The sequence below is a fragment of the Lithobates pipiens genome, unplaced genomic scaffold (assembly GCF_037356315.1).
Source record: "Lithobates pipiens isolate NorthernLeopardFrog02 unplaced genomic scaffold, aLitPip1_a1.2 Scaffold_1, whole genome shotgun sequence".
In the NCBI taxonomy this organism is placed as follows: Eukaryota; Metazoa; Chordata; class Amphibia; order Anura; family Ranidae; genus Lithobates; species Lithobates pipiens.
The window spans coordinates 115,008,963-115,153,141 of record NW_027507685.1 but is presented as its reverse complement, the minus strand read 5'-3'; the positions used below and the strand labels follow the sequence as shown (position 1 = coordinate 115,153,141).

The window sequence follows — 144,179 nt, the reverse complement described above, 5'->3', positions numbered from 1 at the left end:
TATTACAAGGAATGTAAAAATCCCTTGTAATAGAAAAAAGCATGACAGGTCCTCTTATATATGAGATCTGGGGTCAGAGAGACCTCACATCTCATATTTACACTAAAATGCAATTTAAAAAAAAATCGTCATTTGAAAAAAACAAATAAAATGTCCCTCTAATAGCTATGGGCAATGACTTGGAGACAGGTGAGGGGCTTGGGGCTATCTTCCCCTCACTCGTCTCCATGTCAGGCCAGGGACAGGTCCAGATCGCCGTCACGGACCTGGCTCCTAACTTTTTTAGCCGGCTCCTAGATTCCAAGCAAATTTGTCAACCCCTGCTCTACCCCCTACACTCATACCATATACCCTCTGCCTCTACCCCCTACACTCATACCATATACCCTGTGCCTCTACACCCTCTACCCCCTACCATATACCATATACCAGGGGTAATGAATTAAAATTAAAGGAGGTCCGGTCGCCAAAATTTTCTTTGGGCCGAGGTCCGAATCTCAAGTCTGTGCTACGACTCAGAAATATTGTAGTAACTGTATATCTATCAAAAACATGAGAAATGTACAATTTCCTTAGCATTTCAACAATATTTATTGTCAAGTTACATCTGGTGATCCCAGATCAAGTTAAATCTGGTGTCCCCATCACAGTGCCCCTTTAAATCAGGTGTCCCCATCACAGTGCCCCTTTACATCAGGTGTCCCCATCACAGTGCCCCTTTACATCAGGTGTCCCCATCGCAGTGCTTCTTTAAATCAGGTGTCCCCATCGCAGTGCTTCTTTAAATCAGGTGTCCCCATCAGTGCTTCTTTAAATCAGGTGTCCCCATCACAGTGCCCCTTTACATCAGGTGTCCCCATCACAGTGCCCCTTTAAATCAGGTGTCCCCATCACAGTGCCCCTTTACATCAGGTGTCCCCATCACAGTGCCCCTTTACATCAGGTGTCCCCATCACAGTGCCCCTTTACATCAGGTGTCCCCATCACAGTGCCCCTTTACATCAGGTGTCCCCATCACAGTGCCCCTTTACATCAGGTGTCCCCATCACAGTGCCCCTTTAAATCAGGTGTCCCCATCACAGTGCCCCTTTAAATCAGGTGTCCCCATCACAGTGCCCCTTTAAATCAGGTGTCCCCATCACAGTGCCCCTTTAAATCAGGTGTCCCCATCACAGTGCCCCTTTAAATCAGGTGTCCCCATCACAGTGCCCCTTTAAATCAGGTGTCCCCATCACAGTGCCCCTTTAAATCAGGTGTCCCCATCACAGTGCCCCTTTAAATCAGGTGTCCCCATCACAGTGCCCCTTTAAATCAGGTGTCCCCATCACAGTGCCCCTTTAAATCAGGTGTCCCCATCACAGTGCCCCTTTAAATCAGGTGTCCCCATCACAGTGCCCCTTTAAATCAGGTGTCCCTATCACAGTGCCCCTTTAAATCTGGTGTCCCCATCACAGTGCCCCTTTACATCAGGTGTCCCCATCACAGTGCCCCTTTACATCAGGTGTCCCCATCACAGTGCCCCTTTACATCAGGTGTCCCCATCACAGTGCCCCTTTAAATCAGGTGTCCCCATCACAGTGCCCCTTTAAATCTGGTGTCCCCATCACAGTGCCCCTTTAAATCTGGTGTCCCCATCACAGTGCCCCTTTACATCAGGTGTCCCCATCGCAGTGCTTCTTTAAATCAGGTGTCCCCATCGCAGTGCTTCTTTAAATCAGGTGTCCCCATCAGTGCTTCTTTAAATCAGGTGTCCCCATCACAGTGCCCCTTTACATCAGGTGTCCCCATCACAGTGCCCCTTTAAATCAGGTGTCCCCATCACAGTGCCCCTTTACATCAGGTGTCCCCATCACAGTGCCCCTTTACATCAGGTGTCCCCATCACAGTGCCCCTTTACATCAGGTGTCCCCATCACAGTGCCCCTTTAAATCAGGTGTCCCCATCACAGTGCCCCTTTAAATCAGGTGTCCCCATCACAGTGCCCCTTTAAATCAGGTGTCCCCATCACAGTGCCCCTTTAAATCAGGTGTCCCCATCACAGTGCCCCTTTAAATCAGGTGTCCCCATCACAGTGCCCCTTTACATCAGGTGTCCCCATCACAGTGCCCCTTAACATCAGGTGTCCCCATCACAGTGCCCCTTAACATAAAATGTGCACATCAGGATTTCCCTTAACATAAAATAAATGTCATGCTGATGGGCACATTTTATATTAAGGGGCACTCTGATGGACACAACAAAACATGCCCCTTAACTTAAAATTTGCCCATCAAAGTGCCCCTTTTAATATAAAATGTACCTATCAGTGTTGCTCTTAAAATAAAATCTGCCCATCAGCGTGCCCCTTAACATGAAATAAGGGTCACACTGATGGGCACCTATTATGTTAGGAGGCATTCTGATGGACAATTTTTATTTTAAGGGGCATGCTGATGAGTATATTTTTAATGTGCACATCGATGGGCATATTTTGTAGGGCACATTTTGTTGTACCCATCAGCGTGCCCCTTAACAAAATATGCCCATCGATGTGCACATTAAAAATATACCCATCGGCGTGCCCCGTAAAATAAAATTTGTCCATCGGATTACCCCTTAACATAAAAGGTGCCCATCAGCGTGACCCTTATTTTATGTTAAGGGGCACGTTGATGGGAAAATTTTATGTTAAAGGGCACTCTGATGGGCACATTTTATTTTAAGGGACACGCTGATGGGTATATTTTTAATGTGCACATCGATGGGCATATTTTGTTAAGGGGCACTTTAACAAAACATGCCCATCAGTGTGCACATAAAAAATATATCCATCAGCGTGCCCCTTAAAATAAAATGTGCCCATCAGAGTGTCCTTTAACATAAAATTTTCCCATCAGCGTGCCCTTTACAAAAAAAAGCCCCTTGAAATATGCCCAACAGTGTGCACAACACTGATCACTAATAGTGAACTAATGTGCCCACATACCTTAACTGCAGGAGTGTGGGCACAACTGAAGCTGCCTCTCGATGAGATCCAGGACCCGGGAACTGCGGACAGCAGGGGGGCGGGGCGCGCACGTGACGTCACACCCCTACTGCCCGTGTCTCTTCAGCTCCGAGAGACGCGGCCAGGAGCAGGGGGCGGGCGCATGCGCGCAGCGTCACTGGTTGCTGGGGAAACCCGCGGTCCCAGCAAACCAGTGATTGCTGTCGCTTGCTACACTGGCGGCATGGCGGTCCGGGCAGAAGCGCTACTCGGTCCGGACTCGGACCGCGGGCCGCCATTTAGTGACGGCTGCCATATACCCTGTGCCTCTATACCCTCCACACCTATACCATAGATCCTGTGCCTCTAAACCCTCCACACCCTCTGCCTCTACACCCTCACCATATACCCTGTGCCACTACACCCTCTACCCCCTACACGTATACCATATACCCTGTGCCTCTACACCCTCTAGACGTATACCATGCACCCTGTACTACACACACAGAGAGAGAGATATCTACACACATATACATACAGGTGCCCCCCCCCCCCCCAAGTATAGTCATTCATATAATACAATTCTATGGCCATCATCAACAATACAAGGCAGTAGCTGGGGCACTACATTTCCCATGAGGACCCCCACAACACCAGAGCGGAGGGGTGGAATGAGGGAAATGAGGAATAAGGTCAGTGTCCCTTTAAATGCCATTCAGTAATCCACACATATTATAGAAAACAGCTGGAAAGACACAGAAAATAAGATCTGATTTCTTTAAGGCACTAAAACACATATATGACCATTCTGGTTGTTTATGGTCGGGATTTTGTGTTGCTTTTTATAGTATATTTTGGTATTTAGTTGGTGTTAAAGCAGGGGTTGACAAATTTGCTTGGAATCTAGGAGCCAGCTAAAAAAAGTTAGGAGCCAGGTCCGTGACGGCGATCTGGACCTGTCCCTGGCCTGACATGGAGACGAGTGAGGGGAAGATAGCCCCCAGCCCCCCACCTGTCTCCAAGTCATTGCCCATAGCTCTTAGAGGGACATTTTATTTGTTTTATTTTTTTCAAATGACGATTTTTTTTTAAATTGCATTTTAGTGGAAATATGAGATGTGAGGTCTCTCTGACCCCAGATCTCATATACAAGAGGACCTGTCATGCTTTTTTCTATTACAAGGGATTTTTACATTCCTTGTAATAGGAATAAAAGTGACACACATTTTTTTAAAAAGAACAGTGAAAAAAAATAAAATAAAAGTTAAAATAAGAAAAAAAAAAATGTTTTAAATGCGCCCTGTCCCGCCAAGCTTGCGTGCAGAAGCGAATGCATATATGAAAGCGATGTTCAAACCACACATGTGAGGTATCGCTGCGATCGGTAGAGTAAGAGCAATAATTCTAGCCCTAGACCTTCTCTGTAACTCAAAACGTGCAACCTGTAGAATTTTTTAAACGTCGCCTATGGAGATTTTAAAGGGTAAAAGTTTGTCGCCATTCCATGAGCGCGCGCAATTTTGAAGCATGACATGTTGGGTATCGATTTACTCGGCGTAACATTATCTTTCACAATATAAAAAAAAATTGGGCTAACTTTACTGTTGTCTTATTTTTTTTTTCATTAAATAAATTATTTTTCCCCCAAAAAAAGTGCGCTTGTAAGTCCGCTGTGCAAATATGGTGTGACAGACAGTATTGCAATGACCACCATTTTACTCTCTAGGGTGTTAGAATAAAAAAATAATTATATATATATATATATATATATATATATATATATATATATATATATATATATACACACACACACACACACACACATACATATATATATATATATATATATATACACACACACATACACATATATATATATAATATGTTTAGGGGTTCTAAGTAAAGGGAAGGAGATGGCTCCTTTAGCATTGCTGGTTGTAATTCCAACGGCCACCACAAGAGGGCGCCAGACTCCAGAAGGAACCATAGGATCACAGAAGGCCTCAAAGTCGGGGGCTCAATTACCGGCTGCCGGCGGCGCGGCCCGACGCGATCACGCCGGGGGGGGGGGGGGTGATCCACGGAGACAGGATACCCCCAGCTGTGCTGCCCCAGGTGCCAGGTCGCTAATTCTAGTCGCAAATGCGACCTGGCGCCCGGGTTTTGTCGAGCCCTGTGTTAAAGAAAATGATGTATCATTTGTATTCGGTAGTTTGTCGGTTGTTATTTATTCTGCTTTGTATTTTAAGTGTAGGGACGTTTTATTTGTAGAGCAGTTTTAATGGCTGTTATTGGTAGTTTTGTTGCGTTTCTGCATCTTGGTCAGTCTATTGTTGTGATCTTGTGTTGTCTTCGTTATTTGTGTCCGCGTCGTAACCATTTCCCAATTTCCCTTTGGGATTAATAAAGTATTCTGTAACCTTATATTTTCTTCAACAATACAGATTTTATTTGTACTCACTTCTAACTTAATGCTGTTATTGGTCTCCCCCTCCTTGCGGTCAGTGTCATCAGATGGGTCCTCATAAGGGGAACGAGGTCGCGGTGCGTGGGGGTCCAGGCCTAGGTCCCCCCTAGATATCAGCGTGCACATGTACATGTTGTGTGAGAAAACATCATGGCGGATCAGTTCGCAGAATAGCAGCACCAGGTTATAGAACTCAACGCGTTCTGATTCGTTTGATGGATCCGCTGCGAGAGGAAACAAAATTAAAAGAAAGTGGATGAGGCGAAAATGGACAGGATTTGCAAAAGTTATTTATAGGGAAGCAGTAGCCAGAGTAATCTTTTGTCTGGAATTTCCCCTAAAAACACCAAGGCGCTTCCTGTGCCCGGGCACTGCCAACACCAGTGCCCTCCCTGTGCCCAGGCACTGCCAACACCAGTGCCCTCCCTGTGCCCAGGCACTACCAACACCAGTGCCCTCCCTGTGCCCAGGCACTACCAACACCAGTGCCCTCCCTGTGCCCAGGCACTGCCAACACCAGTGCCCTCCCTGTGCCCAGGCACTGCCAACACCAGTGCGCTCCCTGTGCCTAGGTACTCCCATTCTGTAGCCTTATAGCTGTATACCTGCGGTGTAAGATCTTCTAAGGCGATGTTTCTTAACTCCAGTTCTCAAGGTGCCCCAACAGGTCACGTTTTTAGGATTTCCCTCATAAAACGGCTGTGATGATTACTAAAGCAGTGAAACTGATCAAATTAGCAAAATAACGGCAAGCCTGAAAACATGACCTGTTGAGGCACCTTGAAGACTGGAAGATAGTCTTATCAAGTCTGGAGTGTGATTTGCCGATGTCACTACTGTGCTGCGCACTGTTTTTCTGGCTGGAGGGAAAGCTGCACCTGAAGACCTGCAGTGCAAAGATCTCCCCGTTTCTGCTTCTTCCATTCCGTGCTTCCTCCACCTCAGGTGGGCAGCACTGAGGAAGCAAATATCCCGCTCCACTACCAAGATGGGCACAGCCAACCTGTTTTGATGGCATGTACGGTGCGGCAGTGCTCCTTTCTTACAATGCCAACAGCAACACCTCCTTTGCTATAAGCCACTCCAGAGTGTTTGGGGGCTCATGGGAGTTGTAGGATTGCAGAAGAGACACAAGTACACCCCACAAATGCCCCCTCATGGATTCTGATGAATAATGAAGATTTAGCTGTCCTGTGATGGCATCACATGAGATTAAGAGAAGCAAATCTACCGAATGGAGACAAAAACTATTTTTGTGGGGGACAAGTATACACAAGGGGCAAGTATAGATAGGGCAAGTGTATGCAAAAGGGGCAAGTATGCAAAAGGGGCAAGTATGCAAAAGGGGCAAGTCTTACACAGGTAAGTATACAAAGGTACAACTGAAGCGGGTAATGTCGGCCTTCATAGGCCGTACGTACTTAATACTGGAGCCTGCGTGTCCAGAAACTGCAGGAGGACATCCTGGAAGACAGGAGGAGAGCTGAGGGCAGACAACGACCCAGAAGACACCGATCCTTTCTCATCGACCGCCTCCGACTCCCCACATCTCTGATAGAGGGAAAGGACACAGATTAACAATGTGGCCACAGAGACAAAGGAGAAGACACACATCATAGTCTAAATAGAACACTACTTTCAGACCAGGCTCAGGGATGGCCCAATGGAGTGCCCTTCACCCTCTGCCCTCATCCAAAACAACAGGGAGGGAAACACAACTTTTTTAAATCTTTCATTCATAAAGTAGTAATCAATAGTTAGCATTGGATTGGTCTTCATCTTAAGGTGCGCCTCTCTTAAGGTAACCACTACTATCAATACCAATGATTTGGGGAACCATTTTCCCCTGAGGGCCATTATCCCACTGACACCAATGAAATGAAGGACTCCTTTTCCTGAGGTTTACTATGTTCCCAACACCTAAGATTTGGGGAGATATTCTTTTCTAAGGAGGCATTATTCCACTGACAAATTCATTTAAGGGTTGTCCTCTGGTAGCCATGATCCCAACACTAGATATTTTGGACTATTCGCCCCCTGGTGCTACAGTCTAACGGGACTTACTGTCACACTGATACCATTGATTTAAGGATGTTCTCCTATTGGGACCACAGGCACCAATGACTTGGGGGGGGGGGGGGGGGGGGGAACTTTCTCACTAGTCAACTATAGAACTGATCCCAATGATTTGGGCACTAGTCTACCACTAGGGTCACCAATGATCTGGTGTTCTGGGTTCCCCCTGTTCCACTGACACCAATAATGGGGGGGGGTATTCTCCCAATAGGGCCACTGTCCCTGATGACTTTGGGGGATACCTTTCCACTGCTGCCATTGTAACTAAATAATTTGGGGGCTATTCTCCCAATGGGGCCACTGACACCAATGATTGGGGGCTATTCTCCCAATGGGGCCACTGACACCAATGATTGGGGGCTATTCTCCCAATGGGGCCACTGACACCAATGATTGGGGGCTATTCTCCCAATGGGGCCACTGACACCAATGATTGGGGGCTATTCTCCCAATGGGGCCACTGACACCAATGATGGGGAGGGGGGGCTATTCTCCCAATGGGGCCACTGACACCAATGATTGGGGGCTATTCTCTCAATGGGGCCACTATCCTATGGACATTTTTCGGAAGAATTCACTAGCGTTGAGGACCGCTGGTGTAGACAGACTGACTGCGCCCACAAAGCCTACCTCTGCTTCGATCTCCATTTGCCTCTTCTCCAGTAACTTAGCGACTACCAATGCGCGATGGTGTCCGTAGCGCTTACAACTCACAGCCCACTCACAGAGGAGAGCAACCACGGCGTCATCGTCTGGGGAGATCTAGGTGAAAAGGACCACAGGTGTCAGAAACGAAAGGCAGTAATATGAAGGAGGACACAGAAATCAGAATAAGGACTTGGTTCACCTCGTGCCCATCCTTGCCGATACCCAGACCAAAGATCCGGTTATACAAAGAGTCCAAATTATTACTGAAATCCGACTTCTCAAAGCTGTGACTGTCCAGAACCTCCAGAGTGTGAAGAACTCTTCCGATGGGAAAGCCTGGATGGGGACAGATGGAATACATTGATAGCATAAAACCAGCAACGTGAGTGTAGACCAGGAACGGACTTCAGGACATATAAAAAGTGTGTGGTGATTACCGGCTGTGGCTTCCTGACATTTATCGAAGGACCATCGGACCTCCACGGCGCGGCCTCGCTCCTTTATCTGCTGCTCCATCTCCCGCAGTTTCCTTCTCACCTGTGAAATGTGCGATCGCCGAGTCTGAGAGCAAATTCCACAGCAAGTTCCTCTAGCAGGTCACGTAAAAATCCGATATCCCTCTTATTGCTGACCATTATATTGCCCCCAAAACCACCATCACCACCCCTAGCAATAATATCCCCCCCCTTCCGCCTCTTATCCACCCTTTTCCTCATATCTCACCCGTAATACAGATCTGTCTGTTTTAGTGGTTGAAGCCACATCCTTCCTATTCCCCCAGTTTTCCCCCTTTCACCTACCAGGTTATACTTTATGGATTACATTTTGTGGACACCTGACCACCACACCTACCTGTACAGCTGAAAGTATATGACCCCCTGTCATGACCTGTTCTGTCCACATTTACTCTCTTATTGGTCAGAGTTTTTTTTTTTTTTTTTTTTTTACATTTTTGAAGGAGGGTTCCTTGCATTTGCCCTAAAACACTACTGGTTTGTTTTATTTGGAACTATACATGTTCATTAAAAAGAGCTGGTCACATAGGAGTGCATGGAACAGAGACCAATGTAGGTGCCAGACTGCCTGGGGTGGGCACCTCCACCAATCAAAGCTTGTCTGGATTCCTGGCTGTTTATTAGCTTACTGTTAATTAGATCCCTGTTAAATTAGGTTACTGTTAGCTGTTCATTAGATGGACTGTTAGATGGACTGATGATATTACTGTTTAAAGTTTGCATTGTTTAGGATAACGTGATCAAGCGCTTATTTGATTTTGTGTGGTATACGTTCTGTGTGAATTTTCAATAAAGAGTTCCTGTTTGAACCTAAGCTAGCGTCATCTAATTCTTGGGCGCATTTCCTAGCTATATTACCTGGTTCCAGTGTGGAGGAAGCTATATGTTGGCAGCGACACCAAGGCGGCCTGTGACAAATCCCCTCCAACGTTGGAGGTCAGGTGTCTCCAGTGAAGGATACTGGTAATGCGTCATCATACAAAGACATTGTAGACAACTGTGCCCTTCCAACCTTGTGGTAACAGTTTGGTGAAGACCCTTTGCTGTTCCAGCATGACTGTGCCCCCCAACCTCCCTGTGTACAGAGCCAGCTCCTTAAAGACATGGTATGACCAGTTTGGTGTGGAGGAACTTGAGTGTCCTGTACAGAGCTCTGAACTCAACCCTACTTTTGGAAGACCTTTGGTATAAGGTCTTTTCATCCAACATCAGTACCTGCCCTTAATCCCACAGAACACCTTTGGGATGAGGCCTTACCAAAAGTGTTTGAGGTCATGGAGGAACTTGAGTGTCCTGCGCAGAACCCTGACCTCATCCTTACTGAGCACTTTGAGATGAATTGGAACACCAATGGCCCAACATAAGGCCCAACATAAGGCCCAACATAAGGCCCAACATAAGGCCCAACATAAGGCCCAACATAAGGCCCAACATAAGGCCCAACATAAGGCCCAACGTGTGAGCCAGGTCTGCTCATTCAACATCAGCACCTGACCTCACAAACGGCACATATTTGCTACAGACACCCTCCAAAATCTTGTAGGAAGCCTTCCCAGAGGAGTAGAGACAGCTCCATAAAAGACATGGTGTGAACAGTTTGGTGTGGAGAAACTAAAGTGTCCTGTACAGATCTCTGACCTCAACCCTACTGATCACCATTGGGATGAATTGGAATGCTGATGGTGAGCCACGTCTTCTCCAACATCAGAACATGACCTCACAAATGGCCACAAATCAAATTCCCACAGACACCCTCCAAAATCTTATGGAAAGTCTTCCCAGAAAAGTTGAGGATGTTGTAGCTACAAGGGGGTGGCGGGGGCAACTTCATATTAAAGACCAAGGCTCTGGAACGGGATGTCCAACAAATTCATACAGGTGTGATTGTCAGGTCTTCACAGACTTGGTCTACATTAATCAGATTTCATTTTCATTTGTAAGTAAATATGGATATATAATAAAACAATATTTCTGAAATAGTATATCAATAGTCCATAAAGTGAAAGATGCAAAAAGAGTGATCAAAAAAAGCCCATAAAAACCAAAAAGCAGTGATCCCACATGATGGAAATAAGAGTCTTCAAGAAAGCCCGGTGACACCCTTCACTTTCCTGCTCTGCTTACCAAAAAGAGTGTGACCCCCTGATAAGAGCGGTGAACATGCGCTCCTTTTAACAAACCCAATCCAGCATCTCACCGGTAGGAGGGTCCATTTCAGAGCGGCAACCAAAACAGCTCTAGCACCCAGGCAACGGCAAGAAAGGCTTACACACCCTTCCCAGAGCAATACCAAGCCGAATATAAAATGAAAGCCCTCCAATAGTATGAATAGTGTGCTATTGATAAAACGGATCTATTGAAAATTTGAGGTTGACCGATATTTTGTATTTTTTAAGAAATCGGCCGATTATTACGTAAATTAGGCCGATTAACACTGACCACACCGTGCCTGTTCCTCCTCCCTTCCCAACTCTCTACTGGGAAAGCAGAGCGGTGCTTGGCGCTTACCAGAGCTGCCGAGTGTGTGAAACTGACATGCAATATAACTGAATGTAGAGAGAGACCAGCTGTCAAAATTCAGCAGTGATGTCGGGGGTGGGCATGACCCAGCAACTATCAAACACCAGCCAATGGGATGAAATCTAGGCGGGCCGCTATGTGTAAGTGGCTCTGCCCCTTAAGCAGCTCAATCATTGGCTGGTGTTTGATAGCTGCTGGGTCCCGCCCACCCTCCACATCACCGCTGAATTTTGACAGTTGGTCTCTCTCTACATTCAGTTACATATGTTAGTTTCACACACACACAGTTACACTATATTGGCTCAGTGTGAAATCTGCCAGTGTTAACCAGTGCCACCTGCCAGTGCCACCTGCCAGTGCCAACCAGTGCCACCTGCCAGTGCTTCCAATCAGTGCCGCCTAATATCAGTGCCAGCCAATGCCACCTATCAGTGCCAATCAGTTTTTCTAATCAGTGCCACATACCAGTGCTTCCAATCAGTGTACAGTAGTGTACTGTACTTAGGACATCAAGTGTGTGGTAGAGTGACAAAAACAAGCATGGGGGAGTGGAGTGAGTTTATGAGATGAAGGGAAGAAAAATAAATAAATAAAAATCGGCCTAAAATAATCGGCTGCAAAAATCGGCATCATCTATTGGCCATCAGCTGCCCCGACCTCTAATAAAAATGCACTCACATGTCTTTAGGTAACATGTACGGCATAACAAACGCAGCAGATCGGGCTTGCCAACTGAAAAGATGGCCAATGTGCTGCGCATGTGTGGTGGCGTATGTACGCGACTTCAACCTCCTTGATTATTTCCCGCCTTGACTACTGTAACTCTCTCCTTAATGGCCTACCCTTAACCAGGCTATCCCCCCTTCAGTCTATTATGAATGCTGCTGTTAGACTAATACACCTCACTAATCGTTCCGTGACTGCTGCCCATCTCTGCCAATCCCTTCACTGGCTTTCCCTACCCCACCGTGTAAAATTAAAAATGCTAACCATAACATACAAGGCCATCCACAACCTCGCCCCCATCTATATCACCAACCTCATCTGCAGATATCGCCCAAATCGTCCCCTTCGCTCCTCTGAGGACCTCTTGCTTTCTAGCTCCCTTGTTACCTCCTCTCATGCTCGCCTTCAAGATTTCTCCAGAGCCTCTCCCTACCTCTGGAACGCCCTGCCCCAGTCTGTCCCCTCAGCCCCTACCCTGTCCACCTTTAAGAGTTCCCTGAAAACGCATTTATTCAGGGAAGCCTATCCCACACCCACCTAACTGTCCCCGAGCCACCCCCATCAAATCATTCTCTGCAGCCATTACCTTTTGTACCACCACCTTTAAAATGTAAGCTCTACAAGCAGGGCCCTCCTATACCTTTTGTATTGTACTGTAATTGTGTTGTCCCCTCTATACATTGTAAAGCGCTGCGTAAACTGTTGGTGCTATATAAATCGATAATAATAATAACCTATGCATTTTGTCATATCTGACATCATCAGGGGCATGCACACACCTCACCACGCTCCTTATAAAGGACATCAACCCGGGAAGGATCTCCGTGACTGGCTGGACACATTTCCAATGCAGACAGAGGAGTCCAACCCTCCACCCACCTCCCATATTAGCTTCTTTTGCTTTATGGACTATTGATGTACAATTGCACGTACTATTTAAGCACAAGAGAGCTGCACTGTTGTTTTATTATGCATTAGGTGTTTGGTCACCGTGCACAGCAGCTACATTTATTTAACCTAGCGCAGATTTACACCCATTTTTGCAATATATCGATATCACTGTATGCCTGCAATTTCACTACTCCATAGGTATAACTGGTTAACGTCTGTCATATTTCTTTTCCGGAAAGTGAATAGTAATAGTACAGACTTGCTTGCTGCTCTTCTCGATCGCAAATAAAGTAAAAAAAAACAAAAACACACCTAGAACCTATATGGATAGCTCAAAACTCCAGCCAAGAAGTCCCTGCAAAATAACCAATATACATTCTGCTAAAGGCACCGACCTGCTGTGTGAAGGTAGAATTACCCCCCGGCATAGGTAAACTAGAGGGAGCGATGGGAAGATGGTCCAGGGGCGATCCTGTCTTAATTCGGTTATCAGTCAATGAGTAATGCCAGACGAGAGCGCTGGGACAGCACAGGACAATGCTCTGCCAAAAGAAATGGAAGTATAAAGAATATCAAATACTCTCTGCATTTCTTTCATTCATACAAGTTGATTGATGTAAGGAATTAATTATATTCCTTTTTATATTATATATCTCGCTATACACACAGTGTACGTGTGTGTGTGTGTGTGTGTGTGTGTGTGTGTGTGTGTGTGTGTGTGTGTGTGTGTGTGTGTGTGTGTGTGTATATATATATATATATATATATATATATATATATATATATATATATAATACATACACACACAGTATCTCATAAAAAGTAAGTACACCCCTCAGTCACATTTGTGTAAATCTTTAAAAAAAATTGTCCTTTTTTTGTTTATAGAGCAAAAAATAAAACCCGCAGAGATGATCAAAGACCGCCAAACGAAAGCTCTATTTGTGGGGAAAAAAAAAAAAGGACATCAATTTTGTTTGGGTACAGTGTCGCACGACCGTGCAATTGTCAGTTAAAGTGATGCAACGCCGAATCGCAAAAAGTGCTCTGGTCTCTTGCCAGCCAAATGGTCCGGGGCTGAAGTGGTTAACCACTTCAGCCCCGGACCAATTGTCAGCCTAAGGACCAGAGGTCTTTTTACAATTTCGACACTGTACTGCTTTAACTGGTAATTGCGCGGTCATGCAGTGTTGTATCCAAACTAAATTTGCGTCCTTTTCTTCCCACAAATAGAGATTTCTTTTGATGGTATTTGATTGCCTCTGCGATTTTTACTTTTTGCGATATAAATGGAAAAAGACCAAAAATTGAGAAAAAAAAGATATTTTCTTCTTTTTGTTATAAAAAAAAAAAAAAATCGAATAAACTAAATTTTAGTCATACATTTAGGGCAAAATTTATTCAGCCACATGTCTTTAGTAAAAAAAATGTTAATAAACTTATATTTATTGGTTTGCGCAAAAGTTATAGCGTCTACAAACTAGAGTACATTTTCTGGAATTTACACAGCTTTTAATTTATGACTGCCTATCTCATTTCTTGAGGTGCTAAAATGGCAGGACAGTACAAACCCCCCCCCCCCCCAATGACCCCATTTTGGAAAGTAGACACCCCAAGGAAATTGCTGAGGGGCATGTTGAGCCCATTGAATATTTTTTTTTGTCCCAAGTGATTGAATAATGACACAAAAAAAAAAAAAAAAAGTTTACAAAAATGTGTTACTAAATGATATATTGCTCACACATGCCATAGTTAAGCCTCATGCACACGAGACGCAGATGAAACCTCTGTTAAAAAAAAGCTGAAACGCGCGTTTAGAAACGCGCGTTTTGCCGCGTTTAGACGCGTTTGCGTTTAAACGCGTTTATAAAGATAACATCATGTAGACCCTCCCCAAGCTCTCAAAGCCTTTTTTTTAACTATTTCTGCTATTTTGATCAGAGTGAGTAGCAGCAGCATAGAGAGCAGTTGTACACTTGCATTTGCCGTGTCACTTGCCACGGCACCTGCCACAAGTTGTGGATTGTCCACTTGCCACAAGTTGGGGATTGTCCACTTGCCACGTCACCTGCCACAAATTGTGGATTGTCCACTTGCCACGTCACTTGCCACATCACCTGCCACGTCACTTGCCACGAGATGTGGATTGTCCACTTTCCACGTCATCTGCCATGCCACAAGCTGTGGATTGTCCACTTGCCACGTCACCAGCCACATCACCTGCCACAAGTTGTGGATTGTCCACTTGCCACGTGACTTGCCACATCACCTGCCACGTCACTTGCCACATCACCTGCCACAAGTTGTGGATTGTCTACTTGCCGCGTCACTTGCCACTTCACCTGCCACGTCACTTGCCACGTCACCTGCCACAAGTTGTGGATTGTTCACTTGCCACGTCACCTGCAACGTCACCTGCCACAAGTTGTGGATTGTCCACTTGCCACGTCACTTGCCACGTCAGCTGCCACGTCACTTGCCACGTCACTTGCCACATCACCTGCCACATCACCTGCCACATCACCTGCCACATCACCTGCCACATCACCTGCCACAAGTTGTGGATTGTCCACTTGCCACGTCACTTGCCACATCACCTGCCACGTCACTTGCCACGAGATGTGGATTGTCCACTTGCCATGTCACTTGCCACGTCACCTGCCACGTCACTTGCCACAAGATGTGGATTGTCCACTTGTCACATCACCTGCCACATCACTTGCCACATCACCTGCCACAAGTTGTGGATTGTCCACTTGCCACGTCACTTGCCACATCACCTGCCACGTCACTTGCCACAAGATGTGGATTGTCCACTTTCCACGTCACCTGCCATGCCATCTGCCACAAGTTGTGGATTGTCCACTTACCACGTCACCAGCTACATCACCTGCCACAAGTTGTGGATTGTCCACTTGCCACACCACTTTCCACGTCACCTGCCACGTCACCTGCCACAAGATGTGGATTGTCCACTTGCCACGTCACCAGCCACATCACCTGTCACAAGTTGTGGATTGTCCACTTGCCACGTCCCTTGCCACGTCCCCTGCCACGTCACCTGCCACAAGTGGATTGTCCACTTGCCACATCACTTGCCACATCACCTGCCACAAGTTGTGGATTGTCCACTTGCCACGTCACCTGACACAAGTTGTGGATTGTCCACTCGCCACGTCACTTGCCACATCCCCTGCCACAAGTGGATTGTCCACTTGCCACATCACTTGCCCCATCACCTGCCACAAGTTGTGGATTGTCCACTTGCCACGTCACCTGACACAAGTTGTGGATTGTCCACTCGCCACGTCACTTGCCACATCACCTGCCACAAGTGGATTGTCCACTTGCCACGTCACTTGCCACGTCCCCTGCCACAAGTGGATTGTCCACTTGCCACGTCACTTGCCACGTCACCTGCCACAAGTTATGGATTGTCCACTTGCCACGTCACATGCCAGTCACCTGCCACAAGTTGTTGATTTTCCACTTGCCACGTCACCTGCCAAGTCACTTGCCGCGTCACCTGCCAGGTCACTTGCCACGTCACCTGCCAGGTCACTTGCCACGTCACCTGCCACAAGTTGTGGATTGTCCACTTTCCACGTCACTTGCCACTTCACCTGCCACGTCACTTGCCACAAGTTGTGGATTGTCCACTTGCCACATCACTTGCCACCTGCCATGTCACTTGCCACAAGTTGCGGATTGTCCACTTGCCACGTCACTTGCCACAAGTTGTGGATTGTCCACTTGCAATTGCAATTGTTTAAAATATTTTTCTAATGGTTTTTCATCATTTGCAATCATTTTTGAGATTTTTAATGTAAAAAAAAAGGTCACCTTTAAAAACGCATATAAACGCAAACGCGGCTAAACGCGGGTGCCGCGTTTAGCCGCGTTTTGCGTCTGAAACGCAGAAATTTTTGTTTCTGAACGCATTTTTTTGCTTCTGGAAAAACGAGATTAAACGCAACTGCATATAAACGGAAAAAAATGAGACTGTGTGCATGGACACATAGGATAACATTGAATGAGTTCAGGTGCAGTTGAAAAAACTGTCCAACTGCATCTGAACGCGCGTTTAACTGCGTCTCGTGTGCATGAGGCCTTCTATGTGGAATTGCACCCCAAAATATATTCTGCTGCTTCTCCTGAGTACGGGGATACCACATGTGGGACTTTTTGGGAGTCTAGCCGCATACGGCACCCCGAAAACCAATCACTGTCTTCAGGATTTCTAAGGGTGCAAATTTTTGATTTCACTCCTCACTACCTATCACAGTTTCGAAGGCCATAAAATGCCAAAATAGCACAAACCCCCCCCCCCCCCCCCAATGACCCCATTTTGGAAAGTAGACACCCCAAGCTATTTACTGAGAGGCATGTTGAGTCCATGGAATATTTTAGATTTTGCCACAAGTTGCAGGAATATTAAATTTTTTAATTTTTTTTGCACAAAGTTGTCACTAAATGATATATTGCTCACACATGCTATGGGCATAAGTGAAATTACACCCCAAAATAAATTCTGCTTCTTCTCCCGAGTACGGGGATACCACATGTGGGGGACTTTTTGGGAGCCTAGCCACGTACGGGACCCTGAAATCCAAGCACTGCCTTTAGGATTTAAATATAAAACGCTACCAAAAAAAACTGTTAGCGATCGCAGGGATCAGGCCTGACTCTGCGAACGCTGCAGTTATGGGTTTAGTGTTTTGTGACAGTGATCGATCGATACTGCACTTGGGTGGGCTGGGCAGAGGGGCAAAACGCAGGTGCTAGCAGGTATCTGGGCTGATCTCGCTAACAATGCGTTTTTTTGGAACCCTAAACTGCTGGGGACGCTAGTATAGATCTGATCAGATCAGATATTGATCTGTTCAGATTCTATACCACTACGGGAGGTGTATGCTTTGCGTGTGGGTGTTAGCGGTACTGGCACTAACCTAGCGCTGCCTGGGGCGATGCAGACCCTGACCCTAAAACCTAATTGATATCACCCGCCGGGTGATCAGGGGGTTAAACCTTTATTGGGTAATAAATGGTGGGTGCCCTGATGCTATAAAAAGCAAACTAACCAGAGTCACCCGTAACACTTATACGGTGATCACTGGTGAAAGGGTTAACTAGGGGTAATCAGGGGTTTAAAATCTTTATTAGGTAGTATATGGGGGTCCCTGGCGCTATATAAAAACCTGACGGGGAACCTAAATAACTAACTGGCTAACCAGCGTCACCAGTGGCACTTATACGGTGATCGCTGGTGAAAGGGTTAACTAGGGGCAATCAGGGAGTTAAAACTATTATTGGGTAGTATATGGGGGTACCTAGCACTATAAAAACCTGGCGGTGATCCTAAAAAAATAACTAGCTACCTAGCGGCACTAGTGACACTAATCGGGATCGGGGGCAATGGGGGGGGTGATCGGGGGGTGGTTTGTGTGCCTATGTGTACCTACAATGTCAGTGTAGTGTTGGTGCACACTTACTATTGTGTTCTCCTCGCAGTCCGGTCAAAAAGACCGCCCCGAGGAGAATGACATCACTTCCTCTCTGCCTGTGTTTACTATACACAGGCGGGGGAAGCTTCTCATTCGGCAGGAGCGATCGAGAGGGGATGGCCAGAAACAAACGGCCATCCCCTCATCCCGGGTCACTCCTGCAGCGAAACGGACCGCCGCATCCAGCGGGAGGGGGTCCGATCGGACCCCCCACCCGCTGGAAGGCGAGCACGTACATGTACGTGCTTGTGCCTGTCGGTGCCATTGCGCCGATGTACATTGCCATGTGGCGGTCCTTAAGTGGTTAATGGCTGTGTGTTGAGTTATTTTGAGGGGACAGGAAATTTACACTGTTATACAAGCTGTACACTCACTACTTTACATTGTAGACAAGTATCATTTCTTCAGTGTTGTCACATGAAGAGAGAAATGTGAGGGGTGTACTTATTTTGTCAGATACTGTATATATTGTAACAAAAGTCAGTGAGATGCTGTAACTACATGTAATACAGTAACACACAACATAAAAATGCACAGACAAGCCAGACACACAGGAGTTACCTGCAGCATACAGCTCAACCCATAGGCAAGCGGCCGGTGCTGAGGGCACTGCAGAAGATCGCAGAAGGGTGAGGACGGGGCAGATCCTGAGGGAGTAGGAGGTGCGGGTGTAGGGGGCAGCGCTGTGCCGGTCTGCGCTGCCAGGAGGTGACCCCCGCTGCCTTCCAGTTGCTGCGCCAAGCGTCTCGTGCAGAAGTAGGCCAGGCGACGGGACAGGTAAGCAGACTGGACCAAGGAGCTGGAATACTGTGCGGAGAAAAACAAAGAAAAGAAATGAGAGACGTGCCCCTGGCTCAGATTTACCCCGGCAGCAGATTCCTCATTCTACTCACCCGGAGAAGGAGGGGGAACAGCAGCTTTAAAAGTTCATCTTCCCCGGGCCGAATCTTCTCAAAACATTCCAGAACCCAGGTCAGGAACTCGTGTCGCTCCAACATCCCATCCTGGAAGAGAAGAGGAGACTTCACTACACAACTCTTATAAGTAGGGAGTGGCTGCAGTTTGCCACCTGTCCGCTTGAGTGTGGTAAAATAGCTGGCGAGAAGAGTGTGTGTTCGCCTGCAAAGAGACCAGAAGACTAGGAGGTGGGCAGAACACAGCACCCAGCAAGGACACCTGAGGACTAGGATGAAGGGACACGATGTAAGAAGGGGCTACCTGGGGACCCCGATGTAAGGGGGGAGGCTACCTGGGGACCTCGATGTAAGGGGGGAGGCTACCTGGGGACCCTGATGTAAGGGGGTGCCTCGATGTAAGGGGGGACCCGATGTAAAGGGGGGCCTCTCTGGGGACCCCGATGTAAGGGGGGGCCTCTCTGGGGACCCCGATGTAAGGGGGGGGCCTCTCTGGGGACCCCGATGTAAGGGGGGGCCTCTCTGGGGACCCCGATGTAAGGGGGGGCCTCTCTGGGGACCCCGATGTAAGGGGGGGCCTCTCTGGGGACCCCGATGTAAGGGGGGGCCTCTCTGGGGACCCCGATGTAAGGGGGGGCCTCTCTGGGGACCCCGATGTAAGCAGGGGGGCCTCTCTGGGGACCCCGATGTAAGCAGGGGGGGCCTCTCTGCGGACCCCGATGTAAGCAGGGGGGGCCTCTCTGCGGACCCCGATGTAAGCAGGGGGGGCCTCTCTGCGGACCCCGATGTAAGCAGGGGGGGCCTCTCTGCGGACCCCGATGTAAGCAGGGGGGGCCTCTCTGCGGACCCCGATGTAAGCAGGGGGGGGCCTCTCTGCGGACCCCGATGTAAGCAGGGGGGGCCTCTCTGGGGACCCCGATGTAAGCAGGGGGGGCCTCTCTGGGGACCCCGATGTAAGGGGGGGACCTCTCTGGGGACCCTGATGTAAGGGGGGACCTCTTTGGGGACCCCGATGTAAGGGGAAATAATATGGTAGGGCAGCACTGTGTAAGAATCTGACGTTTTGACATCGCTTCCACCCTGCATTGTTATGGAGTTGGTTGGGGGCTCATCTCTCCCTCGCTCATCTCCATACCCAGCAAGGGTGAAGATCCGATAGCCTCCGCCGTTGCTAATGGGTCCAGTAAGCTGTGAAGGGCACTGGAGCGCAGCTGGGGGGGGGGGGGGCGTGCCCCTCTCCTGCCGCCGATAAAAGTGATCTCGCAGCGAATCGGCTGTTTTTGCCATAACAACGATATCCTGTCCCCACTTCCGGGAGTCCGCGGCCGCAGCCTGTGACATCACCACGGGGGTCCCTCCTCCTCCTCTCCCTGTCGCCAGGCCAGTAGGAGAGAGGAGCAGGGCCTCATGCATGCGCAGTAGGGTTCCCTGCATGCAGCCGTAAGGCTACACTGCCGGGTACCCTCACCCGCAATGGTGGTGGCAGCACTAGACGGCTGATGGAAACATGCCAACATCGCTGGACTCTGGGACAGGCAAGTGTCCGATTGTTAAAAGCCAGCAGCTGCTGTATGTGTAGCCGCTTTTAATTTGTTTTTTTTGGAGGGAGGAACACCGCTTTATGGGGGAAAATCTCCTGGTCTGTAAGTGGTTAAAACAAACAGGAATTATACTTACCTTACAACCCTTGCCTCTCTGGCAGTACCCCTCACCTTTTTGATGCCCCAAGTTGTGGGTGGGTCATCAGCACCCACACCTACAACACAGGGCTGATGGTTCTGCATTGTATATGATGTTGGGTGCATCCAACAGAGGCAGCATTGAAGAAAATCCCTTTTCAGAGAGAGGAGGCGGCCTGCAGCAGCCAGGGATAAGGCGCGGCCCGCGCAAGGCCAAGGCGCGGCCCGCGCAAGGCCAATCTGCTGTTTGGATTTCTCCTGGACATAAAATAGAGCTGGTAACCCTTACATCAGGGTAGGCAACTTCGGCATCTCCAGCTGTTTTGAAACTACAAATCCCATCATGCCTCTGCCCGTCAGGGTCTTGCAATGTCTCATGGGACTTGTAGTTTCAAAACAGCTGGAGTGCCAAGGTTAACTACCCCTGATGTAAGGGTTAACAGGTTTATTTTATGTCCAGGAGAAACCTAAACAACTGGAGGGGTGAGGTTGCCTACCCCCCTACCCTCCATGGTGGCGGGGGAGGCACTTTGATTTTTAAAGTGGAGTTCAGCTTGCAATCTTGGATCCTGCAAGTGTCGGGGGGCGGAGATACAGGAGCCCTCACCTGGAACATGAACATGGCCAGCTTCTCGTTGTACTCCCACTGCTTCAGTGCCACTTCCACCTCCGGGGGAGTCGGTCCGGGCGGAGGGCCGCAGCCCCCCGTGGCCTGCCGGTAATACTCTGCGATCTTCTGCAGCTGCTCCCACAGGTAGCGGGTGATAATCTGCGTCCACTCTGTAAGAGAGGCGGGAGGCAACACAGATGGGTAAGTAACGCCACGGTAACACACACACTGCGCTAAGAGCGGCGGAACATCAATCATTCAATATTACCGATGATGGGGTCCATCACGTGCCTCTTCTTCATTTTGGTTTCTGTAATGGCAGCATAATACGCACACGTCATCTTCACCAGCCAGGCCGCCCGCATGACCGGAACAGAATATCGAGCCAGGTAACCAAATACCTCCTCCTTCTTCCCGAAAATAGGGACCTGCCCATCCAAGGAGCAAAAGAAAAAATGATTAGAAACAGGACATGCCCCTTAAAGCTGAAAATTTATTTCACAGCCATTATTGGGATTTTATGTGATGGACCAAAACAAAGTGTCACATAATAGTGAAGTGGAAGGAAAATGATACAAATAAATATGTGAAAAGTGTGTGTGTGTGTGTGTGTGTGTGTGTATAATTAGTAAATAGAGCCCACCTGTGTCTCATTTCATCTCAGTATAAATACAGCTGTTCTGTGAAGCCCTCAGAGTTGTTAGAGAACCTTAGTGAACAAACAGCATCATGCAGGCCAAGGAACACACCAGACAGGTCAGGGATAAAGTTGTGGAGAAGTATAAAGCAGGGTTAGGTTATAAAAAAAAAAATCTCCCAAGCTTTGACCATCTCACGGAGCTCTGTTCAATCCCTCATCGGAAAATGGAAAGAGTATGGCACAACCGCAAACCTACCAAGACATGGCCGCCCATCTAAACTGACCGGCCGGGCAAGGAGAGCATTCATCAGAGAAGAGCCAAGAGGTCCATGGTAACTCTGGAGGAGCTGCAGAGCTCCACAGCTCAGGTGGGAGAATCTGTCCACAGGACAACTATTAGTCGTGTCCTCCACAAATCTGCCCTTCTATGGAAGAGTGACAAGAAGAAAGACATTGGTGAAAGAAAGTCATAAGAAGTCCTGTTTGTAGTTTGTGAGAAGCCATGTGGAGGACACTTCAAACATGTGGAAGAAGGTGATGTGGTCAGAGGAGACCAAAATTTTACTTTATGACCTAAAAACAAAACGCTATGTGTGGGGGAAAACTAACACTGCCCATCACCCTGAACACACCATCCCCACTGTGAGACATGGTGGTGGCAGCATCACGTGGTGGGGATGGTTTTCTTCAGCAGGGACAGAGAAGCTGGTCAGAGTTGATGGAAAGATGGATGGAGACAAATACAGGACCAATCTTAGAAGACCTGTTAGAGTCTGCAAAAGACTTGAGAGCGGGGCGGAGTTTTACCTTCCAGCAGGACAATGACCCGAAACATACAGCCAGAGCTACAATGGAATGGCTTAGATCAAAGCATATTCATGTGTTTGAATGGCCCAATCACAGTCCAGACCTAAATCTCATTGAGAATCTGTGGCAAGACTTGAAAATTGCTGACGCTCTCTATCCAATCTGACAGAGCTTGAGATATTTTACAAAGAAGAATGGGCAGAAATGTCCTCTCTAGATGCGCAAAGCTGGTAGAGAAATCCCCAAAAAGACTTGTAGAGAAAGGGGTTCTACAAAGTATTGACTTCGGGGGGGGTGCCATAGAAATGCCCCTCCCCCCACACTTTTCACATATTTATTTGTATCATTTATCATTTTCCTTCCACTTCACAATTATGTGTCACTTTGTGTTGGTCCATCACATAAAATCCCAATAAAATATATTTATGTTTTTGGGTGTAACAAAATGTGGGAAATATCAAGGGGTATGAATGCTTTTTCCAGGCACTGTACCTATCGCAGGTGATGCGCACTTACCTTCTTGGCGAGGTGTGTGAGAGGTTTGGTCCCCGCCAGATCTGTGAACCAGTTGTGTATGGAGTTCTGGGAACGCGGCGTCACCAGCCAGAAGTTATCCTTCTGGTTGACCTGAGGTTTCCTCCGGCCGGTGTCTGGCAGAGTGTTGCACCGCAGCTTCTCTGCCATGATGTTACTGAAGTTGGAGCTGATCTACAAAGACGAGAAAAAAAAGAACGACGTCACAATCTCTGTACAGAGAAAAGGCGACAGCTCAGTCGCGGGTCACATGGAAGAAGAGAATCAAACACAGGAGGAGATAAAAATTGAAGATTAGGAAGACAAATCCGGGGCGGAGGAAATGGATGGTCAGACCTCGGGGGGCACAAGACCCCCCAAAAAAATCCTCCAATGCCCTGCATGTAGACCAGACACACCCACATCACCTCGGCAATAGAAAAACTTTTTTTTTTTTTTATAAAAATGTAATTAAAATTGAAACCTATAGAGCTCCTGCTATCCGCGCGCTTCCTGCGCCTAGGCGCTCCCGCTACCCACGCGCTTCCTGCGCCTAGGCGCTGCCGCTACCCGCGCATTTCCTGCACCTAGGCGCTGCCGCTACCCGCGCGTTTCCTGCGCCTAGGCGCTCGTTGATCTTTCTGTGTGGCTTTCAATAAAGCAGCTGAAAGCTGTGAAGAGGAGGAAGAGTGATTGTCAGCTGCTTTACTGAAAGCCACACAGGGAGATCAGCGATTATAACTCCCCCCCATCAATGTTCGTTCCAAATGATAGAGACGCACTATTCAGACAACTTTCACCAAGGATTGTAAATGGATGACGGAGAATTGTGTGACTCCGGAGTAAAAATTAGGGATCTATTAAAGCCGCCACAGCTTTTTTTTTTTTTTTCCTGGCATCCAATCATTAATAACCCCAATACACTTCCTGTAGGTTCGCTCATGGATCTTCATTTATTTTGTTTTTATACTCATTATTTAGGAAGTCCTCTTCATGATTGATGACTGTGGGCATGTGAAGCCCAATCTCAACCTCTACCTAGATTTGCCATTTAGAGGTGCATGCTGGGTAACCAGCACGCACCTCTAGATCTCATGCGATACTCCACCAGCATTAGTTCCCATAACAAATGGACGATGACAGAGGAAGGTTCCGCCCCCGTTGTTAAGGCAACACAGATGTGATCTGCCTTAAATCGTCTCATTTCCTGTCGGGAGATAACGCGATTTTTGCTCACAGTCCTGGGAAATGACAACGCTCAGGTGAGGGAAGAAGTGACCAGGAGCTCCACCCACCCAGGAGGGGCAGATTAGGAGCCACCACATAGCATTAGAGCGTTCCTGGTGAGTAATAAAATAAAAATCCCCCCCCCCCAAATGTTTATTAAAACTATGAAAGGACGACGAATACGGCAAAATGTTTTTCTGGGTGGAACTTCGCGTGTCACCTCAGGATCAGCCAATCAGGACGCACACACTGGTCTGAGCCATGAGGGGGGATGGGATCTAAAGGGGTTAAAGGAAGATTCTGACACAGAAGCCCAAAACCCCCTGTACCTTTGCCGGATTGAAGTTGACATTCTTGGCGCTGCCATGTTCATCTCCAGACACCGCCGGCTGGTTGTTGAATCCTTGCTTCACATTCAGAGCCGTCAACTCATCCTGCAATCACCGATCATACATGAGAATCACATGACCTCCCACCTCAACCCACAGCACCCCAATACCTCCCCTCTGCTCACAGCACAATACCACCCCGCACCCCAATACCTCCCCTCCCCCCACAACACCCCAATACCTCCGCTCCCCCCACAACACCACAATACCTCCCCTCACCCCAATACCTCCCCTCCCCACACCTCACCCCAATACCTCCCCTCCCCCAATACCTCCCCCCCACAGCACCCCAATACCTCCCCCCCACAGCACCCCAATACCTCCCCCCCCCACAGCACCCCAATACCTCCCCCCCCCACAGCACCCCAATACCTCCCCCCCCCACAGCACCCCAATACCTTCCCCCCCCCCACAGCACCCCAATACCTTCCCCCCACAGCACCCCAATACCTTCCCCCCCACAGCATCCCAATACCTTCCCCCCCCACAGCACCCCAATACCTCCCCCGAACATTACCCCAATACCTCCCCTCCCTCACTTCACCCCAATACCCCCCCCACCACACCCCAATACCTCCCCTCCCCCCACAGCACCCCAATACCTCCCCCCTCCCCCCCACCTCACCCCAATAACTCCCACTTCACTCCAATACCTCTGTTCCCCCACCTCACCCCAATACCTCCCCCTCCCCCCACAGCACCCCAATACCTCCCCTCATGTCACCCCAATACCTCCCCCAAGTCACCTCAATACCCCCCTTGCCCCCACCTCACCTCAATACCTCCCCTCCCCCACAGCACCACAATACCCCCCCCTCCCCCCACAGAACCCTAATACCTCCCCCACCTCAGATCACCCCAAAACCTCCCCTCCCCCCACAGCACCCCAAATCACCCCAATACCTCCCCCACAGCACCCCAATACCTCCCCCCCACAGCCCCCCAATACCTCCCCTCCCCCCCACAGCACCCCAATACACTGCACCCCAATACCTCTCCCCCACTCCACCCCAATACCTCCCCCACCTCAATACCCCCCGCCCCCACTTCACCTCAATACCTCCCAACCTCACCCCAATAGCTCCCCCTCCCCCCACCTCACCCCAATACCTCCCCCACTTCACCCAAATACCTCCCCCTCCCCCCACATCACCCAAATACCTCCCCCTCCCCCCACATCACCCAAATACCTCCCCCTCCCCCCACATCACCCAATACCTCCCCCCACAGCACCCCAATAACTCCCCCTCCCCCGTCACCCCAATACCTCCCCCGCCCCCCACCTCACTCCAATACCTCCGCCTCCCCCCACATCACCCAAATACCTCCCCTCCCCCCACAGCACCCAATAACTCCCCCTCCCCCCACCACACCCCAATACCCCCCACCTCAAATTACCCCAAAACCCCCCCCGTCAAGCCAATACCTCCCCCTCCCCCACCTCACTCCAATTCCTCCCCCCACCCCACAATACCTCCTCCTCCCCCCACAGCACCCCAATACCTCCCCTCCCCAATACCGCCCCTCACCTCACCCCAATACCACTCTTCCCCCACCTCAGAGCACAATACCTCCCCTCCCCCGACCTCAGATCACCCAAATACCTCCCCTCACCTCACCCCAATACTCCCCCCCCCCACCTCACCCCAATACTTCCCCCTCCCCCCACCTCACCCCAATACCTGCACCCCCCCACCTCAGAACACCCCAATTCCTGTACCGTGACCCCTTAGAAGTCTCTGAAGAGAGGATTTATGATGTGGGTCTATGTTCTAGGTGGAAGAAGCCACATTCAGCAGGACACGTTGGCACTGTCCGGCTTTGTCCCTCCCTCAGTACAAGTTCTCATGAAGGACAAACAGCTTTATGACCAAACCCGGGCTGCTATGTGAAAGTATTTTCCCCAGAAGGTCCACACGATCCATCTACATCCAGGACCACCAAGAAACTCAACACACCCCAAACCCCCCCCCCCCCCCCTTATTTCCTGCATCTCCTCCCTCTACCTACCCAACCAAAATCACAGCACTGACTGGGTCTATTCTGCTCAGTGACCATCACTGAGAACACCACCACATGGCTGAGTCCCCCAGAGACCGAGGTGGAGGTTCATCTTCCAGAGGACAGTAACACGAACTTACTGCTACAGCTACCCTGGAGAGGATTACAGCAAAGCAACCTTCCGTCACTGCCCGCGGCGCCTCCAACCTTCCGTCACTGCCCGCGGCGCCTCCAACCTTCCGTCACTGCCCACATTTATAGGTTGATGTCTTGGAATGGCCTCATTGGTGCCTTGACCTTAACCCAACCGACAAACTGTGACAGGACCCACTGACCCCAACCATCCCCACCTAACATATCCATTCTCACCCTACCTGACCCGGTTAATCTCACCCTACCTGACCCCGTCCAACCCCAGCCAACACATCCATCATCCAATCCCAGCCAAAACATCCATCATCCAATCCCACCCAAAACATCCATCATCCAATCCCACCCAAAACATCCATCATCCAATCCCACCCAAAACATCCATCATCCAATCCCACCCAAAACATCCATCATCCAATCCCACCCAAAACATCCATCATCCAATCCCACCCAAAACATCCATCATCCAATCCCACCCAAAATATCCATCATCCAATCCCACCCAAAATATCCATCATCCAATCCCACCCAACCAACCTCACCTGACCCAAGTATCAATGTTCATATCTTGGGGATCAGAATTTCCTCTATGCGTTTCGTAGGAAGCCACACCCCTTCAGGAGGAGGGGAGAACAATGAAGCGAAAACCACGATCATTCCAGTGGGCCGGGTCCACACCCCTTTTATGTGTCATCATACGGGGGAGGGGGGTCAGTACTTGGGAACCTCTCTGCCCCCTATGGAATTCCCTCTGCCACCCCTGAGAATTGTGGGGTGCAGATCCTGCCCATTGGGGCAATTGTAACTTTTATCTTCACGGTTCTCCCCTCCTCCTGAAGGGGCGGGGCTTACTGTGAAACGCATAGAGGAAATCCTGATCCCCCCCCCGAGATATGAAGATTGACACTAATGGGGGTCGATGGTATCAGAACATATATCCTTTTATACCTAGAAAGTCCCTCTACACCCCCCACACACAGCGCCATCCGGGGGGCCATCCTATCCCCCCTCCCCCAGTATTACAGCTTCCTCTCCTATAGGACAGTACCAGCTTTGTTCAGGCATCATCCAGCCTAAGCACTGGGGGAGGGGGAGACTAAGGCAATGCTTCCGCCTGCCTGCAGCAGACAAGTGACGTCACCTGAGCCTAGGTACAGCGGGGTGGGGGGGGGGTGTTTTCCTGGGATTCTGATGACAGGTCCCCCTCATTCCATGCCCCCCTCTATAATAATCTGGGGGTCCCCCCTCACCCCCATTCCCCTAACTCGCCTCCTTCTGTTTGGCGTCCTGGGGGTAGACATCGGGGGGCCCCAGGCGGGGTTTCTTCAGGGGCCTCTGCTCGTAGCTCAGTACACCGAAGGCCGCCATCTTTCCTGCTCCTCCGGGGGGCGCGCACCCGATGACGTCAGGAAGAGAAGCCAAGAGCGCGCCAGTGACGTCACAGGGAGGGCGGGAAGCCACCGGCGCCATGTTGTGTGCGGGCAGAGTTCTGTGGCGGTGTACCCGGATAATTGGGGGGTGTCATGTGGGGACTTCCTATAGAATCTCCATAGGTCACCTGACAACCTACCTTCAACACTGGTCAGTATTCACCGAGAAGGAGGGGGTGACACCCCCCAATCTTCTCCTGTACACCACTTCACATTTCCCTCCACTTCCTGTTCCTGTGACCCCCATTTATGGCATGTCCGCCACTTCCTGTCCCTGTGACTAATACTGGCATTTCCCCCACTTCCTGTCCCTATGGCCCCTATTTATGGCATTTCCCCCACTTCCTGTCACTGTGACCTCCATTTATGGCATTTCCCCCACTTCCTGTACCTGTGACCCCCATTAATGACATTTCCCCCACTTTCTGTCCCTGTGACCCCCATTAATGACATTTCCCCTAACTACCTGTCCCTGTGACCCCCATTACTGACACCCCCCTTCTTGCCCATGTGACCCCCAACACATGTCTTTCTCCCCCATTTCCTGTCCCGGTGATCCCCATTACTGAGATTTCTCCTCAATTCTTGTCCCTGTGACCCCAATTACTGACAGCCCCCCACTTTCTGTACCCGTGACCCCCACTACTGAGATTTCTCCTCACTTCCTTTTCCTGTGACCCCCATTACTGACTTTTCCCCACTTCCTGTCCTGTGACCCCCCATTACTGAGATTTATCCCTCACTTCCTGTCCATTTGACCCCCATTACTGACATTTCCCCTCACTTCCTGTCCCTGTGACCCCCATTACTGACACCCCAACTTTCTGTCCCTGTGACCCCAATTACTGACATTTCCCCCACTTCCTATCCCTGTGACCCTCCATTACTGACATTTCCCCCACTTCATGTCCCTGTGACCCCCAATACTGGAATTTCCCCCACTTCCTGTCCCTGTGACCCCCATTACTGATATTTTCCCCCACTTCCTGTCCCTGTGACCCCCAACACTGGGAGTTCCCCAACATTCAGTCCCTGTGACCCCCATTACTGAGATTCCCCCCACTTCCTGTCCCTGTGACCCCCCATTACTGCCATTTTCCTATTTTTCTGTCCCTGTGACCCCCAACACTGGGATTTCCCCCCCCACTTCTTGTCCCTGTTATGCCAATTACTGACTTTCCCCCACTTCCTGTCCCGTGACCCCTATTGCTGACATTTCCCCTCACTTCCTGTCCCTGTGACCCCCATTACTAACATTTCCCCTCACTTCCTGTCCCTGTGACCCCATTACTGACATTTACTCTCACTTCCTGTATCGATTACCCCATTACTGACATTTACTCTCACTTCCTATCCCTGTGACCACCCCATTACTGGCATTCCCCCCACTTCCAGTCCCTGTGACCCCCATTACTGACATTTCCCCACTTGCTGTCCCTATGACCCCCATTACTGACATTTCCCCCCACTTCCTCTCCCTGTGACCCTCCATTACTGACATTTCCCCCCCCCACTTCCTGTCCCTGTGACCCCCAACACTGGGATGTCCCCCCACTTCCTGTCCCTGTGACCCCCAACACTGGGATTTCCCCCACTTTCTGTCCCTATGACCCCCAACACTGGGATTTCTCCCCACTTCCTGTCCCTATGACCCCCATTACTGACATGTCCCCCCACTTCCTCTCCCTGTGACCCTCCATTACTGACATTCCCCCCCCCCACTTCCTGTCCCTGTGACCCCCAACACTGGGATTTCCCCCCACTTCCTGTCCCTGTGACCCCCAACACTGGGATTTCCCCCACTTTCTGTCCCTATGACCCCAACACTGGGATTTCCCCCACTTCCTGTCCCTGTGACCCCCAACCCTGGGATTTCCCCCCACTTCCTGTCACTGTTATGCCCATTACTGAGATTTCACCTCACTTCCTGTCCCTGTGACGCATTACTGACATTTCCCCTCACTTCGTGTACCTATGACCCCATTACTGACATTTACTCTCACTTCCTGTCCCTGTGACCCCATTACTGACATTTACTCTCACTTCCTGTCCCTGTGATCCCCATTACTGACATTTCCCCCCCCCCACTTCCTGTCCCTGTGACCCCCAACACTGGGATTTCCCCCCACTTCCTGTCCCTGTGACCCGCAACACTGTGATTTTCCCCCTACTTCCTGTCCCTGTGACCCCCCAACACTGGGATTTCCCCCCACTTCCTGTCCCTGTGACCCCAGTACTGAAATTTACCCCCACTTCCTATCCCTGTGACCGCCAACACTGAGAGTTCCCCCACATTCAGTCCCTGTGACCCCCATTACTGAGATTTCCCCCACTTCCTGTCCCTGTGACCCCCAGCACTGGGATTTCCCCCCACTTCCTGTCCCTGTTATGCCCATTACTGAGATTTTTCCTCACTTCCTGTCCCTGTGACGCCATTACTGACATTTCCCATTGCTTGCTGTCCCTGTGACTCCATTACTGACACTTCCCGTCACTTCCTGTCCCTTGGGCCCCCATTACTAACATTGCCCCCACTTCCTGTCCCTGTGACCCCAATTACTGACATTTCCTCTCTATTTCCTGTCCCTGTGACCCCCATTACATACATTTCCCCCACTTCCTGTCCCTGTGACCCCTAACACTGGGATTTCCCCTCACTTACTGTCCCTGTTATGCCCATTACTGAGATTTCGCCTCACTTACTGTCCCTGTGACGCCATTACTGACATTTCTCATCGCTTGCTGTCCCTGTGACCCCATTACTGACACTTCCCCTCACTTCCTGTCCCTTGGACCCCCATTACTAACATTGCCCCCACTTTCTGTGCCTGTGACCCCCATTACAGACATTTCCCCCACTTCCTCTCCCTGTGACTCCCGAATCTGGGATTTCCTCCACTTCCTGTCCCTGTGACCCCCATTATTGACATTTCCCCTCATTTCCTGTCCCTGTGACCACATTTACTGACATCCCCTCACTTCCTGTCCCTGTGACTCCAATTACTGACATTCCTCCCACTTCCTGTCCCTGTGACTCCCAATACTGACATTTCCCCCACTTCCTGTCCCTGTGACCCCAAACACTGGGATTTCCCCCCACTTCCTGTCCCTGTGACCCCAAACACTGGGATTTCTCCCCACTTCCTGTCCCTATGACCCCCATTACTGACTTTTCCCCCCCACTTCCTATCCCTGTGACCCCCAACACTGAGCATTCCCCCACATTCAGTCCATGTGGACCCCATTACTGAGATTTCCCCCACTTCCTATCCCTGTGACCCCCAACACTGGGATTTCCCCCCACTTCCTGTCACTGTTATGCCCATTACTGAGATTTCACCTCACTTCCTGTCCCTGTGACGCATTACTGACATTTCCCCTCACTTCGTGTACCTATGACCCCATTACTGACATTTACTCTCACTTCCTGTCCCTGTGACCCCATTACTGACATTTACTCTCACTTCCTGTCCCTGTGACCCCCCATTACTGACATTTCCCCCCCACTTAATGTCCCTGTGACCCCCAACACTGGGATTTCCCCCCACTTCCTGTCCCTGTGACCCGCAACACTGTGATTTTCCCCCTACTTCCTGTCCCTGTGACCCCCAACACTGGGATTTCCCCCCACTTCCTGTCCCTGTGACCCCAGTACTGAAATTTACCCCCACTTCCTATCCCTGTGACCGCCAACACTGAGAGTTCCCCCACATTCAGTCCCTGTGACCCCCATTACTGAGATTTCCCCCACTTCCTGTCCCTGTGACCCCCCAGCACTGGGATTTCCCCCCACTTCCTGTCCCTGTTATGCCCATTACTGAGATTTTTCCTCACTTCCTGTCCCTGTGACGCCATTACTGACATTTCCCATTGCTTGCTGTCCCTGTGACTCCATTACTGACACTTCCCGTCACTTCCTGTCCCTTGGGCCCCCATTACTAACATTGCCCCCACTTCCTGTCCCTGTGACCCCAATTACTGACATTTCCTCTCTATTTCCTGTCCCTGTGACCCCCATTACATACATTTCCCCCACTTCCTGTCCCTGTGACCCCTAACACTGGGATTTCCCCTCACTTACTGTCCCTGTTATGCCCATTACTGAGATTTCGCCTCACTTACTGTCCCTGTGACGCCATTACTGACATTTCTCATCGCTTGCTGTCCCTGTGACCCCATTACTGACACTTCCCCTCACTTCCTGTCCCTTGGACCCCCATTACTAACATTGCCCCCACTTTCTGTGCCTGTGACCCCCATTACAGACATTTCCCCCACTTCCTCTCCCTGTGACTCCCGAATCTGGGATTTCCTCCACTTCCTGTCCCTGTGACCCCCATTATTGACATTTCCCCTCATTTCCTGTCCCTGTGACCACATTTACTGACATCCCCTCACTTCCTGTCCCTGTGACTCCAATTACTGACATTCCTCCCACTTCCTGTCCCTGTGACTCCCAATACTGACATTTCCCCCACTTCCTGTCCCTGTGACCCCAAACACTGGGATTTCCCCCCACTTCCTGTCCCTGTGACCCCAAACACTGGGATTTCTCCCCACTTCCTGTCCCTATGACCCCCATTAATGACTTTTCCCCCCACTTCCTATCCCTGTGACCCCCAACACTGAGCATTCCCCCACATTCAGTCCATGTGGACCCCATTACTGAGATTTCCCCCACTTCCTGTCCCTGTGACCCCCAACACTGGGATTTCCCCCCACTTCCTGTCACTGTTATGCCCATTACTGAGATTTCACCTCACTTCCTGTCCCTGTGACGCATTACTGACATTTCCCCTCACTTCGTGTACCTATGACCCCATTACTGACATTTACTCTCATTTCCTGTCCCTGTGACCCCATTACTGACATTTACTCTCACTTCCTGTCCCTGTGACTCCCATTACTGACATTTCCCCCCCACTTCCTGTCCCTGTGACCCCCAACACTGGGATTTCCCCCCTACTTCCTGTCCCTGTGACCGCCAACACTGGGATTTTCCCCCACTTCCTGTCCCTGTGACCCCCAACACTGGGATTTCCCCCACTTTCTGTCCCTATGACCCCCAACACTGGGATTTCTCCCCACTTCCTGTCCCTATGACCCCCATTACTGCCTTTTCCCCCCACTTCCTATCCCTGTGACCCCCAACACTGAGCATTCCCCCACATTCAGTCCATGTGGACCCCATTACTGAGATTTCCCCCACTTCCTGTCCCTGTGACCCCCAACACTGGGATTTCCCCCCACTTCCTGTCACTGTTATGCCCATTACTGAGATTTCACCTCACTTCCTGTCCCTGTGACGCATTACTGACATTTCCCCTCACTTCGTGTACCTATGACCCCATTACTAACATTTACTCTCACTTCCTGTCCCTGTGACCCCATTACTGACATTTCCCCCCCACTTCCTGTCCCTGTGACCCCCAACACTGGGATTTCCCCCCACTTCCTGTCCCTGTGACCCGCAACACAGTGATTTTCCCCCTACTTCCTGTCCCTGTGACCCCCAACACTGGGATTTCCCCCCACTTCCTGTCCCTGTGAACTCAGTACTGAAATTTACCCCCACTTCCTATCCCTGTGACCGCCAACACTGAGAGTTCCCCCACATTCAGTCCCTGTGACTCCCATTACTGAGATTTCCCCCACTTCCTGTCCCTGTGACCCCCAGCACTGGGATTTCCCCCCACTTCCTGTCCCTGTTATGCCCATTACTGAGATTTTTCCTCACTTCCTGTCCCTGTGACGCCATTACTGACATTTCCCATTGCTTGCTGTCCCTGTGACTCCATTACTGACACTTCCCGTCACTTCCTGTCCCTTGGGCCCCCATTACTAACATTGCCCCCACTTCCTGTCCCTGTGACCCCAATTACTGACATTTCCTCTCTATTTTCTGTCCCTGTGACCCCCATTACATACATTTCCCCCACTTCCTGTCCCTGTGACCCCTAACACTGGGATTTCCCCTCACTTACTGTCCCTGTTATGCCCATTACTGAGATTTCGCCTCACTTACTGTCCCTGTGACGCCATTACTGACATTTCTCATCGCTTGCTGTCCCTGTGACCCCATTACTGACACTTCCCCTCACTTCCTGTCCCTTGGACCCCCATTACTAACATTGCCCCCACTTTCTGTGCCTGTGACCCCCATTACAGACATTTCCCCCACTTCCTCTCCCTGTGACTCCCGAATCTGGGATTTCCTCCACTTCCTGTCCCTGTGACCCCCATTATTGACATTTCCCCTCATTTCCTGTCCCTGTGACCACATTTACTGACATCCCCTCACTTCCTGTCCCTGTGACCCCAATTACTGACATTCCTCCCACTTCCTGTCCCTGTGACTCCCAATACTGACATTTCCCCCACTTCCTGTCCCTGTGACCCCAAACACTGGGATTTCCCCCCACTTCCTCTCCCTGTGACCCCCATTACTGGCCTTCCCCCCCACTTCCTGTCCCGTCACAGATCCCGATAACAGCCGGGTCCTGCAGGAGGGGCGACATCGCTGGGGCGCCACACATTGCGGGGGTGTCAGGCTGGCATGTGAGGAAAGTAGCTGCTTCTACCCGTGCCGCTCACCCTCCCGTTGCCTGTTCGGAAATGGGCGAGCTGCCCCGTGACCGTGAAAGGGGATTCCTAACCCACCGCCTGATGCCGACTGCTGGACCGGGAAAAGGGAAGTGCCCGCCCGGGCAGCCTCCCTGTGTGCCTTTCCCCCGTCCCCAGAGCAACATTGTATCGGATGTCAGTGATTGGGGGATCAGAGGAACATTGTATCGGATTTCAGTGATTAGGGGATCAGAGGAACGTTGTATCGGATGTCAGTGATTGGAGGATCAGAGGAACATTGTATCGGATGTCGGTGATTGGAAGAACATTGTATCGGATGCTGGGATTGGAGGATCAGAGGAACATTGTATCGGATGTCGGTGATTGGAGGATCAGAGGAACATTGTATCGGATGTCGGTGATTTGAAGAACATTGTATCGGATGCTGGGATTGGAGGATCAGAGGAACATTGTATCGGATGTCGGTGATTGGAGAATCAGAGGAACATTGTATCTGATGTCAGTGATTGGAGGATCAGAGGAACATTGTATCGGATGTCGGTGATAGGAGAATCAGAGGAACATTGTATCTGATGTCAGTGATTGGAGGATCAGAGGAACATTGTATCAGATGCTGGGATTGAAGGCTCAGAGGAACATTGTATCAGATGTCGGTGATTGGAAGATAAGAGGAACATTGTATCGGATGTCAGTGATTGGGGGATCAGAGGAACATTATATCGGATGTCGGTGATTGGAGGATCAGAGGAACACTGTATCGGATGTCAGTGATTGGGGGATCAGAGAAACATTTTATCGGATGTCGGTGATTGGAGGATCAGAGGAACATTCTATCGGATATCGGTGATTGGAGGATCAGAGGAACATTGTATCTGATGTCAGTGATTGGAGGATCAGAGGAACATTGTATTGGATGTGGGTGATTGGAGGATCAGAGGAACATTGTATTGGATGTCGGTGATTGGAGAATCAGAGGAACATTGTATCGGATGGCGGTGATTGGCATATCAGAGGAACATTGTATCGGATGTCAGTGATTGGGGGATCAGAGGAACATTGTATTGGTTATCGGTGATTGGAGGAACATTGTATCGGATGCTGGGATTGGAGGATCAGAGGAACATTGTATCAGATGTCAGTGATTGGGGGATCAGAGGAACATTGTATCGGATGTCAATGATTGGAGGATTAGAGGAACATTGTATCGGATGTCGGTGATTGGAGGATCAGAGGAACATTGTATTGGATGTGGGTGATTGGAGGATCAGAGGAACATTGTATCAGATGCTGGGATTGGAGGATCAGAGGAACATTGTATCAGATGCTGGGATTGGAGGATCAGAGGAACATTGTATCGGATGTCGGTGATTGGAGAATCAGAGGAACATTGTATCGGATGTCGGTGATTGGAGGATCAGAGGAACATTGTATCGGATGTCGGTGATTGGAAGATAAGAGGAACATTGTATCGGATGTCAGTGATTGGGATATCAGAGGAACATTGTATTGGAGGATCAGAGGAACATTGTATCGGATGTCGGTTATTGGAGGATAAGAGGAACATTGTATCGGATGTCAGTGATTGGGGGATCAGAGGAACATTGTATCAGATGCTGGGATTGGAGGATCAGAGGAACATTGTATCGGATGTCAGTGATTGGGGGATCAGAGGAACATTGTATCGGATGTCAATGATTGGAGGATCAGAGGAACATTGTATCGGATGTCAGTGATTGGAGGATTAGAGGAACATTGTATCCGGATGTCAGTGATTGGAGGATCAGAGGAACATTATATCGGATGTCGGTGATTGTGATATCAGAGGAACATTGTATCAGATGTCAGTGATTGGAGGATCAGAGGAACATTGTATCGGATGTCGGTGATTGGAGGATCAGAGGAACATTGTATCAGATGCTGGGATTGGAGGATCAGAGGAACATTGTATCGGATGTCGGTGATTTGAAGAACATTGTATCGGATGCTGGGATTGGAGGATCAGAGGAACATTGTATCGGATGTCGGTGATTGGAGAATCAGAGGAACATTGTATCTGATGTCAGTGATTGGAGGATCAGAGGAACATTGTATCGGATGTCGGTGATAGGAGAATCAGAGGAACATTGTATCTGATGTCAGTGATTGGAGGATCAGAGGAACATTGTATCAGATGCTGGGATTGAAGGCTCAGAGGAACATTGTATCAGATGTCGGTGATTGGAAGATAAGAGGAACATTGTATCGGATGTCAGTGATTGGGGGATCAGAGGAACATTATATCGGATGTCGGTGATTGGAGGATCAGAGGAACACTGTATCGGATGTCAGTGATTGGGGGATCAGAGAAACATTTTATCGGATGTCGGTGATTGGAGGATCAGAGGAACATTCTATCGGATATCGGTGATTGGAGGATCAGAGGAACATTGTATCTGATGTCAGTGATTGGAGGATCAGAGGAACATTGTATTGGATGTGGGTGATTGGAGGATCAGAGGAACATTGTATTGGATGTGGGTGATTGGAGGATCAGAGGAACATTGTATCAGATGCTGGGATTGGAGGATCAGAGGAACATTGTATCGGATGTCGGTGATTGGAGAATCAGAGGAACATTGTATCGGATGTCGGTGATTGGAGAATCAGAGGAACATTGTATCGGATGGCGGTGATTGGCATATCAGAGGAACATTGTATCGGATGTCGGTGATTGGAGAATCAGAGGAACACTGTATCGGATGTCAGTGATTGGGGGATCAGAGAAACATTTTATCGGATGTCGGTGATTGGAGGATCAGAGGAACATTGTATCTGATGTCAGTGATTGGAGGATCAGAGGAACATTGTATTGGATGTGGGTGATTGGAGGATCAGAGGAACATTGTATCAGCTGCTGGGATTGGAGGATCAGAGGAACATTGTATCGGATGTCGGTGATTGGAGAATCAGAGGAACATTGTATCGGATGTCGGTGATTGGAGAATCAGAGGAACATTGTATCGGATGGCGGTGATTGGCATATCAGAGGAACATTGTATCGGATGTCAGTGATTGGGGGATCAGAGGAACATTGTATTGGTTATCGGTGATTGGAGGAACATTGTATCGGATGCTGGGATTGGAGGATCAGAGGAACATTGTATCAGATGTCAGTGATTGGGGGATCAGAGGAACATTGTATCGGATGTCAATGATTGGAGGATTAGAGGAACATTGTATCGGATGTCGGTGATTGGAGGATCAGAGGAACATTGTATTGGATGTGGGTGATTGGAGGATCAGAGGAACATTGTATCAGATGCTGGGATTGGAGGATCAGAGGAACATTGTATCAGATGCTGGGATTGGAGGATCAGAGGAACATTGTATCGGATGTCGGTGATTGGAGAATCAGAGGAACATTGTATCGGATGTCGGTGATTGGAGGATCAGAGGAACATTGTATCGGATGTCGGTGATTGGAAGATAAGAGGAACATTGTATCGGATGTCAGTGATTGGGATATCAGAGGAACATTGTATTGGAGGATCAGAGGAACATTGTATCGGATGTCGGTTATTGGAGGATAAGAGGAACATTGTATCGGATGTCAGTGATTGGGGGATCAGAGGAACATTGTATCAGATGCTGGGATTGGAGGATCAGAGGAACATTGTATCGGATGTCAGTGATTGGGGGATCAGAGGAACATTGTATCGGATGTCAATGATTGGAGGATCAGAGGAACATTGTATCGGATGTCAGTGATTGGAGGATTAGAGGAACATTGTATCCGGATGTCAGTGATTGGAGGATCAGAGGAACATTATATCGGATGTCGGTGATTGTGATATCAGAGGAACATTGTATCAGATGTCAGTGATTGGAGGATCAGAGGAACATTGTATCGGATGTCGGTGATTGGAGGATCAGAGGAACATTGTATCAGATGCTGGGATTGGAGGATCAGAGGAACATTGTATCGGAGGTCGGTGATTGGAGGATCAGAGGAACATTGTATCGGATGTCGGTGATTGGAAGATAAGAGGAACATTGTATCGGATGTCAGTGATTGGGATATCAGAGGAACATTGTAATGGAGGATCAGAGGAACATTGTATCGGATGTCAGTGATTGGGAGATCAGAGGAACATTGTATCGGATGTCGGTTATTGGAGGATAAGAGGAACATTGTATTGGATGTCAGTGATTAGAGGATCAGAGGAACATTGTATCGGATGCTGGGATTGGAGGATCAGAGGAACATTGTATCGGATGTTAGTGATTGGGGGATCAGAGGAATATTGTATCAGATGTCGGTAATTGGAGGATCAGAGGAACATTGTATCGGATGTCAGTGATTGGAGGATTAGAGGAACATTGTATCGGATGTGGGTGATTGGAGGATCAGAGGAATATTGTATCGGATGTCAGTGATTGAGGGATCAGAGGAACATTGTATCGGATGTTAGTGATTGAGTGATCAGAGGAGCATTGTATCGGATGTCGGTGATTTGGGGATCAGAGGAACATTGTATCGGATGTCGGTGATTGGAGGATCAGAGGAACATTGTATCGGATGTCGGTGATTGGAAGATAAGAGGAACATTGTATCGGATGTCAGTGATTGGGATATCAGAGGAACATTGTATTGGAGGATCAGAGGAACATTGTATCGGATGTCGGTTATTGGAGGATAAGAGGAACATTGTATCGGATGTCAGTGATTGGGGGATCAGAGGAACATTGTATCAGATGCTGGGATTGGAGGATCAGAGGAACATTGTATCGGATGTCAGTGATTGGGGGATCAGAGGAACATTGTATCGGATGTCAATGATTGGAGGATCAGAGGAACATTGTATCGGATGTCAGTGATTGGAGGATTAGAGGAACATTGTATCCGGATGTCAGTGATTGGAGGATCAGAGGAACATTATATCGGATGTCGGTGATTGTGATATCAGAGGAACATTGTATCAGATGTCAGTGATTGGAGGATCAGAGGAACATTGTATCGGATGTCGGTGATTGGAGGATCAGAGGAACATTGTATCAGATGCTGGGATTGGAGGATCAGAGGAACATTGTATCGGAGGTCGGTGATTGGAGGATCAGAGGAACATTGTATCGGATGTCGGTGATTGGAAGATAAGAGGAACATTGTATCGGATGTCAGTGATTGGGATATCAGAGGAACATTGTAATGGAGGATCAGAGGAACATTGTATCGGATGTCAGTGATTGGGAGATCAGAGGAACATTGTATCGGATGTCGGTTATTGGAGGATAAGAGGAACATTGTATTGGATGTCAGTGATTAGAGGATCAGAGGAACATTGTATCGGATGCTGGGATTGGAGGATCAGAGGAACATTGTATCGGATGTTAGTGATTGGGGGATCAGAGGAATATTGTATCAGATGTCGGTAATTGGAGGATCAGAGGAACATTGTATCGGATGTCAGTGATTGGAGGATTAGAGGAACATTGTATCGGATGTGGGTGATTGGAGGATCAGAGGAATATTGTATCGGATGTCAGTGATTGAGGGATCAGAGGAACATTGTATCGGATGTTAGTGATTGAGTGATCAGAGGAGCATTGTATCGGATGTCGGTGATTTGGGGATCAGAGGAACATTGTATCGGATGTCGGTGATTGGAGGATCAAAGGAACATTGTATCGGATGTCAGTGATTTGAGGATCAGAGGAACATTGTATTGGATGTCACTAATTGAAGCATCAGAGGAACATTGTATCGAATGCTGGGATTGGAGGATCAGAGGAACATTGTATCGGATGCTGGGATTGGAAGATCAGAAGAAAAATTATATCAGATGCTGAGATTGGAGGATCAGAGGAAAACTGTATCGGATGTTGGTGAGTGGGATATCCGAGGAACATTGTATAATAATTGTATCAGATGCTGGGATTGGAGAATCAGAGGAACATTGTATTGGATGTCAGTGATTGGAGGATCAGAGGAACATTGTATTGGATGTCGGTGATTGGAGGATCAGAGGAACATTTTATCGGATGTCGGTGATTGGAGGATCAGAGGAACATTGTATCGGATGTCGGTGATTGGGGGATCAGAGAAACATTGTATCGGATGTCAGTGATTGGAGGATGAGAGGAACATTGTATCGGATGTTGGTGATTGGAGGATCAGAGGAACATTGTATTGGATGTTGGTGATTGGAGGATCAGAGGAACACTGTATCGGATGTCGGTGATTGGAGGAACATTGTATCGGATGCTGGGATTGCAGGATCAGACGAACATTGTATCGGATACTGGGATTGGAGGATCAGAAGAACATTGTATCGGATGTCAGTGATTGGAGGATCAGGGGAACATTGTATCGGATGTCGGTGATTGGAGGATCCGAGGAACATTGTATTGGATGTCGGTGATTGGGGGATCAGAGGAACATTGTATCGAATGTCAGTGATCGGAGGATCAGAGGAACATTGTATTGGATGTCGGTGATTGGAGGATCAGAGGAACATTTTATCGGATGTCGGTGATTGGAGGATCAGAGGAACATTGTATTGGATGTCGGTGATTGGAGGATCAGAGGAACATTTTATCGGATGTCGGTGATTGGAGGATCAGAGGAACATTGTATCAGATGTCGGTGATTGGAGGATCAGAGGAACATTGTATTGGATGTTGGTGATTGGAGGATCAGAGGGACACTGTATTGGATGTCGGTGATTGGAGGAACATTGTATCGGATGCTGGGATTGGAGGATCAGAGGAACATTGTATCGGATACTGGGATTGGAGGATCCGAGGAACATTGTATCGGATGTCGGTGATTGGGAGATCAGAAGAACATTGTATCGGATGTCAGTGATTGGAGTATCAGAGGAACATTGTATCGGATGTCGGTGATTGGAGGAACATTGTATTGGATGCTGGGATTCGGAGATGAGAGGAACATTGTATCGAATGTCGGTGATTGGAGGATCAGAGGAACATTGTATCCGATGTCAGTGATTGGAGGATCAGAGGAACATTGTATTGGATGTCGTGATTGGAGGATCAGAGGAACATTGTATCGGATGTTGGTGATTGGAGGATCAGAGTTACATTTTATCAGATGTGGATGATTGGAGGATCAGAGGAACATTGTATCGGATGTAAGTGATTGGGGGATCAGAGGAATATTGTATTGGATGTCACTGATTGAAGGAGCAGAGGAACATTGTATCGAATGCTGGGATTGGAGGATCAGAGGGACATTGAATCGGATACTGGGATTGGAGGATCAGAGGAACATTGTATCAGATGTAGGTGATTGGAGGATCAGAGTAACACTGTATCAGATGTCATTGGTTGAAGGATCAGAGGAACATTGTATCGGATGTCGGTGATTTGGAGGAACATTGTATCGGATGCTGGGATTGGAGGATCAGAGGAACATTGTATCGGATGTCGGTGAATGAAGGATCAGAGGAACATTGTATTGGATGTCGGTGAATGAAGGATCAGAGGAACATTGTATCGGATGTTGGTGATTTGGAGGAACATTGTATCGGATGCTGGGATTGGAGGATCAGAGGAACATTGTATTAGATGTCGGTGATTGGAGGATCAGAGGAACATTGTATCGGATGTCGGTGAATGAAGGATCAGAGGAACATTGTATCGGATGTCAGGGATTTGGAGGAACATTGTATCGGATGCTGGGATTGGAGGATCAGAGGAACATTGTATCGGATGTCGGTGATTTGGAGGATCAGAGGAACATTGTATCGGATGTCAGTGATTGGGGGATCAGAGGAACATTGTATCGGATGTCAGTGATTGGGGGATCAGAGGAACATTGTATTGGATGTTAGTGATTGGAGGATCAGAGGAACATTGTATTGGATGTCTGTGATTGGAGGATCAGAGGAACATTATATTAGATGCTGAGATTGGAGGATCAGATGAACATTGTATCGGATGTCGGTGATTGGAGGAACATTTTATCGGATGCTGGGATTCGAGGATCAGAGGAAAATTGTATCGGATGTCGGTGATTGGAGGATCAGAGGAACATTGTATCCGATGTCAGTGATTTGAGGATCAGAGGAACATTGAATTGGATATTGGGATTGGAGGATCAGAGGAACATTGTGTGTGATGTCGGGTATTGGAGGATTAGAGGAACATTGTATTGGATGTCAGTGATTGGAGGATCAGAGGAACATTGTATTGGATGTCGGTGATTAGAGGATCAGAGGAACATTATATCAGATGCTGTGATTGGAGTATCAGAGGAACATTGTATCGGATGTCGGTGATTGGAGGAATATTGTATCGGATGCTGGGATTCGAGAATCAGAGGAACATTGTATCAAATGTCGGTGATTGGAGGATCAGAGGAACATTGTATCCGATGTCAGTGATTGGAGGATCATAGGAACATTTATTGGATGTCAGTGATTGGAGGATCAGAGGAACATTGTATCTAATGCTGGGATTGGAGGATCAGAGGAACATTGTATCGGATACTGGGATTGGAGGATCTGAGGAAGATTGTATCGGATGTCGTTGATTGGGGGCTCAGAGTAACACTGTATCGGATGTCAGTGATTGGAGGATCAGAGGAACATTGTATCGGATGTCAGTGATCGGAGGATCAGAGGAACATTGTATCAGATGCTGGGATTGGGGGATCAGAGGAACATTGTATCGGATGCTGGGATTGGATGATCAGAGGAACATTGTATTGGATGTCAGTGATTAGAGGATCAGAGGAACATTGTATTGGATGTCAGTGATTGGAGGATCAGAGGAACATTTTATCGGATGCCGGTGATTGGAGAATCAGAGGAACATTTTATCGGATACTGGGATTAGAGGATCAGAGGAACATTGTATTGGATGTCAGTGATTGGAGGATCAGAGGAACATTGTATCTGATGTCGGTGATTGGAGGAACATTGTATTGGATGCTTGGATTGGAGGATCAGAGGAACATTGTATCCGATGTTGGTGATTGGAGGATCAGAGGAACATTGTATGGGATGTCGGTGATTGGAGGATCAGAGGAACATTGTATCTGATGTCGGTGATTGGAGGAACATTGTATTGGATGCTTGGATTGGAGGATCAGAGGAACATTGTATCCGATGTTGGTGATTGGAGGATCAGAGGAACATTGTATGGGATGTCGGTGATTGGAGTATCAGAGGAATATTGTATCGGATGTCAGTGATTTGAGGATCAGAGGAACATTGAATTGGATACTGGGATTGGAGGATCAGAGGAACAATGTATTGGATGTCGGTGATTGGAGGATCAGAGGAACATTGTGTCTGATGTCGGTTATTGGAGGATTAGAGGAACATTGTATTGGATGTTGGTGATTGGAAGATCAGAGGAACCATGTATCGGATGTCAGTGATTGGAGGATCAGAGGAACATTGTATCCGATGTCGGTGATTGGAGGATCAGAGGAACATTGTATAGGATGTTGCTGAGTGGAGGAACATTGTATCGGATGTCGGTGATTGGAGGAACATTGTATCGGATGCTGGGATTGGAGGATCAGAGGAACATTGTATTGGATGCTGGGATTGGAGGATCAGAGGAACATTGTATCGGATGCTGGGATTGGAGGATCAGAGGAACATTGTATCGGATGCTGGGATTGGAGGATCAGAAGAACATTGCTAGTTATTGGAGGAAGGAAGGATTGTCCAGGGAGTGGATTGGTGGAGAAGCGTTGTCATCCATTCAATGAGTGGAAAGCTTTATTGTATTGTGTGTGATGACAGACACGGCAGAGCCCTCAGTGTAGGAAATGCTGATCAGGTGATGCCAGGAAGTGATGACACCTGAGTTACTGAGTTATCTCCTCCTGATCTCTGTGGATTGTTCTGATCTCTTTGGATCCTCCATCGTTCAGTGTATGGCATCCCTAAGATTGCCACGGCTGTGCTGTGCATCCAGAGATGGCGGTACAGACCTCGTCCTCCCCTCCCCCACCTATCACATGGTATGTGGGTGCAGCGCTGTCCTGGGGCTCCTGGGTCTGGCCCTCTCCTACCATCCAACCAACGTCCGGGGTCAGAGGGCGGCGAGGAGAGGACTTCTGGCAGGAGGTCTGCTCAGCACAGGTGCGATCGGTATTTTATCAGATGTGATTGGACAGAAATCTCTCTGAGCGATCCTGATTTTATGAAGAGCCAAAATCAATGTCTGTGTCACCCATCCCCCCCACCCATAGGGCTGAGCAACTGTAGGCGCCTCATTCAGCAATAACTTTATAATAACATAGAGTGTGCTTTAGTATGATCCAGTAGTGACGACGCATAGGGGAGATTTACACAGAATTTGGTGCAGCCAATCAGCTTCTTCGATTAAAGTAAGTAAAGGCAAAGCTTTTATTTAGTGCTGGATGGAGTGGAGAGGGATTAGACCCCCTGTCAGTGTCCCCGGTACGGGGATTCCTGGTGAGCGTTCTCATTGAAAGTGAAAGAAGAATGTCCCCCAAGGAATTCCCTTTATTTGCAGAGATTTCCTCTAACTTCCTGTTTGGCTGTGGGACAGGAAGTGAAGATAAATCTCCCCGTAGTACACAGATCTGGGAGAAGATGAGGGACTACTACTCCCATCCCCCATAGTAGACAGATCTGGGAGAAGATGGGGGACTACTACTCCCATCCCCCATAGTAGACAGATCTGGGAGAAGATGGGGGGACTACTACTCCCATCCCCCATAGTAGACAGATCTGGGAGAAGATGGGGGACTACTACTCCCATCCCCCATAGTAGACAGATCTGGGAGAAGATGGGGGACTACTACTCCCATCCCCCATAGTAGACAGATCTGGGAGAAGATGGGGGACTACTACTCCCATCCCCCATAGTACTCAGATCTGGGAGAAGATGGGGGACTACTACTCCCATCCTCCTATAGTACACAGATCTGGAATAAGGTGGGGGCTCCTACTCTCATCCCCCATAGTACATGGATCTGGGAGATGATGGGGGACTACTACTATCATCCCCCACAGTACACGGATCTGGGAGATGATGGGGGGGACTACTATTCCCATCCCCCCATAGTACACGGATCTGAGAGATGATGGGGACTACTACTCCCATCTCCCATAGTACACGGATCTGGGAGATCATGGGGGACTACTATTCCTATCCCCCCATAGTACACGGATCTGGGAGATGATGGGGGAATACTACTTCCATCCCCCATAGTACACAGATCTGGGAGATGATGGGGACTACTACTCCCATCCCCCCATAGTACACGGATCTGGGAGATGATGGGGGAATACTACTCCCATCCCCCCATAGTACACGGATCTGGGAGATGATGGGGGACTACTACTCCCATCCCCCCATAGTACACGGATCTGGGAGATGATGGGGGACTACTACTCCCATACCCCCATAGTACACGTATCTGGGAGATGATGGGGGACTACTACTCCCATCCCCCCATAGTACACGGATCTGGGAGATGATGGGGGACTACTACTCCCATCCCCCATCGTACATGGATCTGAGAGATGATGGGGGACTACTACTCCCATTCCCCATAGTACACGGATCTGAGAGAAGATGGGGACTACTACTCCCATCTCCCATACTACACGGATCTGGGGGAACTGCTACTCACATCCCCCCATAGTACATGGATCTGGGAGATGATGGGGGTTGGGGGGCTCAGCAAAGCTTCGGATCCAAAGATAAGGCGGCAGTCTGGGCCCTGAGAGCTGATCGGGTTTATTGTGAGTTGTAGGGCAGGCCAGGCTTTCTGTAGGACTCTAGCAGGTGAGGGGCGGTAAAACCCTGGGGTTGAGCTGCATTTTTACCACTCCCCAGCCAGGGTGTTCCGGCTGCAGTGCTGTGCTCCACGTCAGGAATTCTGCCCCCTGCCACTTTTAATGGGCATGGCACGACCTGCTCATGTGACTGAGGCCAATTTCCCCTCAACCGAGTGCAATGCAGGCAGTGGTTGGGATTGAAGGGGTTAAAGTTGACGGGGTGACACAACCCCTCCCCATCACCTGTGTAATGTTCTGTATAATCTGATCTCTCTTCTCCTCCCCCCACAGGATTATTGGTACATTCCATCCTCTGGCTGAGTCTTCCCGACTTCTTCTCCAATCAAAACTCCTGGCCGCCCCACATCCTCTGCATCCTCATCACTGTGAGTTCCCACCAATCATTACATTGTATGTATTGTATGCGACCAATCGGAGCATCCGCCTCACATCCTCATCACTGTGAGTTCCCACCAATCATTACATTGTATGTATTGTGTGTGACCAATCAATGCGCCCGCCTCGCATCCTCATCACTGTGAGTTTCCCCCAATAATTACATTGTATGTATTGTGTGCGGCCAATCAGAGTGTCTGCCTCACATCCTCATCACTGTGAGTTCCCACCAATCATCACATTGTATGTATTGTGTGCGACCAATCAGAGCATCCCTCCTCATCCCTCCTACCACCTGGGAACCAATCTCATAATACCGAGGTCTCAGGAATACATCACACCAATCAAGCATAGTATATCAACTGTACGATTAGCGAGATCTAAAAGTTTTTAAATACAATTATAAAAAATGTGTTTATTGTCACTCATATAATAAAATCATTTTCAGTTCTATAAAGAGCTGATAGTCATTTATTATTAATATATAATAATCAATAAAATTAGAAAAAAATCAACCACTCTTCATCCTGACCAATTCTTACACTTCACTTCTACATGTAAAAATCCACTTTGTTTCTGCTAGAAAATTACTTCGAACATGTATAGATATATAATTTTAGCAGAGACCCTATAGAATAAAATGGTAGGTGTTTCAGTTTTTTTTATAACACACGGTATTTGCACAGCACTTTTTCAAACACAAATTTTCGGAAAAATGCACTTTAATAAATGTTAAAAAATATTTTACCCAAATTTTTTTTTGTATAATATGAAAGATATATTTTTTTTTTCTCTTTTTTTTATTTTTTTATTATTGGTTGAACCATTAGGGGTGTCCAACTGGTGGCCCCGCAGCTGCTACTAGATGACTAACTATGTGAAAGATGTTACACCGAGTAAATTGATCCCTCATGTGTCACGCTTTACAATTGCGGCTGCTCATAGAATGGCGGTAACGGCAGCGCTTCAAAATTCTCCAAAAGTGACGCTAAAATTCTAAGCTCTCACTCTGGCGTTATACGACAATACCTCACATGTGGTGCGATCACCGTTTACATGCGTGTGGGAGTAACCTATACGTTCACTTTTGCATGTAAGCACAGGGTGGGGTGAGGGGGGGGGGGGGGGGCACGTTACATTTTTTTATTTTATTTATAAAAAAAACATTTTTATTAATTTTTTTTTTTTTTTTTTACACATTATTTTTTATTTATTGCTATTATTTTTATTGCTACTACAAGGGATGATATATATAAATAATAAAATAAAAATAGTAGCAATAAAAGCAATACATTTTAAAAAAAGTGTAAAAAATAAATAAAAATTATAAAACAAAGAAAAACCTTGTGACAGGTCCTCTTTATGGAGAGATCTGGGGTGTCTATTAGACTCCAAATCCCTCCTCCTGGCCTCCAATGCATCCGATCACACTCACACCGATCGATCTGATTGGCCTCTCCCTTCACCCCCAGAAGTGATCGAGTGGCTGGAATCACTTCTGCTAGAAAGGGAATCCACAATCCCAGTATAACCACTGCAACCTGAGGACATCATACGGGCGGGAAGTAGTTAATAATAATATTATGAAAAATATGTATGTGTGTGTGTGTGTGTGTGTGTGTGTGTGTGTGTGTGTATATATATATATATATATATATATATATATATATATATATATATATATATATATATATATATATATATATATATATATATATATATATATATATATATATATATTCTCAAATGTTATATATTTATACTTTTTTTTTTATTTAATAATAAAAATTGTTTTATGATTTTAAAAAAAAATGTTTTATTATACAAACTTTTTTTTTTTTTTGCATTAAATAAAAAAAATATATAATCATTTTAGTTTTATTGCATAAATAAAATAGATATGCCAAGTATAGCACAGGTAGGTACAGAATGTTGCGTCATCAATTCCTGAAAAAAATGAAAAATAAAAAAAAAGCAGGGAGGGATATAAAAAAAAAATGAAAAATCAAATAAAAAATAAGGCAGCGCCTCCAAATATAGAATATTACAAATTTTAAAGCATGCGCCATCAACACCGCATTCATAATGTGCAAAAAAGCATTCACAATATGAAAAAATAAATCTGCGTGAATAAAGTCCAATGCAAAAAGTCTCCAAATATGGGATAAATATTGCCGCAAGGAAACCATCTTCCACCAGTGAACAAAAATGCTCTCCACCACATGCGAGCAACAGAACTAACATGTACTCGCCAGCGGAGGAAGCGGCAACGTGCCTGTTTTGTGTCAACAAGATCTATCACATGTGGTCAACCAGCTCCATTCTCGCAATGGGGACATCCCCGCAGTACCGATTCTCACCACCGGGGACAGTCAGGTTTGCTTGATACTGTCTGGATGGGGGGGGGGGGGGGGGGTGGGCGCTCTCCACACGGAGCCACATGCAGGGGGCTTCATAGAGTGTAAAATATTTATTAAAAAGTATAAATTCCACATATAAAAAAAGTAAAAGGTTTCATCCAAATTGCAGAGAAACACGATTGTCACAACAAATAAAACTTAGAGAGCCGCCAGTTCCGAGCATGGAAAGTGATGGCGAGATGTGGGCATGTATCTCCCGTCCCCAAGGTGTGGTGTTGATGGCGCATGCTTTACATTTTGTAATATTCTATATTTGGAGGCGCTGCATTATTTGCTTTTGATTTTAATTTTTTTTTTTTTTTTTTATATCCCTCCCTGCTTTTTTGGGAATTGACGACACAACATTCTGTACCTACCTGCGCTATATTGGGAATATCTATATTTATTAGTTTATTTGGCTACTGCATATTTCACCTATTTCTTTTCTTTAGCGCTGACTCCCTTTTATGTTTTCATAAAAAATAAAAAAAAGTACGTGACCTACATTAGGAAGTAATAAAATATTTTATTTTTCATTCTTTTGTTTTTAAATATTAATATCAATAGTAATTCATTTTTTTATGTATTTTTTTTAAAATAATTATTATTATGTTTTTGTTATTGTTAAAATACAAACAAAATTGGGGCGTGTCCGGATGTGAGTGGCAGCGGACATGCAGGAGAGGAGCTTCAGGCATCCTGCAAAAAATCCTTCGCCATCCGTGCCTAAAACAAAAAAAATTGCCTACATACCTGCCTACAGGTTTCTCCGACACCATCTGCTGCTCCCCGTGCATATATTGCAAGGATCGGGCCTGTGATCTCCCAGGGAACCACCGATCATCCACGAGTGCGGCCGCCGCCATCTCTCACAGCCGGCTGGAGGGAGCTGTTCCTGGCCTACCCATCTAGGTGCCTGGCTGAGCCTGATTGTCCGCGGGGCCGTTTTTCCTCCATCCGTCGCGGCCTAGTGCGGCCTGGTGAAGCCTCCAGCCCTCCACACTTTCCTACGTCACCGGCCAGCGGAGGAGCGCTGAGGCCGGCCTGATTTGGCACAGGGGGTGTGGGCATTGCTGTGCTCACACACCCCCACCATACCTCCACAACCCTTCTCACTGGCTTGTCACCATCTGTAAATTCACGGGGTGCGGCTGGCGACTAATACTCCCCTTGCTGGGCTGTGATCTTCCAGGACTGGACACCTGTGGCCTACCTCTAGTACCCTCCTGGCCACTGCTCTGGGCCTGAGAACTTCCATCTGTCGAGACTGGAGTCCTGAAGCCAGTGCTGCATCACTACCCTGGTGAGTGCTTCTGTGGTGAACATATCATTGACTGACTAGCTGTCTGTGCGGCTGTGGGGGCCCCCTATCCTTTTGCTGACTATTCCTCTGCTCTGCACTATCAGCCCCTGGCCCCCAGATTCATGGGCCCTAAGCACCGGCCAAAAAACGCATCAGCACCAGGCCACCCGGCCCCTGCACCAGCTACACAGCCTGACCCTTCTCTCATAGGGAGGCTGCAAGTCCTGGTGACCGAATTAGCCATGGAGACTGAAGCTTCCCCGAGTGCTGCTCTCTCTGCCCCACCATCCCAGGACAGCATTGCAGTGATACTGGCTGCCATTGAACAAAGCAAAACCTCTATGCTGGTGTGAATAGACCACCTGGCTGAAGAATGTAATCTCATTAGAAATTACCTGGATAAGATCAGGGGTAGGCTAACTGAATCAGAAACCAGAATTTCTGCCACTGAAGATCTAACAGCTACCCACTCCAATACCATAGTGGACTTGCAACGCACAGTACAATCGCTTGTCGCTAAAGCCAATGATGCAAAAAATAGGGCGATACGCAACAATGTTCAATGCCCTGGGTCTTCCGGAGGGTGAGGAGGGTGACAGAGTTTGCCCACCGAGTACCCACAGGATGCATTATTCCTGGTGCGAATCCCCGACCCTTTTTGGTTCGCTTCCTCAACTTCAGGAACCGTGACAGGATCCTTTCCGCAGCTCGCAAACATCCTTCGCTGCTCATCAGTCCTATTGTTTCCGGATTTCTCAGCCGACCTGCAGCGCAAGAGAAAGTCCTTCAATGATGTCCGTAAGGGAAGACGGCGGTGCTGCGATTCCCGGAAGAGCTGGAGAAATTTTGTTCAGATCTCAACATCTCCCCGCCGGAGCTACCTGGTTGGCAGGAAAGCATCCCACCTCTAGAGTCTCGATCCGAGGAGCCCTGGCAGAAGGTGTCCCGCAAGCACCGTGCCCCCTGCTTCAACTCTTCGGAAGGCCATTCGTAGTCGCTACTTCTGCTGGCACCGCTGAGTTGGTTCTCCTGTTCGGTTAACCTGTCGTTCTGGGTCTTGCAAGTACAAGTCGTTTTTTCCCTGCAGTTTTTTTTTTTCTCTGTTTTTCTGTTTTGATGTTTTCACCCACACTATAATGGATTCCCATAGAGTGAAGGGAGTGGGGAACCTGATCCTCTGGACACTTACGATTGGAACTGATGTGGAGATAAGTGAACGGTGATCGTGTGGGTTTCTGACCTACACAACTCGGTTCCCCCTTTTATTGTAATTGTGGGATATGTGTAGTTCTCTGTTTTTTATTTTCTTAGACGGCTTTCATGCTTTTTGTGTTGTGTGTTTTTTTTTTTTTTCTTTCGTTCTTACACTAATACTAATGTCTATCTGGTCAGAAGGGGTTGGGGCCGGGGCCGCGGCCTACGTTCTCGGTCCTAGACGGTCGCGGACTGCTGCGGATTGACCCCTCGTGCCGCCCCGTTGAGGGACGTCGGACGGTTCTCGGCTCCCGGACTCCCACTGCCTTTTTGGCGGGGGGCCCGGGGGTGGGGTCACGTTCGACTGCCCCTGCTCTGCACCATGGGTGGCTGTATGTACATACTGCCCTTGGTTCAGCTAAGGCTTTGCCTTCGGTATCTCAGGATTTACTTGTGATGCCCTGTTTGCATTACTTTACTCTTAAGCTTTGTCTCTACCTTTTCCTTCTTACTCTCTTTCTCTTCCTTCCCTGTCTCTCTATCCTCCTGCCTCCGGTCGTATCTCTTTGTATTATGTGTTATGTAATGTGCTCTGTTGGAATCCCATGGCCACGGTTGAATTGATATCATTTAATGTTAGGGGCCTTCACGCCCCTGGTAAGTGCCATAACCTATATCGGGAGCTGGGTCGCCTGAGGGGGGACATTGTCTTTCTGCAGGAGACCCACCTCACCCACACTACCTCGGTGAAGTTGTTCTCCCCGCAATACCCAACCTGGTATTACAGTCTGTCTGATGTGCATAAGGCAAAGGGTGTGGCACATTGAAGAAGTTGAGGGACTTTGCCCGTGGATGCGTGGTCCTAGCCGGGGATTTTAATATCTCTTTGGAACCCGCACTAGATACCTCCTTGGGGAAATCTTCGGTTCCCCATAAGCGTCTTGCGTTCATACATAGGCGCTTGGGTGACGCCCAGTTGATAGATGTGTGGAGGACGATGCATCCGCGGGACAGGGACTACTCCTTTTTTTTTTTTTTTTTTTTCAAGTGTTCATAAATCTTATTCCAGGATTGATTTCTTTTTCCTCGACCACCACCATCTCTCCCTCTTGTCTAAATCAAGTATAGCGTCATCACCCATCTCAGATCACTCCCCAATTTTAATCACACTCAATTTATCGTATATGCCCTGTAAATCAAATAACTGGAAATTGAATGAGAATCTTATTAGTGAGGAGGCAGATATCTCTCTCCTGCGGGAGGAACTCACTCAATATTTTAACGACAATGACCTCCCAGACATTTCACCTGGCGTGCTGTGGGAAGCCCATAAGGCTCACATAAGGGGTAAACTCATGGAGTTGGGGTCCAGAAGGAAAAAGGAGGCCACTCGGTTACAATCTAAACTATTGTCCGAGATCGCTGTCCTTGAGTCGCAACACAAAGCTAGCCTCGCACAAGCAACGTTCCATACCTTGATGGTGAAAAGGGAGGAGTTAAAAACCTTATTCCATGAGCAATGGAAGAGAGAGGCCCGTAGGGTGTCCCAAAGATTTCATGAATGGGGTAATAAACCGGGGAGGCTACTTGCTCGGTCCCTCCAGCAGGCTAAGACTAGGACTTTTATTGAAAAAATCAAGACACCTTCCGATTCCCTTACGCATGAGACCACCAGTAGTTCCATACTTTTTATCAAAGTTTATACCATGTCCCTCCAGCTGTGTCGGACTCGAAAAACCGAGAGAAATCTGATCCGAGATTATTTACAGCAGGCCAACTTGCCCAGATTGGATCCGGAAGTCCTCGCTACATTGGAAGGGGAGTTTTCTACCCAAGAGTTCAACGTGGCGTTGAAGGCTATGGCGAGCGGCAAGGCCCCTGGACCTGACGGCTTTACGGCCTTATACTATAGGACCTTTGCGGGGGTCTTGCTGCCACGCCTGGCTTCCTATGCTAACGCGATCTCGAGGGGCGGGGTTTTTCACCCGGAAACTCTGCACGCATACATCTCGGTGCTTCCCAGGCCAGGGAAGGACCCCAGTCTATGCGGGAGTTATCGTCCCATATCTCTCCTGAATTTGGACGCAAAACTCTACGCTAAAGTTATCGCAAACAGGTTACTTCCTCTCCTTCCGAGTTGGGTTTCTAGCGATCAGACTGGGTTCATTCTGGGTAGGGAGGCACGGGACAATGCCCTTCGCACCCTCTCCCTGATGTCTTTTGTGCGGGGGTCATCCCAGTCCACCCTGTTACTTTCCAGGACGCAGAAAAAACGTTTGACAGGGTGGATTGGGAGTACCTTTTGACTACTCTCTTATTTAGGCCTTGGTCAAAATTTGTTAGCTCACATTACAGCACTATACCATTCCCCTACAGCACAAATTCGTATCAACGGCACTTTAAGTGACCCTTTTACACTATATAATGGCACACGTCAAGGCTGCCCCCTTTCCCCGATCCTTTTTGCTTTGTCTTTAGAACCCTTCCTCTTTACAATTAGAAACAACCCAAATATCCATGGGATCACGGTCTGTGATCGGGAACATAAATATGCGGCGTACGCCGATGATATTCTGTTCTACATTCAACAGCCTATGATCTCTCTCCCCAATTTGTTGTCTGCCTTCTCACAATTCGGTCTCATTTCTAATTTTAAAATTAACATGTCCAAATCTGAAATTTTGAATATCTCGGTCCCGGCGGAAACTGTCCATCTCCTCAAGACCTCATTCCCGTTTACTTGGCAAAAACACAAAATGAAATATTTAGGCATCTATCTCACTTCAAAGCCCCAGGCCCTCTTTAACGCGAATTATATTCCCCTGCTAAACTCTATTAGAATAGATTTCCAACGTTGGTCCCAAATTGCGCATTCCTGGTTAGGGAAGATTAGCGTGATTAAGATGAATGTTCTGCCCAGGGTATTGTTCCTGATGCAGATGATTCCGGTGGGTGTGCCGTCGAGTTTTTTTAGGCTCTTGGACTCTTTGATAGGCAAATACTTGTGGAACAGAGGGCGTCCGAGATTGTCCCGATCCCTTTTGTACAGACCTAAACGGATGGGGGGTCTGGCTTTGCCGAACGTTAAACTTTATTCCTGGGCTGCAGCTCTCAGCAGGATATCTGACTGGAAATACCACCAACGCTCAAAGCTGTGGGTTGCTATCGACAGGGCACTTAGTGGTTCGGATTTATATACCCAAATTTGGATTCCTCGCAAATATCGTTCGCTTGCACCCGCTACCTCTCCCCTCACCTTTTCCACTCTACAAGTCTGGGACTCGATTTGCAAACAACACAAGTGGTTACCCCACTCTCCTATTATTATGCCTTTGACCGGACATAACTACTTCCCCCCCGGGGAACATTGACCCTAGAATTTACGCTTGGAACTTGGGCACTACACCGTTGTTACACTACGTAGCCAATCAAGATGGCATTCTCCCACTTTCCCGCATAATGCCCCCTTCTCAGGCCACACCCATGGATCACTGGACTTATCGTCAACTGGCGGACTTTGTACGCACTCTCCCGAAACCACTTCGCTCCTTAGCAGATTTAAATCAATTGAAACTGCCTTTTTGGAAGCCCAACCAGTGGAGAGACCTTTGTCCTATTTCTATCACACCCTACAGCATCTTTTGATTAAGGGTTATCCCACCTTTTTGTCCAATTGGGAAAAAGATTTGCAAAATAAGATTACGGACGTACAGAAATCTACTGTATTATCCATGGCCCATATATCATCTTCGGCTTCTAGATCGGCAGAAGTGAACTATAAACTGTTGTCGAGGTGGCATTATACCCCTGTTGTCCTAAATAAACTCTTTTCGCATATTTCTCCTTTATGCTGGAGGGGTTGTGGTGAATCTGCCTCACATGCACATATTTGGTCGTCTTGCCCCCTTATCAGGCCCTACTGGGCATCTGTCCTACATTGGTTGCAAAATATTTTGGGTTATGAGATACCGAACGATCCTTGGGTTATGCTGTTTCACTGTACGGACTCCCCAGCAGGATCTTATACAAAATCTGTGACCCCCCATTTGCTCAATGCGGCAAAGCCGCTTATACCACGTTGGTGGAAACAACGTTCGGTACCTTCCTTACAGCAATGGTTTGCGGAGGTTGATCGCACTTACCACCTGGAAGATCTTACTTACTCTCTCCGAAATAAGTCTGAGGTGGGGAAACGGATTTGGTCCTGCTGGGTAGCCTTTAAGTATACAGCTGCATACGCAGAGATTGTGGCGCAAACTAATTGAATATCGGTGATTTTACTTTACTTTACATTGCATACCATATATGATATATTTTATGTATTCGATTTGGGTGACAGGGATACGGCCGAGGCAGTTTTTTCTCTTTCTCTTTTTCTCTCTCTCTTTCCCTCCCTCTTTCCCTCCCTCTTTCCTCTATCCTATTCCTTCTCCCCGCTCTCACTTTCTTTTACTTATATTTTTTTTGTTTTCTACTTTTTCAATGCTTGGGTTTACCGCAAGTGGACTGGCGCACCAGATGTTCCTAGTCATTGCATTGGCATATACAAACTGTGATTGGGAGTTACCTCTTTTCACTAGCTTGGTTGTCATGGACATATAGACAGACGCTTATTGTTAGGTTGCTGGCAGGTGTAATGTAATGTCCCAGGTCAATAGCTCTGCCCTGTGCTGTTTATAACTCGGGTGTCTCTTTACATTATGCCATATGTGTGCCAAGCTCATTGTTCGTATTTCTTTGTCATGTTTTCTCTTTTTTTTTCTTTTCAATAAACACATATTAAACAAAAAAAATGATGTCCGTAAGTGCCTACGCGAAAAGGACATTAAATACAGCATGTTGTACCCCAGCCGTCTCCGGGTCCCCCATAACAGCTCGTTCAGGTTCTTCGACTCTCCGGCAGATGCAGGTGATTGGCTAGAGGGCCTGAGGTGAGCACCAAAGGCTCTCTTCCTCTACAGGTTGTCCCCTGACATTTTTCATAAAGATTCTATCTCTCTTTTGGATCCGGGTCCAGGGGGGTCGTTTGTCCAGTTATCAGTTTGTTGTATAGCCCCTTGGGTCTTACCACCCAAAGTTGTTGCTAGTTGACCCCTGAGCCCCCAACGCAGGACTTGCCCATTAATTTTGGGTGAGAGATCAATCTCACCCCGGGACAGGGTATGTTTAATATACCCCCGACTGCAGTTTTTCTCTTGCTAGAGTCGTTGCTTACTAGGGATCCTAGTTCAGGACTGGACATGCATTTCTTCTACCCCCGGAGCTATCTCGTTGGACACAACTCACTGAAGTTCTAACCCCTACAGTTTCTCTTTACATCAAGTGGAGAGGCATCCACGGCACTGAATTGCCGCACTTTGGAACTTTTCACAGAAGTCTGAAGTTCTAATGCCGCGTACACACGATCAGAATTCCGGCTAGAAAAAGACTGATGAGAGCTTTTTATCAGAAAATGCGATCATGTGTATGCTTCATCGGAACTTAGCTATCTGAATTTCCACCAGCCAAAAATTGATAGCATGTTCTCAATTTTCCAGACAGAAAAACTTTCTATCAGAAATTCAGATTGTGTGTATGCAATTCCGACACGCCAAAAATCACGCATGCTAAGATTCAACTACGAGACAGAAGCTATTGGCTACTGGCTATTGAACTTCCTTTTTCTAGTCCCGTAGTACATGTTGTACATCACCGTGTTATAAACAATAGGAATTTGGTGTGACCGTGTGTAGGCAAGACAGCTTGAGCCGAATTCCGTCGGAATTCCGTTGGGAAAACCATCAGAGCTTTTTCCGACGAGAATTCCGAGCGTGTATACACGGCATAAGAGTTTGAGTTCAGGTTTTTGGTATCAAACTGACCATAGTTCTGTTTTTTTCTCTCTCTGTTAGGGGTACTTCATGGTCAGTAGGGAGTTTACTGTTTTTTGTTTTTTTTTCGTTTTTTTTGTACGCTCTATATCCACTGACTGATACTTATATATCGTGTGTTCTGTCAATGCTCACAAGGCCCAGTGTAAAATTTGTTTTCCTCCTTGCATTCTCCCTCGGCACCACAGGGGTCGATCTCTCACACGTAGGTATCATTATGTTGTCTCATAAATTGTTATTGCCTTCATGGAGTTAAAATTGATAACATGGAATGTACGGGGTCTTAATGACAAGGTAAAAAGGGCATTAATGTTTAAATACCTTAACAGTCACAGACCCCATATCTTGTTTCTACAGGAGACCCATCTCCTGGGGAATAAGATTCTGGCACTACATAGACCCTGGATACGGCAATAATTTCATGCAATGTACTCCAGTTATGCCAGGGGAGTGGCCATCCTATTGAGCAAATCCCTTTCTTATAAGGTCCTACATCTACAAACTGATCAGGAGGGCCGATTTATAATCCTCTTGCTGGAGATGAGCAGTGGTCTATGCTTTAGTAAATGTATATATTCCTCCTCCCTTCAACCAACGGGTCCTCTATAAGTTGTATGAGCATTTAGCTGCACTACAATTCTCCAGACTATATATAGATGGAGACTTTAATTCCATTTTGGATCCGTCCCTGGACACATCCAATCCGAATAGGGTGTTTTCACCGGACCTACTTCAATGGGCATAAACACTTAATTACACTGAGATCTGGCGATGCAAGCACCAAACCACTAGGGTCTACTCCTTTCACTCTGCCACTCATAGGTCAGGCTCCAGGATTGACCTGATTTTTTGTAACATGCGTGCCCTGGCGGAGGTGAGGGGGGGTCTCGTACTTACCTGCAGGCCTCTGTGATCATGCGCCCCTGGAGGTCACCTTGGGGTTGTCTGATGCCAGGAGTGGAGACTGATGGCATTTGGCACCTAAATGGTTGCAGGACTCGAGGGTGGGGGAGGAAGTTTCTCCTAAACTACAACAATACTGGGAGATCAATGAGGACTCTACCTCAGCACAGGTAGTCTGGGACGCATTTAAGGACAACACCAGGTGCGAATACATTTCAGCTATCAAAGCGGTTCGTTCTGAGATGTCCTGTCAGGTTCAGGCACTTGAGGAGGGGGAGGCCAGGGCGGCAGAGGCTTTTTCTGGCTCCCTGACTCCGGATCACTTCAATCAGCTAGCTGAGGCAAGAAGAGCATTGTCTCTGCATCTTGCCACGGCCACACATCTGGATTTGAACTCTCTGACCGGGAGGATCTTTGAGTCCGGAGACAAAAATGGCAAACTCCTAGCGAATTTAGTTGCGGACTCTAGATCGCAGACAGTGGTGTCAGAAATCTGTGGTTCGGATGGTCAGGCGATCTCTACTCCTGATCTAATTTTGGATGAATTCAGATCCTTCTATGAAAAATTATATGAAGCAGTCCCTGGCTGCCCTGAAGACCGGCGTACGGAGTTTTTACATTCCCTGCACTTACCCACTCTTTCGCAGGAGGATCTCAAATTTTTAAACAAAGATTTTACCACCGAGGAGATAGAGGCGGCAATTTGCTCGTTCCCCAGTGGCAAAACACCGGGACCAGATGGCCTACCTGGTGAGTGGTACAGAATGTATGCCTCATTAATTGCACCAAAACTGCTGAAAGTCTTCTCTGAAAGTAAAAAACAGATGTCCTTGCCCCCCTCTATGTACCAGGCACACATAGTTCTCATCCCTAAGCCTGGCAAAGATAAATCCCTCTGTACTTCCTATAGACCGATCTCCTTGCTAAACTATAATCTCAAGATCTTGACAAAAATATTAGCGACCAGGCTGCGGGTGATTCTTCCATCCCTGATCAATATAGACCAGACAGCTTTCATGCCAGGGAAATCAACAGATATAAATTTACGTAGAGTGTTCACGCATCTTTAGCTACCTTCCACTGAGTCCTCCACGAGGGTAATTGGTTACACTAGACATTGAAAAAGCGTTTGATTCGGTGGCATGGCCTTTTATGTCTTCGGTTCTAGAGGCTATGGGTTTTGGAGCAGAATTCCGTAGGTGGATTGCTCTTTTGTATAAGGACCCAACAGCGCAGATAAAACTCAATGGTGCTCTGTCAGCACTCTTTTCGGTTGGAAGAGGTACGAGGCAGGGTTGTCCGCTATCGCCGGCTCTGTTTTCCCTGCAACCCCTTGCGCCAGCCCTTAGGCAGGCGAATGGGGTTAGGGGCATACAGGTGGGATCCATACATGAGAAAGTAGCTTTATACGCAGATGATCTCATCCTTTTCTTGAATGACCCTGCTCAGTCCCTCCAAGAGACGCTGACCATTCTTTCAAATTTCAGTAGTTGCTCGGGTCTCAAGGTAAACTGGGATAAATCCCAAATTTTACCGCTTGATAACGCCACAAAGGACATAGCAGACCCCAACCTCCCCTTATTATGGACAGACAAAATTTAAATATCTAGGTATTCACATCTCCACATCTACCTCTGAATATTATACCCTTAACTTGGAGCCACTGATACAATTGACGAGGACTAGATTAAAGGCTTGGGCAAATCTGCCCCTCTCTCTAATCGGCACGATCAATTTATTCAAGATGAAGCTCCTACCTGCCTTTCTTTATGTCCTCAGACACACCCCTGTCTGGATCCCCAAAAAAGTATTTCGCCTGATAAACACCATTTTATTATCTTTCCTCTGGGGAACCGGTCAGCTGAGATTCAGGCTGACGGTGCTACAGAGACCTTGGGAAGTGGGAGGCCTGGCTTGCCCTGACCTCAACTCCTATTTTGTGGCGGCTCGATTATCCCACGCCCACAACTGGCTGGTCTCTGATGAGTCCAAGCAGCAGTGGCTCTGGAAGCAGCACATCTGGGGTCATATGAGGTGCTAAGGAACCTACTTTACTGGGGTACTAGAGCTTCCCTTCCCTCTTACAACGGCAATGAGAGCGGTCATACGGGCATGGTCGGTGGCAAACTCCATGCGACCTATGCCTTCTGGACATGTATCCCATGCACAGCCCTCTTTCGTTTAACCCACAATTGCCAGAATTTGGGTCCATTCCCGACCCTTGTGTCTGGGCATGCAAGGGCATCAAATATATAAATCAGATCTGTTTGGAAGGCCGACTACTGTCATTTGAAACAACAATATGATTTACCCAACTCACACTTGTTTAGATTCCTGCAGCTTAGGCACGCCTTTAACACTCAGTTTGATAATGCTCAAGTTGCCTTTTACACATCGAATCTGGAGACTCTGCTCAGGGACGAAGCTCTACCAAAGCCCTTATCCACCATATATAAAGTGTTACTTCCTAACATACACACGGGGCTAGAAAACCTTAAGGCAATGTGGGTGGTTGATTTCCCCACACTAGACACTGAAGGTTGGGAAGAAATGAGGGAGTGTCCCTTTTCACAGCTAGTATCAGCTAGAGATAAATTAGTGCAATTTAAAATAGTACATGGGGGTATATTACACGCCCGTGCGTCTGCACAAAATTTATCCTTCTATTCCTGCCTCCTGCTGGAGATGCAACTCATCCTCAGCGGACTTTATTCACATATTTTGGAGCTGTCCTCAGATCAAAATATTTTGGGCTGAGGTAACCAATTCTATTCTGACTGTCACCACCGTTCCTGTACCACTGTCTGCAGAGGTCTGTCTGCTGGGACTTGTGGAACCCCTGGTCCCACGCCGGGCAATCAAAACCCTGCTAGGATTATTACTTTACTATGCCTGTAAGTCGATAGTACTCAGATGGAAGGCATCATCTGCACCCTCATTAAATTTTTGGAAGAGGTTAGTGAATGCGGCTCTACCACTATACAAGGCTACCTACCTATCCCGCGGTTGTGCTAAAAAATTCCACAAAGTATGGGATATATGGACGGACTCCCTGTCCACTAATGCAGACTCGATGGATGATTAGTATCCTTCCACTAAGTACCGCGATTGCCCAAGTGGCATCTCTGATCTCATAAACACCCCTGGGTTGCTCGGTCAATAGTCCTGGGGAGGGGGGGAATGCGAATGCAAAGATGTAATTATAATGTACACTTTATCTCATAAGTATCTAAAGTAAGCTTTGTAGGGTATATGTAGAATCAGCAGATTGATTTGGACATTCTACACAGGTGGTTGAGCGTACAGTGGTTTAGGTAGTTATGCATGTTATATGTAATGCCTGGCCCTTTTTTTTTTTCTCTTAGTTTGGTAGTTGTTGTGACTGAGCCTGGGTATGCCCAATAGGCTTTTTAGTGTTTTGTTCACCTCTTGAAACGACAATAAATAGAACTTTAAAAAAAAAAAAAATGCAAACAAAATGAATACAAATTTAAAACAATTTTTGGTTTTAATTCTTCTTTTTATTTTGTTTTCTATTTTATTTTTTTATTATAATAACATTTATAATATTGTTGCGTAAATTGTGGTGTGCCCTTAATGGCTTTTAAGCTGGTATTTATAGCGGACCTACAGCCTTTTTTTTTTCTTCCATCTATTAAATCTTCTGCCCTTGTTTTTGTTGTTGTTGTTGTTTTTACGTTTTTGGATAGTATAAATCAAAAGTAACTTTAATGAGAAATCAATAAAACAGAGAAACAATACAGAATTCTGTATTAATACTAGCTTTTGGATAGTAAAAAATAAATAAATATGTGTGTGTGTGTGTGTGTGTGTGTGTGTGTGTGTGTGTGTGTTCTGCCCTCACAATGTGTTCAAAGTACAAGGCTTGGCAGACAGCTAACAGATTCCCAATAAAGACTCAGGAGGAAGGGCTAATAGTTGTAATCTTTACTGAGAATAAGTTTTTTGTAAAAAGAATTATGCTTCCAAGGCCTGTATTAAGAAATAGTGGAGGTCCTTAGCATGCTTCCTTCACTGTAGAAAGGTTATCTAATATGACTGCTGGGTAGGAAGTGGGCAGAATATACTACAGTTCCTGTTAGTAATGGATGCCAGTTTAAAGCAACAGTACGATCAGTAAATATATACCTTATACTGATCAGAACACTCCCCACCTGGCATAATAAACATTATATCACTATGTTTCCTTTTTAAGAAGTAAAACAACTTCAGAGATAGGCCTAAAGTACACCTTAGGGGTGTCCTGTCTCATGACTTTAACTTTGACCTTTCTAACCTTACTATCTTTACTAGGTACACTCTCGACAATGAGTCCAACTGGCCATTCGTTTCTGTGGACCTGAGCGTCTTTTAGTAGGACAACATCTCCGACTTGCAGGTTTGGCTTGTCAACATGCCATTTTCTGCGTGACTGAAGCGTCACCAGGTACTCTTGTTTCCATCTATTCCAGAAGATGTCTGCAAGACTCTGAACTTGCTTCCATTGCTTGGTGTAAAGGTCTTTGAGACAAAAATCTCCTGTGGGAGCTGTCACTGTGTTTGGAGATCTCTTCTCTTTTAAAAAGGCACTTGATGTCTTCTTTGAAAACTTCTTGCTGAACACATCTAATGATGATGGTTTTTGCTTGCATAAGATGATTGCTTTTACACTTGTCAGTGTTTGTAGCTCTGCAGAAGGATTTGGCTAGGTGAATAAGCTTTATTATAGCTCGAATGAGTGACTTCCAGCTGGAGAATCTTTCAAACCTGTGTGCGCCAAGGTTGCCTCTAGTAGTTATGGTACTATACGCTGTTCTACAAGTTCAAATGTCTCAACATGAGTGGTCTCTTGGATTACTGATCTAGTCATAAAAGATGGTCCTGAGAACCAGTTGGTGTGCTTCAGGACAGTTGGTAGAACCGGTCTAGTCCCATGATCGGCTGGATTTTTATCTGTACTGATGTAGTGGCACTGTTCTGGCTGTGTGGACTTTCTGATGCGTATCACTCTGTTTGACACGTACATGTAGAATCTTCTCGAAGCATTGTGAATATATCCTAACACAATCTTGCTGTCTGTGTAAAACTTCACTGCATGAATTTCAGTGTCCAGTTCAGCAATGATCAAGTCTGCCACCTCCACTGCTAAGACAGCAGCACAAACCTCCAAACGTGGAACAGTGTGAGCAGGACGTGGAGCTAGTTTGGACTTTCCCATGATAAACCCAACATAACTTTGTCCTTCAAAGTCCATTACTCTAAGGTAGGCTACAGCTGCTATAGCCATAGTAGATGCATCTGAGAATACACACAATTCTCTTTGCTTTGTGGCAGACAAAGAAATAGGGACATATGACCTTTGGATGATAAGCTGTTCAAGTTCTATTAAAGTGGAGGGCCACCCTAAAAAAAAAAAAAAAAAAAAAAAAAAGGTTTTACCTGGTCAGAAATCCCTGTTGCTAGGCAGTCTTCCTAATCTGCCTTCTTCCTGCTCCTCGGTGATCTTCTGTCTTCTGGGTAATGGGGGCGCGCTGTGTTCTGGGAACTGTGTGTTCCCTAACACAGCGCGTCCCATTCACAACTCGTGCATGCGCAGCAGGAAACGGGCAGTGAAGCCGCAAGGCTCCACTGCCTGTTTCCCTTAGTACGATTGGCGGCGCTGGGACCCGAGAGCCGAGGGACATGTCGGCTTTGGCGGCCAACATCGCAGGCGCCCTGGAAAGGTAAGTCTCCTTATTAAAAGTCAGCAGCTATCCTTCTTTTTTTTTTTTTTTTTTTCTTTTTTTTTTTTTTTATAGCTGCTGACTTTAAAAAAAAATTTTTTTTACAGCTGAAACACCCCTTTAATGAGTCCTTCCACAACTTCCACTGCATTTCTTTCTCCTTAGGTAGAGGTGTATCCCATTCACTTTGTTCATGTTCAGTAGCAATTTCTCTCATAAGAGCCTTGTATGGTTATGGGGACTACAAATCCTACGGTGTCATAAAGGCTGTTGACCGTGGACAAGACACCTCTTCTCATGAATGGCTTCTGTTCTCTGGATACTCTAAATGTAAAGCTGTCAGTTTTCAGATCCTAACTGAGCCCTAAACTTCTTTGAAGGGGTAGTGAATCTGTTCCTAGATCCAGGTCCTTGAGGTCTTTTGTATGGTCCTCTGAGGGAAATGCTTGCATGACTTTGCTGCTGTTGGACGCTATCTTGTGTAACCTTATATTAGATTCTGCTAACATCTCCCTTGTTCTTTTCAGGATGTCGATAGCCTCTTCGTTGCTAGAGAAAGAAGAGATTCCATCGTCCACATAAAAGTTTCTCATGACAAACTGTTTGGCATCTGTGCCATGTTCTTCTTCACCTTCCTGTGCTGCTCGTCTCAGGTTGTAGATAGCTACAGCTGGAGAGGGGCTCTTCCCGAACACATGTACCGTCATCCTATATTCTGTGACATCTTTGTTAAAGTACCGTATATACTCGAGTATAAGCCGAGATTTTCAGCCTCTTTTTTGAGGCTGAAAGTGCCCCCCTCGGCTTATACTCGAGTCATCGCTGTCTGCCTGCTCGATCAGCGTGTCGAGCAGACAGACAGCGGACATTCTACCCTTCAAACGCCGCGCCTCCGCCTCCGCCTTCGCCTGTGATAGGCGGAACACTGAATTTCCCAGCAGCCTGTGTTCCGCCTATCACGGACATCGTCTCATCCTCGTACTACGGACGAGGATGAGACGATGTCCGTGATAGGCGGAACACAGGCTGCTGGGAAATTCAGTGTTCCGCCTATCACAGGCGAAGGCGGAGGCGCGGCTTTTGAATTTTAGAATGGCCGCCGAGGCGCCGACGAAGAGCGGCGATCCTGGCAAGGCACGGGACGGAGGCAAGGCAAGGCACGGCACGGGACGGGACGGAGGCAAGGCACGACACGGGACGGAGGCAAGGAGGCAAGGCACGGCACGGGACGGAGGCAAGGAGGCAAGGCACGGCACGGGACGGAGGCAAGGAGGCAAGGCACGGGACGGAGGCTCGGGACACAGGCTCGGGACACAGGTAGGCTGGACACACACACACACACACACACACACACACACACACACACACACACACACACACACACACACACACACGGACACACACACACAGGGATGGATGGATGGATGGAGACACACACACACAGGGATGGATGGATGGAGACACACACACACAGGGATGGATGGATGGATGGAGACACACACACACAGGGATGGATGGATGGATGGACACACACACACACAGGGATGGATGGATGGATGGACACACACACACACAGGGATGGATGGATGGATGGACACACACACACACAGGGATGGATGGACGGACACACAGGGATGGACGGACACACAGGGATGGACGGACACACACACAGGGATGGACAGGCATGTCTCACCCTCGGCTTATACACAAGTCAATAAGTTTGCCAGTTTTTTTGGGGGTAAATTGGGGGCCTCGGCTTATATTCGGGTCGGCCTATACTCGAGTATATACGGTAATTGTTTTCATACCACAGGAACCTCAGGTAGTCTCTGTGATCTTTGCAAGCAAGGAAACAGTAGAACATTTGTTGTACATCTGCTGTTACTGCAATGTGTTCTTTTCGGAACCTGATGAGGACTCCAAGGAGTGTATTATTCAGGTCAGGTCCACTGAGGAGGACATCGTTTAGGGAAAGGCCTTCATACTTTGCACTGGACTCAAATACTACTCGTATCGGTCCTGGTTTCTGAGGATGATACACACCAAATATTGGTAAGTACCAACATTCTTCTTTTTCTTCCAATGGTGGTGCTTTTTCAGCTTGACCACTGTCATAGATCTTCTGCATGAAATCATGGAAGTGTTCCTTCCTTCATATCTGTCTTTCTGTCTAGAGTGCGTAACAATGAGGTGAGATGCTTCATTGCTTGTCTTTTGTTGTTTGGAAGGTGATGTCGGGGTGAACAGAAAGGTAGAGGGGCTACCCAGCTGTTTGACTCATCTTTAAAGACTTCTCTGTCCATTATCTCAAGGAAGAGGCTATCTTCAACAGATGGTGATGGTTTATCATCATCTCGCCTTCTTTCAAACACCTTGCATCCTAGCTCATCTGTATTTTCAGATGAGGTGATAGCCTCAATGTAATGCTGAACTTTCTGCTGTTGTATTGGGTTGACTAGTCTGTCTTTAATCTGTATCCTGTGGGTACAGGTGCTAAGACATGATGTGCGGCCATTTTGCAGCATGTTTGTTTTGTAGACATTCACTTTTGCTGGCTTGTGAGCTCCATCCAGACATACATCACCAATGATGACCCATCCAAGGTCAAGACACTGTGCAAAGGGTGCATTGTGTGGCCCATTGTATTGCTCTCTCACCTTGTGCACTCTCAGTATGTCTCTTCCAAGTAGAAGGATAATTGCAGCACCTGGGTCCAGTACTGGAATCTTGTCTGATATTTGCATCAGATGGGGGTAGTGATGTGCAATTTCAGGTGTGGGTATCTCTGATCTATCATCGGGTATCATATCACATTCTATGAGAGTGGGCAGAGTCAGCTGCGTTTTCCCATCTAATGACTCGATGATGTAGTTGTTTGCTCTCCTCCCTGATGTCTCCAGAACTCCTGAACATGTCTTCAAAGTATACGGATTTGGACTTCTGCTGTCACCGAAGAGGCCAAAGAACTCTGTTCTTGCCAAAGATCTGTTACTTTGTTCATCTAGGACCGCATACATTCTGATTGTCCTCTCTCTGAGGCCTGCAGTATACACCTTGACTAAACATATCTTGGAGCATGATCTAGAGCTAAATGTGTTTGTGCAGATCTCAGTGCACTTTGAGGTTATTGCTGGTAATGCACTCTCTTTTTGCTCCCCACCATGATCTTCTTCTTGTGTTACTGGATTCTCTGTTTTCCATGGTGCTGGTCCTGGGTGTAAAGCAGACAGATGGTTGTCATTATTGCATTCTTTGCATTGAATTGTTTTCATACAGTCTTTAGCAAGATGTTGAGTTGAACCACAGCATCTGAAACAAATGCGCTTGTCCTTAAGATAAGATTTGCGCTCCTCTATTGTCTTGCTTCTGAAACTTGCGACATTTTCTCAGTGGATGAGGCTTGTTATGAAGTGGACGCTGCTTATCTGGGTCCTCAATTTGCATTCCGGAGCTTTTATCCTGGTTGGCCTCAAACTCAGCCGGCACTTCTGTCTTCCGTACAGAAACTGTTGCTTTGCGTTCTTTATTGTGCACTAAAGGTTGTTTCTGTGTCTTTACAGAACTGGAGCCTCCCATGTTCAAAAAGGCGAACTTGGGTCATTGCGTACTTTAGCTTGATTCATCATGAATTTGGCGATGGAGAAAGGTGGAAATGCCACCTGATGATCTTACTTGTATTTTGATGCTTGCATGATTGATCTTTCTTGTAAGCTTTAAGGAAGCTTCTCGATCACCGGTTTGACTACACATGCTGTATCCAAATATGAGAGGCCTGGCAGGTATCCACCAGCCTTTGCTGCCTCCAGCTCTAAAAGTATGTCAACAAGCTCTCTCTGATTGATTGTCTTTGTTATTTTTGGATAATTTTCAATTTTCTTCAGAAGTGCATCTTCAATTACTTCAGGTAACCCATAGCAGTCTTCCAATCTCTGCCATAACATTGTAAGCCCTGCTGTCGCATCATCAACATGTACTGACCTGATACTTTTGGCTTGCTCAGAGGACTCTGGTCCAAGCCATTTGGAGAGTAGGTCAAGCTTTTCCCTGTCTTTCATATTTAAGTCTTGGGTGCTGCTTAGAAAATTTGACTTCCAGGCCCAATAGTTTTCTAGTAGTCATCAAACTTCAGGAGACCAGAGCTCACCATTTCACAGTGTATCAAGTATTTTGTCACATCTGTGGCTCCTGCTGCCTCAGATGGGCATTTTCTGGGAAAACACAGGGCATGTCTGTGGCTGGTAAGATGGTTGGGATGCTTGGTTAAATCCACTATAGTCGTGTGGTTGTTCTCGTTTACTGCAAGTCTTTCTGCTATAGGCCAGATTTATATTTTCCCGAGGAGGGATTGTGTCACCATTCGTTCGATTTCCTGAACGACCAACAGATTGGTCTCTGAGTATGTAACTACTTGGCTTGTTATAGTAAAGTTCTGGTTCAGTCTTGTAGCATTGAGCGATATCAAAGTTGTCTGCTGCTAGAGGGACCTTTGACAATTCCAATGCATCATTAGATTGTTTATCTGTGCACATGGTTGCATGCAATTGCACATACTCACTGGTGCGTTGGATTGCACTGAGTGGTGTCATTTCGGTATCTATCACAGAGTGCTCTCTATACCGTTCTTCAGCAGCTCTCATGAGCACCTCGGCTTCAGCTAAGGCTGCTGACGCAGTTTTTTCTTGATAATATGTAAAGATGCTTTCACCTCTGCTTTTCTTCTAAGTGCTTCAGCTTTACTTTTTACTTTTACATAGTTGCCAATATTGTAAAAAAAAATAATTTGGGACACTTTTTTGGCAGTAGGTGGAGTTGTATTATATAAAACAAAGATACACTCACTCTTTCCCCATCTACTGTGTATCACCACTGTGCTGAACAAAAACTTTAAGCTAAGCCGCCACTTTATAAAAAACAAAATGTGTACAATAATCCTTATCTAAACAATAGAATAAGCAGTGCTGAATATAAATCCACACCAGTGAATTCAAAAATATTGAATACTATAGACCCAGTCCAGTGAACATGAATTACTAAATGTTACTACACTGTGCAAACCCTGCCCTGTGCATATAAAAATAGAAAAAGATAATTAATAACTTGTATTGAAATCAATTAACACAAATTATTGTATAGTGCATGTCACCAGATGAATAGTGATGGCAAATATATACAATCTGTTGAGATAAATCACCCTGTGACTAAATATTGTTCAACACTAAAAATAAATAAATAACGAGAATCAAATGAATTGTTTCAAGTTCTATCAGACAATGTCCACTTCCTAAAAACATTGTTACCATCACCACTGTGAAAGTTCCTGAGAACATAATATAATGTATCCCAGTGAAATCATAGTCCATACGTTGAATCTTCAAATCATAATCCAAATAATGAAATGGTGAAGAAACAGTGAAAAAAACCGTTTAACCAGTGTCTCTTGAATAAACATCAGATTACATCTACACTCCTCCACCACACCGCTCCTAGATGTGACTCCTCTCCCCTTATGTGATTACACTCACCCGCTGTATATGCCTCACACTTTTGTGTTTGGCTGGATGTGCTTTTCCCCTTTACAGGGTTTAAATGGGATATCCAAATTTCCAATTCGGAAAACAGGGCTGGTGCCACGGCTGTTCCCATAGACGCCACGGCTGTTCCCATAGATACTCTCATGCAATAAAGAAAAGATTTGCTTCCATAGCGTGATACAGTATAAAACTTTTTAATCACACATAAAAAACCTCTCACATTGCACTCACATCAAAGGATGAATAAACACACCAAATATAAAAAGTCACAGCACTCTTGAATAACTCATACTGAAGCATAGGTGGTTCAGGGCGGACCCATGCTATGCGGGAATGATGCATAGTCTCTCACCGCTCTTTAACTGTACCGCCGCTTTACAAGGATCAATGTAAGATGTTCAGCATCCTATATGTACCTCTCTCATTCGCCTAGTAGCCAAAATCCGACATGTTTCGTCATAAAATTGACTTAATCATGGAGTTGTATTATAATTAGGGGGCGGGCATGCTGTTATAGGTGTGGCATATAAAAAGGTGAAAAATGTGGCGTGGTGTACGTAAAATAGTGGGCGTGGCTTATATGGGGCATGGCTCAAAGGGGTGTGGTTAGAGTCTGAGATTCGGGGGGGGGGGGAGAGGGAAAGGAGAGACAGCAACCCCCGATCCTACACCACAATAGCAAGATGTGTTTGCCAGAGTTTGACAATCAGCAGATAAAGATAGTCCAAATACCTGGTGTTAGCGCTTCAATCATCCCGGCGCCATGATTGTTATGGTGTCAGGATGATTGAAGCACATTATTTCTATTATTACATTGTAATGTGAAATGAAATCATTCAACTCACCATAATGCTGAATCAGTGGGAGCCATGAGCACGTCACGAGCCATGTTGCCTGCCACCAGATGCCATCAGGTGTCCCAAGCGGAGTCTGTCCTTGCATCAGGTGCCCCATCAGAGGTACCTTCCTCACATCTGTGTCCATCAGCGGAGCCCCTCCTTACATCTTGTGCCCCTCTGACATCCAGACAGACTGGCCCCGGCATCCACAGACTGGCCCCGGCATCCACAGACTGGCCCCCACATCCTCCCCTGCACGGACTCCCTCGACAGGACATTACATCCCCTGGCCTCCAAGCGGCAGCCATCGTTGCCGCGTTGACTTTGAACTGTGGCGCCGCCCACTGCTCTTCACACACACTGGCAGCGGGGGTGGGCGGCGCCACAGGTTCTCTATTGAAGACCAGCTCCTGGTCTTCTTAAAAATGGCGGCCAGCGGAGACATTGTCTCCGCCGGCCGCGGATCCCTAGCGCCGGCAGCAAAAAACGGGAAATTCAATTTCCCGGGACAAAATGAATTCGGGACAAATGTCCTAATCCCGGGAGTGTCCCGGGAAATTCAGGACAGTTGGCAACAATGCTTTTATCATATGATGTTCTTCTTCTATGCAGCCCTGTTCGCTTATCATTTCAGCTTCATGTATTGCATAGGAAGCCAGTGCACGCACAGCTTCTGCTTTTGCATGGGCCTTGGCAGCTGCAGCACTGGTGGTCGACAGGTTAGAGCAGCTTGAATGTCTAGAGCTAGTGCGCTTGGACCTGGCAGATCCAATCGTGGGGCTGCCAGTGCCTTCAAGGCTTCAACACAGGTGTGCTTTGGGGGTGTCTGTGAATAGACTACAATGCACTGTGTCTGTCTCTCTGGCATAATGGATGGTATCAGAACTCACAGGCAGCAGCACTTATTGGTCATAAGTTAACAAAATAAGCAGTCATGTTATGTGACGCACTGTGACAGAGCCAGCTAGAGCCATGATAGAGTGCCCCCTGCCTGTGAGTTATCATAAAGCTGATGATCTTAACAAGTTGCTGATCGCCTGATGGCAGATTTACTGCTACAGGGCGGTCGCGCTGCGCAGGATCACTTGTATACATGATCCTGCATTTCTGGGTGTCAGAGCCAATCAGCGGATCCGGAGGACTCTCCTAGTTGTCTGCCTATGTTAACAAGGCAGTTCGCCATTCTGTCAGCATGGAAGACAATGATCCTGTGTTCCTGCAAAGCAGGCAGAGGGATCTATGTCTTCCCTTAGTAAAAGCACCTCCCCCACAGTGAGAAAACACTTGTTAGGCACACATTTAACCTGTTGATTGGCCTAGATGTTATCCCTTCCCAGCCAGTGTCATTAGTACAGTGATGGTACATATTTTTATGTTACTGGTTTCCACAAAGTGTCAAAAGTGTAACTTGGTGTCTGATTTGTCTGATTTGTCCTGATTTGTCCACAGCAATATTGCAGTCCTGCTATGAGTCGCTGATTGTTTCCATTAGTAGTAAAAAAAAAAAAATGTCCCTGGATTTCATTTTAAAAATCTGGTCACCTTACCTTTAGCATGCTTCCTTCACTGTAGAAAGATTATCTAATATGACTGCTGGGCAGGAAGTGGGCGGAATATACTACAGCTCTTGTTAGTAATGGATGCCAGTTTAAAGCAACAGTACGATCAGTAAATATATACCTTCTACTGATCAGAACATATAGAGAGAGATTTTTTTTTTTTCCTGCCAGTAAATCCCTTATACAGCCCACTTCCTGTTTCCTATCTGGTCCTTAGCCTAGGGCTTATGACATCCATGCACATCTCTCTCCCCCTCATTCTTGTGAGAGTTTGCCAGGAAGGGGGGGGGGGGGTCATAAGAGGTCCAATGAGAGCTGCAGAGCTGTCTGTGTAAATCCAGGAAGTGAACCGGAAGCAGCTCCAGCTGCCCACAGTTAAGATGGCTGCAGCCAGACTCCACGGGGGAGATTTCTGCAGCATTATTTTGGCAAGTACAGAATCGCAGAATATATAAAATAATATGCAACATTTTTGGAGGGAGGCTTCAGAATGGCAAAAAAAAATTCACAGTCTTCTGTGAACATATGGAGGATAACGAGGGTCTTTTTTCTTAGGACAAGGTTCAGGATACTCTAAGCCCCTCCCCCGCTCACATTGGAGGTGAAATTGCACGACTTCAAAGCTTCATTTCGGTGCAACTTCGGGTGCGACTTGGAAGACCTCTGAGCGGTTCCCTGCACCGACCTCTATCCGAGTCGCACCTGAAATTGCCGAAAGTAGTGCAGGAACTACTATGTGTTCAGATCGGCATGGTACGGGCAAAGTTGGTGTCGCGCCCATTTGAACAGAGTGTTTGCCGGCAATAGGCTGTGATTTGTCATGCAATATATATTTTTTTTGTTTACCTGTCACAATGTGAATCGGGGGGTCGCTGATGAATGTCTGTGTGGTGTCGGCATGTCCTATAAATCGTTTGTTTAATTTCCCTCCTCCGATCTCTGATTCTCGCTCTGTCCCCTCCCCCGCAGATGTGGATCCATTACTTCTGCTGCGTGATATTTTGGGCTTTTTTCTGCTACTCTCTGGATGTCACTCGGCTGCTCAGTCCCAACCCCTCGGAGAGGTGAGGAGCCCATCGATCGGGTGAATACAATTTATGATTGTGCTTTCCATGTATTCCACTTTATGGGGGAGATATGCTGTAAGGTTTTTGTGTAATTAAAATTGACAATTGTTTTTATTTAATTTTTTTTATAGCATGCCCCCCCATTGTCCTTTCTCTGGAGGTCTTCAGGGAAGGTGACTAAGCCCAGGTTCACACACAGGTGGTGCGGGAAACCCAGCGACCCCACCCCCCCCCCCAGGTTTCCCGTGCTACTTTGCAATCGCACCGTTGGCGATCCGCTGCGGGTGTCAATACAAAGTGGATGACTCCCCAAACACATTGTAAGTGCGGTTTGCCCGCACTGGATGAGGCGCTCCTCCCCCCCCCCCCCCCATGACAGCGGATGTCCCTCTTCTTTACCCACCTTATACCCAAAAGATGGCTACAGCGCGGGCTTACTTTGCCAGGAGGACGTCTCCCCATGGTCCTGCTGCCCCCCGTGGTGCACGGTCAGTGCCCTCTGTGATCGCTGAATTCTTCGGATACAGCTGATCGCAGATCGGGGTAAAGGGCCAATTACAGTGACCCTTTACCACGTGATCAGCTATGTCCAATGACAGCTGATCATGATGTAAGCGCAAGCCGGTTAGTGGCATTCCTTTCATCACACTGACAGCTTGAGGAGGGGAGAGGAGAGCTTATAACCGGCTTCTGTTGAAGAAACATCTACACTGATTATCAATGCAGTCCCATCAGTGCCGCTTCATTAATGCCCAACAGTGCAGCCCATCAGTGCCCACCAGTGGCCATCAGTTGAGCCTCATTAGTGCAGCCTATTAGTGCCCATCAGTGCTGCCTCATCAATGGCCCTCAGTGCAGCCTATCAATGCCCACCAGTGCCGCCCCATCAGCGCCATTTCATCAGTGCAGCCTCATCAGTGCCGCCTCATTAATGCCCATCAATGCAGCCTCACCAGTGCAGCCCATCAGTGCCCACTCACCAGTGCCGCCTCATTAATGCCCATCAGTGTCCACTCATCAGTGCTGCCTCATCAATGCCCATCAGTGCCCAGTCACCAGTGCCACCTCATCGGTGCCCATCAGTGCCCAGTCACCAGTGCTGCCTCATTAATGCCCATCAGCGCCCACTCATCAGTGCCCATCAGTACCGCCTCATCAATGACCATCATTGCCAATAAGTGCCACATCATCAGTGAAGGAGAAAAATGACCTGTTTGCAAAATTTTATAACAAACTATCAAACTTTGAAAAAAAATGTTTCTCTTATATTCACCGACCGACACAGCTCCTCTCTGTAACTAAATGGTTTTGTTAGCCTGCCACTAGGAGAAACTAGGCAAAATTGTAACACAATACACAGAATTGTCAGTACCGCCCAGGGGGCGGACCCTGTGCTAACACAACCATCCCTGCTGCCCCAGCAGCTTCAGTTTTATTTTGCCTAGTGAAGGAGAATGACTTAGGAACCCTGCGGGCCTTTTGGTCAATTTTTTTTGATGCAGGACTCATGCTTTTGCGCAAGATGAATGATTCTGAGATCTTCTATCAACTGCCGGCTGGGTGACAGGCTGGTTAAGTTATCCTTTTAGTCCCCCCAGTCCGGCCATCGAGCGTGTGCGCGTTGCAGCTACGACTTGGCAGGCCACAACATACCTCAGCTCCAGAGGTGGTCGGTGAGCTTCAATGCTCCGGGGGAATACATATGACCGGGCTACTGATGTCTGGATCACAGTATACCGAGGCCAGCAGCCACCCTGTAACTGCGCAGGAGTGGGTCTGTGATGGAATGTCTCCCAGCTCTTCAGGACTGGTAAGTACGGCTCTCCCTGCTTCGGAGCAGCTGGGCATTCCCTGGGAGGTTGATTCGGGGACCACCTCACCTCCTTCTCTTCTCTCCCACATCCCTATCTTCCCTCCTTCCCCCCGGGGGGGTGGCTGCATGTGTCTGCTGAGCGGTGTGTGTACAGGGGATCGCTGGGTATCTCACCTGTATGGGGTCTGTGCGGTTAGCGATGGTCCTGGTGCCGGTGTGGGGGGGTCCCGAAACGGTGCCTGTGGAGATATTTGGCTGTATTTTGAGGCAGCACCGTTCCTCTCACCATATGGCGCTGTCCGGGGGTCATTTTGGATGAGGGCAGAGCAGGTTCCCCTTGTGAGCTTCAGCGGCCATTTTCTGTAGGATTTCCCTAATCATATCATTGGCGGACATTTTCTTGAAGCCTGCACGCTTTTTTTCACCGCAGCTCTCTAGTGACAGCATGCCATGTGCTATCACATGCTGTTTCCTGTGTATACAGGTTGCTGAGCAGCCATTCCCTGAACGCTGGTGTAAGCTCTGCAGATCGCTTCAGAGCTATTTTCCACTGCTGCTGCCGACACAGCCTCTTCACTCTGACTTGGGTAACCTCCTGGGGACTACAGGCATGGCTAGTAACCGATACAGAACGCCTCAGTGAGTCTGGCGCTAGGAGCCCCCCCCCCAGCCAGAGACAGCTGGAGGGTGGGACCTTCACTGTCCTAAGTCCCCTTTCAGGTGGCAGACAGGGTAGGGTCAGCATGGCTTCAGAAACTAGTGTTTCTTCCCCCAAAATCCAGGCTATTAAGAAAGCCCTGACGGATCCTCCCTTCCTTGGCGACCAGCTCTTTGGAGCCTCTTTGGAGCCTCATTGGATGACATTAATAAAAATGCCACCGGTGGTAAGAGTACCTTACTCCCGCAAGCCAGGAAGTCTAAGGAGCCACGCCGCAGGTAAGGGCCCTCTTTTTCCGCTCACAAATGGCTTTTTCATCCAACTAGGGCTTCGGCGAAGCTTCCCCAGCCCGACAGGATGGCCACGGATGGACAAAAGTGTCCCTGGCATCGCAAGCCTGCGACAAAAAGTGCTACTGCATGAAGGTTTGCCCCCACCCATGTCTCGGGTGGGGGGTCGCCTTCGGGAGTTTGCAGCCCGGTGGTCCTCCCAATTATCCGACCAATGGGTCTGCAATCTGATTTCCACTGGCTACAAGATAGTTTCTCTCCTGGCTGCCAAACAGATTCTTCCCCTCTAACATTACCGTGTCCCCGGTTCCCCCGGGAGGCCCTGTTGGGGGGCGGTAAGGGACTTGCTGAGTCGAGGGGTGATTGTACCAGTTCCGGAATCGGAATGCTTCCAGGGATTCTACTCAAATCCAATCTTGGACTTAAAAGCCCTCAATCACTTTGTAAAAGTGCATAGGTTCAGGATGGAATCAGTTCGCTCAGTAGTCGCTGCACTCCATCAAGGGGACTCCCTGGCATCCTTGGACATCCAGGATGCGTACCTGCACATACCCATATGTCTGTGGCATCAAAAGTTTCTGCGATTTGCAGTTGGGGAAGCCCACTATCAGTTTGTGGCTCTACCATTTGGCCTGGTATCAGCCCCCCGAGTCTTTATCAAGGTATTGGCTCCAGTTTTGGCGTTGCTGCGACAATGCTGGATCGTGATCGTGGGATATCTAGACGATCTCCTAATGAGAGCATCTTCCACCTCAGAGTTGGAGGAGGATGTTGCGATCACCATGCAGACTTTGCAAGAATTTGGGTGGCTGTTGAACCTAAAGAAGTCCGTGGTTGTACCAACCCAGCATCTGGAGTACCTAGGCTTGCTGCTGGACTCCAAGGAAGCGAGAGTCTTTCTCCCTTCAAAGTGCAGACCCTCAGAGCCGCGATAAAACTGCTGTGGAATCGCAAGCGGTCATCGCATCGCTTTTGCATGCGAATCCTGGGACTCATGGGGGCCGCCTTCGAGGCCATGCCATATGCCCAGTTCCACACCAGGGTCTTGCAAAAATAGATTTTGTCAAAATGGGACAAATTTCCGTTGTCCCTGGATTGCTCGATCCAGGTGAGCCAGTCCGTCAGAGACTCCCTGCTATGGTGGCTGAGATCCCCGGTGATTCAGTCAGGAAAGTGGTTCCTCTCTCTCCAATGTGATCACAATGGACGTCAGCCTATCCGGCTGGGGTGGAGTGATGGGGATTCAGTCGGCTCAGGGCCTCTGGTCGACGGAAGAATCCAAGTTGCCGATCAATCTGCTCGAATTGAGAGCAATCAGGCTGTGCCTCCACACATGGTCGTTGAGTCTTCAAGGGTGTCCGATCAAGGTACAGTCGGACAACGCCACAGCTGTGGCATACATAAATCACCAAGGGGGAACAAGGAGCTCAGCCGCTGCTCGAGAGGTCGCTCATATACTACGGTGGGCAGAGCGACACATACTGGCCCTGTCGGCCATTTACATCCCGGGGGAGGAAAATTGTCAGGCGGACTATCTGAGTCTACAGATGCTAGACCCAGGAGAATGGCCATTGCATCCGGAGATGTTCAGGCTGCTGTGCCTGAAGTAGGGCACACCAGATGTGGATCTATTGGCCTCCCGCCTCAATCGGAAGGTGCCAAAATTCGTGTCCAGGACAAGAGATTCATGGGGCAGATGCGTCAGATGCGCTGGTGACTCCGTGGGATCAGTACCAGCTGATCTACACCTTTCCTCCACTGAAGCTGTTGCCACATCTGCGTTGCAGAGTGGAAGCCAAGGGGATTCCAGTAATCCTGGTTGCCCCAGATTGGCCTCAGCGGCCCTGGTACGCAGACCTGGAATGTCTGGTGGCAGACGCTCCCTGGCAACTGCCGCTGCAAGAGGACCTCCTATCTCAGGGTCAAATCTTTCACCCTGCTTTACCATCGCTGGCTTTAACGGCATGGCTATTGAGAGCCAGGTGCTGAGGAACCGGAGTCTGTCGGACTCGGTGATCCAACTATGTTGAGGGCACGGAAATCTTCTTCACGGAAGATATACCATCGTACCTGGAAGGCCTACATCTCCATGTGTGAGGAGAAAGGATGGCATCCATGCTCCTTTTCTATATCCAGGATCCTGCTGTTTCTTCAGCAAGGAGTAGACCAGAAGTTGGTGTTGAGCACCATTAAGGGGCAAATTTCAGCCTTGGCTGTCCTTTTTCAGCGACCCCTGGCGTTTCACTCATTAGTGAGTACCTTCGTTCAGGGGGTACGACATATAGTCCCTCCGGTGCACCCACCGTTACCCCCATGGGATTTGAACCTGGTGTTGTCGGCGCTTCAAAAGCCGCCGTATGAAAACATTAGGGAGATTCCCCTGTTGACTCTTTACCAGAAAGTGGCCTTTCTAGTGGCCATCACATCGACCAGGAGGGTTTCGGAATTGGTGGCCTTGTCATGCAAGTTGCCTTATCTGGTCATTTACAGGGATAAGGTGGTGTTGCGTCCGCAACCGTCCTTTCTACCGAAGGTGGTCTCAGCTTTTCATATCAATGAAGACATTGGATTACCATTGTTGTGTCCTAAGGCGAAGCACCCCAAACAGATGGCCCTTCACGCTCTCGATGTGGTTAGGGCTCTGAAGGTGTACCTGTCTGTCACGGCTCCCTTTCGGAAGTCAGACTCACTGTTTGTTTGTTTCAATGGCTTGTCCAAAGAAGGATATAGCGGTCACGTCGGCCACCATTTCCAGGTGGATCAGATAGATTGTAGTCCAAGCCAACACCTTGAAGGGGCAGGTGCCCCCCTTTCCAGTCACGGCCCACTCTACAAGAGCAATCGGAATGTCTTGGGCCTTCTGACACCAAGCGGCTGTCGCTCAGGTGTGTACGGCGTTGACCTGGTCGTCTGTTCATACGTTTACCAAGTTCTACAAGGTAGACATCAGTGCATCGGCTGATGCCTTTTTTGGCTGCAAAGTTTTGCAGGCGGCCGTGTAGTTGCAATTATATATGCAATGGAGCTTTTTTCCTGTTTTTTCGATAAAAACACAGTACTTTTTGTTAATGCACTGTTGCATTACTTACGCAATGTTGCGGTCTTGGGGATCACTCCTGTTGAGGATACCCGGTTATATGGTAGTGTTTTTCCACACACTGCTGTTTATTTGTGGGTTTAGTTTCACTAGTTCCCACTTGCCATGGTGGATGAAGTTTTTATGCTGTTTTTTTTCCCACCCCTCGTTTGGCACTGCTTGGGGACGTCCCATTTAGTTACAGAGACCAGCTGTGTTGGTCGGTGAATATAAGAGAAAATAGGATTTTTGTACTCACTGTAAAATCCTTTTCTCTGTAATTCACCGACCGACACAGCACCCACCCCTCCTTTTCTCTACGTTATACTGCTTGTTGACGTACTGAAGCTGCTGGGGGCAGCAGGGAGGGTTTTTTCTTTTTTTTCAAAAATTTTGTTTGTTTAGAAAAAAATGTCATATGTGTACAGTGTTACATGACTGTGTAATTGTCAAAGTGAGAGCACTGAAAGGTAAAAAAATCGCCCTGGGCAGGAAGGGGGGGGGGGGGGGGTGGGGAGGTAAATTGTTGACCCCCTCAATGCCAGGATGTTGTTGTTTTTTGTTTTTTTTCAAATCTTAATAATTGTGGCAAAATATAAGATCACCTTGTGGGGTGTCTTCTTTCCGAAATGAGGCCATTCTGGGGGTGTTCCTACTGTCCTAGAATTTTCATTGGATAGGTAAAATAAAATAATCTTTTCCCAAATATGTTTTTTGTCTTCTCTCCTTTTTTATATAGTAAAAAACTCTGTGATTATCTCACTCATCTTAAAAAATAAAAATAATTTGGGTCCAGCATTGAAAGACGAAGTAACTGTCGGCCAAACGATCACAGCACTGAGAAAAGGCCTGGACAGAGAGGGGTGTGACTTGTTGGTACTGAAGGGGTTGAAGCGGAACTCTGGGCAGATTGTAAAGCCCGGGCCTTTGTTAGAGGAATGGTACTCACTAAGGGGTGAGCCTCGGGGTGAGCCTCGGGATAGTCCAGGACTAGTTTAGATTATACTAGGGGTCCCTCTCTAATGGTAGTTCAAGGTAGGCCCCTAGTGTATGAGGGTGTGGGGACCCCACACTGCAAACAGCCCTGAGGCACCAAATCTGGAACAGCCTCTATAAAAAGAGGTCAAATGGCAACAGTCACCCTGGGATCTCTCTCGGGCCCCTAATCACTGTGTTCATGGATACCTCCTTCCAGTACCATACAGTGCCGTGAGCCTCCAGGCCAGAACCTCTCTCAACTGATCTTTGGCAATAGAGCTGGGACCTCAATAAACCTCCCACAGTAGCCCAGGAGGGGCAGGCAGCCCCTCTAGGCCGAGTCTCTCTCCGCCAGCACAAGGTCCCTGCTGTTCTAGGCCCTAAACTATTTATGCACCCCTCAGCCCCCTGCTGGTCATCCTCTCCACTAGAGATGGCCTTGCGGTTTCCCTGGCGGTCGGTTCGCGGCGAATTTTGGTCGTTCGCGATTCGCCAAACCGGCGGACTTGTGGCGCTGTTCGCGTGGCGGACATATGCGTTTACATTGTGAAGACCTTTGACCCATGACACATCCATCATGGGGTACAGGACAGCCAATTGAGACATTTCAGCACATGGACAATTGGACATACCCCCCTACCTTTATAAATAGACCTGATCTGGCGGCCAGTTTATATTCTGTCTTTTGTCAGTGTAGGGACAGGACGCTGTGTGGAGCAGGGACAGTCAGTTTAATCACTAGCTATTACTATTAGGTCCACAAAAGTCCTTTTAAGGACTGGTATAGGTGTACAGTATATAGGGTTGTAATACACTTAGAATATACTTTCTTTCAAATATACAAAGTATATTATGGTGCACTGCTATGCTGACCGATTCTGCAGCTGTCTTTTATCAGTGTAGGGACTGTGGCACAGTTTGGTGTTTTGGAGCAGGGACAGTCTGCAAATCACTAGCTACTAGGTCCACAAAGGTCCTTTTAAGGACTGGTGTAGGTGTACAGTATATAGGGTTGTACACGTATAATATACTTTCTTTCAAATATAGAAGGCATATTATAGTGCACTGCACTGCTGTGCTGCTGACCGATTCTGCAGCTGTCATTTCTCAGTGTAGGGAGGGACAGTTTGGTGTTTGGAGCAGGGACCATTCACTAGCTACTAGCTAGCTACTATTAGGTCCACAAAGGTCCTTTTTAAGGACTGGTATAGGTGTACTATTTGGTGTGCAGTATATAGGGGTGTAATACACGTATAAAATACTTGCAAATATAGAAAGCATAGTATAGTGCATTTCCACTGTGCAGCATTGTGACTACTGAGCAGTTCTGCAGCGATACTACAAAGAGTGACAAACGCAATTAAAAAAAAAAGTATTATAACTGGTGTGATAGACCAAAACAACCGATTGAAGCGGTGGGTTATATACCTTCTTCCACATACATACTGCACTTCTCTAGAGACTTTTGTCACAGGGTCATTTATAAAATGACAGGCAGAGGAAGAGGCAGGCCCTTCCGCAGGGGTGGTAGGGGTAGGGCAGGAGCAACAGGCTTGAGCCAAAGTGGGAAATTGCAGAAGGTGCGTTTGATTACGTCAAAGGACGCACCAGACTTGGTTGAGTGGCTCACTCAGCCTTATTCTTCTGCACCCTCCTCATCCTCTCGATCTGCACCCTCTTCTTCACTCTCTGCTGTGTGCACCCCCAAAGACACTACCACCAACACCACCACCATATACCCTCCGCTTGAGTCACAGGAATTATTTTCCGATCCATCACAAGAAATTGCCGATGCACAGCCACTCTTGGCATTTTGGATCAGGAAAAGGAGGTAGCAACAACCGCCACTCATTAGTCTGACGACAGTACACAGATCATCCCAAGAAGGAGGTTGGTCCCCGGTGTTGCTGCCTACTCCGAGATTTCTAATTATAGCGGTGGGGAAGGTGACGCCGATGATGACATGTCTAGTGATGTCACGTGGGTGCCCACAAGAGAGGAAGAGGGGGGGGAGTTCAGAGGGAGATATGGACCAGCAGATAGGGAGGAGAAGCAGGTGGAACTTAGATTGCACAGGAGGGACAAAGTAGATTGCTAATGTATCAGGAGCGAGGCATAAACCATACGGTCACATCTGGCGCTCACAGGACGCCGGCACATGGCTCCGCAGTGTGGGCTTTTTTTTAACGTGTCCGCTGCTGACAATAGTGTTGCCATCTGCAGCCTTTGCAGTCAACGCATAAGTCGCGGTAAGCCCAACACTCACCTAGGGACAACCGCCTTAAGAAGGCACATGAGCTGCCATCATTGAGCCCAGTGGTAACAACTGAACCCACAAAGCCACACTACAGGCTCTCACCGTCCAGCCTCGTCTTCTACTTCTCCTTCTCCTCTCTCCTCACAATTGTCCTCCACTCCACCTTCCATCATGTCGTCCCCACGTTTTTCTGGAAAAAGGCAGGCTTCCGTGGGCCAAATGTTCGAGCGTAAAAAAATGATCATGCCAGATAACCCTCTTGCCCAACGGTTGACGGCTGGCTTGTCAGAACTGATAGCCCGCCAACTACTGCCATATAAACTGGTGGACTCGGAGGCCTTTCGAATATTTTTGGCCATTGGAACACCACAATGGAAGGTCCCAGGAAGGAAGTATTTCTCACAGAAGGGCATCCCAGAGCTATATGGCCATGTTCAGCAGCAAGTGAATGTATCTCTGGCACACAGTGTCGGTGCCAAGATACATCTGACCATAGACACATGGTCTAGCAAACATGGGCAGGGAAGGTATATAACTTTTAGTGCCCACTGGGTGACCCTTCTGACGGCCATCAAGCATGTAACCCGTGGCACCCGTGTAGATTTGGTTTTACCGCCATGGATTGCATGCAGGCCTGGCTCTTCTTCTCCTCCTCCTCCTACTCCATCCTCCTCCCTCTCCTCCTCGGCTGACTCCTCCTTTTCTGCTGCTAGCGTCTCTTCCGCTGTGCCACCCAAGATCCCCAGAACCTATTCGACATGCCAGGTGAGACGTTGCCATGCTGTGCTGCGTCTGTTGTGCCTGGAAGCCAGGACATCTTGTGGCAGGCAAGAAAAATCTTGGCCCATTTCAGAAGATCTTACACTGCCATGGCTCTCCTTGCTGACATTCAGCGGCGAAACAATCTGCCGGTCAGACGTCTTATTTGCGATTGCCCGACGTGATGGAACTCAACCTTCTATATGCTTGATAGGCTTCTCCAGCAGAAACGTGCAGTTAACGACTACCTGTACGAACTCTGTGGCAGAACAGGTTCTGGGGAGCTTGGTTTTTTTTCACCGCGGCAGTGGCTGCTCATGCGCGACGCATGCAGACTTCTGCGGCCATTTGATGAGATCACCAAACCGGTCAGTCGCAGCCATGGCGCCATCAGTGACATGGTACCTTATGCCTTCTTTATGGAGCGTGCATTGCATCGTGTCATTGATCAAGTCGTGGAGGAGCAGGAGCAGGAAGATGAGGAAGTCGCAATGCTGGATGAATTCCCAGGGGGGCTACTCTATCTGAGACAAGTCAACAACAGGAGTCTGAAGAGGAGTCAGAGGAGGATGGTGCTGGGGCAGATGAGGAGGAGCAAGAAGAGCATGCTTGAAACCTTTCTGGGATCCCTGTTGTTGTGCGTGGATGGGGAGAGGAGGACGACATTATCCTGGATGATGACCAGGCCACCACACCGCTTCCAGTTTAGTGCAAATGGGGGCCTTCATGCTCCAGTGTTTTAACAGGGACCCCCGTATAAAAAGCATAAAGGTCAAGGACCAGTACTGGGTGGCAACGTACTTAGACCCCCGGTACAAACACAAAATGGTGAAAATGTTTCCACCATCACAGAGGGCTGTCAGAATGGAGCACTTATAGGCCTTGCTTCAAGAAATGCTGCACTCTGCTTTTGTGTGTGCTGGCAGAGGAGGAATTCCCACTCCCAGAGAAAGAGTTGCGGGCACCAATCCAACAGCGCCTGCAAGAAGAGGGCGTATTGGTGACTTCTTATATGAGGTCATTCTTTCAGCCGACCCATCGACAGGTGTCATCCGGATCCAGCATCAGGGAACACCTAGACCAGGGGTCTCAAACTGGCGGCCCTCCAGCTGCTGTAAAACTGCAATTCCCATGAGGCATTGCAAGGCTGACAGTTACAAGCATGACTCCCACAGGCAGAGGCATGATGGGACTTGTAGTTTCGCAACAGCTGGAGGGCCACCAGTTTGAGACCCCTGACCTAGACCGACAGGTGTCCGACTACATCGGGTTAACAGCCGATGTGGACGCTCTGAGAAGTGATGAACCCCTGGACTACTGGGTGGGCAGGCTTGACCTCTGGCCAGAGCTTGACCAATTTGCAATGGAACTGTTGCTTGCCCCTCGTCCAGTGTCCTGTCCGAAAGGACGTTCAGCGCAGCAGGGGGGATCATGACCGATAAGCGCACTCGCCTAGCTCACGATAGTGTTGACTACCTCACATTTATAAAAATGAATGAGGCATGGATCTCGGAGGAATTCAACACATGTGACCAGTAGACCATGTATATGCATAACTCTATAAACGATTTATTTAATCTAGCACACGGACCTTTTTTTCTATCTTTTGGCTCACTTCCTTGTACAAAAAAAGCACACCGTACTATATTCCTGTACCCTCCTGTTTGAAGAGGTTGAGCGGTGTCATATTTTTGGGTCCCGCAGCGAGTTGCTGGCATCAGTGCTGGTGTCAGTGCTCTCTATCTAGGTGCTGGTGTCAGTGCTCTCTATCTAGGTGCTGGTGTCAGCGCTCTCTATATAGGTGCTGGTGTCAGCGCTCTCTATCCCGGTGCTGGTGTCAGCGCTCTCTATCCCGGTGCTGGTGTCAGCGCTCTCTATCCCGGTGCTGGTGTCAGCGCTCTCTATCCCGGTGCTGGTGTCAGCGCTCTCTATCCCGGTGCTGGTGTCAGCGCTCTCTATCACGGTGCTGGTGTCAGCGCTCTCTATCACGGTGCTGGTGTCAGCGCTCTCTATCACGGTGCTGGTGTCAGCGCTCTCTATCACGGTGCTGGTGTCAGCGCTCTCCATCACGGTGCTGGTGTCAGCGCTCTCCATCACGGTGCTGGTGTCAGCGCTCTCCATCACGGTGCTGGTGTCAGCGCTCTCCATCACGGTGCTGGTGTCAGCGCTCTCCATCACGGTGCTGGTGTCAGCGCTCTCCATCACGGTGCTGGTGTCAGCGCTCTCCATCACGGTGCTGGTGTCAGCGCTCTCCATCACGGTGCTGGTGTCAGCGCTCTCTATCTCGGGGCTGGTGTCAGCGCTCTCTATCTCGGGGCTGGTGTCAGCGCTCTCTATCTCGGGGCTGGTGTCAGCGCTCTCTATCTCGGGGCTGGTGTCAGCGCTCTCTATCTCGGGGCTGGTGTCAGCGCTCTCTATCTCGGGGCTGGTGTCAGCGCTCTCTATCTCGGGGCTGGTGTCAGCGCTCTCTATCTCGGGGCTGGTGTCAGACAATGAGGGAGATGGCAGCGGAGAAGTCAATCAGCAGACCGTGCCAGCACCATGGTTGAGGATCAGCACTAGACTGGCACCTCCGGACCACCGCAGTGGAGCCCTGCATAGGTGGGGGTAAGGGCCGGGCAGAGGGAGGAGCTCAAGCACAAGTTGGGACACTGGCACAGGACTGCGCTGCCCTGACTGTGGCACTGATCATCTCCTGCACCCCCTTCATAGCCTGGCCAGACCTTGCCTCTCCTCCATGCCCTGGAATTGTCAAACTTTTACAGATATAAAAAGAATGCTTGTCGTTGTCGATCCCAGATTCACTTAATACTTTTGTTATGTCCGTGTCCATGTTGTGGGACTATGTGTGCACAGCTAGTAAGTATTTTGTGGCTGAAAATATGACCTGGAGGTTTTTGAGGTTCGTCTGCCATTAAAGTCAATGGGGTCCGCCGCAAAACCTTGCGGTTTGTGAACTTTTGCTCGCGTTCGTGAAACGTCCTGTCGGAAGTTCGTCCATCACTACTCAACACCAGGGATTAGCTGAGGCTGCTTGAAAATTCAGTGCAGGGTCTGCTTCTCCCAACCCACTATAGTTGAAGAATTTACTGGAATGCAGGGGGAAGCAGTTGAACATGAAGCCAGCAGGACCCAGAACAGCCAGAAGTAATCAAATCCTGCTCCACCAGCTACAGAGGAGCCAAAAACTAAACATACCTACTCCTATTAGCAATCTAACCAGGAGCAGGTTACATGAATGACAAATATGTGACGGGTTGCCTGTTTTATACAACATACGTCTAAGGGGGGGGGGGGGGGGAGAAGGATGGAGGAGGTTTTGACCACCACACTGTCATACTGTCCTCCGACTCTCCTATAACGAGATGTTCTCAGCATATTTATAGCTCTGAGCCGAATATTATCATATGTCCAGTATTCCCATGTTGTGTGTAGATGTTGATGTGTGTTCTCTGCTCAGGTGTGGAAAGCTATTCACGTTCCTGTGTTGGGGAGCTTCCAGCCTCGTGTTCCTCCATGGTCTTCTCATGATGATTCCTTCTGAACAAAGGTAAGCAGGATCCCTAGAGCAGCCTTTCTCAGCCAGGGCTCCATGGAATGCTTGGGGTTCCTCCAGAGGTTGCTTGGGGTTCCTCCAGAGGTTGCTAGGGGTTCCTCCAGAGGTTGCTAGGGGTTCCTCCAGAGGTTACTGGAGATTCCTCCAGGGGTTACTGGAAGTTCCTTCAAAGGTTACTAAGGGTTCCTCCCAGAGGTTGCTAGGGGTTCCTCCCAGAGGTTGCTAGGGATTCTTGGAGCAATCTTAGCCAATCAGATAAGTAACCACTAACACCAATTATCTGTGTAGGTTGGGAAGCACTTACTATTACAGCAATGAAGTTATAGTAAATATTATCAGGGATTCCCCAAGATTGGAAGGTTATTTCAAGTGTTCCTCCATGTTAGAAAGGTTGGGAAAGGCTGATCCTAGTCATGAATACACTGTGAAGATTTTATGTTGGCACCAAATTGAAGGTTCTTTCTAGTTACAACAGACTAGATGGCAATATTGGACTAATATCCAGGTTTTTGGAAAGCAGTCTAAAGCCTATCGAAAGGCAAAACTAATCAAGGATTCCCTATCACTTCCTGTTTTGGCTATTGGACAGGAAATAAAGGGAAATCTCCTCCATGGGACTCCCTTCATCAAGCATTTTACAAATGTTACTTTATTGCCCCCCAATATGTAGAAGGGACAAATCGTGTAGTCTCTTCCCCAGGTGACACACCTGGCCATCCACATGACTCATCAGACCAGGCCACCACCTTCCATTGCTCTGTGCTCCAGTTCTGATGGTCACATGCCCATTGTAGGCTCTTTTGGCTGTGGACACGGGTCAGCATGGACACCCTGACCGATCTGCCGCTACACATCCCCCATACACAAAAAAAGTGACCATCAACTTTAGGCTGGGTTCACACTGGAGCAGCTACGAGAACCGGATGTGATTCGCACCGCACTGCAGTGCAAATCACATCCGATCTCTGTGCGATGCGAGTTCAGCCATACAGAACTTGCACGGGACCCTTTTTTTGGTCCGCAGCAGAATCGGATCGCATGGGTGTTCACACCATGTGATCCGTTTCCTGTCCGAGTTTGCAGATCGCACTGCGATATGCGAACTGATCTGGGGGTGTCATTAAGGTTTCACTGACACTCCCAGCAGTCCGCATAGGGCAGTGTGAACTGCCGGCGGGAGGCATGCGATGCGGGAAAACGCTGCGGATTCGCGGCATTCCCGCATCGCTTCAGTGTGAACCCAGCCTTAGGGACAACATGTTCACTGGCTGCCTCATATAGCCCATCCACTTCCAGGTGCCATTGTAACTACATAGTTCTATTCAATTTACCTATCAGTACTCAGAATGTTATGGTTGCTCAGTGTACATAGAGGAGGAGGGGTGGGGATATATATACATTGTATACAGTCAGTGGTCACAATGTTCTCCCTGATTGGTGTTTGATGAAGTGGTTAAATGGATTGTAAAGATAAAAATTTTATTTTTTAAAAATAACAAACCTGTTATACTTACCCCCACTGTGCAGCTCGTTTGGCACAGAGTGGTCCCGAACCTGCTCTTCTGGGGTCCCTCGGTGGCTGTCTCTGCTTCCTCCCTCAGATGCATCTCACGTTCATGTGAGCTCCCTCGCATGGTGAGAAGCATCTGCAGGTGCGCTCCCGTGATACAGCCGGCGGCTATAGCCGCTCGCTGTATCACACAGCCCCGGCCCCCGGCGCTCCGCGTCAGTGGATGTGATTGACAGCAGCGTGAGCCAATGGCTGCGCTGCTTTCCATCTATCCACTCCAGCCAATCAGCGGCCAGGCTGAACTGTGGAAAGGACGTCGGGGGACGAGCGCGGGACTTTCGAGGGGTGAGGTAAATAAAACGGGGGGGGCTGGGGGGCCGGCACTGTCACATGTTTTTTCACCTTAATGCATAGAATGCATTAAGGTGAAAAAACATTTACCTTTACAACCCCTTTAAGTGATGGAGCTATCTGCCGTAACTCCAGTATTATTATTTTTTTCAGTCGGCGGCTCCTTTCTCATGAAAGCGATCTAAGCGGCTAATTAGCCATCGGATCACTTTTAGAAGCAGCGGGAGAGGAGGACCACCCCACCTCGCCGTCACTTGCCGGTGTTTTTCAGGCTTACCATTTTTACCGACGCGTCTGCAAAACGATTCAACGATTCGTGTGACTGGCCATAGAGGTTCCCAGAGACCAGATCGTCTCTATGATCTTGGAGGACCAGAGAGAAGTCATGACATCGCTTCCCGTCCAGGGTGGAAGTAAACTTTATTTAATTTTTTTTAAGCATTTCTTCTAATATGAATAAAAGTGAGACTTTTTTTTTTAAAGGGACATTGTAAAAATTTAAATAATAATAAAAAAATGCAAGCGCCCCATCTCTCTGTGCTCATACGCAGAAGCAAGCTCATATGTTCACACCACATACATGTGAGGTATCGGCGTGAATGTTGTAGTGAGAGTAATTATTCTAGCGCTAGACCTCCTCTGTAAGGCTGCATTCGTACTTCAGCGTTTTGAGTCGGTCAGATTTGCCACGACTCTGCCCGCGGTTTGAAAGCGCTGATGTCTGATGTGTGAATGACCAAAATCGCGGGACTCGCATTTGGGATGCCATTAATTTGATGGATGCTTCAAGTCGCAACGCGGGTCTCCCGTAATAAATGCAGTCGCTGCTAACCACATTGCTGGAAGCATTTCGCCCCAAAAGTAGCTCCTGAACTTTTTTTTTATTTTATTTTATTTTTTTGGGCAACGTGCTTCCTGCAAAGCAGGTTGCTACGATTGCAGTGCGATTTATCGCGGCAGACCTGCACTGCGATTTGAGGTGTCCCTCAAGTGAATGGCATCTCCAATGCGAGTCCTGCGATTTTTGTCAATCACACATCAGTGCTTTCAAATCACGTGGCAGATTCGTGGCAAATCTGACCGCAATTCAAACCACTGAAGTGTGAATGCAGCCGAGCTCTAAACTGGTAAGCTGTAAAATGTTTAAAGTGTCGCCTATGGAGATTTCTAAGTACCGTCGTCTGTCGCTGTTCCCCGAGCGTGCGGGATTTTAAAGCGCTACATGTTCGGTATCTATTTATCTTTCATATGTGTACCAAAAAATTGGATATATATATATATATATATATATATATATATATATATATATATATATATATATAATATAAATATTATAAGGGACAGTATGGTGGCCCATAATTATGGGAGGAGCCCGGAGGGCATTTAATCAGACCACCCACAACGGTCTGTGTTGGTTCCAGTGCAAGGTACTGCACATCAAGGGGCTGACTCTTCTCAGCTCCCTCACGGTCCACTATCTGTGCGTCCAATCGCAGGTGCACTTCGGCTTCTTCATTCGTGGTCTTTGTCGGCGGTTCCCGCTCATGGTCGCAGATAAGTAGTATCCGAATCTTTTCATATCATGTGCAAACTTGCGGCTTATCATGCTTACTATCCTGCACCCCTTTTGCAAAACCTACCTCTGAGTTGTTGACACATCTTTCGGCACAGGCATAGTACATTCGTAAATTCCTTCTACCAAACATACGATTCATTCATAGATCCAAGCCTCAGAGTCGCTGTCGGTCGTTCTCCAATATCACTCGCCATAGGCTTCACTGGTTATAAGATTCACTGTTCTCATCCTTTTTTGAGATAAACGGGTATTGTTTGTATGGGTTTCTGTGGCTGATTGTAATTAAACCCACCTGATGTCTTTCCTGCACTTGACTAGCCTGGGGGGATGGGTGGTTGATAGGTGTTTGGTTTCACAGTAAGGAATGGCATACACTCTACAACCAATTCGTATCAGATACTCCTTACTGCCAATTTATATCAGATTCATCCCATACATTTTTTTTAAGCTGATTCGTGTCAAATGCATTGCACAGGCTGACTCTGCCAACTCACTGCGTATCCACGTAGTTGTACCTTCGAGATCAGTCATATATCTTCATCGATTGTCCCACGCTCGGACCGCTACACACTCGCTGTCGCAGGTAGGACTTTGTTGTTACCGCTCCTCTAAACTCTAGTAGTTACGTTATCATGTTCGTTTTGCAAAAAGTCGCACTTACGCCACCGTAAGTCTTTCTATGTCATATTTCATGCTTTCTACCCAACGCGGGTTTACTCGAGCCGTTCACTTCACGGCGATGCGGTCAAATCCGACATTCAAGCCCCTTACTCACCTCACAACTATGGCCGATTCGAATCTAGTCGCAACTTTGCTTCTATGTTTCGGATCCTCGGCAATCACAAGCCCCTTCAAACCACTATCACCATTTAGTCGATTCAAACCCAGCCATATCATCATCAATACGGGCAGATCTGTCATACGAGCCCTGTAGTCACCTTGCATCTACGGCCGATTCGAATCTAGTCGCTGCATCGGCGCAACGATTCCAGTCCTTGCCAAACGCAACTCTAACAGCCAAGCCGAATCCTGTTGCATCACTGACTCAAATGAGTCAAATCTTTCGCAGACTATTCCATAGCTATAACCCAGTTCAAACTAGTCACATCGACTGTACGAATTCAGCAGTACTTACGTTTGATTTTCTCAGTCTATCCATACATGATCATACACAATTCTCTCCACCAATTTGCTCAATGTTGCGCACGGTCATTCCTACATAATCACATCCTCTATAACCTTTTCTTTCGCTTTTCAACAAAGCTCCTTGCAATCGCTGCAAGCATCAATGCAATGGCTCAATACGGCCACTCATCTCCAGTAGCAACACGGCTGCTCTCCTCATTCCTACAAACTTATAATTTAATTTATAGATTCAAATAAAGCTGCTTTCTTGCAATCGCTGCAAGCATCTCTGCAATAGCTTAATACGGCCACTCATCTCCAGTAGCAACACAGATGCTCACCTCATTCATCCATTCATTAATTCTCACCTCATAATTCAAATAAGGCCGCTTCCTTGCAATCGCTGCAAGCATTTCAGCAAGTGGCTCAAACTGCCACTCATCGTCTCCAGTAGTAACACGGCTGCTCATCATTTTCTCTGTCGCTTTCCCCTTTTTAGGCCAGTTAGAACACCAGTTAGTCCACCCTGCACCAGGTTTGGACAGTATCTCCCAAAAAAAAAAAAAAAAAACATTGTCGAGGGCTTGCATCTTCACCAGGGGGCCAGCTTTGCCCCAAACAGCTCTTTGCAATCCCCCTTGTCAAAACGAAATTCTCATGTCGCCTTACTACAGGCTCCCGGTCAACTCAGTTCTCGACCCCAACCAGTCGACTTCACAGCTAGGGCATAAAGTCAGGTGTTTAGTTCAAAGGGATTCCCCCTTTCTCTTAAACACTCGTTCACTACATATTTTTACTTCACATACAGAATTTGACCTGCTCCTGAGGCGTTAGCAACTGTCACATACTTCTGTGCACTTCACTCTGTTTTCGAAGCACAAGCCTTCAATACGCAGACAAGGTCACCTAATCTCCATACTTGCTGGCAGTGCAAGCATTAGTAGACCGAACCCACGTCAATTAACTACAGATCGCAACATTCCTACTTAGTATACCAGATTTCAGCTACCCACCCCAGTCCGCCCTGGGGCGCTCTGGTTCATTAGTCTTTGCCGAGCACAGACTGACACCCGAGCTACCTAGCCAGTCACCTCCTGGCTCACCTCGGTTGTCACGCATTCTTTTGAGTTTTCTAAAGTCACACTCAACAGCGATCGAGCGCAAACCAACTGTCACTATGACTGTCGTTCCTTGTCCTATTCTTCTTGTTTCCTTCCGCCTTTAAGCTTATCTACCCAAACTCAACTATCCCCTCCTACCTTTGCAACTTACCTCAAACATACGCACCCCCCCCTTGCTTTTAGTTGACACCATGTCGCAGGCAGACAGTGAGGACTTTGCCTCAGCCCTGCCATCACCCTTTACGGGCTCAGCAAGCGGCGGTTTACAGTCTCACAAGAGCTTGGACCAATAAAATAAAAATAAAAAAAACTCATAGCAGAACGGTGTCGCAGGAGTAAATCCTACCCTGCCGTGGCCAGGAAACCAAGCATTTACTGTTTTTACCGCCAGTGGCAGTCCATCCAGGCACCACTTCAGTCTATCTTCTTTGCGACTACTCAGCTGCACTCCTGGGTAACCACACTGTCAACAGCAGTCGCCGAAGTCCAAGCAGAGTGACAGCCCTGGAGGTACGCTCAGCCGTGCCCCTACCAGCTCCAGTCACCACAGTCATTCCCGTACCTTCACTTACAGATACACCCAACTTCTGCACCATCGTCTTCCCTGCACACCTTGTCCTAGCAGGGCATCTAGGAGGACATCTTGGATGACAACGACGTTAACTTAGCATCCCTCCTCATAGCAGTACACAACTTGGCCTAGAACAAGTCATATTCGCGGGGAGATGTCTCCGTCATCCTGAAGGCCAGAGACCCTTTACTTAATCGCAAGCTCACTGTCACAGAGTTTGTGCTGGCCTTGGGGACAGTCAGAGACATGCTAGGCAAAGCAACCCCAACAGGAGGGTAGAATTGGACCTGTATCTGCATGCAGCAGGTCACAAGTACGCAGGGTGCCCATCCTTTGACTATCACCGCTCATTTTCAGCCAAGGCAGCAGCCAGACTCAAGGTGATCCTTTAACTTCCACCTTTTAGTGTTTCTCTTCCAGGTAAAGACCCTGACTAAATCCTTAAATTAATATGTGCCAGCTATAGCAGATCTGCCCATGGGAGTCGAATTTCTCACAAATTGGAATGGCATGCCAATGTGTATTCCCTCAGCATCTCTCTCTTCATCTCAGGTAGTCATGGTCACCACAGCCTCCACAGGTCCTCGCCTCAATTTTTGGCCAACTTGGGTTCATAGGGCCATGGCCGTCAGAAATCCTCTTGATTCCTGGGTTCAGTTAGTCCTCCTCTTTGTTCGACCTCTACCCCATTGTCACAGCAGCTCAAGTCTGGTGCAACAACTGGGCAGGACAAACAGTGACGTTCGCCACAGACAACCAAGCCACAGCCAGTATTATGAATAAAGGAGGTCCTAGTAGCCGGCCATCGTGGCCTTCCTGCGCAGGCTGGTGCCACTATCCCCACAGCACTAATCTAACGTCCTATTCGTCCACATCCCAGACAAACGCAATAATCTGGCCGACGCACTACTCGTTAACTTTGCTTCGTTATTTTTGCAGGAACCTGGAACCGACCCAACCATGTCTCTTATCCCACACTGGTCGTAGCTAACCTCGGATTCAAACAACACTTTCACGACGCTACCAGCCTTATTAATCTTTCATTATCTCACAACACCCTGAAGGCCTACCGTGCAGCCTAGAGGTTCTACTGCATGTCAGGTTACTAGCCTCAAACCCCAGAGCAATACCAAGAGTTCTCCATCACATCCTGGTCTTCATATTATGCCACCACACACAGTTGGCATCGTCACACAATACCTTAGACCCCACTCAGCTGACATCCAGTATTTCATCCCCTTATGAGATCCTAACAAACCGTCTTGTTTGCCGCCCATACGGTCAAGACCATGTTGTGTGGTATTCACAGGCAATGACCCCAAATCAGTATGAAACGGCTACCCGTCACCAGCGCCATATTCCGAGACGTGTCTTTTCATCCTGTCACATTCCCCTTTGGCTAAATTCAGCCTGGTCGTTCAAGCAGCCATCTACCTGGCTTTCTACAGCTTCTTACGCCCCAGTGAATACTGTCACCATCCCAGTTGTAAAGTGTTACGTAGACGCCACCTCACACGCCATCAGACTTACTTCATCTTGCTCCTCAGGGTGTCCAAAACACAATAGTCCGGTCCAGAGGTTGACATCAAACCTTTACAAACTCTTAAAGCCTGGTGCCCCGTGTCCATCCTAGATCAATTTTTGGCCCATATGTTTGATCCCTCGCAGGACAGCCCATTACTACCGTTCCCGATTAGTACCCCAGGCAGCAACCAGTTCATTAGTCGCGTCAGGTTCCTTTTGAGCAAATTAGGCCAGGACCTTGGTCATTTTCTTGGACATTCTTTCGCATTGGAGCAGCATCAGCAGCCTCACGAAACGGGGTCCCAGTCCACGCAATCAAAGATGGGCAGGCGGGAATCCACCTGCTTTACTCGATACATCTCCAATCCACAAGTGGAAATGTCCTGAGCCTTCAGCAACTTTACCCTGTAGTGTCTTGTTGTACATAAATTAATAATTACCTCCCTAAACCAAGTCTTTTGCTGCCTTCTCTTGGCATATCGCCCAGCAGACCAGGGCTCACCGCCCAGCTCACCAGGACTTACCTTACAGCAGACCAAGGGCACAATTCAGGTCTATTTTATGTTGTTAGTCTTGTGACGTGTTTATGTGCTCTTTCAAATCTCTTAGAGCGGAGGGCTCTGACCATAAATAAGAGGGCCAATATGGTGGCCCGTAATTATGGGAGGAGCCCGGAGGGTATTTAATCAGACCACCCACAACGGTCTGTGTCGGTTCCAGTGCAAGGTACCCACCCACCCATTTCCCTTCTCAGAGTACTTCTCTTAAAACCCGTTTCTCTACAGAAACCTCCATTTTCTTTCTTAATGTATGCTGCCTTCTCTTGGCACATCGCCCAGCAGACCAGGGCTCACCGCCCAGCTCACCAGGGCTTACCTTGCAGCAGACCAAGGGCACAATTCAGGTCTATTTTATGTTGTTAGTCTTGTGACGTGTTTGTGTTCTTTCATATCTCTTAGAGCGGAGGGCTCCGACTATCTATATATATCATATATATATATATATATATATATATATATATATATATATATACATATATATACACACACACACACACACACACACACACACACACACACACACACACACACACACACACACACACACACACACACACAGTGCCTTGCGAAAGTATTCGGCCCCCCTTGAACTTTTCAGGCTTCAAACATAAAGATATAAAATTTTAATTTTTTGTGAAGAATCACCAACAAGTGGGACACAATTGTGAAGTGGAACAAAATCTATTGGATTTTTGAAACTTTTTTAACAAATAAAAAAATGAAAAGTGGGGCGTGCAAAATTATTCGGCCCCCTTGCGTTAATACTTTGTAGAGCCACCATTTGCTGCGATTACAGCTGCAAGTCGCTTGGGGTATGTCTCTATCAGTTTTGCACATCGAGAGACTGAAATTCTTGCCCATTCTTCCTTGCAAAACAGTTCGAGCTCAGTGAGGTTGGATGGAGAGCGTTTGTGAACAGCAGTTTTCAGCTCTTTCCACAGATTCTCGATTGGATTCAGGTCTGGACTTTGACTTGGCCATTCTAACACCTGGATACGTTTATTTGTGAACCATTCCTTTGTAGATTTTGCTGTATGTTTGGGATCATTGTCTTGTTGGAAGATAAATCTCCGTCCCAGTTTCAGGTCTTTTGCAGACTCCAACAGGTTTTCATCCAGAATGGTCCTGTATTTGGCTGCATCCATCTTCCCCTCAATTTTAACCATCTTCCCTGTCCCTGCTGAAGAAAAGCAGGCCCAAAGCATGATGCTGCCACCACCATCTTTGACAGTGGGGATGGTGTGTTGAGGGTGAGGAGCTGTGTTGCTTTTACGCCAAACATATCGTTTTGCATTGTGGGCAAAAAGTTGGATTTTGGTTTCATCTGACCAGAGCACCTTCTTCCACATGTTTGGTCTGTCTCCCAGGTGGCTTGTGGCAAACTTTAGACAAGACTTTTTATGGATATCTTTGAGAAATGGCTTTCTTCTTGCCACTCTTCCATAAAGGCCAGATTTGTGCAGTGTATGACTGATTGTTGTCCTATGGACAGACTCTCCCACCTCAGCTGTAGTTCTCTGCAGTTCATCCAGAGTGATCATGGGCCTCTTGGCTGCATCTCTGATCAGTCTTCTCCTTGTCTGAGCTGAAAGTTTAGATGGACAGCCAGGTCTTGGTAGATTTGCAGTGGTCTGATACTCCTTCCATTTCAAAATGATCGCTTGCACAGTGCTCCTTGGGATGTTTAAAACTTGGGAAATCTTTTTGTATCCAAATCCGGCTTTAAACTTCTCCACAACAGTATTACGGACCTGCCTGGTGTGTTCCTTGGTCTTCATGATGCTCTCTGCGCTTTCAACAGAACCCTGAGACTATCACAGAGCAGGTGCATTTATACAGAGACTTGATTACACACAGGTTGATTCTATTTATCACCATCAGTCATTTAGGACAACATTGGATCAATCAGAGATCCTCGCTGAACTCCTGGAGTGAGTTTGCTGCACTGAACGTAAAGGGGCCGAATAATTTTGCACGCACCACTTTTCAGTTTTTTATTTGCTAAAAAAGTTTAAAATATCCAATAGATTTCCTTCCACTTCACAATTGTGTCCCACTTGTTGGTGACTCCACACAAAAAATTTAAATGTTATATCTTTATGTTTGAAGCCTGAAATATGGCAAAAGGTTGAAAAGTTCAAGGGGGCCGAATACTTTCGCAAGGCACTGTATGTATGTATGTATGTATGTATGTGTGTGTGTGTGTGTGTGTGTGTGTGTGTGTGTGTGTGTGTGTGTATATATATATATATAATATTAGTATTGTAACAATCACTATTTTATTCTCTGTTTGGAGGTTCTAAGTCATTTTCTAGCAAAAAAATACAGATTTTTACTTGTAAACAAAAAGTGCCAGAAAAGGCGGGCCCTGGAAGTGAATATCTATAAAGAATGACTGTCAGTAATATGAAATATCAATTGTAACGTCCGAATCTTTACTATTATTTAGTTTTTGTATTGATAAGACGAGTGTGAGATAAATTATAATGCATGGATGGGTGATATCGAGTGTTACAGCTGTCAGAGGAAATCGCCTCTGTCGGTCAGTAGAGGGCAGTAAAGGAATGGAGGAAATAGATCCCGGAGAACACAGGAAAGATCATATAGTACAATGTATGGCCCAATGTATACTTTGTATCCTCCAACTTTCCTTTATCTGCAACCCAGTCCCTCCGCCCCCCCCCCCCCCCCCCCTTTCAGCCATACCTGTTTTTGGTTGAATGTACAAATACAAATCTACATTTTGAAATGTAACTTAAAGCCCAAATTTTTATTTTGTTTTGCATAAAGATGAGAGGGATTGGAACCCCTGTCAGGTGTTTATTGCTGGCTGCGCCCCCTCCCCATTTTAGGAAGATTCCCCCCTTCTCTATTTATTGTAAATACCTTTTAAAGGAAAGAAAATCTCAAATAGTGGGTTGTCCCCAGAACAGGAATAGAGGGGAAACCTTCCAATGGGGACACTCGTTCTGGGATTTCCTCTCACTTCCTGTTTTGGTGATGGGACAGGAAGTGAAGGGAAATGGATGGCAAAAAAAAAAAAGGCTGACCAGGGTTATAACCCTCCCTTACTTCATCCATAAATGAACAAAAAAAAATTGAAATTTTGTATAAAATACTTACTGTAATTTTTCTTTCCTGACGCCAAACCATGGCAGCATACTGGTGATGGGCTCCGCCTCTCTTCCACTCCCTTAGGACCAGTGAATAGCATAAATGAAAGGCCTAGTTAGGCCCCACCCCATTCTATGTAATTAGCTACATACCAAAATGTACAAGGGTGGGTCCGTATGCTGCCATTGTTTGGCGTCATTTACGGTAAGTATCTGATACAATTTTCTGGCAAATTTTGCAGCGATCAGCTTTTTTTTTTTTTTTTTTTTTAATCGTGACCACAACATTATGGCGGACACATCGGACACTTTTGGCGCGATTTTGGGACCATTCATATTTATACAGAGATCAGTGCGATTAAAAAGGCATTGATTACTGTGTAAATGTGACTGGCAGTGAGGGGGTTAACCACTACGTGGCGCTGTAGGGGTCAAGTGTGTCCTAGGGAGTGATTGTTAGGGGGCGGGGCTACGATTGACACGTCACTAGGGTTGCCACCTGTCCGGGATTCACCCGGACAGTTCGTGTTTGGAACCATGCGTCCAGGTTTCAGACTTCCTGAAACCCGGACACATTATTCAAACTGGACTATGGCCTCCCAGCAAGGTTGCTGGCTGCAGTTGTCTAAGCTGAGAGTGTCTGTTACACTATCTTTCACACTGCCCAAAGCCAGGACTAACAGTTCCTCCCACATACAGACGGGAGAGGAGAGAGGGCTTGATCTGCTCCTTCTCCTCCCTCCCCTACCCCTCTGTGTCTGCCCACACTCCAATCCCCAGCGCTGTGCCTCAGAAAACGGAAGTGGGAGGCTGGAATTTTGAAGTCCAGCAGCCTCAGATACATCTGAATGAGAGGTGCTGACTGCCAAGGGGTGAGTGAGCTCACCATCCATCCAGGTCTGTGACTGAAGCCTCCCCCTTCTATCTTCTGCCTCTGAATGCCCCCTTATAACACGGTTCCCCTTTACACCAGAGGCCACAGTGTTCCCCCCTTACATCAGAGTCCTCACTGTGCATCATAGTACTCAGTGTTCCCCTTAAATCAGGGTTCCCAGAGCATCCCTTTTGTTAGAGTCCCCAGAGTTCTCCTTTACATCAGAGTCTACAGAGTCCCACCTTACAGTGTAAGCGAACTCTGCGAGTTCAGATGTAAAAGCGGAGACTCTGTGGACTCTGATGTAAAGGGGGACTCTTGTGATTAACTTCATATGATTAGGAATGTTATTTAATTGCAAAATAAATGTATAGTTTATACTATAAAAAAAAATTGCTCCACTAAGAAAAGTGCGCCGCTAAAGTGTTCGGGTTTGACTTGAAGAAAAGGTGGCAACCCTACACGTCACTGATCTCCGCTCCTGATTACAAGGAGCTGTGATCCGTGTCCTGTCACTAGGCAGAATAGGGAAATGCTTGTTTACATCAGCATCTCCCCGTTCTTCCTCCCCGTGAGACGTTCGTGGGTATCCCCGCAGACATCGAGTCCGCGGGACCCGCGATTGCGCTCACCAAGCTCCTGGCGCCGTGCGCCCGTAACCCGCCTCTTAAAGAGCAACATACAGGTACGTGATTCTGCCTGTATGTTGCCCTTTTGCTGCAGTATATCTGCGGGAGGTGGTCGGGAAGCGGTTAAACAGCAAGGGGTGTGGCATTGACAGGAAGGGGTGGGTCATATTAAAATTAGGGGGGTTGCACGAGTGCCACCCCGGCATGCCAACCGTTGGAGTTAATAAACCAGCCTTATCCCCCGCGGGGTGTTTATGAGAATCTCTTGGTGCATCAGCAATTGTTTCCGACCTCCTGGCTAGAAGAATAAAGTTAATCATACAGTGAGGGGTGTACTGACTTTTGTTGCCAGCGGTTTAGACATTAATGGCTGTTTGTTGAGTTATTTTGAGGGGACAGCAAATTTACACTGTTATACAAGCTGTGCACTCACTACTTTACATTGTAGACAAGTGTCATTTCTTCAGTGTTGTCACATGAAAAGATAGAAGAAAAGATTTACACAAATGTCACTGAAGGGTGTACTTACATTTGTCAGATACTGTATATACTGATAATCCATCAGTCCCCATGAAGGCCGATTTCAGTTCTTGAGACCCGAAAATGCCCGACAGTACAAATACCCCCCCCCCCCCTTTTTTTTGGAAAGTAGACCGTCCCGGGTGTTAAGTAGGCGGCATGGCAAGATTTTTGAATTTCTCGTTGTTTTTGACATAATTTTTTAGAAATTTTTGTAAATTTTTTTTATATATCCGGTCACCAGTGCAGTACAGCGTCGTCATATAACTGGTGTGGCAGTAATCGGCCAGTCCAAAAAAATGTATTGAATAATTTTTTCAATTTGTTTTCTTTATTACGTTTATTTTATTTTTTATCGACCCTTTTTTTTATTTTTATTTTTAAACACACTACAAAACAGTGTTACCATAATAACAGTGCACTGCTCCAGGGAAGGGATCAGCATTTATTTTATTTTTTTTACACATTTATGGTTGTTTATCGTGGTGAATTTCATTGGTATAAGTGACCATTTTTACTGAGTATTATTGTGATTGGCCCTGCCTGTACCATGTGATCACTGTGACCAATCATCACAGCTAGCAACACAATTGTATACAATGGATGGATAGCATGAATGGAAGACATTCATTGTTGACAATTGTGGTGATCTGCTGTGATTGGTCACAGCGATCACATGGTACTGGCAGCGGGTCGGTACAGTCATCGGTGGACACAGCCAGTGACAGATCATCATGCAGCACGGCCCATTTCGGGAGGAAGTCATGTGATGTCCACCCTCAACGATGAGTGTCCCGCCCAGCTTTCATCTGACAATAGACCAGGCGGGAACTGGTTGATGAGCTGTGTTCTATATTGATGAGCTGTGTTCTATATTGATGAGCTGTGTTCTATATTGATGAGCTGTGTTCTATATTGATGAGCTGTGTTCTATATTGATGAGCTGTGTTCTATATTGATGAGCTGTGTTCTCTATTGATGAGCTGTGGTATGTATTGATCAGCTATATTATATATTGATGAGCTGTGATATGTATTGATAAGCGGTATTATATATATATATTGATGAGCTGTATTATATATGATGAGCTGTTTCTCTCTGAGGTGATGTGTACGAAGCCTGTCTCTTGTACTCAGGTGTGACTCTAAGCAAGGCCTTGTATTGTTCCATGATGTCATCCTGTACATTCCATTGCTCCTCGCCCTCCTTGGGAGCCCCTTCCTGCTGAGAAGAGCCATTGTGAGCGGTAAGAGACTTCCTCCTCCTCTGTATTGTGAGCGTTAAGAGCCCTCCTTCCTCCTTCCGCCTTCCTCCTTTCTTCCTCGTTCCTTCTTCCTTCTTCCCATCACGGTGTACAGTCTTTGAGAATGATCAATATCGACCAATATGCCAAGCGTGTGACAGTCTGTGCCCCTCTGGCACAGATCATCTTTTTGATGGGAATGGGTGGGGTTTATTTTGGTGGGCGTGGCTTGCCCTAAGTCAGTAGTTTGGTAACATGTTCTGATACAGGATGTGCTGGGGGCATTTATTAGGAGGAATTGTAATAACCAATGCACTATTTACAGATGTATGATTATTTCTCTCCTGTTCCCCCCCTCCCCCCCCCAGTGCCTGCCGTCCTGAAGATGAATTGTGGGGTATATACCAGTAGTGAGCGATTCAGAAAGCACAACCTGTGCAGACGCCTTCTGGGGATTTATGGGGCCTTTGTTACGTGGTAAGTTCAGTATTCCCTGTAGAGTTCTTTTGATCACCGCAGTAAATTATATTCTTTTATGCCAATTGCATTTTATCCATCAGTCTCCTCCATTGAGCTGCCAGACCTGATATGCAGCCCAACAGCCAACTGAAGGAGCGCGCACACGGGGCAGGCTGACAACACTGATGCTCATTGGGAGGCAGAAGCTTAGCATTGTCAGCCTTCAACAGGAAGTGCAGTTACTGGCAGGATCTCCAGGCAAGAAATAGATTCACAAAAAGATGATTTGCTGAAGAGAGCTGTATACAGTGAGACATGATATGAACATAGTGAAAGATGGACTTTTGGTTAATGGTGCTTTTGGTGGGGGTTTGGGAGGAGAAGGTGTTTTTTAAATGTTGAATGGACTTTTAAATGGCTTCTGAAGGGTGGAGACATAAACCCTTCTCCAAATGTTGGCCCTGGAGTCTTCGCCCGATGGTATCTCTGGGCCTTCATCCAGTGGTGGCCCCAAGCATTCCTCCAACACTAATCCCCTTGCCTTCATCCCTTGATGGCCCCAAGCTTTCTTCTGACTGGTATCCCAGGGCCTTCGTCCGACCGGTATCCCCAGGCCTTCGTCCAACCGGTATCCCCAGGCCTTCGTCCGACCGGTATCCCCAGGCCTTCGTCCGACCGGTATCCCCAGGCCTTCGTCCGACCGGTATCCCCAGGCCTTCGTCCGACCGGTATCCCCAGGCCTTCGTCCGACCGGTATCCCCAGGCCTTCGTCCGACCGGTATCCCCAGGCCTTCGTCCGACCGGTATCCCCAGGCCTTCGTCCGACCGGTATCCCCAGGCCTTCACCCAACGGTATCCCCAGGCCTTCACCCAACGGTATCCCCAGGCCTTCACCCAACGGTATCCCCAGGCCTTCACCCAACGGTATCCCCAGGCCTTCACCCAACGGTATCCCCAGGCCTTCACCCAACGGTATCCCCAGGCCTTCACCCAACGGTATCCCCAGGCCTTCACCCAACGGTATCCCCAGGCCTTCACCCAACGGTATCCCCAGGCCTTCACCCAACTGTGTCCCCGAGCCTTCGCCTAATGATATCCCCAGGCTTTCGCACAACGGTATCCCCAGGCTTTCGCACAACGGTATCCCCAGGCGTTCGCCCAACGGTATCCCCAGGCGTTCGCCCAACGATATCTCCAAGCGTTTACCCAGTTGTGGCCCCCGAGCCTTCGCCCAACCGGTATCCCCGGGCCTTCACCCCACCGGTATCCCCGGGCCTTCACCCCACCGGTATCCATGGGCCTTCCCCAAACTGTGGCCCCAGGCACCCCCCCTCCATTCCCCCCCCCCCCCCAGTGCTAGTCTAACCCAAAAGCAGAATCCTTCTACACTAATCAAATTATATTTTACCTGCAGCTGGCTTGGAAATGTCCTGTGTGACTTAATGCTGCTCCTGGTGGAGGTGTTGGGGACCCAGCAAGCACCTCGGCAGATACAAGTTGCGGCACAAACACTCTTTGTCATTACGGTAAGAACAAATCGAAAATCCAAGTAATCCTGAGTGGGTGACGCGTCCCCTGATGGCTTTAATAGAACGCGAGTGAAGCCGGCTATACAGGGATAGAAATTCCGCCAGTTCAGTGGGGACCAGTTGAATTTTTCATACCACGTGTGGGTTCGCTGGTTGTACACAAGATGACTTGTTTAACTTCTGTACAACCAGCCTGGCAGGTTTTTCCTGAACAATCAGTGCTGCAGGCTATACACATCAACGCTGATCATTGTATTCTTATAGTGGGGGGGGGGACTCCCCTCTGTCAGAGTACAATATTACAATAGGAAGGATTCTCCCATCTACATTCAGTGAGTGAATGGGGGGAATTGGGTCATTTTATTTCTTATATTTTTTATTTTTATTTTTCCTAAATTCAACTTGCAGCCTTCATATATGGGCTCCCTTATCTGTGCAGTCATGGAACATATCCCAGTCTGGGCAAAAACCTCTGCACATTCCTGCACATCCCTGCAGAACATTCATGGAAAGGGAAGAAATCAGAGCTGTGGGAGGGGCCCAGCAGACTCCATCTACCACGGGAGGGTGCGGAGACAAGACCGGTCGCCCTGTACAAGGAGAACGAGCAAGGCTGTGGGAGGGGCCCAGCAGGCTCCACCCTCTACAGAAATCTACATAAGGAGACGGAGACAAGACCAGTTCCCCTTCACAAGGGAAGAGAGCAGAGCTGTGGGAGGGGCCCATTAGGTTCCACCCACTACAGAAGGGGGTGGAGACCAGACCAGTCCCCCTGCACAAGGGGATTGAGCAGACCTGTGGGAGGGGCCCAGCAGGTTCCACCCACTACAGAAGGAGGGCAGAGACATGACCAGTCCCCCTGCACAAGGAGTGCGAGCAGAGCTGTGGGAGGGGCCCAGCAGGCTCCACCCACTACAGAAATCTACAGAAGGAGGCAGAGACAAGACCAGTCCCCCTGCACAAGGGGATTGAGTAGAGCTGTGGGAGGGGCCCAGCAGGTTTCACCCACTATTGGAGGGGGCGGGGACAAGACCAGTCACCCTGGACAAGGAGAGAGAGCAGAGCTGTGGGGAAGGGGGGTTAGGGGGGCCCAACAGGTTCCACCTACTATAGGAGCAGACAGGGACAAGACCAGTCACCCTGGAAAAGGAGAGAAAGAAGAGCTGTGGAAGGGGCCCATTAGGTTCCACCCACTACTGGAGGGGGCGGAGACCAGACCAGTCTCCCTGCACAAGTAGAGAGAGCAGCAGTGGGCGGTCTTTATTACAGGAAGTCTCACACTGGATGACTGCACAGATCTGGGAGAAGATTCCAGAAGAAGTCATATGACCAACCATGGATTTATTATGCGGAGTTCAGATTTAGGCCTCATTCTCACGGTTGTGTAGCAATCCATACTCCCCTGGGATGGGCCATCTTCAGTTGCCCGGGATGCTCAGGTGTTCCATGTGAGGCATGCAGGCAGCCTGTTGAACGTAATGACAGGTCACCAGCTGCATGGACCTCCATGTCCGTAGCGGAGTCCCATTCATACGGGTCCGATGCATGGATAGGGATACAAGCAGACTCCGTTCTGATCCGCACTCAGGGATGCCCATGGAGGTCCCTGCACCCGGCGACCTGTCATTACTTTCAACAGGCTGCCTACCTGCCCCTGCATGGAACAACCAGGAGGTGAAGACGGCTTTTCCCACGGGTGGAAAGATTTCTACACCTGAGTTAATGAGGCCTTGGGGTGAAATAAAGAGGTCTCGGTGGTTGAGTGTTGGATTTGGTATTTCCCGTTGTATATAGAGATTCCTCAGCCTGGATCTCTGAAGGTTTCTCTTTACTAACGTAAATTTTTTTGTCTTTCGCTGTCCTGCAATGGGTGGCGCTGTGTGGTGGTGGATAGGAGATAAGCTACAATGGCACGCTTTGTCTTCTCAGGGTATTCTGAATCCTGTGTTTTGCTGTGTGCATTCTCTGGCTTTTTTTGGCTGGAGGAGTTCTTCTCCTCTCAGTGCGAAGCAGTGCGGCGGCGCAGCAACGGAAACTCCACCTGCAACCGGTGAGAAGGAGGACGGCGCAGCCGAAGAGGAATATCTGCTGCAAGGTAGAATGTCTGCACACACCTCAGGGAAACTCTCCATCCCACATATATTACAGCTGATGGACTCCTATTCTTCTTCCATGGGTAAGACCATACTGGGGGGGGGGGGTAAGACCATACTGTGGAGGCAGGGTCGGGGTGGGTAAGACCATATTGTGGGGATAAGACCATACTGCAGTGGCAGGGTCGGGGTGGGTAAAATCCTACTGGGAGGGTAAGACCATACTGTGGGGGCAGGGTCTGGGGGGTAAGACCATACTAGGCGTGGGGGGGGGGGGGGATTATGTACAGAAATCTGTATCGGTAATCTATCAGTAAAATGCTGCAAGACTCAATGCTGCTCTACAAGGTGATTACCTTACATGTTTAACTATATTATTATAGGTATTGCAGTTGCATCACTAGGGTTGGTGTCATCCAGTGCGGTAAAGCATGGTGTCACCGCCCCCCAGTAGGGCACTGAGCAGGCTAGCACATCGGCAAGGCTCTCCCCCCTTTATTATCCTCTGTGACCCAATTACTGTCCTCGGTCCCTCCCCGAATAATGTCCTCGGTCCCTCCCCCGAATAATGTCCTCGGTCCCTCCCCCGAATAATGTCCTCGGTCCCTCCCCCGAATAATGTCCTCGGTCCCTCCCCCAATAATGTCCTCGGTCCCTCCCCCAATAATGTCCTCGGTCCCTCCCCTCCAATAATGTCCTCGGTCCCTCCCCTCCAATAATGTCCTCGGTCCCTCCCCTCCAATAATGTCCTCGGTCCCTCCCCTCCAATAATGTCCTCGGTCCCTCCCCTCCAATAATGTCCTCGGTCCCTCCCCTCCAATAATGTCCTCGGTCCCTCCCCTCCAATAATGTCCTCGGTCCCCCCCCCCAATAATGTCCTCCATCCCCCCAGTAATGTCCTCCATCCCCCCAGTAATGTCCTCCATCCCCCCAGTAATGTCCTCCATCCCCCCCCAGTAATGTCCTTCATCCCCCCCCCAGTAATGTCCTCCATCCTTCCCCCCCCCCCCCCAGTAATGTCCTCCATCCTTCCTTCCCAATAATGTCATCCGTCCTTCCTCCCCAATAATGTCCTCCGTCCTTCCTCCCCAATAATGTCCTCCGTCCTTCCTCCCCAATAATGTCCTCCGTCCTTCCTCCCCAATAATGTCCTCCGTCCTTCCTCCCCAATAATGTCCTCCGTCCTTCCTCCCCAATAATGTCCTCCGTCCTTCCTCCCCAATAATGTCCTCCGTCCTTCCTCCCCAATAATGTCCTCCGTCCTTCCTCCCCAATAATGTCCTCCGTCCTTCCCCCCCAATAATGTCCTCCGTCCTTCCCCCCCCCCGAATAATGTCCTCAGTCCCTCTCCCGAATAATGTCCTCCATCATCCCCCCCGATGTCCTCCGTCCCTCCCCCCAATAACGTCCTCGGTCCCCCCCCCCATAATGTCCTTGGTCCCCCCCCATAATGTCCTCGGTCCCCCCCCATAATGTCCTCGGTCCCCCCCCATAATGTCCTCGGTCCCCCCCCCATAATGTCCTCGGTCCCCCCCCCATAATGTCCTCGGTCCCCCCCCATAATGTCCTCGGTCCCCCCCCCATAATGTCCTCGGTCCCCCCCCCATAATGTCCTCGGTCCCCCCCCCATAATGTCCTCGGTCCCCCCCCATAATGTCCTCGGTCCCCCCCCCATAATGTCCTCGGTCCCCCCCCTAATGTCCTCGGTCCCCCCCCCTAATGTCCTCGGTCCCCCCCCATAATGTCCTCGGTCCCCCCCCCATAATGTCCTCGGTCCCCCCCCATAATGTCCTCGGTCCCCCCCCCCCATAATGTCCTCGGTCCCCCCCCCCCATAATGTCCTCGGTCCCCCCCCCCCATAATGTCCTCGGTCCCCCCCCCCATAATGTCCTCGGTCCCCCCCCATAATGTCCTCGGTCCCCCCCCATAATGTCCTCGGTCCCCCCCCCATAATGTCCTCGGTCCCCCCCCCATAATGTCCTCGGTCCCCCCCCATAATGTCCTCGGTCCCCCCCCATAATGTCCTCGGTCCCCCCCCCCATAATGTCCTCGGTCCCCCCCCCCATAATGTCCTCGGTCCCCCCCCCCCATAATGTCCTCGGTCCCCCCCCCCATAATGTCCTCGGTCCCCCCCCCCCATAATGTCCTCGGTCCCCCCCCCATAATGTCCTCGGTCCCCCCCCCCCATAATGTCCTCGGTCCCCCCCCCCCATAATGTCCTCGGTCCCCCCCCCATAATGTCCTCGGTCCCCCCCCCATAATGTCCTCGGTCCCCCCCCCATAATGTCCTCGGTCCCCCCCCCCCATAATGTCCTCGGTCCCCCCCCCATAATGTCCTCGGTCCCCCCCCCCATAATGTCCTCGGTCCCCCCCCCCCCCATAATGTCCTCGATCCCCCCCCCCATAATGTCCTCGATCCCCCCCCCCCCATAATGTCCTCGATCCCCCCCCCCCCCATAATGTCCTCGGTCCCCCCCCCCCATAATGTCCTCGGTCCCCCCCCCATAATGTCCTCGGTCCCCCCCCCATAATGTCCTCGGTCCCCCCCCCATAATGTCCTCTGCCACGCCCCAATAATGCCCTTAGTGTCTCCATTAATATCTTCAGTGACCTCAATGCTGTCCTCAGGCCCCTCCACCCATGATGTCCTTAAGCCCCCATTACTATCCTCAGCCCTCCCCCCATTAAGATCCTCAAGGTCCTAATTCCTGTCCTTGGGCCCCTAATTCCTTTTCTCAGTCCCCCCCCCACAGTGCCCCATTACTGTGCTCAGCCCCCACCCACACAGCACCCCATTACTGTCCTCAGCTCCCCTCCTCCCAAAACAACCAATCACTGTTAACTCGGGTAGCACCGCCCTCTATCCTGAGTTGTCCTGCCTCCCGCAGACGCTCCCACCTAAGAGAATGACAGCGGTGCCGTGGTTTGTACACCCTCTGGCGGGTATCACCCAGTTTTGGTCTGCACACCCCGCACCCCCACGTCCTAGGCCAGTTCAACGTTTTTGTAAAATAATGTATTCATATTTAATTTGTAACAAAAAAAAGTTTTTATTTATTTTTATTTTTTTGCATTGGGGCCTGCAAAGCATTGCACCCCTGATCCCCAATACAATGCACAGGCTCCTGCAGACTATTGCTCCAGTCGCAGGTCCATACAGAGGTGTGTTGGGGTGCTGGAGGAAGTGTCAATAGATAAAGGGGGGGGGGGGGGCAGTTTGTGTCATTTAAAAAAAAAAAAAAAAAAATTTAAACAAAATGTGTATATATAGTTTAGATTTTTTTAATGTGAAATGATGGGAGTTGTGGAGTGCTCAGGGATAAATCACCATTTTGATTGGGGGGGGGGGGGGGATTATATGAGTTACCCAAAAAAATAGAAACAAAATTAACAAGAATTCTGAGAAATTAGGAAAAAACAATGTTTCTAGAGAAATGTAACACTGTTGCTTTGTTTTTTTTTCTTCCCATTTCTTCCTCGGGATCACAGAAATCTCAGAATTTTATTCAATTTGATTCATGATTTATTTTTATTATTTTTTTGTGTAATGTCTAAAAATAAACATCAATGTGGGATTGCAGCTCCACAGATCTCGTTTGCCAGACTCCTTGTACACACGGTCGGAGATTCCGACGAAATGTGTCCGATCGGACCAAGTTTGTGTTGTCTCCATCGGACTGTTTCCGTCGGAGTATCCAACGGACCAAGTTTTCCAACTTGTTGGTAAAATTTTCCGACAAAATGCTCCAATCGGACATACTCCGATCATGTGTAGAGATATCCGATCGGACAAAGTGCCACGCATGCTCAGATCAAATTCCTACATCAAAGCTATTGGCTACTAGCCTGATGGTAGTCCCGTTGTAACGAAATAACGTCATCACGTTCTGAACGATCGGATTTTCCGACAACTTTGTCCGACCGTGTGTATGCAACAGTTTCGGACATAATCCGACGGATTTGGTTGTCGGAATCTCCGACCGTGTGTACAAGGGCTTAGAATTGTAAGAATGTTTCAGACCTGAATTTCCAGTTTTGGTTGGATTGACCCTTTAACACTAAAGGGAATTGAAGGTGTGGGTTGCAGCAACCAGATACCGTCTGTCATTGTTGAAGCTAGGGCGATAAAATAAAAATGGCGGGATCTGGTTTCTTCGACTGACCCCTCCAGTCTTCCTTTCCTCCACCTGCATAGAATAACCTCATTCATTCATCTTCTTGGCTTCTTCTCTGCACCATATGACAAGTCCTCTTGTTCTGTCCACAGAATTCAGATGTTCTGCTTTGGAAATAAACGCGGTGCGTCTCCTGGGGACGAGGGATACCATGGCGGCTCCTCCTACTGGATCTGAGCTCAAACCGCGGCACTCCAATATCTGAACCCACCCGGCAGCATGAGGACCACATGTGTCACTTTTCGTACTTGAAGTACAACCCTTCAACCCCTTAATGTGTGGGCATTAATCTGTAGAGGGACAATAGCAGGGATCTCTACCAGCCTCATATATCATATCCTCCATAGACTACCAACCTCAATATCGTATCCCCCATAGACGACCAACCTCAATACCATCTCCCCCATAGCCTACCAACCTCAATACCAACTCCCCCATAGGCTACCAACATCAATATCGTATCCCCCATAGCCTACTAACCTCAATATCATATCCCCCCATAGACTACAAACCTCAATATCGTATCCCCCATAGCCTACTAACCTCAATCCCTCATCGACTTCCAACCTCTTGTACCATATCCTGCATAGCCTACTAACCTCCTATACCATAGCTCACCAGCCTCAAGTACCATATCCCCCATAGACAACCAACCTCAAATATCATATCCCCCCTAGCTTACCTACCTCATGTACCATATTCTCCATAGCCTACTAACCTCAAGCACCATGTCCCTCATAGCTCACCAACCTTATGTACCATATCCCCCATAGACTACCAACCTCAATACCATCTCCCCCATGGCCTACTAACCTCAATATCATATCCCCCATTGCCTACCAACCTCAATAACATATCCTCCATCGACTACCAACCTCTTGTACCATAGCCTACTAGCCTCATATTCCATACACCCCATAACTCACCAGCCTCAAGTGCCATATCTCCCATAGACAACCAACCTCAAGTATCATATGCCCCCTACCTTACCTACCTCACGTACCATATCCTCCATAGCCTACTAACCTCAAGCACCCCAACTTGAGGTTACTAGGTTAGTCCCTCACAGCTCCCCAACCTCAAGTACCATATGCCCATTCACTCACTTTCTTGAGCAGTATGTCCCTAATTTCTGACCATCATTTCCTCATTTTCCATTGGCAGTCTCTGACAATCCTCTAACAAAATGTTATATATATATAATCTCTAAAATCACTTTGGCGTTGTCAGGGGCCATGGTTGAGGCCACCTATCACTGGTCTAAACCAACAGAATTAAAGTGGGACTCCAGGGGCACAGCTGTGTACATACGTCAGCTCTCTTACTGCCAAGGACTTTGTAATTGTGTGTAAATGTAAACACCTCTGCCACACTGCACAGACAGACACTCTGTTTACTGGTTCCCCTTCCTGCTCATTGGACAGAGGTGATGAGGCCCCATTCATTGTCTGGTGACTGGACCTTGGATAGAGGTGATGAGGCCCCATTCCTTGTCTGGTGACTGGACGTTGAATAGAGGTGATGAGGCCCCAATCATTGTCTGGTGACTGGACATTGAATAGAGGTGATGAGGCCCCATTCATTGTCTGGTTACCAGGCTGAAGAAAAAGTAACATAAGAAAGTTTCATTGCTGGTCCAGGAAATAACTGCCTGGATGTACAGCCTGGCTGAGGTGTGTAAATCACAGGTAGGAATGAGTGCAACTAGGAGAGTTTTCCCCCTGAAATTTCAACAAATTCAAATGGAGCCAATGAGGAAGGTGAAATTAAGATGATTTTTGGTGGAGGATACTAGCTGGGGTGTAGATCTGGAGGAGGAGAAGAAAGTCCAAACCCTTCCTCCACTGGAGTTCTGCTTCACAGTGAACCTTGCACCTAAATAGCAAGTTAAGCTTCTATAGTGTTTCTCAGGGAGATTGCAGATGAAAGCTGAAATATGAAGAACAATTCTGATGCAAAGTCTTATTAAACACTGTTATTTGAAGCATCAACAGAAATGTTGGTCTTTATTGGGTTTTGCACTATATACACTTTTTTTCCCAGCTTTTTTTAAACTTTGTAGGCCACAAGATGTGGAAGTCCGCAGACTGTGTAGGCCACAAGACGTGGAAGTCCGCAGACTGTGTAGGCCACAAGACGTGGAAGTCCGCAGACTGTGTAGGCCACAAGACGTGGAAGTCCGCAGACTGTGTAGGCCACAAGACGTGGAAGTCCGCAGACTGTGTAGGCCACAAGACGTGGAAGTCCGCAGACTGTGTAGGCCACAAGACGTGGAAGTCCGCAGACTGTGTAGGCCACAAGACGTGGAAGTCCGCAGACTGTGTAGGCCACAAGACGTGGAAGTCCGCAGACTGTGTAGGCCACAAGACGTGGAAGTCCGTAGAATTTGTAGGCCATAACTTCAGCAATTTCAGGATTTTCCAGTGCTAAACCTTCCATCCAATTTCTACATTTGTAAATTCCAAAAGCCAATCTAAAGGAATAGCAGTGGTAAAAAAAAAAAGCACTTTTAGGTTTAACCATTTATTTTTTTCCCCCCATAATCCTCCTTTTAAAGGGACGTGGCAGGGGGTGTGTCCTATGCCTACATACTTTTGCTAGTAGGTGTTCCTCATTCCCATCTCAGAAAGTTAGGAGGTATGGGTAAAGGAAAGGTAAGTGTATGGTGTGCGGGAGGGGGCGTTAATGTAAACCCGATGGCTGGCCCTACATAGGCCAGGTACAGGTTCACTCTGAATACTGGTATTGCTCTGATTGGGTTTCTTGCCGGTCCATGTCATGGAAGCCTGAGCTGGCCCCTCCAATGCGGTCTTCCAGGTGGGCAGGCGTTATCTTCCAATGACTCTGACCTTATTTGGATATTAGACCTGGAGAACTATAAAGTTTTCTTCCAACTACTCCCCTGCCCAAGATATGGGCATTTCCCAGGAAGAGCCCAGAGCCTCCCCTGCCCATAGCTGGTGTAAATAAGGCTCTATAATGGGCCTGTTGAGGTTCTCCTTAAACGCCATCTCCAGGAGTCTCCATCTTCTGGTGAATACAACTTCCCCAGCTGCACTTTGCACCTCTGCTGACGGCACACCGATCGAATCCACTAATTTCTACAACAGAATGTAATCTTTTATCTGCGGCCCGCTCCCTTTCACCTTCTCCCTGGCCTCGTTATCACCAGTATGTGGTTGGGTCTATCCGCCCTCGCCAATAGATGGCCAATTAATGAGCTAATTGTGTTTTCAAACACCGCCATTTAATACTGATTTGTTTTTTTTCCCCCCCGGTATGATACTTGTGTGTGTCCATCCAGCTGACCTATCGGATGATCGGTATCAGTCTGAGTCGGCTCAGGTGGTGGTTACAGCCGGAGGGCTGGTGTGGCAGAAATCCTCCATATAAAAAATTGCGGGAGATATAAAACGTACAACTAAAGCACGGAGCCTTCAAAGCCGAGCTCCAACCAACTAATCTTAAAACGATCCCCTCCCCCCTCTTAACACCTATTCCTGTGTAAGAAAGATGCATGGACTTACCTACTTTCAGCCCAGTCTGGTTATGTATTCCCATTTGTCTGCCAGTGCCGGCTGCAGGGGAGAGGAGGGATCATTTGAGAAAGGGGCTGGCAATGTTCTCAATGTTACTCGACTCTGCAACTGCCAAGCGTGTGGAGTGATGATGTCCTCTATAGGCTCCTATGGCCCGTTCATTGTCAGTGCTCCCTCTTCTCCCCTGCAGCTTCCGCTGGCTCAGACCCCATTTACAGTCCTGTGACTTGTCATGCGACTTTGGACCCCAAATTTGCATGACAGGTCGTACCTTATGTCTCCCAATGGTAACCGTTCCTATCTGTGTGACTTCAGGTTTGATATTTCTGGGTATAAATTTAATACATCAAATAAAGCATAAAACAAATAGTTACTGCCCATCACCCACCCAGCGCCATGGGACACCTAGAGGTGAGGACTGTATATACTGTGCTATATCTCCCCTGTCTGGAATACTGCAGAAATACAATCACCGGCCACTTTATTAGGTACACCTGTTCAATTGCTCGGTAACACAAATTGCTAATCGGCCAATCACAGGGAAGCAACTTAATGCATTTAGGAGTCTAGACGTGGTGAAGATGACTTAATGAAGTTCAAACCGAGCATCAGAATTTTTTCGTCGTGCGTGTCTACTTGGAGCTGCTGCCTCCACTCTGGGTACCGAAGTAAGGTCAAACCTGAGTAGGGGGGTATAGAAAGTAGATGTGGCTCTGCTTTATATATATATATATATATATATATATATACATATACATATACAGACACAGATACATACATATACAGTATGTGACAAAAGTAAGTACACCCCTCAGTGACATTTGTGTAAATCTTGTCTTCTCTCTTTTCATGTGACAACAGTGAAGAAATTACACTTGTCTACAATGTAAAGTAGTGAGTGTACAGCTTGTATAACAGTGTAAATTTGCTGTCCCCTCAAAATAACTCAACAGACAGCCATTAATGTCTAAACCGCTGGCAACAAAAGTCAGTACATCCCTAAGTGAAAATGTCCAAATTGGGCCCAATTAGCCATTTTTCCTCCCCGGTGTCATATGACTCATTAGAGTTACAAGGTCTCAGGTGTGAATGGGGAGCAGGTGTGTTACATTTGGTGTCCCCTCAGAACAACTCAACGCACAGCCCATTCATGAAAAACAAAAGGCGGAGGGTTTGAGGCAACTATGGGCTCTCACGGTACGGTGAGGACTTACATACACAATTGTATAAAAATGTATTCATTTATTAAGACAAAAGCATGGTTAAAAATGGTCCTATGAAGGGAAGAATATACAATACACATAAATTGCGATCTCTGAAGTAGAACTGAACAATTAGATGTGCATCCATCCAAGAAGGAGGAATCGGAATGTCCCAGATCAGTTCAACCTCAAAGTGTTTTGGGGTATGACCGCTTTTTCAGGAGTATGCTTTTTATTTTATTTTATTTTATTTTATATTTGTATTAAATTTCTTAACAAACAAACAAAACAAAAACGCTACAAGACATCGTACACACTGAACCCAATGTATAATAATACAATTTCAAAATCTGCTATATCAATTATTAATCCAAAAAGGAAAAAAAAGAGAGTAAAGGTACAGTATGCTTTAAGAGAGATTATGTGTAGATATCTCTATGGAGGACAAGCCTGACTAAGCGGTGATTCTCAACCAGGGTTCCTCCAGAGGTTGCTAGGGGTTACTTTAGCATTGGGCAGTTTCTGCCTCTCCGATAAGTTCCCACTGACACCATTGATCTGTAAGGGGCTAATTCTTCCCAATGACCACAAGTGTAAGGACCATTCTTCCCACTGACCATATCACACTAATGTATCATGAGTTGTAGACTTCTAATATTTATCAAGGGTTCCCCGAGACCGGAGAACTATTTCAAGGGTTGCTCTGTGTTGAAAAGGTTGAGAAAGGCTGCTCTAAAGAATCGGGCTTCAAAACGGACAAGTCAAACAATATATACAATAGAGATTTGCACGGATTTGAATATACATCGACACTCCTCAAATCTGCCATGGAGGTGAGCAAATTCCAAATCCGGCAAACAATTTGAGATAATATATTTATATAGAATGTATACAATTCCCCTCCGTAACTGTATCTCCATGTAGAATGGACAGGGAGCTTACCAAGGCTGGACAGACCGAATCCAAAGGGACCATCTATAGGCCCCCTAAGGGCAAATTCCCGGTGAGTGTGGGAGCCAGGACATACTATAAGAATTAGACAAGAAAAAAAAAAAACGGAAATATATAAATAACACACCAAGAAACTTGCTGATAAGATATGTGTCAGGACCATGAAACAGACAGAGACAGAAGTACAATCAAATCACACTTGTTTATTAATACAAATAAAAAGGTAAATAGAAAAAAAGCGTGGTCAAGCATAGCCAGAGTTCAGTAGCCAGATCGGGTAGTCAGCAAGCCCAGATGTCAGGGATCCAAGGAGAGCAACTGCAAGCAGGATAGAAGCCAGGAGGGATGTCAGCAAGCCAGTCTTGAAACAAACAGCAGGAGATGGTTCCTAGTGATGTGACCACGCGAAGGCAAAGTAAAGAGTGAGCTGGAAGGCTTTAAATAGGCAGGACAGACGAGCATCATCGGGAACAGCTGGTAACTGTGGAAAGAGAAGAGAGCTGGCAATTAGCCGACAGCTGAGTGGCTTAGCCCTTCCTCCTCTGGGCTGGCCAGTCCTGACAATATGCCTCTACTTCTCATAGAAGCTGTGCCGGGTAGGCTTTATTAAATGGGTGTATAAAAGATGTATTATGGCTCACAGTTGGTACACACCTAGTTAGGGCCCATCATAAAGTATATGGCAACGAGGCTTGGAAGGGCATCGTTCCATACCCATATATATGTACTTTTATAGTGATTTATGTTTAATTATTAATAAATTACTTTTTGTATTATAAATACTTTGTATACTCCTTTTACTATACTTCTATGTTCCTTAAAAGTCCACTTTAGGGGATTTTTTCTTTAGGCTTGGAAGGGCGGAAATCTCTAAGATAGAACAAGGAGTCTCAATTAGTGATGGACGAACTTCCGACGGGAACCGTAACATTCGCGGCGGGCCCCATTGACATCAAATTTGCAGCCACAAAATAATTACTAGCTGTGCAAACATAGTCCCACCACATGGCCAATGACATAACACATGTATGAGGTGAATCTTGGATCGACAACTACAAGCATTCTTTTTTTATATGTGAAAATTGTGACAATTCAGGACTGTGGAGCGCATGAAGGCAATGGAGGAGAGGGAAGGTCAGGGTAGGCAAAGAAGAGCGTGCAGGAGATGATCACCAGCAGCGTGACATACAGCAATGACACCTGCAACGTGATAGAGTGATCTGACACCAGCACCGTGATAGAGAGCACTGACATCAGCAGCGTGACATACAGCAATGACACCTGCACCGTGATAGAGTGATCTGACACCAGCACCGTGATAGAGAGCACTGACACCAGCATCGTGATATACAGCACTGACACCAGCACCGTGATATACAGCACTGACACCTGCACCGTGATAGAGTGATCTGACACCAGCACCGTGATATACAGCACTGACACCAGCACCGTGATATACAGCACTGACACCTGCAGCGTGACATACAGCAATGACACCAGCACCGTGATAGAGTGATCTGACACCAGCACCGCGATAGAGAGCACTGACATCAGCAGCGTGACATAAAGCACTGACACCAGCACCGTGATATACAGCACTGACACCTGCACCGTAAGCAGCCCCAGGAGGAAGTCCGCATAGCACAGGGATGGTGGGAGCCCCTCATAATGAGCATAGCACAGGGATGGTGGGAGCCCCTCATAACATGCACAGCAGAGGTACAGCCCCAGGAGGAAGTCAGCACAGCACAGGGATGGTGGGAGCCCCTCATAATAAGCAGCCCCAGGAGGAAGTCAGCATAGCACAGGGATGGTGGGAGCCCCACATAATAAGCAGCCCCAGGAGGAAGTCAGCACAGCACAGGGATGGTGAACTTTACAAACCTACAGGTAATATTTGCAGCCACAAAATAATTACTAGCTGTGTACACATAGTCCCACCACATGGCCAATGACATAACACATGTATGAGGTGAATCTGGGATTGACAACTACAAGCATTCTTTTATTATATGTGAAATTCTGACAATTCAGGACTCTTGAGACAATGGAGGCGAGGGGAGGTCAGGGTAGGCAAAGAAGAGGGTGCAGGAGATGATCACCAGCACCATGATATAGAGCACTGACACCAGCACCGTGATAGGGAGCACTGACATCAGCAGCGTGACATAAAGCACTGACACCAGCACCGTGATATACCAGTCCTTAAGGATTAGCAGACTGTACCTCACTCAACCCTATATACTCTAGTACGCTATACCTTACCAGTCCTTAGAAAGACCTTTGTGGAACTAGTAGGTTGTGATTAGCAGACTGTACCTCAGTCCCTATACTGATAAAGGACTGCTGCAGAATAGGGCAGCAGTCAGCAGTAGTGCACCTCAACCCTATATATTGTGGACCTATACCAGTCCTTAGGGTTTGCAGACTGTACCTCACTCAACCCTATATACTCTAGTACTGTAGTACGCTATACCTTACCAGTCCTTAGAAGTACCTTTGTGCAACTAGTAGGTTGTGATTAGCAGACTGTACCTCACTCAACCCTATATACTCTAGTACGCTATACCTTACCAGTCCTTATAAGGACCTTTGTGCAACTAGTAGGTTGTGATTAGCAGACTGTACCTCAGTCCCTATACTGATAAAGGACTGCTGCAGAATAGGGCAGCAGTCAGCAGTAGTGCACCTCAACCCTATATATTGTGGACCTATACCAGTACTTAAGGAATAGCAGACTGTACCTCGCTCAACCCTATGGACTGTAGTACACTATACCTTACCAGTCCTTATAAGGACCTTTGTGGAACTAGTAGGTTGTGATTAGCAGACTGTACCTCAGTCCCTATACTGATAAAGGACTGCTGCAGAATAGGGCAGCAGTCAGCAGTAGTGCACCTCAACCCTATATATTGTGGACCTATACCAGTCCTTAAGGAATAGCAGACTGTACCTCACTCAACCCTATGTACTGTAGTACACTATACCTTACCAGTCCTTATAAGGACCTTTGTGCAACTAGTAGGTTGTGATTAGCAGACTTTACCTCAGTCCCTATACTCATAAAGGACTACTGCAGCAGAAGGGAAGCAGTCAAGTATAATATTCTTTCTATATTTGGAAGAAAGAATATTATAAGTGTACAAGCCTATTACCATACCAGTCCTGAAAAGAACCTTTATGGACCTAATAGTAACAGCTACTGATTAAACTGACTGTCCCTCACTGCCACACACAGCTTCCTGCCTGTCCCTATTTAAACGGACAAAACACAGACTGCTGCAACAATAACTTGAAGAGCACTCAAAACTATATCCTGTACTACTTTACCACACCAGTCCTGAAAAGGACTTTTGTGGACCTAATAGTAACAGCTAATGATTAAACTGACTGACCCTGCTGCACACAGCGTCCTGTCCCTCTCTCTACACTGATAAAAGACAGGCTGCTGCAACAATGACTTGAATAGCAGTGCCTCAAACCTATATCCTGAACTACACCTAACACCTATACCATACCAGTCCTTAAAAGATCTTTTGTGGACCTAATAGCTAGCGATTTGGGTCACTGCAGTCTCTCCCTGCTCCACACAGCAACCTCTCCCAATAGTGACATACGAAAGAATGTAAAATGGCCGCCGGATCGGGTCTATTTATAAGTTAGGGGGAACACGGAAGTCCGCCGGGCGAACAGCGGCAATAGTCCGCCGATCGGGCGGACCGCGAACAGCCAAAAATCGGCGCAAAACAACCGCCGGGCGAACCGTTCGGCCATCCCTAGTCTCAATAATGAAGAAAGGCTGTAAGAAAGATATATAAGATATTCCTGTATTCATAGATATAAAACACCGCTGGAATTTCATCCAAAAAACATCTGGTCGAGCATCCAGTAGACCTTTTAATGGAGTGGGAACTGCCATTGGGGTAGTTGAGGCAATCCGTTCCTTAGCCTGACTTCTCCCCCTGGAGAACCAGAGTGCTTCATTGCACCCTGGCACTCATCATCCATGGAGGATGACGTACTCAACGAGTCCCAATCATCATCTGACAAGGACCCCAAACTTATTTTCCAAAGGCAGAACCTTAGGATTTAAGGTAACTGAACCCCTTTATTTCCTTCTAATATAGGTTGCTGACCCTGTTATCAGGACGAGTCCTGCAGGAACTCGTGGGAACTGCGTCCCTGCACTTTTTTCACAGCAGGAAGGCCGTTCGCTTTGCAGGACTAGAGCCGCCCGAGCCGAATGTCGAGATGCATGCAGAGTAGCGCAGGAAGCACCTGTCTGTAGTAAGTTTTCTCTCGTGTCACGCAGCACTGTTCGCTCCTCGGCAGCCCCTCCTCTCTTCTCGTCTATCCCAGATGATGTCACAAGCCAATGGGGATAGACGAGAAGCCAGGGAGCGAACAGCGCTGTGTGACATGAGAGAAAACTTACTATAGACAGGCGCTTCCTGCGCTACTCTGCATGCTGGCTTGTAAGATCCCCTGATGTTCCCTATAATGTGCCCTGATTTGCCCTGATGTGCTATGTGCCCCATAATGTGCCCTGATGTGCTATGCGCCCCATAATGTACCCCGAGCCCTGATGTGACCCATGCCCTGATGTGCTATGTGCCCTGATGTGCCCCATGCCATGTGGCCTGATGAGCCATGTGCTCCGCTGTCCTATTTTTTTTTGGTGGGGGAGTGGATCTTGGGTGGGAGTTCCCACACTTTTTCCCCCAGGGCTTGACCCTTGCCTGTTATGATGGTTAGAATGCAATAGACCAGTGATGGCGAACCTTGGCACCCCCAGATGTTTTGGAACTACATTTCCCGTGATGCTCAACTACATTGCAGAGTGCAGGAGCATCATGGGAAATGTAGTTCCAAAACATCTGGGGTGCCAAGGTTCATCATCACTGCAATAGAGTATTTCATCATTGCAGCCAAAAATCAAAAGTTGGCCCATGTAGAATGGTTTGAAGTGTTGTAGATTCAACCAGGGCCAGGAAACCTCCTAAAATTAGCAATTCATATAGGATGAAAAAATTCAATAAAGAAGGGGGGTGGAGACAGAAAGAGAAAATAAAGCCAGGTGCAGGTCCAGGTCAGATCTTTTGTACAAAACCTCCCCCCCCCCCCCCCAAGACTTCTGCTCACACAGTCAAATTCATCACGCTGTTTTCCGCCCACAAATTATGCCTCTATTTTAAGTCCCGTATTAGATTAGATGGACACGCGGTTATTAGAATTTTCACATTCATTCACTGGTTTATCCTGTTCACACAAGTGAACATTGCACTTTCACCTTCTTTGTTTATTACACATTTATATGTTTTCACGTATTCATTGTTTCAGTTTATCAATGTTATATTGTGTGTTACACTTTGTTTGTTTTTTCACATTTGGTTGATACTTTGTTTCAGTGATAGCAGATTTTTTTTCCCTGCATTTGGGTTTAGCGCGGCATTTTCTCCAATTTCTCTTTCTTTCTATGGCCTGGAACAGTCTGCTGTTTTGCAAGCTCCCACCATTCTGACTTACTGTTGCAAAAGTCTAGGATTGTTACCTGTGCTTGAAAAAAAAATGCTCAAAGGATTGTCTTACTCTCATCTTCCAGGAGGGCCGAATTCAATCCCTAGAAGATACCCCTCCCCCTAGGTGGCATGTCTGAGGCATTCAGAGTCACAGATAGAATACAGTGATCAGAAAACTCCACTGCCTGACACACAGGTGCCGAAAAAGCAGAGTCTCCCTTTAAAAAAACCTATCTATCCTACTCTGACTACTACCTCGCTGAAAAGTGAACCCTGTGCTGTCTGGGCAACGCTTAATGTGCGCATCTACCAGACCTGCTTCCCTAACTATCGCATTGAGAAAAAGGCTGTCATAGCCCAGCTTATCTCTGAAACCTCTCCTGTCTTTAAACCTAGTAGTGGAGTTGAAATCACCTCCAAAGATAACCTGCTGGGCTGTAAAAAGAAAAGGCTTAATCTTTGTAAAGAGTCACTTCCTCTCCCACTTTGTCTGGGGACCACAGATTTCAATCAGGCGCAGGTCCTGCCCCCTCACAGAGACATCCAAGACCATGCATCTCCCAATCTCTACCTCAATTACCCGCCGGCATGTTACCATACCAGAAAAAAGTATCAGAGAAGCAACTCTAGCCCCTGGTCTCTGGAAGCACAGGAGCTAAGGAACAAGCAACCTCCCACCTCACTGTCAAGGAGCAGAATGGCAGTTTCTCACCATCCCTGTGCTGAGTTTCCGGCTCTGTACACCCGCTGTGCCCATTATGAGGGGTTCCCACCATCCCTGTGCTGAGTTCCCGGGTCTGTACACCCGCTGTGCCCATTATAAGGGGTTCCCACCATCCCTGTGCTGAGTTCCCGGGTCTGTACACCCGCTGTGCCCATTATGAGGGGTTAATTTTGTTTATTGAAAAATCTTACAAACAACAACTTATATACAATAAAACCATAATAAATAAATAAAACATATTTACAAAATAATTGAATATGACTATACAAACCAGAAAGAACAAGAACAAAATAAACGGTGCAAACCAAATGCGCATAACATGATCCCTACGGGAGAGCCAGAATAAGGAACATCACCGTCACCATGCACGGAGCCTTTTATCAAAATGATATTGGATCTGAAAATCTAGGGGAGTGAAAGAAGAATACAAAGAAAAGCCGTACACCCCGAGATCAACAGGTAGGAGCTACAGAGTCCTGATATTCCTCCACACCCTTATCCAGGCCGCGTGCTGCCACCTGTCTTTCTCAAGACCATTATGAGGGTTAATTTTGTTTATTGAAAAATCTTACAAACAACAACTTATATACAATAAAACCATAATAAATAAATAAAACATATTTACAAAATAATTGAATATGACTATACAAAAAAAGAAATAAAATTAAATTGCGCACAACATAATCCCTACAGGAGAGCCAGACTAAGGAACATCACCATCACCATGCATGTAGCCTTCTATCAAAATTATATTGGATCTGAAAATCTAGGGGAGGGAAAGAAGAATACAAAGAAAACCGCACACCCAAGATCAACAGGCAGCAGCTACAGAGTCCTGATATTCCTCCACACCTTTATCCAGGCCTCCTGCTGCCACCTGTCTTTCTCAAGACCCCGAATCTTCCCAACCTCACTCAGAATGTTCTGCATTACCACTTCCACAGGGTGGATTTTCCCCCGTAAGGATACCTGACACCGTGCACTCCACATGAAATAATGGACTACTAAACTAACTAAAAAAAGTGTTTCCAAATCATAATCCTGACGAGTCTGGAAAGCCCCATACACCCACTCTGCATAACTCATATGGGGGAGAAAGGGTATACTCAGAGCCCTCCCCACCCTCTTGTACACCTCTATATTAAAAGGGCACTGAAGTAGAAAGTGATCCATGGACTCCACACTCCACTCTCGGGCAGCCCCGATCACTCATGGACAGAAATTTCAAGTTGCCCTTCACATATAGTTTTCCATGAAAGGCAAGCCAAGCCCAGCCTGATCCCTAAACGTCATTGGGATTCTCTCCAAATTAATCAACCGCAAACCCACTCCCAAAACCAGACTTGGGCAATCCCTCAAGGCCAGTGGCTCGCAAAAAGCAGAGCTCATGATCCGCTTCTCAAGAAGTTTCCTTGGAAGAGAACTGACTTCTCCTGCTGTTACTTGCCACTGCCGAAGTATTTTCAAACACGGGGCAATATAAGTTAGGAGCTTATCATGCTTGACCCTCAGGCTTTTCACTGGCCCACCATTTTCCCAGTCTCGCAGAAAGGGCCTAAACCAGGACTGAAAAATACCAACCCACTCAGGCGGTCTCTCTACCAACATGTTACCAAGATTGTACTTCACAAACATCAGAGAGAAAAAGACTACAGGGTTGATCATCCCTAGACCATCCCTCCCGCCTAGAAAGGTAAGTCACATTCCTTTTGACAAGGTTTATTCTGTTCCCCCATAACAGCTGGAAGAAACAAGTATAGACCCTGGTATAGCGAGAAGCTGGCAAAATGCCAACAAAACTGACATATAGGAAAATCGGAATCAGGTAAGTCTTGATCAGATCAACCTTTTCCCTCAAGGAAAGCTGCCAACCTTTCCAGCTTGCCACCTTAGCATCGGCATTCTCCAGCCTGTTCACCCAATTTGCATGACCATAGTCACCTAGGCCAAATTCAATGCCTAGAACTCAAATTTTTTGCTGGGGCTCCGGGAAGTAATTTGGTAGAACAAAGCTCTCACCTTCCACGCCCATCCAGAATGCTTCACACTTGTCCTGGTTGACCTTTGAACCTGATGTCTCTGTATACTGCCTTATCACTGAGACCACCTCCTGCGCCTCCCCAGTCCCAGAGACAAAAACAGAAACATCATCAGCATAGGCCACAACCTTCAAAGGAGGCTCACCAGCGATGCCCATAGGTACCCCACACAATGGTCCATTCTCCAGCCCTCTAATGAAGGGGTCGATTGCAAACACATATAACAGAGGACTCAATGGGCACCCCTGATGCACACCTGAGCCGACCACAAAGGGTTGCCCAACCCAACCATTAACCAGAGGAAAGCTTTCAGCCCCTTTGTACAAAATCTTGAGCCAATCAATGAAACCCCCCTCCAGGCCATATCTGCCAAGAAGGAGCAATAAGTACTCATGATTAACCCTATCAAAGGCCTTAGCCTGATCCAATGTCAGCAAAAATTTACCCCAACCAGCAGTCCTATAAGGCTCCAAGGCCTCCCAGATAGCTAACACTGCTGAGAAAGTGCCTCTACCTTGGACCGAACAGTGCTGGTGGTGGGATAACAAACTGCCTGCCACTGGCGATAATCACCAGAAAAAAATCTTTGCCAGTATCTTTCTATCGACATTAAGAAGGCTAATGGGGTGCCAATTCTTAATCATCAAAGGATCTTTACCCTTTGACAGAGGGATCACTGCAGATTTCCTCATGGAGGGAGGGAGAGAACCCTCATACAAACAGCCATTAAAAACCTCCGCAAGGTAGGGAGCCAGGATCGTCTTAAAACATTTATAAAATTCAGCTGTCAACCCATCTGGCCCTGGTGTTTTCTTGATGGCCAGTTTATCAGTAGCCTGGACTACCTCATCTGCAGTGATTTCATCTGTCAAATTCATCAAAGGAACATTACTTTCCAGTCCTGGTGTAGAGTCCAAATAACCCAACATCCTTGTCCGATCAAGGTTCCTTCCTCTCAGGAGATCGGCATAGTATGACCTGAAAACCTCCAGGATCCCTGATCTAGACTTCATCAGAGAGCCCGTACTGTCCTTCAGGCCTTTAACCGTCTTTACTGCTACGCTCTGTTTACAATTCTGGTAAGGGTCAGGCGAATGGTATTTCCCGTAATCCCGCTCCTGAACCAAAGAGGCATGCCAGTCATATTCATGTCTCCTAAGGAGGAGCTTCACCTCAGAGATCGCCCCAGAATCTCCTCCATTCGAAACAAGGCAGTCAAGTTTCCTCTGCAAATGCTGGTAGGTGATATACTTATCTTGTTGCTTCTTTCTTCCTATGGCCTTGAAAAGCCTAACAGTCCACTGTTTTACAAGCTCCCACCATTCTGACCTGCTGTTGCAAAAAACTAGGATCATTACCTGTGCTTGAAAAAAATCCTCAAAGGATTGTCTTACTCTCTTGTCTTCCAGGAGGGCCAAATTCAATCTCCAGATACCCCTCCCCCTAGGTGGCATGTCTGAGGCTAAGGATGAGCCCAACACCCCCCGGTTCGGTTCGCATCAGAACTTTCAAACGGACCGCAAATTCGTACGAACATTAGAACCCCATTGAAGTCTATGGGACTCGAACGTTCAAAATAAAAAGTGCTAATTTTAATGGCTAATATGCAAGATACTGTCCTAAAAAGGGTTTGGGGACCTGGCTCCTGCCCCAGGGGACATGGGTCAATGCCTAAAATGTTTTTAAAAATGGCCGTTTTGGCGGGAGCACTGATTTTAATGACGATTAAAGTGAAAAAAAAGTGAAATATTCCTTTAAATATCGTGCCTGGGGGGGTGTCTATAGTATGCCTGTGAAGTGTCACGTGTTTCCCGTGTTTAGAACAGTCCCTGCACAAAATGACATTTAATGGAAAAAAAAGTCATTTAGAACTGCTTGCGTTTTTAATGTAATATCTGGTTCTGACAATATGGATGAAAATCATTGAGAAAAATGGCATGGGTAGCCCCCCCCCCCTGCCCATTACCAGCCCCTTTGGGTCTTGTACGGATGTTAAGGGGAACCCCGTACCCATATTAAAAAAAGGAAAGACATGGGGCCCCCAGGCCCTATATACTCAGAACAGCAGTATACAGGCGGTGCAAACAAGACAGGGACTGTGTAGGTTTGTTGTGTTAAGTAGAATCTGTTTGTAATTTTGAACTGGTACATTTTTAAAGTGTAGCTCCAATCAAAAAATCAATTTTTAAGCTTTTTGGAAAACATTGGGAAGGGTTATCATCCCTGTATAATTTGTTTTGCCGTCCGTCTTTTTTCATCTCACTTCCTGTTGTCTCCTTCCGTTTGCAAGTAGGAGACGTTTGTAAGTTGGATGTTTGAAAGTAGGGGCCTGCCCTATATGCTCTGCATAAATGGCGGAACAAGGTGTTGGTGTTGCCACAACATTGTAAGCCCTCAAAGTGACTCTTGGTGGGCGCTGGAGCGCCCTGCTGTGAACGATTATATCAAGAATTGTAATTACATGCCATTGTTGAACAGTGGTAGAAAAATTGGGCCTTTGGTTTTTGGGATGCTGGTGCCAAAACAATATAAGTCCTCACAGTTACTCTCGGTGGGCACAGGAATGGGCCCTGCTGTGAAATATTATATCAAGAATTGTAATTACTTGCCCCTGTTAAACAGGGGCTGAAAAATTGGGCCTTAGGCACTGGTGCTGGTGCAACGACACTGCAACCTCTCCCATATACTTTAGTTGTAGTGCAGGAATGAGCCCTGCTGCAAAGCATTGCATCAAAAATTGTAATTAAATGCCCCTGTTAAACAGGGGCTGAAAAATTGGGCCTTGGGCACTGGTGCCACGACACTGCAACCTCTCCCATATATTCTAGTTGTAGTGCAGGAATGAACCCTGCTGCAAAGCATTGCATCAAAAATTGTAATTAAACGCCCCTGTTAAACAGGGGCTGAAAAATTGGGCCTTAGGCACTGGTGCTGGTACCACGACACTGCAACCTCTCCCATATACTCTAGTTGTAGTGCAGGAATGAGCCCTACTGCAAAGCATTGCATCAAAAATTGTAATTAAACGCCCCTGTCAAACAGGGGCTGAAAAATTGGGCCTTAGGCACTGGTGCTGGTACAACGACACTGCAACCTCTCCCATATACTCTAGTTGTAGTGCAGAAATTAGCCCTGCTGCAAAGCATTACAACAAAAATTGTAATTAAACGCCCCTGTTAAACAGGGGCTGAAAAATTGGGCCTTGGGCACTAGTGCTGGTGCCACGACACTGCAACCTCTCCCATATACTCTAGTTGTGGTGCAGGAATGAGCCCTGCTGCAAAGCATTGCAACAAAAATTGTAATTAAACGCCCCTGTTAAACAGGGGCTGAAAAATTGGGCCTTAGGCACTGGTGCTTGTACCACGGCACTGCAACCTCTCCCATATACTCTAGTTGTAGTGCAGGAATGAGCCCTGCTGCAAAGCATTGCATCAAAAATTGTAATTAAACGCCCCTGTCAAACAGGGGCTGAAAAATTGGGCCTTAGGCACTGGTGCTGGTGCAACGACACTGCAACCTCTCCCATATACTCTAGTTGTAGTGCAGAAATTAGCCCTGCTGCAAAGCATTGCAACAAAAATTGTAATTAAACGCCCCTGTTAAAAAGGGGCTGAAAAATTGGGCCTTGGGCACTAGTGCTGGTGCCACGACACTGCAACCTCTCCCATATACTCTAGTTGTGGTGCAGGAATGAGCCCTGCTGCAAAGCATTGCATCAAAAATTGTAATTAAACGCCCCTGTTAAACAGGGGCTGAAAAATTGGGCCTTAGACACTGGTGCTGGTGCAACGACACTGCAACCTCTCCCATATACTCTAGTTGTGGTGCAGGAATGAGCCCTGCTGCAAAGCATTGCATCAAAAATTGTAATTAAATGCCCCTGTTAAACAGGGGCTGAAAAATTGGGCCTTGGGCACTGGTGCCACGACACTGCAACCTCTCCCATATATTCTAGTTGTAGTGCAGGAATGAACCCTGCTGCAAAGCATTGCATCAAAAATTGTAATTAAACGCCCCTGTTAAACAGGGTCGGAAAAATTGGGCCTTGGGCACTGGTGCCACAACACTGCAACCTCTCCCATATATTCTAGTTGTAGTGCAGGAATGAACCCTGCTGCAAAGCATTGCATCAAAAATTGTAATTAAACGCCCCTGTTAAACAGGGGCTGAAAAATTTGGCCTTAGGCACTGGTGCTGGTGCAACGACACTGCAACCTCTCCCATATACTCTAGTTGTGGTGCAGGAATGAGCCCTGCTGCAAAGCATTGCATCAAAAATTGTAATTAAACGCCCCTGTTAAACAGAGGCTGAAAAATTGGGCTGGTGGCATCACCCAGAACCAAAAATGTTCTTCCAACATATCAGCGGAGGAGGAAGAGGATAGACAATCAACATAACAGGGCAGTCACTCAGCATCAGCATAGGCAGTCTTGAAAGGATGTGATATTAAAAAAAAAAAATTATTTGGTTACATCAGCTTCAGGTGCTTGGTAGCTGTGGGTGATCCAAAACTGATTCATCTTGGGGGACGTCATGCGGCGTACGTGAGAGGGGAGGGGCCTAACTGCGGCTTCCACGCGAAGGGATGGAGGAGGATTCGCCGTACCATCCGGAGCTGAGCGCAGTGAGAGAGCGCGGCGCTCCTAAATGATGCCTGCTCTAGCCCCAGCGCCCACACTCGAACGACCGCTCGCTTGAGCCAGAGAGCCCTCCCAGCGTGACTCGGAGGAACACTGGTAGATGGCCCTCGGTTCTTCCCCCCCCATACTCTCCCACCAGACGCTGCGGAGCGAGTACAGCCCTGTGAGCTGAAGAGCCTAATAGCGAAGAAGACTACAAACAGGTCTGGACAGGAGGATGGATAGGTTGGGCGGATCCGGGCTCCACCACTCCTTGCCCGGAGACGTTGTCTCTTCTCCCCTAGGGTTGGGGGGACAGGGGGTGTTGAAGTGGAAGACCGCAGTTGGAGTCACACCCTGGAAGGTATTACTTGCAGAGGGGAGCTGTGCCTCCCAATGGCAAGTATAGGCCAGGATTGGGCCAGTGGTGGGGGAGGGGGGTGGGTGAAGGGATGTGGGGGGAGGGGTGGGGGGGGGTGGGGGGAGGGGTGGGTGGTGAATTGCCTTGCAGAGTGGGGGACCGAAAGAAACATGAAAATCATGGGTTGGATAAATAGGTGTAGATTAAGCATGTCATCAGCCAGTTCAGGATGACTGAGGTAAATCTTATATCATACAATGTAAAAGGATTAAATTCCCTAAACAAAAGGTATAAACTCTTAAAGGAACTGCATCAATGCAGAGCGGAAGTGGTATTCTTGCAGGAGACCCACCTATCCCAGGATTCGAATATTAAGTTATATTCAGACAGCTTTCCGACATGGTTTTATGGGGATTCCCCAATTAGGAGGGCTAAGGGTGTGGCAATTGGATTCGAGAAACATACACGATTCATTCTGCTCGACAGACTGACTGACCCTGAGGGCCGATACTTGTTCCTTAAAGGAGAGCTAGGAAACAGGGTGTTTACTCTTGCAAATGTATATTGTCCAAATAACAATCCCTTAGGATACATGAAACTGATCTTACGGAGATTAGCAGATTTTAAATCTGGTAATGTAATCCTAGCAGGGGATTTTAATTTCTGTATGGATCCAGTTATGGATAGTACGTCCCGCGCAAGGGGGACGAATGAGAGGACTCTGAAAATATTTAAACATCGCCTAAAACAACATCAAATGATGGACGCATGGCGGATACAACATGAAAAAACGAAGGACTATACTTTCTATTCCCCAGTGCACGGGACGTATTCCAGGCTGGATTACATATTGGTGGACCACAGGTTGTTAGAGGACGTCGTAGAGACAGGGATAGGAATAGTCTCCCTGTCAGATCATTCTCCAGCGACAATGAAGATGAGGATACCGGGGTTGTACAGACAACCCTTTACTTGGCGATTAAATGAAAATCTTGTACAGGATAATGATACCATTGAGTTAATCCGGAAAGAATTAGAATTCTACTTCTCGACGAACGATACAGGGGACACTTCGGGTGCCTCCCTATGGGAAGGACATAAAGCATATATCAGGGGTATCCTCATCTCCATTGGCGCAAATAAAAAAAAAGTTAAAATACAGAGAAGGGAGAACTTGATTAAAGAAGTCCATAGATTAGAACAAGAGCATAAAAAACAAAAGGTCCAACAGCAGGAACTCTTTCACCTTTTGATCAATAAAAGAGAGGAACTTAAGGACCTTACGGATCAGGAAGCAAGGAGGGCACATGATGGGAGAGTCAGAGAGAGACACTATGGGAAAAATAAAACTGGCAAATATCTAGCGAGACAGTTAAAAGGGAGGAGGGGGACTAACTTTATTGATAAAATCCAGGATAAGAACGGGAAGATGGTCCATACCACTAAGGAAATTGCGGAGGTATTCAGACAATATTACAATGTCCTATATAACGTAGGCCAAAAAGGGGGGTGTGTTAAAGGGGATAAGGAAATTATCAAAGAATTTTTGTATGATACCAACTTACCCCAATTACAAGAGAGTGACAGAGATAATATAGACAGACCTATTACTGAGGAGGAAATCTATAAAGCGTTAAAGGAGACGGAATTGGGCAAAAGTCCAGGGCCGGACGGGTACACGATTATTTACTATAAAAAATTTAAGGAGATCTTAGTCCCAAGATTACGCAATTATATGAATGGGCTCGGCACAGAATATGATATGAAAGCTGAAGCATTGCGGGCCTCAATCACGGTAATACCGAAGGAGGGGAAGGATCACTTACTTTGCTCAAGCTATAGGCCAATAGTATTATTGAATGCGGATACAAAATTATTCGCCAAAATATTGGCGTCCAGGCTGAAGAATAAGATGAGCGAACTAGTGCACCCAGATCAGGTCGGATTTATACCCGAGAGAGAAGGTAGGGATAATGGTGTGAGGGCATTACTCCTCCTCCAAGCCCTAAAAAACAGCGGGTCCCCAGGTCTATTCCTGTCTATAGATGCAGAGAAAGCATTTGACAGGGTAGACTGGGGACTTATGATAGAAACGTTAGAAGTTATGGGTATAGGCCCGAGAATGATCCAATGGATCCAGGTTCTCTATAACCATCCGCAGGCCTCGGTTAAAATTAATGGAGAATCCTCCTCTCAATTTCAAATGGGAAACGGTACTAGACAGGGGTGCCCACTGTCCCCACTTCTCTTTGCTTTATCTCTGGAGCCGTTACTGACTTATATCCGAAAAAATCAGGACATAAAGGGGATCAGGCTGGGAGGGGACGAACACAAACTTGCCGCTTATGCGGATGATGTGCTTTTTTTCATCACTAATCCTAGGATTACGATCCCGAACTTGCTGAGGGTGTTGGAAAAATTCGGCAAAATATCGAATTTGAAAATAAACCTCGGCAAGTCCGAAGTTATGAATGTCAATATCAGTATCCAGGAAGAGGAGAAGCTCCGGGTAGAATTCCGTTTCCCCTGGCGCAAGGAGATCAGATACTTGGGAGTTTATTTATCGGACACCATAAGGAAAATATTTACGAATAATTATATCCCCTTACTCGATGAAATTAAAAGAGAAATAAAAAAAATTTCAACATGCCCCCTCTCTTGGTTCGGGCGTATCAATGCAGTTAAAATGATACTGGTCCCGAAGATTATATATAAGTTTCAAATGCTGCCCATTCCGCTCTCTTCGGCCTATTTTAGATTAATGAATAATATAATTTCGAAGTACATATGGCAACATAAAAAACCGAGAATTGCTATGGCGGTGTTAAGCAGGGGGAAAGGACAAGGGGGATTGGCAGTCCCGGACCTAAAAAAATACTACAATGCAGTGGTTCTGTCTCGAGTAGTTGAATGGGCGAAAGAGGCAAATGAAAAGAGATGGGTGAGTGTAGAGAATACAATGAGTCAAGCACTTTTAGGATGCACGATATGGAATCCTCCACAGTTTAGGTCCATCGGACCAAACGTACACGAGATAACACGTTTAGCTTTAAAGATTTGGGATCGAACACATTCACAAAATAATTGGGGATACAATTCACCCTTGATTTTTCTCAAAGAAAATGATTATTTCACACCGGGTAAACAGGAGGTGGGGGGCAATTGGATAAGCAAAGATAACGCACAATTAAAAGACATACTAGTTAATGGTAAAATAGCCTCATTTCAAGCACTGTGTGCGGACACAGATCTCATGAAGATCGATGTATGGCGGTTCCTCCAGCTAAGCCACTTTATTTCAAACTTACCTCAGCCAATCCGCAGTGAAGAGGAATTGAGACCTCTGGAGCGGCTATGCCTGAGAGAAAAATCAAAAAAAAACATAACTCATTTATATAAGATTCTCTCAGAGGGAGACGAGCTGGAGGACCCGCCATACATCCAAAAGTGGGAAACAGAGTTGGGGTCACAATGTAGCACACAAACCCGTAATAAGATATTTAAATTAATTCACTCGGGGGTAGTAGATAATAAACTGATAGAAACGAACTATAAGTGCCTTGCAAGGTGGTACGCGACACCCGATAAAATGGCCAAATATGTAGTAGAGCAATCTTTGGATTGCTGGCGTGGGTGTAAAAAATCTGGGACGATGGCCCACATTTGGTGGGACTGCCCCATTATTAAAAAATTTTGGAGAAAAATCTTAGAGATAATCAAAGTTGTAACTAAAAAGGAAATAAGAGAAGATCCGTGGACGGTCCTATTTCATGGGACAGACGAACCCATAAAGCAATATAAAACCTCGTTAATTCCCATACTGCTAGACACCGCCAAAAACTTAATCCCAAAAAAATGGAGAGAAATTGAGAGCCCTAAAATATCGGATTGGATTTTCCGTATAAATGAAATACAAAAAATAGAAAATTATAATGAAGGGGATGTTGACCTAATAGTAGAAGAGGGAGGCTCAGATAAATGGGCATCGTGGGAAGAATTTAAATTGTCCTGGAGATATGTGGAGGAAATTACACAATAAATTTAAGAAGAAAACAATACCCGGCCAGAAACAACGGTTATAAATAGGAAACCCACTAGTAATCCTGCAAGGAAAGGGGGGGGTGGGTAGGGGGGGGGGAGGGGGATAGCAGAGGGGTATTTAATATTATGATGGTGTAGGTTTAAACCACAAAGAAATTAAGGAATGAATGAATATATGTGTAACCAGGTTTTTTTTTTTTTTTCTCTTGTTGGAATTTGTTTTAAATATACTCTGTTGGAAGGAAAAAAAAGAAAGAAAATTTTCTGATAAATAAAGAATTAAAAAAAAAAAAAACTGATTCATCTTTATGAAGGTCAGTCGATTAACCGAGCCGGTGGACAGGCGCACCCTGTGATCGGTAACAAAGCCACCAGCAGCACTGAAGGTGCGTTCCGAAAGAACGATGGATGCAGGACAGGCCAGTAGCTGACTTGCATACTGTGCAAGCTCTGGCCAGTGATCCATCCTCAAGACCCAGTAAGCCAGAGGATTTTCGGTGGTAAAGGTGTCCAAGTCTGACCTTGCCCCTAGGTATTCCTGCACCATGTAAATCAGACGCTGGCGATGTTAGCTGGAAACGATCATACCTTGGGGCTGCGGACTAAAAAATTGTCTGAACACATTGGTCAGACGGCCACCTTCTCCACCACTCCTTCTGACCAATGCCTCAGCAACACGTTGTCCAGGACCAGGAGTTTGTAACCTCCCAGTCTCTGGGAACGCGTTTCACAGACCTTTCTGCAAGGCCTCCCGGAGATGTCTCATCCTCTGCTCCCTCTGCGATGACAAGATAAGGTCGGCAACCTTACTCTTGTACCGAGGATCAAGGAGAGTGGCCAGCCAGTAATGGTCCCTCTCCTTGATCCGAAGAATATGAGGATCCTTCCGCAGGCTTTGCAGGATCAGGGAGGCCATGCAGCGTAGGTTAGCTGAGGCATTCGGTCCGGAGTCCTCTGGGTCACTAAGGACAACATGATCCGTAGCTACCTCCTCCCAGCCACGTACAAGTCCACAGGTTTCTGGGGACTGTAAATCATCCCTACAAGACTGCTGCTGCTGATGCTGAGTGGCAGCCTCCACCTCCATGCTGACACAATCATCCTCCTCCTCCTCCTTGTCCTCTTCCTGTGTGATGGGTGGGACAGCAGGAACACTGTCTGGATAAAGGGGGCTTTGAAAGGCAAGGAAGTCCTCCCCTTCCTGCCTCTGTTCTGCCTCAAGTGCCCTGTCCATTATTCCACGCAGCGTATGCTCCTAGAGGTGGACAAGAGGTACAGTGTCACTGATGCATGCACTGTCACTGCTCACCATCCTTGTGGCCTCCTCAAACGGTGACAGGACAGTGCATGCATCCCTTATCATGCCCCACAGGAGTGGTGAGAAAAAACCGAGCTCCCCTGACCCTGTCCTGGTGCCGTAGTCGCGCAGGTACTCATTGATGGCCCTCTGCTGCGTGTGCAGCCGCTGCAGCATGGCCAACGTTGAGTTCCACCTGGTGGGCATGTCACATATAAGGCGGTTCTTGGGCAGGTTCAACTCCTTTTGGAGCTCAGCCAGCCGAGCACAGGCATTAAATGATCGGCTGAAATGCACACAGACTTTCCTGGCCTGCTTCAGGACATCCTGTAAGCCTGGGTACCTGCCCAAGAACCGCTGCACCACCAGGTTAAGGACATGAGCCACACAGGGCACATGGGTCAGTTGTCCCTGTCGGAGGGCGGAGAGGAGGTTGGTGCCATTGTTGCAAACCACCATTCCCGGCTTAAGCTGGCCTGGCGTTAACCACCTCTCGGCCTGCCCCTGCAGAGCTGAAAAAATATCTGCCTCAGTGTGGCTCCTGTCCCCCAAACAAACCAGCGCAAGCATGGCATCGTTTTGCCTGCAAACTTGCATAGCCCCTTGAACGCCTACGGAGCACCGCTGGTTCTGAGGACAGAGCACTGGAAGAGGCCATGGAGGAAGAAGAAGAGGAGGGGGTGGAGGAGAGAGGTGTGTCACAACCAGTAGTAGCATTTTGGAGGCGTGGTGGCGGAACAACATCCAACACTACTGCACCTTGTCCTGCATCCTTCCCAGCTGCCAGAAGAGTGACCCAATGGGCCATGAAAGACAGGTAATGTCCCTGTCCATGTCTGCTGGACCATGAGTCAGCGGTAATATGTACCTTACCGCTGACCGCCCTGTCCAGCGAGGCAAGGACATTGCCTTCCACATGCCGGTAGAGAGCCGGAATCGCCTTCCGTGAGAAAAAGTGGCATTTGGGGACCTGCCACTGAGGAACCGCACATTGTACAAACTCACGGAAGGGGGCCGAGTCTACCAACTGAAAAGGCAGCAGTTGAAGTGCTAGCAATTTAGCCAAGCTAGCATTCAACCGCTGGGCATGTGGATGGCTGGGAGTGAACTTCTTTCGACGGTCCAGCATCTGGGGCAGGGAAATTTGCCTGCTATAATCGGACGTGGGTGTACTGCTAGCAGAGTGCCCAGAAGCACTTGGCTGTGACACACCTAATTCTACACCTTCATTCCTCTCAGAGCAGGTTTCAGAGAGGACTGAAGGTCTAGTGGGGTTGGAGATCCCAGCTGACGAGGAGCAAGGAGAGGTCCGCTTTGTTCTTTGGTGTGGGTCTTTGAGGTACGCTTGCCAACGAGCTGCATGGCAGGTCAACATATGTCTGGCCAAGCATGTGATGCCCAAGCGGCTGATGTTTTGGCCATGCGAGATACGCTTGAGACATATGTTGCAAATAGAAGCGGTGTGATCTGATGCCCTCGTCTCAAAAAAGGCCCACACCAAAGAACTTTTAGAATAACGCGCAGAGGCAGCGCCCTGCACAGGTGGAGCTCTGCGGTGTGATTCAGTCGGTGTGCTGCCCCTAAGCTGGCCCCTGGCCTCATTGGACATGTGCCTCCTCCTCCTCCTCTCTCCTACCAGGTACCCATGTGGAGTCAGTGCCCTCATCATCCCCTCCCTCTTCATCGCTGGAGCAAACCTGGCAGTATGCTGCAGCTTGTGGAACATGACTGCCAGATTGCTGTCCTTCTTGAGCATCCCCTCTCTCTGCACTCACGCTACTGCCTTCCTCTAGCTGAGTATCATCATCAGAGCCTACAAAACACTGGGCATCCTCCTGGAGCATGTACCCAACACTGTGCTCAAAGAGTTCCGGGGACTCCTCAGGAGGACGTGGTGGGTCACTGATGATGACATTGAGACGAGGGAAGACGATGCGTTGGCAGCTGCTTTGCTAGTACCCTGAGCCTGGGTGAGAGAGGATGAGGAGGATGAAGAGGGCTTGGTCATCCACTCTACCGAGTCTTCGGCATGATGCGGCTCAAAACGTCCAGCTGCAGAAAAGAAGGACAAGCGTGTCCCACGGCCACGTGGTGATGATGATGATGCACCGCGTCCACGACCAGCACTGTTGTCTCTAGAGACAGAGCCTGCTTGCCCTCTTTTATCGGCTCGTGCCTGTCTGCCTCTCCTTGTTGGCCTTCCAGACATGGTAATAGCCTGAAGGGAGATGGTAAAACCAGCAATTGGGTAGTGTATATTGTGCTGGAGGCACACAACACCCACTAACTCCTGCAGATGCCTTTATTATAGAACAGGAATTAAAGGGTAGATAATGGTGTATACTGTGCTGTGCTGGAGGCACACAACACCAACTAACTCCTGCAGATGGCAGATGGCTCAATTAGAGAAGAGCTATATAGGTGGATAATGGTGTATACTGCGGTCAGGGCACACAGACAACACCCACAATCTCCTACAGCTGACTGAAAGCTCTATTACAGAAGAGCAATATAGCTAGCTATATAGGTGGATATAATGGTGTATAGTATGGTCAGGGCACGCAGACAACACCCACAAACTCCTGCAGATTGCTAAAAGCTCAATTACAGAAGAGCAAGAATGCTAAATCGGCCGATAACGAACGGTGTATACTGTGTTGAAGGTACACAGAGAACACCCACTAACTCCTACAGACGCCAACACACTACACAAGGCCGCCGCGCTGGCGGCCTTATATAGTGGGGGGCGTGTACTACACAGCCTGAGCTATGAATGGCCACAGGCATCCTGCCTGTGGCCAATCATAGCTCTCCTCGCTGCCGGCGATGTGATTGGCCAAGCATGCGGGGTCACAGTGCATGCTTGGCCAATCACGAGCCAGCAGTGCACTGCGATGGCGATGGAGAATTTGACGTATGTTCAAGTCGAACATCAAGCTCATCCCTATCTGAGGCATTCAGAGTCACAGATATAATACAGTGATCAGAAAACTCCACTGCCCGACACACAGGTGCCGAAAAAGCAGATTCTCCCTGTAAAAAAACCTATCTATCCTACTCTGACTACTACCTTGCTGAAAAGTGAACCCTGTGCTGTCTCAGCAGCGCTTAATGTGCGCATCTACCAGACCTGCTTCCCTAACTATCGCATTGAGAAAAAGGGTGTCATAGCCCAGCTTATCTCTGAAACTTCTCCTGTCTTTAGACCTAGTAATGGTGTTGAAATCACCTCCAAAGATAATCTGCTGGGCCATAAAAAGAAAAGGCTTAATCTTTGTAAAGAGGCATTTCCTGTCCCACTTTGTCTGGGGACCATAGATTTTAATCAGGCGCAAGTCCTGCCCCTTTACAGAGACGTCCAAGACCATGCAACTCCCAATCTATACCTCAATTACCCGCCGGCACGTTACCATGCCAGAAAAAAGGACTGCAACCCCGCTGTAAGGCTCGGCCGCAAGAGACCAAAATGAGGGATCACGTCTCCACTCCTTCTTTGCCAGATGTATATCGGCCAGACTTTTCAGATGAGTCTCTTGCAAAAACAAATTGTCAGCATCAAACTTGCTGAGCAAAAATAAGGCAATATGACGAGCACTTACTGATCTTAAGGAGGGATTGCACTGTGGAAAAAAATATTAAAAGCCAGCAGCTACAAATACTGCAGCTGCTGACTTTTAATAAATGGACACTCATCTGTCCCGGGGTCCAGCGATGCCAGCAGCCGAGGTCGATCGATTGCTCGGCTCTCGACTGCTGCCGTCACCATTCTAGGTGAGGGAATCAGGAAGTGAAGCGCTGCGGCTTCACTTCCCGGTTCCCTACTGCGCATGCGCGAGTCGTGCAGCGCAATAGGAATTGTCCACGCTGTCTCTGGGACCCGTGTGTGTCCCAGCAGACAGCGCACAGGGACAGGAAGAAGCGTAGACTCCCGTGGGAGTCTATGCCCAGAAGTGGGTGTAAATACCTGTCTTTGACAGATATCTGCACCCCCCTCCCCCCTGAAAGGTGCCAATTGTGACACCAGAGGGGGGGAGGGTTCCGATCAGCGGAAGTTGCACTTTAGGGTGGAACCCCGCTTTAAGCTGGCAACATTAATGGTTGCCACTTTTAACGGAGTGGGAACTGCCATTAGGGTAGTTGAGGCAGACGTTTCTTAGCCTGACTACTATCTCTCCCTGGAGAACCAGCACGCTTTGTTGCACCCTGGCACTCATCATCCATAGAGGACGCTGAACTGAACAAGTCCCAATCATCATAATCTGACAGGACCTTGAACTTATTTTCCAAAGGAAAAACTTTAGGATTGAAGGGAACTGAACCTTTTTTTCCTTCTTTTGCCCCTCCTCCTCCTATCCTTCAACCACTCCATATCATCCTTGGATAAACCAGAACCAGCCTCCCCATACCTATCCTCCCCTCATTCCCCCCCCCCCACTCTCCCTTCCCTTATCTACCACCAGGCCAGTCTCCCCACTATTTTCCCCACTCCTCTGCACCCTACGATCTGCAATAAAAACCCTGCAGCGTCAGGGGAGGGGGACTGGTTCCACACCTGACGCACCAGCCTCAGCACCTCTTGCTGCCTCTACAATTTTAGAGGACACAGAAGGATTGGACCCATTCTCGGCAACTGAAACTTTACATACAGCCTGGGAAGACACGGGCACACGAGGTACACGCACAGACTGGGGAGGCACAGACATACTGGGTATTGGCACAGACACATTGGGTATTGGCACAGACTCAGATGGACTCACAGGCCCTCCAGCTGCTGAGCTCTGAGCATCCTCCATTTGCAGACTAAAGAACTCTATCATGAGCTCAGGCTTGTTGTGCATTGCCTCAGGACATTGACTGTAAAGAAGTCCCACTGCTTTGCACAGATTACACCTGATGATATTACAGTCCTTTGCCAAATGTCCTATACCCTGACACAGAGAGCACTTCATCACTGGACAGAAGGATGCAAGATACCCTTTATCTCCACACTTGTTGCAGAGCTTTGGCTGGCCCGGGTAGAAGATGGTCAGCCTGTCCCTCCCCAGGAAAGCTGAGGATGGCAGATGCTGGACAACATTTTCAATGACCTTTAATTTTAACTGCACAGACCATCCCCCTGTCCATATTCCCTGATCGTCCAAAATCTTTTTTAGGGGGCTCAGGACATCCCCATACCTCCTCAACCATACAGTTAAATCCCCTTGTGGTATGCATTCATTACGGACAAGAATTGTTACCATTTTAATGAGGGGCTGGCATGAAATAAGCTTGGGGATGAGCCCTTTCCAGTCCGGCAGGCCCCTACACACGTGTTCATACTTCTCCCAAAATATGTCCAAAGACTCCAGACGGATAAAGGACAAATCATATTCATAGGAACCTGCCGGACTGATCAGGACGAAGATATCTACAGGCCTAAACCCCATCTGCAGGATTTTTTTCACCACTGTCTAGGGATGGCCCAACTGTTCGCCCCGCGGTCGGTTCGCGCCGAATTTCGGTTGTTCGCAGTCCGCCCGATCGGTGGACTATTGCCGCTGTTTGCCCGGCGGACTTACGTGTTTACTGTGTAAAAGAACTTTGACCTATGATGACACATCCATCATGGGGTACAGGACAGCCAATTGAGACATTACAGCACATGGACAATTGGACATTCCCCCTAACTTATAAATAGACACGATCCGGCGGCCATTTTACATTCTTTCTACTGTCACTATAGGGAGAGGATGCTGTGTGGAGCAGGGAGAGACTACAGTGACACAAATCGCTAGCTATTAGGTCCACAAAAGTTCTTTTAAGGACTGGTATGGTATAGGTGTAGTTCAGGATATAGGTTTGAGGCATTGCTATTCAAGTCATTGTTGCAGCAGATTGTCTATTCTCAGTGCAGATAGGGACAGGACGCTGTGTGCAGCAGGGACAGTCAGTTTAATCATTAGCTGTTACTATTAGGTCCACAAAGGTCCTTTTCAGGACTGGTATGGTGTAGTAGTACAGGATATAGTTTTGAGTGCAGTTCTATTCAAGTTATTGTTGCAGCAGCCTGTGTTTTGTCAGTTTAAATAGGGACAGACAGGAAGCTGTGTGTAGCAGTGAGGGACAGTCAGTTTAATCATTAGCTGTAACTATTAGGTCCACAAAGGTCCTTTTCAGGACTGGTATGGTAATAGGGTTGTACATGTATAATATTCTTTCTTCCAAATATAGAAAGAATATTATACTTGACTGCTTCCCTTCTGCTGCAGTAGTCCTTTATGAGTATAGGGACTGAGGTACAGTCTGCTAATCACAACCTACTAGTTCCACAAAGGTCCTTCTAAGGACTGGTAAGGTATAGCGTACTAGAGTATATAGGGTTGAGTGAGGTACAGTCTGCTAATCCTTAAGGACTGGTATAGGTCCACAATATATAGGGTTGAGGTGCACTACTGCCGACTGCTGCCCTTCTGCTGCAGTAGTCCTTTATGAGTATAGGGACTGAGGTACAGTCTGCTAATCACAACCTACTAGTTCCACAAAGGTCCTTATAAGGACTGATAATGTATAGTGTACTACAGTATATAGGGTTGAGTGAGGTACAGTCTGCTAATCCTTAAGGACTGGTATAGGTCCACAATATATAGGGTTGAGGTGCACTACTGCTGACTTCTGCCCTTCTGCTGCAGTAGTCCTTTATGAGTATAGGGACTGAGGTACAGTCTGCTAATCACAACCTACTAGTTCCACAAAGGTCCTTATAAGGACTGGTAAGGTATAGTGTACTACAGTATATAGGGTTAAGTGAGGTACAGTCTGCTAATCACAACCTACTAGTTCCACAAAGGTCCTTATAAGGACTGGTAAGGTATAGTGTACTACAGTATATAGGGTTGAGTGAGGTACAGTCTGCTAATCCTTAAGGACTGGTATAGGTCCACAATATATAGGGTTTAGGTGCACTACTGCTGACTTCTGCCCTTCTGCTGCAGTAGTCCTTTATGAGTATAGGGACTGAGGTACAGTCTGCTAATCACAACCTACTAGTTCCACAAAGGTCCTTCTAAGGACTGGTAAGGTGTAGCGTACTAGAGTATATACGGTTGAGTGAGGTACAGTCTGCTAATCCTTAAGGACTGGTATAGGTCCACAATATGTAGGGTTGAGGTGCACTACTGCTGACTGCTGCCCTATTCTGCAGCAGTCCTTTATCAGTATAGGGACTGAGGTACAGTCTGCTAATCACAACCTACTAGTTCCACAAAGGTCCTTATAAGGACTGGTAAGGTATAGTGTACTACAGTATATAGGGTTGAGTGAGGTACAGTCTGCTAATCCTTAAAGTGGTTGTAAACCCTTACAAACCACTTTGACCTACAGGTAAGCCTAGATTAAGGCTTACCTGTAGGTCCAAGAAATATCTCCTAAACCTATACGGTTTAGGAGATATTTGCCCGAAGACAGGCACCACTGTCTACGGCGCATGCGCCGTAGACAGCGGCGCACAGGCGCACTGAGCGCGATATTTCCAACAACGGAGCTGCCGCGCGTGTCGGCTCCCGTGCGCATGCGCGGGAGGGACGTCATCGCGGCTCCGCCGAATGACAGCGGCGGAGCTGCGAGACCCCACCGAAAAGATGGATGCGCCGGACTACAGGGGACAGCGGTGACATCGCTGGTTCCTGTGTCAGGTAAGTGACACATAATGGGCTACTATGCAATGCATAGTAGTCCATTATGCTTTGCCTTTGCAGGGAATGAAAGAGGAAGTAAACCCATCAGGGTTTACTTCCTCTTTAAGGACTGGTATAGGTCCACAATATATAGGGTTGAGGTGCATTACTGCTGACTTCTGCCCTTCTGCTGCAGTAGTCCTTTATGAGTATAGGGACTGAGCTACAGTCTGCTAATCACAACCTACTAGTTCCACAAAGGTCCTTATAAGGACTGTTAAGGTATAGTGTACTACAGTATATAGGGTTGAGTGAGGTACAGTCTGCTAATCCTTAAGGACTGGTATAGGTCCACAATATATAGGGTTGAGGTGCACTACTGCTGACTTCTGCCCTTCTGCTGCAGTAGTCCTTTATGAGTATAGGGACTGAGGTACAGTCTGCTAATCACAACCTACTAGTTCCACAAAGGTCCTTATAAGGACTGGTAAGGTATAGTGTACTACAGTATATAGGGTTAAGTGAGGTACAGTCTGCTAATCACAACCTACTAGTTCCACAAAGGTCCTTCTAAGGACTGGTTAGGTATAGCGTACTAGAGTACATAGGGTTGAGTGAGGTACAGTCTGCTAATCCTTAAGGACTGGTATAGGTCCACAATATATAGGGTTGAGATGCACTAATGCTGACTGCTGCCCTATTCTGCAGCAGTCCTTTATCAGTATAGGGACTGAGGTACAGTCTGCTAATCACAACCTACTAGTTCCACAAAGGTCCTTCTAAGGACTGGTAAGGTATAGCGTACTAGAGTATATAGGGTTGAGTGAGGTACAGTCTGCTAATCCTTAAGGACTGGTATAGGTCCACAATATATAGGGTTGAGGTGCACTACTGCTGACTGCTGCCCTATTCTGCAGCAGTCCTTTATCAGTATAGGGACTGAGGTACAGTCTGCTAATCAGAACCTACTAGTTCCACAAAGGTCCTTATAAGGACTGGTAAGGTATAGTGTACTACAGTATATAGGGTTGAGTGAGGTACAGTCTGCTAATCACAGCCTACTAGTTCCACAAAGGTCCTTAAGGACTGGTATAGGTGTACTATTTGGTGTGCAGTATATAGTTGTGTAATACACGTATAAAATACTTGCACATACTTGACTTCCTCCTGGGGCTGCTTATTATGAGGGGCTCCCACCATCCCTGTGCTGTGCTGACTTCCTCCTGGGGCTGTACCTCTGTTGTGCATATTATGAGGGGCTCCCACCATCCCTGTGCTATGCTCATTATGAGGGGCTCCCACAATCCCTGTGCTATGCTGACTTACTCCTGGGGCTGCTTACGGTGCAGGTGTCAGTGCTGTATATCACGGTGCTGGTGTCAGTGCTGTATATCACGATGCCGGTGTCAGTGCTTTATGTCACGCTGCTGATGTCAGTGCTCTCTATCACAGTGCTGGTGTCAGATCACTCTATCACGGTGCAGGTGTCATTGCTGTATGTCACGCTGCTGATATCAGTGCTCTCTATCACGGTGCTGGTGTCAGATCACTCTATCACGGTGCAGGTGTCATTGCTGTATGTCACGCTGCTGATATCAGTGCTCTCTATCACGGTGCTGGTGTCAGATCACTCTATCACGGTGCAGGTGTCATTGCTGTATGTCACGCTGCTGATGTCAGTGCTCTCTATCACGGTGCTGGTGTCAGATCACTCTATCACGGTGCAGGTGTCATTGCTGTATGTCGCGCTGCTGATGTCAGTGCTCTCTATCACGGTGCTGGTGTCAGATCACTCTATCACGGTGCAGGTGTCAGTGCTCTATATCACGGTGCTGGTGATCATCTCCTGCACCCTCTTCTTTGCCTACCCTGACCTTCCCTCTCCTCCATTGCCTTCATGCGCTCCACAGTCCTGAATTGTCACAATTTTACATATAAAAAAAGAATGCTTGTAGTTGTCGATCCCAGATTCACCTCATACATGTGTTATGTCATTGGTCATGTGGTGGGACTATGTGTGCACAGCTAGTAATTATTATGTGGCTGCAAATTTGACCTGT

General features: G+C 47.7%; 2 protein-coding genes across 2 annotated transcripts in view; one reads left to right on the top strand and one right to left on the bottom strand.

Annotated features, from left to right (window-relative positions):
- Positions 1 to 28,644, bottom strand: part of MED12 (mediator complex subunit 12) — a gene marked incomplete in the record, with an annotated part of 85,453 nt that extends 56,809 nt beyond the window's left edge. Inside the window, 13 exon segments of the mRNA XM_077474366.1 lie at positions 5,427 to 5,656; positions 6,854 to 6,983; positions 8,139 to 8,270; positions 8,356 to 8,492; positions 8,594 to 8,693; positions 13,204 to 13,350; positions 18,874 to 19,119; positions 19,206 to 19,316; positions 21,513 to 21,685; positions 21,784 to 21,943; positions 23,479 to 23,670; positions 25,032 to 25,136; positions 28,512 to 28,644. Coding sequence (XP_077330492.1) covers positions 5,427 to 5,656; positions 6,854 to 6,983; positions 8,139 to 8,270; positions 8,356 to 8,492; positions 8,594 to 8,693; positions 13,204 to 13,350; positions 18,874 to 19,119; positions 19,206 to 19,316; positions 21,513 to 21,685; positions 21,784 to 21,943; positions 23,479 to 23,670; positions 25,032 to 25,136; positions 28,512 to 28,610 — 1,962 coding nt within the window.
- A 15,321-nt stretch (positions 28,645 to 43,965) lies between these two features.
- LOC143969089 (G-protein coupled receptor 143-like) lies at positions 43,966 to 112,168 on the top strand. Its single transcript, XM_077474365.1, has 9 exons — positions 43,966 to 45,357; positions 47,320 to 47,414; positions 73,715 to 73,809; positions 87,104 to 87,193; positions 101,809 to 101,918; positions 102,284 to 102,392; positions 103,789 to 103,900; positions 105,833 to 106,079; positions 110,264 to 112,168. Exons 1-9 carry the CDS (start codon positions 45,069 to 45,071, stop codon positions 110,374 to 110,376), a joined length of 1,260 nt encoding a protein of 419 aa, XP_077330491.1. The 5' UTR covers positions 43,966 to 45,068; the 3' UTR covers positions 110,377 to 112,168.
- Positions 112,169 to 144,179: the final 32,011 nt, after the last annotated feature.

Excerpts from the sequence above, each read along its gene's own strand:
- LOC143969089 (XM_077474365.1), top strand. The coding sequence starts at position 45,069 with ATGACACCTGAGTTACTGAGTTATCTCCTCCTGATCTCTGTGGATTGT. Across the intron at positions 45,358-47,319 it reads AGGAGGTCTGCTCAGCACAG|GATTATTGGTACATTCCATC; the intron begins GTGCGATCGGTA and ends CTCCCCCCACAG. Across the intron at positions 73,810-87,103 it reads AGTCCCAACCCCTCGGAGAG|GTGTGGAAAGCTATTCACGT; the intron begins GTGAGGAGCCCA and ends TTCTCTGCTCAG.